Source organism: Labrus bergylta, chromosome 2, assembly GCF_963930695.1.
Source record: "Labrus bergylta chromosome 2, fLabBer1.1, whole genome shotgun sequence".
Lineage (NCBI taxonomy): Eukaryota > Metazoa > Chordata > Actinopteri > Labriformes > Labridae > Labrus > Labrus bergylta.
The window spans coordinates 975,510-1,119,688 of record NC_089196.1 but is presented as its reverse complement, the minus strand read 5'-3'; the positions used below and the strand labels follow the sequence as shown (position 1 = coordinate 1,119,688).

The 144,179-nt window shown below is 40.3% G+C and overlaps 2 protein-coding genes across 2 annotated transcripts; one reads left to right on the top strand and one right to left on the bottom strand.

Moving 5' to 3' along the window:
• Positions 1-28,837: 28,837 nt before the first annotated feature.
• tacr1a (tachykinin receptor 1a) lies at positions 28,838-109,548 on the bottom strand. Its single transcript, XM_020636411.3, has 5 exons — positions 108,818-109,548; positions 76,888-77,082; positions 62,201-62,351; positions 47,573-47,769; positions 28,838-37,693 (listed from the first exon to the last, which is right to left on the bottom strand). The coding sequence occupies exons 1-5, from the start codon at positions 109,216-109,218 to the stop codon at positions 37,357-37,359; spliced, it is 1,281 nt and encodes a 426-aa protein (XP_020492067.1). The 5' UTR covers positions 109,219-109,548; the 3' UTR covers positions 28,838-37,356.
• A 12,775-nt stretch (positions 109,549-122,323) lies between these two features.
• On the top strand, positions 122,324-143,855 carry zgc:110329 (uncharacterized protein LOC550500 homolog). Its single transcript, XM_020636337.3, has 8 exons — positions 122,324-122,640; positions 125,015-125,200; positions 126,028-126,102; positions 126,186-126,281; positions 127,032-127,148; positions 132,516-132,566; positions 139,977-140,093; positions 142,710-143,855. The coding sequence occupies exons 1-8, from the start codon at positions 122,554-122,556 to the stop codon at positions 143,043-143,045; spliced, it is 1,065 nt and encodes a 354-aa protein (XP_020491993.1). The 5' UTR covers positions 122,324-122,553; the 3' UTR covers positions 143,046-143,855.
• Positions 143,856-144,179: the final 324 nt, after the last annotated feature.

The following is a 144,179-nucleotide window of genomic DNA, read 5'->3' as shown; positions in this document are numbered from 1 at the left end:
GAATACGAACAGTAGTGAGGGAACTCTGAGGCTTTATTTGCAGATTGTTGCTTAGTGGGTCTGAGTTTGTGATTGTGAGAGTTTTAGGAAGAGAAAGTAACAGATTCAAAACTAAACAGTCAAATAACCTCATGATGTAATGGTAAAGATGGACCCTTTAAGAAGAAGGCTACATCTGGCTGATGCCTCCCAGTCAGCCCATTTGAAATTCCACTTCTCATTTAGCTTAATGGATGTTTATTTGACAGGAAAAATATGTCTACTTTAATTTCACTGCATGTTTGTAATTATGAATATTAGAGATTGGATCGAGAGAAGCCACACAATGCCTTTTTAGAAACCATTTTAATTATCTGGATTAATTGCTGCTAAACACCTTCTGTCAATGAGCTTTTCTTGACTCCGTACTGAATAGATTTCCTGGCAGAAAAGTCATGATGTGTTTGGATTTGAAGCTGCATGTTTATCTCTCACACCACAGCTGTCTGATCTGTCCAGAGATCGATAATGCAGGGAATGGTTTTTTTGTGTGTTTATTTCTCATTTGTGCAAAATTAACATTGATAATCTGGAGATGACTTCTCGCCCTCCAGGTGTCCAAATCAATGTCATTTTTTTTAGCCATATCAATGAATCCATTAAAGTTCATCTTCAGACTTGTTCTCAGGGTTTGGCTGTTTTGAGCGTTCTCATGAGTCAAACTCTAAACTAATTTTCTGATAAAATTCTGTTTGTGTGCTCAAGCAAATCAGTACTTGATATGTGATAGATAAAATGGTAATATCAGAAAAACAGTCCAAAGGTGTTTCAGGGACTGAAATGATTTAGTCTCAAAAGATGTGGCAAATTTTAGAGCACATTCTTCAGATGTGAAGGGAAAATATCCTGCACATAAAACAGTCATAAACATCTTGGTGAATGGAGGGAGGGACGGCGGCAGGGAGGGATGGATGGGTGGATGGATGGATGGATGGATGGATGGAGGGATGAAGGGAGGGATGGATGGATGGCTCCATGAATGGATGGATGGATGGATGGATGGATGAGTGGATGGATGGATGGGTGGATGGTTGGCTCCATGAATAGATGGGTGGGTGGGTGGTTGGAGGGAGGGAGGGATGTATACTTTAAGTCAAAATCAATACACTAACCATCTTTCTGATCTGAAGTCTATTTAATATTTACATCCTTTAAAGGAGCCCTGTTGACACCTAGCGTCAACAGGGCTCCAGGGTGAGTTACACCCTCACCTCTTATATTTGACTGATTGAATGTTTCCTTTTTACCTGTGTCACTTGAACACTGGATATGTTGGGTCTGAATTTCGTCAGTCGGATAAATACATTGTGCAGTGGTTGGTGCGCGCGCCCCATGTATGGAGGCTGTCATCTCAAGCGGGCGGCCCAGGTTCACATCCCACCTGCGGCTTCTTTCCCGTGTGTCGTTCCCCACTCTCTCTCTCTGATTTCCGACTCTGTCCACTGTCCTGTCTCTCCATTAAAGGCACAAAAAGCCCCAAAAAAATCTTTAAAAAAATAATAATAATACATTTCATCTTTCAATCTACGCCACCGCACAACCCCACAGCTATATGCTATCCTTGAGCCTGACTCTAAGGCCAGTGAGCCTGTAACTTAATGCCTCTCCTTACGTGTTGCATAAACCTGAGTGTGTATCCTGCCTTACCTGAATGTGTGTGCAACTATCCTGTCTGTTTGAGGGGTGTGTGTAGGTGACTCACCCCAAAGATCCTCGTACGTGCCACGACCAGCTCACTCGGACAACTCGATCCACAGAGCCACTTGGGTACGATCTCCTCTGCCAGCCCTCTCTTTCATATCAGTTTAGTTCATGTGCAAAAAGAACCTGTGAAGTGTTGAAACAAAAACAAAGGTTACTTCAGATTCAGTCCCTCAGGTGTCTGCGTCCTCGCGTCTTCCTTGTGGCGTCTCTTCGACTCTAAACCAATTTCCTCCAGCTCCTCCGCAGGTGCTGCTAATGAAGATTACAGAGACAGAGCCACCACACCCCTCTCAGGTGTGTCATCAGTACTGACCCTGCTTCTCCTCCTACCAACCACACCTACCGCTAAAGACACTGAAGTGAATGCTCCTAACGCATTATCATAACAATGATCCTGAGGGAAGAAGGAGAGGGTTTATTAAAGCACAGCACAGTGAAGATGGGGAACAGGGAAGTCATCACTCCCTTGTTTCAATACAAAGACAACTTTGAAGTAACTACGTCTCCATATGCTGTGAATGAGAGATGTGACTGGACGAGTGGTTCATCAGAGTTTATGATAAAGTTTCTATTTATAGTTCAATACTTCTGCTGCTTGTCCCCCTCGCTCGTACAATGTCCTGGTCTCATAAGGAAATAAGACGTCTCAAACTATCAGAAGCTAAATTATGTTCAGTAGTTACAGTTATCTGTTACACATTCAAATCTGAAATAGAAACTTTCTGAACCTTCGACCACTCATAAATGATACATGGAGCGTACATGTAGTGCTTTTAATAACAACATCTCAACATCTCACTCCATGTCACATTTCCTACACACCTTCCATGACAGCAGATGATGCTATGGAAAGGGCCCATCAGTGTTAACTAATCAAATATTCATATGAATTAACACTGCACAGACTCTTTCACAGGAAGCAACTTGGGGATTCAGTGTCTTGCTGAAGGACACGTTGACGTTGGACTGCAGAAGCTGGTAGGCTGTATATTACCAGAAGAGAGGAATAAAGCAGCATGAAATCCAAGCGGCGATATCCGTGTTAATACTGGTCAGAAACACTCCAGGGAAAAACTCCAGGGATGCACCCAACTTTTCAGCTAGAAATGTTATAAATCAACAAAACTGACTGTTGTAAAAATCAGAACAGTCACTTTGTTCTCCGTCCTCAGAGGGGCATATAAAGCTGGAGAATATAGTGACTGATGTAATATTGGGTTTAAAATCTCATCACCTTGGAACTTCAGTGCTACTGGACTCACATGAGAAAATAGGTGTAACACATGGTCTCACTACATCGAATATTGACAGCTGCATCCCTTAACACTGCTGGTTGATCTTTTGAGTGAGAGAAGGGTGAATGATAGCCTTTAATGTCAAGACTTTTGAATCACTCTTTATCTATAAATACTAGTCATCTTTGTGTTTTGTCCAAAGTAACAGACATTTCTGATTAACGTGTTGAGGCGTTGCATAACATCCACCATGAATCAGTCAATCAATCTTTATTTGTATAGCACCAATTCAGAACAAGTATTATCTTGAGATGCTTTACAAAGAGCTTAATGGGATAATATGCAGGAAGGATTTTTCCTTTGTATTCCTTGAGTTCCTGTGGTCCACACTTCCTCTCCACTGAGGTGGAGGTCGGAGCAGGCCATGCATGAATGAGGACGGCGTTGGTTGTGGGGACGACACAGTCCGATGGTGGAGGCTGGGCGTCAGGGACGTCAGGTGGTCGCTGAAGATTGGGGGACCTCCGCTGCCAGGACAAGGCCTCATTGGCTTCTGGCACGAAAGTGGGGTGAGGGGGGGCAGGACATCCTTGCGAACAATCCAGAGGAACCTACGGTATCTGAGAGCTCATGAGCTCCCAGGAAAATATATAAGACATGTTGGATAACTTTTAGATGTATAAAGTTTGGAGATACTGATTGGAGAGTGTTAAAGTGATTTAGTGGTTGCCGAGCAAAATAAAGCACTGCGCTCCACCTCTTTTAAAATTCTATACAAAAAGGCAATGTAGTGCAGTGGTTCCCAAAGTGGGGGTCAGGACACCCTGGGGGGTACCACTCATAAATGATAAATGGAGCATACATATAGTGCTTTTAATAACAAAATCAAAACATCATAATAGTTTATAATTGCATATTATTGTTAAAATACACACAAAAAAGTAGTTTCTTACACTGAATTATAAAAATAGTATGATGGCCTTTGGGCTATTGTGTGGTATTCTAACTCCAGTGTTTTGATAGGCCTAATTGTGTGCATTAAATGTTTTAACCACATCCAGGGACAATGGGGGTCCCTAGTCTATTGCACTGTTATGCTGAGGGTCACGGGCTGAAAAGTTTGGGAACCCCTGATGTAGTGAACCCAGGGCTTTGCAGGTGAAAGGTGACCTTTAATTTGAGCCTGCTGAAAAATAGAAAATGTCCTTACCACAAAAGCATGTTGTCTGTATTCACTCCTAGACATTTGGTTCTTCTGATGGATTTCAGTTTTCTCTTTTTGTGGATGGGTCTCCTCACTGTGAACAGGAGGAGCTGAATTTTGACCTAAAATGCCATCAAAATCTGATTACGTCTCTTTTTAACAGAACCGGAAAGAAACACAGACCCAAAATGCAGACTCACACGAGGCAGAGTTCAGTAAAGGCAATGTTTAATAAACAGTCCATAACGGCAAACAGGAAAGCAATCAGCGGAGCAAACAAATCCAAAATGGACAAAAACAAGAAGGGAGAAGGGCTGGGGGTAGGCAACACAATGAACACACTTCGAACTGGCAACATGAGGGAGGACACAGATACGGTGGCCCTGAAGTGCAAAATACAACAACAAATAAGAAAACACAACAACAAATCACAAAACACAACCACAAATTACAAAACACAACAACAAATCACAAAACACAACCACAAATCACAAAACACAACCACAAATCAAAAAACACAACCACAAATCAAAAAACACAAACGCAAATCAAAAAACACAAACGCAAATCAAAAAACACAACCACAAATCAAAAAACACAACCACAAATCAAAAAACACAAACGCAAATCAAAAAACACAAACGCAAATCAAAAAACACAAAGACAAATCAAAAAACACAACCACAAATCAAAAAACACAAACGCAAATCAAAAAACAACCACAAATAAGAAAACACAACGACAAATAAGAAAACACAACGACAAATCAAAAAACACAATCACGTTAACTTAAACCGGAAAAGGTAGGTACCTGCAGTCGACAAGGATTGTCGCTGATTGGATGAACGCAATGTCCGTCTTTTTAACCGGAAGCAGCATGCTTCCGCGAGTTGATTTCAAAACATGAGCGAAACCGGAGAATCAGACTCTCTTCTCAGAGAATATTTTGATGCAGGCCACACATATGAGGTGATATTGGATATGCTGTCAACCTTTCACAACATTCATTTGAGTATCCGTACGCTAAAGACACGTTTAAAAGAAACAGGTTTGTACAGACGACGGAACTATTCTCCACTAGCCGAGGTGAGACGTGCCATTCAGACTGAGCTGCAGGGGCCAGGGCAACTCTTTGGCTATCGGACTATGTGGCAAGTTCTTCAACAAAAACACAAACTACGTGTGAAACGAGAAGTAGTAATGAGCTTGTTGAAACAACTAAATCCACATGGGATGCCTTTGAGAACACGCCGGAGGTTTACAAGACACACGTATCATTCCATGAGTCCGAACTACAGATGGCATGGAGATGGCTATGACAATCGGAAACCCTTTGGATTGGCCCTCTCAGGACGTATAGATGGCTTTTCAAGAAGAATAATGTGGCTTGTTTGTGGAACTACTAACAACAACCCATCTGTCATCGCGCACAATTATATTAATTATATATTAAAAGTGTTGGTGTGATCCCAATGAGATTCAGAACTGACCTCGGAACAGAACATGGGACAATTGCAGCAATACACTGTGCCCTCCGCCATGCACATATATGGACTACTATGGAGGCTCGTCAAGCCACAGTTACGGCTCATCAACAGGGAATCAGCGTATCGAGTCCTGGTGGTCCTTTTTCAGAAGAGGAAGGTATGTAACGATGTATTGCCTGCTGATAACATTCCTCATCTCAGCTCTCTAGATTATTCAATCAATTAAACATTTCTCCTCGTGTGTAAAAAAAAACAAAACAACTTTACATTTAATGTATTCCTAGGTCTCAGTTTTGGATGGACCTGTTTGGAGACCTAAGAGACTCTGGACACTTCAACGGTTGCCATGAACACCAGTGCATACTGAGATTCTGCTTCAGTAATGTTCTGCAGAAAGACCTGGAAGACCTCTGGAACAAGCACAGGATTCAACCATCCAGACTCGCCTCATGTCCTGGAGGGATTCCAAACGAACTCTATTTGTTGCCTCACAGGTAATCCACATCAACTCAGAGTTAAATGATCATAAACTGAATATTGTATTATAACAAATTGCACTGCACTCGTTATGGTAACTATAATTGGATTATTGTATATTTTTGTAAATTATAGTATTTAATATAATTTATAGGCTAGTTGTCCTGCCTTTGTTTACTTTCACATTTCTGTATCAACAAGCAAACACATCTTATTAACAATGGCCATTTCAAACTACATTTCTAATATCTGGTTAAAAAACCTTTTCATAATTCTATAATTGTCTGAATTTGCAGGTTTGGTTGAAGGGACTGTGGATTTGCTGTTGAAGACAGGGAACTAAATGTGTTTCCGGAGGCCAGGCAAACAATTGATTCATGCAGTGACCCAGACATTCAGGTTTATCTACAACAGGCTGTGGAACAATAAATGGATTATAGCAGCCACAAAATAGCTGGGCTATAGATATGGACTATACTGAAGCCCTTACCACATATTCCATGTTACAGTAAACCTATACCTGAGAAAAAATGTTTCTGCTTTAGCAGGAGATGGCTTTACATTACATACATTACTGATTGGACTGTGAGTGCTTATATTTTGGGAACTACTGAGTCTTAATTGTGAACTGACATATGGCAAGTGGCATAAAGGGTTTTAGTTGTTAATAAAAGGACGATCTACCAAAATTATCAAATGTGGTACTTTCACTTTTCAGGTTTGGTAACTGGAATTCTTGCAAGCACAAAATATTGTAGAACATCTAGTAGACAGTTTCCTTGTATAGTATGCCATGTTAACAGCAGATGCTGTGCATTAATGCTACAGAAGTCACAAGCTAAATAATTCACAACAAATTACACAATTGACATCTGTACACACCAGTATTTTACCCTCATAAAGGTATTTGTTTTATTTATTGAAAACCAACATATGTTGCTGAAAAAAAATGCAGAATACATCATATTTGTTAGTAAATAAAATGTCATAGCATTTTGTTCGAATGAGAGTAAGCCATGAAAACAAAGACACAGCAAATTAAAAAACAAGGAGCTAAAATCAGGACAAGAACCGTGAAGAGTGAACCGTCTCCAAGGTTTGAAAACATCTAAATACATTAACAGATCTGGGGCCCGTTTCTGAATAAAGGTTTTGTGGAAACTCTGAGTCAGTTAACCCTGAAATGAGGGAAACTCTGGGTATTCCCAGAGAGGGGTAACTCCAGCCCATTTCAGAGGGAGAGGTTACTTTACCTCTGAGTCAGTTACTATGGTAACTGAGTCTGTGAACCTAACCTGGTCGGGAGCAGGTTTTCTTCAGTGAACCCAGAGTTTCTCTAGCTCTCCTCCCTCTTTCAGAGTCAGAAACGTCGTTTAATTTCCTCATTCTTTCATTCAGTCCGTATCACGCCGTGTTAGTGAAGATTCACCGTTTGTCTGAATAAAAATCCAGGTTGTTTTAATAGGATATGTTAGGGTGGCAATAGTCTACTACAGCGTATAAAACAAACTATTTTATTGAACATGGCATGTCTTTAAGTCGGTATGAAGGGGCTGCATTACTCCACAGGGAATTAGAGCCTACATTAACGTCGGGAGATGTTAATTTATAAACTAAACAGGATAAAGGTGAGAGGACATTTAGCCTATGTGTGTGAATACAGCTTTATGTTGAGGATAAAGTTAATGCACATTCAAATAAACTCTGAATGAAGTTAACTATAAATCTATATGAGCCTATTATGTCATTATATTTCATTTTGAGCTGTTTAAAAGTCGATTTTCTTCTGCTGGATTGCATCTTAAAATATGCATCGAAAATAAATTTGTGTTTTTTAATTTGTGTTTGTGTTTTTTGATTTGTGTTTGTGTTATTTGATTTGTGTTTGTGTTTTTTGATTTGTTGTTGTGTTTTTTGATTTGTGTTTTTTGATTTGTGTTTGTGTTTTTTGATTTGTTGTTGTGTTTTTTGATTTGTGTTTGTGTTTTTTGATTTGTGTTTATGTTTTTTGATTTGTGTTTTTTGATTTGTGTTTGTGTTTTTTGATTTGTTGTTGTCTTTTTTGATTTTTCGTTGTGTTTTTTGATTTGTCGTTGTGTTTTTTGATTTGTGTTTGTGTTTTTTGATTTGTGTTTGTGTTTTTTGACTTGTGTTTGTGTTTTTTGATTTGTGTTTTTTGATTTGTGTTTGTGTTTTCTTATTTGTGGTTGTGTTTTTTTATTTGTGGTTGTGTTTTATGATTTGTTGTTGTGTTTTCTTATTTGTGGTTGTGTTTGGTAATTTGTGGTTGTGTTTTGTAATTTGTGGTTGTGTTTTCTTATTTGTTGTTGTGTTTTGCACTTCAGGGCCACTGTACACACAGGAGTTACATACACAGACACTCAGGGGATAACGACACAGATGAGCACAATCAGGGTTGGAAAACAGGTGACTTCCACGACTGGAGGACGGGGCAGGAAAAGCTCCTGAAACTTTCTTAAATAATAATGACCATCACACTTTTTTTTTTTTAACTTTTATCAGGGGACCTCTGTGTTGTGTGAAATATGAGAATTTGGCCTGGAGTTTTTACTTTAAATATTCCAGACGAACACACAACCTTTCGCTCTGATTATAAAGTACCAGAGGTCCCAATTCTGATCCCATACAAAGAGGGCTTAGGTCATTAAGTGACGCAGTCCGGATCTGCACCTAGAAGCCATCATATCAAGATCCAGACCCAATATTAATAACCACAGCAGCTTTCCTCATCTTAATTCTAGTAAAGACAAGCTTTACAAGCTTTAACTACAGTGTTTTCAGTGGCTCAGGAAAGTCACAGCCTGCTTATTATACATATGGTCAAAAACATCACAGGGTAAATGTCAAATGGTCTTAAGCTTGTCTAGTTTTCTGTCTACTCAAAGAGTACCGCAGGTCACAACTACACATTCACACACTGATGGTAGAGGCTGCTGTGTAGTGAGACCATCAGAAATAACTAATCCATTCATACGCATTCAGACACCACAGAAGAATCAGTGGGAGCAACTTTTGGTTAAGTGTTGAACCCTCGACCTTCCGGTGGCGAGACAACCGACTCTACCAACTGAGCCACAGCATGTGATTAGCATTGCTTATCACAGACGTCTCCTCTTGCTTCCCCACACTCTCACACTGAGCTGCAGGACTGACTGACAGACAGACATACAAACATCTTTCTCTTGATCCGGATGACTTAAGCGGCAGACAGTGCTTCTAAAGTGTACAGGGAAAGCTAGTCACAACTTGTTAGTTAAACTACTGTGTTAGAATCAACATTAGAAAAAGAAGCCGGCTGTATTTAAGTGACTGTCGGCTCTTTGGCTGAAAGCCAACGCTTGATGGGAGCCCTGCTTTGGGGAAATGTTCACTAATTGGACTTCTTGGAATTTTAATTGAATACCTCTTTTCGACTGCATCCACAAACATCCTCTTTCATGGACTAATGTAGGTTTCTATACTGCATCAACAGGTGGATTACAAACATCCTCTTTCATGGACTAATGTAGGTTTCTATACTGCATCCACAGGTGGATTACAAACATCCTCTTTCATGGGCTAATGTAGGTTTCTATACTGCATCAACAGGTGTATCACAAACATCCTCTGTCATGGACTAATGTATAGGTTTCCATACTGAGATGGAGGTTGGCAAGATAACAATTTGGCAATCATGGAAAATGACAGACGGGCACTTGTGTATGGTTCAAAGCAAGAGTCCAGCTGTGCCGTGCAGTGTTTTACAGCAACACAGCCTTGAGAGAATGTTTACCAGCTCTCATCTAGAGCTTCCAGTACCCTGTTGCTCATGTTTATGAATGCTAAGTATAACCCGGTTGGCTGCCAGGCTAAAGTGAAGGTACATTTACCCACCTGTTGTCGAGTCCCTGCCTGTTGTCTTTGCGATGCTCTGCATGTCAGTGCTTCTGTTTCCAATGTATTTGTTAATAAAAGACAATAACAAACTGGAAAACAAAAATAAAAACATCAGCAAACTCAACAGTCTGTCATGTGGTGGCACCAAGCAGCAAACTCGGGTCTTGACAAATGAAGCCAATGCAGAAGTGTTAAATCCTGCAGTTCGTCGAGTGTCCACTTGAGGCTGGCTGCAGGAACACCAGAAGTCCCATACACACCCATTCAAAAAAAAAACCAACAGATTTATCCATAGTTAGGCGTGTAGCTGACCTGATTGACAGGTGGGTGCGGTGTAACGGTTTGTCAAAGTCAAAGTCAAAGTCAACTTTATTGTCAATTCCAAAATATGCCAGACATACAGTGGAATCGAAATTGCGTTTGTCTCCGTCCCACGGTGCAATACAACCAAAATAAGGTAAAATAAGATAAGGTAAAATAGATAAAATAAAATGAGGTAACGTCCAGTTTCAACGTCCAGTGTTCGTGGGGGCAGAGGGGAGGGAAGGAAGAGAGGGGAGAGAGTTAAGCTTCCTGACAGCTTGGTGGAAGAAGCTGTTTCCCAGTCTGGTGGAGCCGGCACGCAGGCTGCGGTACCGTCTCCCCGATGTCAGGAGGCTTAAAACCCGCCTCAGCTCCAGCTCTCAGCCTGTCGTTAGGTTGACTGAAAGCTAGACTGAGACAGCATTTCCAGCATGAAGACCGCCATCGATGGGACTCCAGCGTCCCCTGCAGGAACAGATGGCTGACATCACTCAGACTTCATCCAGTAATATTTACAGTCTATAGGTAGCATGCACAATAATTTCCTAATGATACAGCCTCCTGCACCAGAGATCCCGTTGGACCCCCTCTTTTAATCAGCCACTGGCCGTGTGTCTATAGAGGCAGTAAGTCCACCTCCCTATAAAGATGCCCAACAGGGAGATGTTCAGTGACAATCTTTTTTCTTTTTATCTGATTATTTGTCAATGAAAAACAAGTTATGTATGTTTTAATTGATGTGAAAAAAACACATTACACTTCATCTAAATGTCATCATGAAACAAGACTTGAAAAGACCAGCTGGCCAACAACATGGTAACACACGCCATCTGTAACAGATGCACTCCAAGAACACTTGAGTCACTCATATGCTACTTGATATTATGAAAGCCCTCTTTACAGCTACTGCTAATTATCTGCTCCAAACAAAACTGCTTTGGTCACTCTGTCAGTTTGGATGCATTTTTAAAAGGGGTCTTTTATTTTTCACATTCTGGTCATAACGTCTGTGCAGCATGTATCACTAAAATCTTTGAAGAGTAGACTGTAAAAACTAAAAGTCAAGATAACATAAAATTCTAAGTTAGTTTTATTTCAAGTCTATGTAAATGTTGTGTTAACTCAATATTATACGTTTATGTCACCTCAACTAATTGAAAGTTTTCCAACTTTGAAAAGTGATTCATATTAATCAATCAATCAATCAATCCATTTTTATTTGTATAGCATCAACTCATAACAAGTGGGGGCGCTGGTGGCGCAGTGGCGCAGTAGTTAGTGTGCGCGCCCCATGTGTGGAGGCTGTCGTCTCAAGTTGGCGGCCCAGGTTCACATCCCACCTGTGGCCTCTTTCCCGCATGTCATTCCCCACTCTCTCTCTCTCTCTCTCTCTCTCTCTCTCTCTCTCCCTGATTTCCAACTCTATCCACTGCCCTATCTCTCCATTAAAGGCACAAAAAGCCCAAAAATAAATCTTAAAAAACTCATAACAAGTGTTATCTGGAGACACTTTACAAAAAGCAGGTAAAAGACCTTACTTATTATGTTACAAAAAGCAGGTAAAAGACCTTACTTATTGTTATGTTACAAAAAGCAGGTAAAAGACCTTACTTATTGCTATATTACAAAGATCCGGCCTATCCATCATGAGCACTTTAGCAAAGCTGCAAAAGTTACAGTGGTAAGAAAAAACTGCCTTATTAAAAGGCAGAAATCTACAGTCGGATCCTCGGCTCATGAAACATTGAGCCGGGAGTCTCACCATTAACTTAAAAATGGCGAGCTCTATTTTCGATTGAGAGGAGTATCTCTCTTACCTCGGTGCAGCAAGGGGGTTTCAGGGATGTGGATGGAGATGTACCTGTGCTGGGCAGTGAGTCTGAACGTGGTCTTTTGTAATCTGGAGAGTGGCTGGATTTCCCGGTTTTCTTGGTGAGTGCCGTGCTCATGATGCCAAGTCTTTTGGAACAGTGGTCGAAAAAGCTGTCAAGGTCGTCAAAACAATTCTCCAGGGGGTCCAGGTCGGTTGAAAATGTATTCAGATTGTAGAAAAAGAAAAAGGATATAGAGTTTGTAGAGAGAATAAAGGGGAAAAAAAGGCTTAAAAGTCAGATCAGAGTTGTTTGTTGTTGTCTAGCAGCTGGACGCCGCCATCATTGATCTCGCCCTGTCTTGTGAGAGTTGCATTCACAGTGGCATTGGATTTCCTCCTCCGAAAATGAACTTAACGGCCTCAACACCCAAATCGCAATGATTGAAGCTATACACCAAGAAGTTCAGTCTCTACGCCAAAGCCTTGAATTCAGCCAGGAACAACTTCTCACAGACTCTGTCAACAACATAACTTTCCACCGCATTCAGCGTCTTGGACCGAAAAACAATAATAAGAGAGACAGACAGCTATGGGTGATCCATAACAAGTCACCTCCAATTATTATTTGGGAGTTGCAAATGCTTGTTATGGATGAAAATAAATTGTGAAAATATGATGGTTCATCAGAGTTTGAGCCATAGAGATTACCTATTGTAAATTAACTATTGTTGATTGATATGTTTATGATAATGAAACATCCTTGAGGGTTTGATCCCCAGCTCCTGCAGCAACATGTCCGCTGTGTCCTTGGGCAAGACACTTAACCCCGAATTGCTCCTTCTGCTTCGTCGGTGGCGTATGAATGCGTATGAACGGGATTAGTTACTTCTGATGGTCTCACTAGCAACCACTGCCATCAGTGTGTGAATGGGTATGAATTGGTAGTTGTGACATGCGTTGTAAGAGCGCTTTGAGTGGTCTTACGGGGTGCTACCATATTTTGTGTCAGTGCTCAGTTCACTCACAGTTCACAACAAATCAAACAAACTTGTGTCATGTTTTTGTTTTCTTATTTTTTGATCATTAATTTCAGACCCAGCACACCCTCTAGAGTGCCCTAGTGTTTCATCATTATCATACATCACACCAACTTGGCTCATCAACCTGATAAGGTACCCTTGAGTTTCCAAGAGCGCGTTCACATAAAAGGGGCGGAGTTAGCGTCATATATTATTATTATTATATTATTATTATTATTATTATAATTATTATTATATTTCCCTGTCGTTAGTTCACCTTAGAACTGATTATAATAACTCCTGTTTTTTCTCTTAACTGGATGTATTGCGCTGACTCTTTCATGTGAGTGTAGCGGTTGTGTACTCTCTCTTGCGTTGTGTGATGAATCAGGCAAACACTTTTACTTTTGGCACCAGCACGCCGTTTAATCTGATGACAACAGAAGCACATGCGGTCTCTCACAGCCACTCTTCTAGTAATAAGCTCCAACATTGCTAAAATATATGAACAAATAATTGAGCAACCTGTTAAGCAAGCTACACCACGGAGATCAGAAGTTACATTTTAGCGAGCAAAACACACAACGTGATGAGCCTAAATGACTCAAAAACATAGTAATATGATCACAGAAAAGTTTTACAATCATTTCGGAGATTCTATCAAACATGTGAAAGAAAAACAAACATATTTTTTCGTATTTTAGCGGAGCTCATTTACACATAAACTTACTCATGTTACACAGAGTCCCAGTGGATACTCATTAGAATTAATTATAAACAGTATTTAAACAATAGAAATAGTCAAATAAAGACATTCTATGCCAAGTGATGGCAAGTGGAATCATTAACTCCGTTACATGAGAATTTATATTTCAGCTGCAGCTCTGACGATAACAAACAGAGCGGCATGGAGACACTAAACATTCATTTGAAAATATAATTAAAAGCCATAAGAAGCTATTCATAATTTAACATCTTAAAAACACAACTCAAAGGCTCCAGTGCTTTTTTTAGTCTCTGTTGAATGATTAAGGTTTAAAATAATCTTTAACTTTACGGACTGTAGCCTAATGTTATTATACAGGACACATGATGGGTCTCTCTCCCTCCTCCCTCCTCTCCATCAGCTCTGGGAGCTCCACGATGAAAAGATCTGATTGGTCAGTGTGCAGGCCCTTTTACAGGTTGATCTCTTATCTCCAACATAACCTGCTGCGGAGCAAGTTAGTTACCGTGGTGATATACCCAGGTAAGAAGTGAACCACCTTTATAGGAATGAAAACCCAGGGTTAACCCTGAAGTTACCTCGTTAAACCCAAACCCTGCTTCGTAGTACAGGCCCCTGGAGGATCAGATCATTCAGCGTGGCATGAAGGACTATTTGCATATGGTAGCTATACTTATGGGTCTGCTGTATGCAATTACATTGACTACCAACAGGAAGTGCAGTATACATTTAAAGTCATACAGAAGAACCTAATGAATATCATGGTGACCACTGCCCCTTCAAGAGTCCATGGACTTCTTCATAAAGCTGTGTAGGCACTACAGTGAGGTCGAGAGTTTTCTGAAAGCTGCCAAGAAATATTTGGACATTGCCTCAGATCTTTTCAGAAATGTTTGTTTTACCACAGTAAGACCACCTCATTAAATGTGATTATTATTCAATTATTATTGATGCTGAGAAAAGTGAGTGACAAATGGTAAACATTTTTTTTGCACATTCTTGGGTGGAAATGTTTTTACTAACAAGACAGCACAGTATTTGAGGTAAAAACATTTGTAAATGTTTAGATGTGCTATTTGATCTGATCTGCTATTAAAGGTTGAAAAACACAAGTTGGTTGGTTTAAGATAAAACGAATAACCTGTAGAGATGATACCTTTTTTAAATTTGTATTTAAAAGGAAGTTGAAAGTGTCCACAAAAGCAAAGAGAATCACTAAAAATGTTTAAACTAAACTGATTTAAGTTGACTAAAATATAAATATATATTCAATTTCAATTGATGAATTCATTTAAGTCAATATTTTAGGTGGATTCAACTTTCTTTTTCTTTTTTTTAATTGAGTTTTTAACTTGAACAGTACAAATCGCTGCATAATATAAAGCCACCCATCCCTACCCAGACACTCTTATCTCCCCGATCCACCACCCAAAACCACCTTTAGTCCCACCCCACCGCAATACACATATACATACATTTATCCACATACAGTTAGTGAACACAAATAATCCAGGCATTTGCAGCTGCTCCTATTAAACCCCATAATCATCAAGAGTGCTATGTGTCATTCCAATTTGTTATCTCAGTAACAGTAATGAAATAGGCTATGAATTGAAACCACATTTTACTGAACTCAGCCTTTTTCCCCCTCATGGTGCATTTAATCTTTTCTAGTTTTAGATTGAACATGACTTCCTTGGTGGATTCAACTTTTGATAAAGTATTTTTAATTTCAAGTCAAAAGAAACTGAAAAACCATTTTGCCTTAACAATTCACAGGAAGTGAATTGTGATCAAAAGTTTTGTTAAGATTTAAGTACAACTGACTTGATATCAAGTTTATTTGACTAGAAATTTGTATTTATTTGGAATAATCACATATTTATCTCAATTTATCTTTTTAAGTTCAGTTAACTTAAAATTTAAAGGCAGCCCGGACACTAATTATTTTAAGTTATAACTAAAAATGTACAGTGTAGATAACTTTGTATCCAGACTGACAGGGTTACAGCTGCTGTGCTTCTCTCCCTGTAGGTATATATATCCCCATGTCATCAGAGGTTTCATTATATCTAAATAAAAAGTATTAGTGATTAATACAGATGTTTTTTTTATGTCTGTTTCATGTTCTTCAGGCAGATAAAGTGTCAGTTATAAAATAACATGCTGTCTGTATCATTAACAATCATTTTCAGTATTTTTCCAAGAACTGCATGGGGGAAAATAAGGGTCCATGCCTCCCTTAAGATTATGCAGAGCTGCAGAGGCCCTAGAGACACAACTGAGCTTATAGCAAAAAGACAAAAACACATGCTGCTCATTTTGACAACGTTACCCCGACAGGTCGTGGAGATTAAGTTTTGTACACATGGGACAAAAAGAAACTTGTTTTAAGATTAATAATTGAAATAAAAGTTGAGAGGGGGAGACAAATCCTCTTATATATAGGTTATTTTCCAACCATTGATGACTTATAGTTGAGTATTGTAGTTGATTGTGTGACAACTGTCAGTGAAAATTGTATTAATCAAATATTCTTTGTCTGCCTAAAGTTTGCTTTAGTAAACTGACAGCATCACACTATCTGACTTGATTCTCCTGACGAGTGGCTGTAATTATTAGAAAAGCTAAAAAAGGGTTATTTTTAACGTTCATATTGATGTGGAAAACTGTTAACGTCCAAACCTCTAGCACGGTACGATGGATCAAGGACAGCGAGAGTGAGAACACACAGTCTCCAGGGCCTGTATTCACAAACATTGTGAGAATCCTCTCAGAGAGCTCCTAACTAAAACAGTGGTTCTCAAACTTTTTAGACTGCGTACCACCTCTGAAAATATTTGGCTCTCCAAGTACCACCATTGTGTTAGATGTTAAAATACACTGTAGGCCTATTTCTACACACATTTTACGCAGGAGGTTATTTAATATTGACTGTTGGCAGCTACACTATAGGACTACTAAGCGATAGCGCTAGAACAGGCACTTAAACTAACACAACTCTGACATTTACCCAAATCAAAAAAACAATAAAAATGACAACTTTATACCAACAACCTGTTTGAGAATATTTAATCTCCAGTGTTTCCCACACAAACACGATACCTGGGCCCAAGTATATTTCCGAACTGTTCTTATTTAATTTTTCATTTATTCCTAAAAATGCTGCGTGCCTGAGAGAGCGAGAGAGAGAGCGCGCGCGAGAGAGTGCAGGCGCGCGCTCCGCAGGCTCTGTGCAACCAGAGCCTCTGTATTATAAGTCTCTGCGTTCAACTCAACAAAACTGCCTTTTTAAAAAAAAATCCCTCTCGACTCCTGAGGAGTATTAACACTAGAACCGCCAAGACCGTGTGACGGACGGTTTGGGTTTTTATAATGCAAATAACTCTTTTTAAATAAAAACTACGAGCCTCTCATCCTATGACTTTTCTTAAATATGTGTCCTGTATGTTTTCTGAAGTCTATGTGTAACTAAAATAAAACACACAAGATTTCTGAGCATTTATACCTCCAACAGCCGCCGCCTTCATATTGACGGCAGTTGAAAATAATACATTTCCCTGGATTATTTTTGCGCTTCGTTTAAATTTTTATTAGTTTTTGTTTCTATTTATAGACTTCATATATATGTGCAGGAATTTAACAAAGAGCGACAGATAGATAGGATATACAAATAGATAGATAGAGACCATAGACAGATAGATACATGATCATTCTTGAGCCGGCAAAGGAACTGACAGAGGAACACCTGTGTGTCAAGGCCAGTCTGACGTCGGTGCCCACTGAGCCACAGCATCCACAAGAGCTGAGAAGGAGGCAGTGTCAGACAAACACGCACTGCAAGAAAAATATGACCATTGTCTCCTGCAAGGGGTGCAGGTGCCTTGTGAGTGGGAAGTGCACTGTAAAGGTTGAACACTTTTGCAGAAGGTTTGTGCCTTACGTGCCGCGGTGCTGTCCAAGGTGCAGATTGTTCATTTGTTTATCTGTTAGTTTGTTCGCCGCTGCATCTGTTATGGATTTCTGCAGTTCTTTTTGTAGGCTATATAGTTTGTCATGCCCATAGATAGCCATGTTTTTGTTGTTGTTGTTGTTGTTGTTGTTTTTGGCGTGCGTGTGTGTGTTGGTCAATGATTTCCTCTATGTTGGGGAAACAAACCCAGTTGCAGAGAGGAGGAGGAGCATCGATGTTTATCTCTTTTTTTGCAGTGTTTTTATTAAAATTCATATCCTAATATATCCAACAATATAATAGACTAAAAGTTATGTCTGTTTCATTTTTGTAGAATGTGTTTTAGCAATGGGAGACATGGAGCAGCAGTAAAAAACGGCGCACTAAAAAAGACGACAGATATTGCAAATTAACAGATTTCTTTGCGTACCACCACAGGAAGCCCGCGTACCACCGGTGGTACCATAGTACCATAGTTTGAGAACCACTGGCTTAAACAATCCTAGTAAGGAGTGATTTAGGAACATTCTCAGAGCAACTCTGAGCTAGGAAGAAACAGAAACTTTTATCTTAGTGAGGAGGTGTGGTCGACCCCGTTGCAAGGTATGACACACTTTTTCACAAGCTGTGATTGGTTAATCAAAAAAAATGGAGAAAAAAAGTAAAACATAGAATCTAGTGTATAATCCTAGTGTAATCTAGGTATCATTGTGTAATTATGCACACTGAAATAAACATCTGTGTGATAAATGGTAAGATGTACTTTAAAAGTATAACGCCTACAAGATGTTTGAAATCAGATGCTCACCTGTGCAGAAGCTTCTTCACATGCTGATCGTTACCTCAGCAGGTAAAGGGTTAATTAGTGATTGGATGCACCTGTGGAGGTAACCACATGAAGACAAACTCAACATGCATGATGGATTTAAACGTCTTGATGAATCATTTTGTCTGTTCAGCCCAACTAAAAAGATTCTTCATGTAGTGTTTGAAGAACATTTCTCCATTTCCTTGAGGAACTCTTCATCCTGTTAAAAGTCCTCCTCACTCCTCCTCACAGCTTGACACCTCAGGAGCTCTCCTAAGGGTTAAGACACTTTTTAAATAACTTTCATCTTTACAAGGATCTAGTCTTAACCTTGAGGGGACATTCTTAGAAAATTTCCTGATTCTAAGAATTTTCTTAGAATTTTGTAACTAGGATTAACTCTTAGTACTTAGGAGGCTTTGTGAATTAACTCATTAACTGCTGTTGAAATTTAGTTTCACTGTGCCCACCTCTGTTGAACAGTAAACGGTAATTTATGAACAGCGACCTCATCACGTTACAGGTCAGGTGAGGCGGGCTATACAGCAGGTGCTTCTGGTTTGATGCTGTCCTTCCAGACCTGACCCAGTTTTGTTTTCTATAAGGTAAAATTATCTCCATTGTGTTTGAGGTGGACAGCTCTTGCTGCCAAGTGGCTGATATCAAACAACATTGTCACTATATGAGCAAATCTGAGAGTCATTTATAACCCTCCAGGCTTGTGTGTGCATGCATGTGTGTTTAAAAGATTGTGAAGTGGCGGTGATGCTCTTGGCCGGTGATTATGTCCTTGATGTGGGAGGCAGCAATGCTGATGACAGTGAAATGATAGTCCTTCAGTTTGTCTCTAGAGGGACGCCTCCCAGCATCCAAGACTGTCCTCAGCTCTCCACCACCTGCCTCAGCCCTCAGAAACATCCACTCCAATCATGAACACACAGGTTTTACCACAGAGTGCAACAAACTTGATCATTGATATAAACACACTCATGGACAGATGACTAAGAGCTGCAAGGCCATTTAAACCTCACAATATCTCAGACAGAAGCTTGTTAATAATCTTACAAATGAGGTTGTAAAGGTGACTCAAAGACAAACAGAGCAGTGAGAAAAAAAGCTGGATCCAGGTTCCCTTAGTCCAGGCTGAACCTCATACACATACATCCGTGCCTATGTCCATTTAGATTATGTCCAAGAGGTAACAAAGGATGTGCAAAGGGGTCATCTCATCATGTCACCTCTCGTCACCTTTTTTGTTTACTTGCATTGGATCCCCATTAGTTGTTACCGTAGTAACAGGTTTTGTTCCTGGGGTCCTCGCAAACACTACAAGACAGACTGGACACACAAAAACAATATCAATCAAATTCACAACATTAGTGCAGAAAAATAAAATGAAACACAATTACAGACAAACCGAGGACTGATACGATTTATAATGTCCCGAACATATAGATGGTTACAGCAGTTTACCTAACAAGGAATTACAACCTTAACTTAAAGGGATAGCCGAAGGCGAAGATTTCTGCCTTTTAATAAGGCAGTTTTTTATTACCACTGTAACTTTTGCTGCTTTGCTAAAGTGCTCATGATGGATAGGCCAGATCTTTGTAACATAGTAATAAGTAAGGTCTTTTACCTGCTTTTTGTAACATAACAATAAGTATGGTCTTTTACTTGCTTTTTGTTACATAACAAAGAGTAAGGTCTTTTTTCCTGCTCTTCTGTAATGTTAACAGACAAAGACTAAGGTATTTTACCTGCTTTTTGTAAACTGTCTCGAGATAACACTTATAATAAGTTGACGCTATACAAATAAAAATTGATTGATTGATTGATACTTCACCCGTTGAAACATGAATCTGTATTGACATTGGGTCATATATGTAGTAGAAATGTGAAATACATTTTGAAATTGGTACCTTCTTGGCTGTGAAAAGGCAGAAAGTTTATTTTTGGCTCATGTTGATGAAAGACACCAAATCCCAGAATGCACAGCAACACAGGTCACTCCCACTAAGGTCCTCGATTTCAGAATCAGAAATACTTTATTAATCCCAGAGGGAAATTCGATTGTTACAGTTTCTCCAAAATATACAGTATAGCAGGAGAAATATAGTAATAAAAACATTTACAGACATATTTACTACAACACATAAGGCCATTTCCTCAACTGATTTAGAGATTTCTTCCAGAATTCATCTTGTAAATTCCTGTCAGAAAACAGATTCTATGTCTGTGTCCATAGACAAACAGTGAGAGCACCGACACTACCAGTATGCCCCAGCTCGAGCCGGCCCCGGCTCCTCGTCCTCACCGCCACAGACAGGCAGGCCTTATGTCTCCGCTGCTGAGCTGGCAGCGGCCGGCGGCAGCCAGCAATATAGCCGCGAGACGGTTGCTGCCGACAGGCCAGTCTTGTGTCTTGTGGCGGCCAGCAACGGCCCAGTGTCGCCGCTATAGTTATATTTTTCCGCCATTATTAGCTTTCTCCATAGAGCCTGTTAGCATAGCTTCCAAGCAATATGGCGGACGTTAAGTTTCGATTCTGGGAGTGAGTTCCCACCCACTGATCTGTGATTGGTCTGTAGCTTCAGTGGTCGAAATATGAGGAACTAGCGTTGTAGTTTCACCCCGCTAACTGCAACAGCTTCCAGTGACGCAATATGACGTTATTTGTGTCACTGGAAGCTCCTTTTCAGACTCAGAAATACAGAACTTTCCCATCTCAGGGGACAATGAGGGCAGGATGCACGACCATTCAAAAATACTACCAGGTTTCTAATGATACAAAGCTTAATGCAAATGGGTGAAGTATCCCTTTAACCAATCCAATCAGTCATTCATATACACAACTCAACTTCAACTTTATTTGTCCCCTAACTGCGGTTGGTTTCACAGCGAGGCATCACAGGACAGAAAAAGACAAAATACATTTAAAAAGCTAACACGGTAAAATATACAAGGCACTAGATGTAGCAGCATTCGATAACGCTGGTGATCCTTGACTGACGGTCTTAGTACGTATTTTCATGAATTCACTCATCTTGATAATTTTGTGGATATATCTTTGAATTGTGTCAGCCATCTTAGGGTAATTCTTCTGTTGGGTCTGTGAAGCTGTAACCTTATATGGTAAAACATCTAAATTGTAGCAGATCTATGTTTGGATAGGAGCCAACCATATGTTGTCAATAACTGTTTGCTAGACAAAGAGTCTACATCTGTTAAAAATCAAAATCAGTGTCATGTCATCTTTATTGCTTTACAGTGATGTACCCAAATGGAAAGGAATTTGTGGGCTGTACCTTCTAGCAGAAAATAAGCAACACTGTAAAGATGTTTCCCTTTGTCACTTTGCCCATGATGGCCACTTGGCCAATGATTGCAAGTGATTGTGAGATCTTGGTCAGCATGGGTCAGCGATGGTCTGCACTTTGTCTGCCATGTGTCTTCTGTTTCTGTGTTGTCTGATCATGGCTGAATAAATCTAAGATGATCCACAGTCTGTTTCACGATTTCATTTTTGTCTATCTACTACAGAAACAAACCCCACCTAACAGACAGTCTTAGCAGCAACCATTAGAATAAACTTGCAGAACAAACTAATCCCTTTTTAAAAAACTGCGTTCATTAATCTCTTTCTAAAAATCATCTTATTAGTGATTTTGGTTATAAATGTAGTGGCAGTTTTATTCCAGTCGCCCCATACATGACCGTTCTCTTTGAAGCATTGGGGTAATGTGAAGCGACCAATTATTAGGCATAATTATATCTCATATTTGTGTATTTAAGATTGGAGTATTAGTATGTTTGGTTTCTAGATGTATTGCTTATTTCGGCACGAGGAGCGAGGAAACATGAGACCAGCCTTCCCAGAAGTCTTTCGGCTGTACGCAATTACGTTGATTTGCGCCGCCCTCACAGCTGGCCAATATAAATACGGGGAATACCTTTGCGACAGCTGATACTTCAAACATGGAGGAACAACACAAAGTGCTTGTTATTTTAATGTCTGTTAATATGCCGAAGCAGGAATGTGGGGAGCCGTCATTACACAGGATTTCATGTGCAAAAATATTGTCTGCCATTCGGGAAAATAGTTGGGAGTTGTAATTAACACCTTAAATAGCCTAGAGCAGTTTTCTGATCCTGAATCTGTTTCTGGTGCAAAACATGATAAAAGCTATGGGAAACTCGGTCAAAACCACCCAACGTCAGTCTGATTGATATAACCTGGAGAAAACAAAAATACGTCTGGAATTTTACCAAAAAAAAACGAATGCTTTTGCAAATGAACACTTATCTCCATGTCAGATTTGCATTAGTTATCAAATCCCTGTTATGTAAACTTCTGCCTATTTAACAGTTTTGAAAATAATAGTCCATCTTCCCATTTCACGGTTCAATTTTGCCATTACATTACCTAATCATTTTCATCTCATTAACTATTGTGCTTGAAATAGAAACCAGATTACAAGCATTCATGTGGCTGCCACTTTAGCTGCTCATTTAAAGGAGCAGGCTGTCACTGATACAAACCAATCATTCATTGATCTGCATGCTCTGTGATGAAATATTGTATAGTGGCCTGTTGGCTGCCCTTTACTGACAGCTCTGTTTAACTTTACAGGGACCGATGATGATATTAGAGCCTTAATTCATTTAAGGACTGAAAACGATCACTGGGAGGAGGCACACAGCCAATAAGGCGGAGGGCGGGTGAGTCCACAATGTTGACCACTTTCGCCATGCTATTCCTCTCACCAGCATCACAGGCGGCCTTCTTCGCCACCAGTTCTTTGCCGTCTGCTTGGTGGGTCAGGGTCTTAAAAAGGTGTGTTTTGAGCTGCGATTAGAAGGTGGGGAGAGAGTTGATGTCACAGATGGTTAGTGGGACGGGGGGCTGCACAGCTAATGGCTCAAGGCCCCGTTAATGAAAGGCGGGCAGGGGGTGTGTTGAGGAGCCTGGAGGAGGCAGAATGGAGGGTCCTGGAGGATGTGAAGGAGATCAGAAAGGTACGGAGGTGCAAGGTTATGGAGAGTCTTGAAAGTGAGAAGGAGGATTTTAACGTCAAGGCGATATTTGACAGAGAACTAGCTGCACCTTATTTCCGCTCAACAATATTTAAACATCTCACTCATTTTAGTGATTTGATAGGCAGAGTTTCTTCGTAATCTCTAATTAAAATGTTTTTCTAAATCAGTCCTCTGGGGTTGTATTATTTTCCTTATGGCTATACTCTGCTCCAACATTAGATCATGAACCTTAATCAACAACAACCACACACGAGTTGAGTTTTAAAATTCAAGGACAAAAAGGGAGGAACACATGGTGTACAGATGGCGCTGCGTGCAGGTTGCAGTTCTTTTCGACGGGTTTCAGATATTTGCTTGCGGAACATGTCTCCACTGGTTTGAAACGTATACTGGAACCAGATGCAGTGCAGGACTCGGCTGACAGCAGGCCTTATTATCGTGACCTTTTATTAAAAGTCATCCCCTGGCTGTGGGTTATCCCTCATAAGGTTTGAGGTTTCATATTTCTGTATTATGTGGCTACCCATTATTCCAGTCCATTACACCTACAATAAAACATCTGTTATTGCTCTATTGAGTGACCGGCTCTCAGAGGAGACATAGACTGTCCCGAGGTGATCTGAACTAGATTCCAGCCGGAGCCAACAGCCGGTTGGTTTGGCAAAAAAAAAAAAAGAAAAAAAGATAACAAAGGAAAGAGCGAGGGGACACAGTGAGCCTGGCTCTTCCCAAAGCATCATCCCTTCTTACACAAGAAACTGAATAAGTCCAGTTGACTCTGGTAATAGAGTTTTATTCCTCACAGGAAATAAATGTAAACAAATGGCTAAAATCTTAATCATAAACTACTCTTAAAATGGTCTGGAAACTCTGACTCTTATTTTTATAGATAAAATGATAGGAGTACGGACTGGTTGGCTTTCCTACAAATACTCAGAGCATACTGGAAATTGTTGAACATTAAGTAATCATTTAAAGAGTGTCATGTCCAGCTCTGTGTCTTAGATTATCTTTTAATTTCTACTTATATTATTTCCTGTTTTGAGTCACTAACCTCTCCTCTCATTTCAGATCCTTCACTTCCTGCCCTCATGTGTTTCCTGCCTGTGTGATTGTCTGCCCCGCCCTGATTGTTCCCAGCTGTGTCTCGTTGTCTTCCCCCTCACCTTAGTATTTAGTCTGTGGCTTCCCTTCATTCTGTTTCAGCTCTTCTTTGAGTTCTGTGTAAAGCGTACCATCCTTTTATTTCTCTCAGATAACTTTTGGAATCGACTTCTCCTGTGTTTTTTGACTTTGACTTTGCCTGTTCCCTATTTTGGATTCTGTCTGCTTGTCGAAAGTAAAGACTGTTGTTTTGCTTGTGAATTCAATTACTTGTGGATTTTTTACAAAGAGGACATATTATCCTCCTTCTCCACCTTTTCAAATAGTCCCCTGTGGTCTAAATGAAACATCTGTACTGTGCTTTGGTCAAAATATAAAACATTTTGGGTCCACCTCAGTATACTGACCATTTCAGTATGGATACTAACTTCCTGGTTTTATGCAGTATGGATCGGATGCGTGCTTACAGGAAATGAATTGTATTTTACCACCCACAATGCTGTGCGAAATTAAATCGTGAATCGTCACTTCACATCCGCCTCCAAATCAAAACAAACGAGCGTGGATTAATTTAATCAATTTTTAATCTAGAGTTAAAGTCCCGTCTGAAATCGCTACTTTTGCTAAACGGAAAATAAAACAAATGTCTGCATTATTATAAAACCTTTCCCCCTCTATTTAAATAATGATTTCACTATTTAAATGCGTCTTTATCGGTTTTCTTTATATTCCGTATCTTACTGTCTTTCATTTGTACTTTTCTTTATGAAGGCTACTGTATGTTATTTAGTTATTTAATCTGTCCTTTACTTGATTTACATTGTGATATTGTTTTGTTTGCCTGACTGTATATGCACACTACTCTTTTTGCATAAAGCTAAACAAAAAAAAACGGTCGAATGCGTCCGGTTCGGGAAATGTAATTGATGTCACTTCCATACTGAATGAATCAGAAGAAGTAGGAACAAATAGCTGCCTACTGTGTGTGCATACTGAATAGTAGGTACTAACAGTATGCAGCACGGATAGTAGGTACTGCCTACTGACAGAATTCAGTATGTACTTGGCAATTCGGATACGGCCATTGTATAATTTCAGAACCCTTGTTTTTCTTTGACAAACAGTAACACACACACACACATACACACACACACAGTGCCTTTCCTTCCCTTCCCTTCTTCTCCTTCATCCTCCTCTCGTCTCTACGTGGTCCATATGGATCGCAGGTCAGGATTCAAAGAGACAGAGTGAGCATTAGAAGTACACTGATGCTTTGGTCTGTCCCTGTGTGAACTTTGTTGAAGCATCTGGAAACACCTGGTATACAAAGAGCACTTTCATCTCCACATCACAACTGTTGTTCTGTTTGGAGTAAAACAACCCGGCACTCCCTTGTAAGTCTAAATATTGTCAGTTTTTCTCCGTATACCAAAATGAAACTATGCGCACAGTTCAGAAAGCTTGAAGTATCAACAACGTCTTCATCTGTCTCCCTCAAAGATCACAGCTCTGCAGATCTCTGAACACAAACTGCATCATTTAGCACACTTTGTTCACTGAGAAACACTGGCCTTCAAAATAAAACACCCTGATTACCTACTAGTCTCACAAGGTCACATTTATAATTCCATCACACGATGAACTGTAAATGTTTCAGGACAAAAACCTTTCACTTCACCTAAACGATAAAAAAGGAAACTTATTTCAACACACTTTGAATATGTAACACAGCCTCATGAAGCCTAAACATACATTGATACTTTTAATGGGTGTGTTCTGAATTTATCATATCATTGTTTATCTGATGCTCTGTAAAGCAAGATAATCAGGCCGACTGATTCCCCTCTTCAGACCAAAGAAATGCCCGATTATGTGATGGTTCTAAAGATGATCTTGGCAGATGTTCCTGTGGTGGGAGGTAAATATTTAACATGTTCAATATTTTGGATCAGAAATCATATTATGTGGGGAGAACACTAGTGTTGTAGTTAAGAGCACATTGACCAGGACCAGAGTGCTCTGAGACAAGACCAAGACATGTAGGGATCGAGACCGAGTCAAGACCAAGACCAGGACAACAATTATCACTGAAAAGTCATCATCTTGTGTGCAGGGGGCATGTCACTCACTTAGACCGGAACACCGGGAAGGTTGTTTCATCTTGAAAGATATTTATGGAGTTTTGACAAAGGCATTCATTCTCTTCAGATTTTGTGTTTAGACCAAGCAGCAACCTGTCTTGAACAATGAAGACAATGTGGAAGTGCAAAATCCTGCAGTTCCTGGAGTGTCCACTAGAGGCTCGCTGCAGAAGCACAGGAAGTCACATACACACCCATTCTAAAAAGCCTGTTTTTACTGCAGAGATTAACATGTTTACAGCCTGGTTCAAAAAACAAATAGGTGTGATTAGCTCATGTCTCGAATGACACACACTGTACAGGGGGTGAATGTTTTGATGACTCATCAGTTTTGATTTGATGAAGGATAAGAGTTATTCACAATAAGGCATGTAGCTGACCTGATTGACAGGTGGGCGCGGTGTAACGGTTTGTCAGGAGGTTTAAAACCCGCCTCAGCTCCAGCTTCTCAGCCTGTCGTTAGGTTGACTGAAAGTTAGACTGAGCCCCAATTCACACATACTCTGTGCGCGCCGCGGTCCGTCAGCGCCACGGTTTTGCTTCGTCGAATGGCTCGCGCCCATTCACACTGGATCCGTTTCTGGGACGTCAGCGCAGCGGAGTGCACCCATGACACATCACAGGAGAACTATAAGATCCCGCGGGAATAAAGAGAAAAACATGCAAACAACATGTTGCTTTGTCTTTCTGAGGATGCATTGTTGTTCATTCGGTGACTGTTTTGACGTAATGTTGATAAAGTGATGAAAAATACGATCGCGAGTCCGTATATTGTGTTTTATTTTGAAATTGACCGGATGCTCTGTGCGTTTCCTTGTCTGACTTCCTGTCCGGGGTGTCATATTCTGTCCAGTTTGTCGTGTGCCTGCAGCGTACTCCGGTGAAAATAGACTCGCTGCGTATTTGAAACAGAGCAGAGTGTAGTGCCGTTGGCGGCTCGCGTCGGAGACGGACCGCAGCGCGTGCTGTGTGAACACAATGATTGACTAGAGTGGAAGCTAAGTACAACGTAGTGCGCGGCACTGACGGACCGCAGCGCGCACGGAGTATGTGTGAATTGGGGGTGAGACAGCATTTCCAGCATGCCATCGATGGGACTCCAGCGCCCCCTGCAGGAACAGATGGGTGACCTCACTCAGGCTTCATCCTTATATATATATATATATGCAGTCTATAATTTAGACTTTTAAGAAGTTCAACCACAAGTTTGTGAAAAGCTGTCATAGATGCACTGCCATGTAGGTAAAGAGCAAAGATTGAAGAGTATAAGTGACTCAACAAGTGAGGGAAAAAAAGGGTAAAAGCTTAAGCTCACTTTCAAGATTCACAAGGTCAAGGACTTATTTTTCCTTTAATGGCATTGAATGGAGAAAGAGAGTGATGAGAAACAAGTTAAACAGCACACGATTCAGATACACATGGCTGAGTAAAAAGAGATGAATTATCTTTATTAGATATGTTACAAATGTACAGTATTCAGTCACATATATCATCAAGCAAGGTTTCATTTACTTTCATATTCCAGCACATTGGACCTAAAAACCACTGACTTTCAGCTCAGAGATTATGTGATAAATACATGTTGGAGGAGCAGTGCTCTATGATGTCCTATACTGCTGAGGAACATGTCCTCAAAAGAGGACATCTATTATTAAGGAGATCTATTATTCTCACTTTCACCTTTAATGATGTCAGTCTAGGACTCCTGTTGGGTAGCGTTGTGAGACGCTCTTTATTGATCTGATCCTGGAATCAGTAAAATCCCTCATCTCAGCCTCTGCCTGAAACACTTTATTTCAGCTACTGTCTCTTTAAGGCCCGCCCCTTCCCACATGCCCACTCTACTCTGTTTGCAATCGTGGGGAAGTTTGAGTAATGATGCGTTCATGTGCTGCTCGGGTGGTCCAAGTTTCCGAGTTAGGAAGTCGTTCTTCTAAATTCAGTGTGTTCAGCGTGTCCTACAACTTTGCTACAGGCTTTGCTTTTATACGTCGGCAGCAGAAACTGACGTCAGGATGTGGATAAAAGTGCCTTCATGGATCTGACACATCGGAAAACCAGTTTCTGATTTAAAATACAAATGTAAACAACAACTTGGAAACTCGGGACAAAATGAGGGTGCCCGACTTGATGTCATAATCGTCATCACATGGGGGGCAACATACATTTTGTTAATGTTTAGATACTTTAATGTACGTATTGCACATAGCTGCACATTTGCTCAAATATAACTCATAACACATTCACACATCTTTTGGAAACATCAAGCCTTTTTTTGTAGTTGCATCATTCTGACTCTCCGAACTGAAACCACATGAACGCACTGAAGTCGCCAACTCAGAAACTGGCTAACTCGGAAACTGGGACCATCCAAAGAGCACACGATTACAGCACAAGTCTCGCCAAGTTCCCGTTACGTCTCATTCAGAGCAGCAGGAAACCACGTCGAGGATTACGCCAAAAACTGTGCATTTTGTGTTTAAAGTTGTTTTGCCGACATTTAGTTTGGACATCCAACATGGTAACGTTATGTTTTTAAAGATGGACCAGCTGAATAGATCTCCTTTTTTTTTTTCAACTTATTTTTTATTTCAATTTTTGGCACAGTACAGAATAAAGAAATTACATTAAAAAAAAAACAACAACACCTACAAAGAAAAAAAAGCAGAAAAACACACATACAAGACACCCTGCCCTAGGTGCCCCCCAGGTGCTCCGTCATACCAGACCGTTTTAATTTAAATCTTAAATACTGTAAAAAAAAATAAAAAAATACAGTCAACAGCACGGTGACCAGGAGGTACATGCCTGTTTTGAGTTTGACGAGGCACTAGTGATACATGAAGAATTCTTTACTGGCACAGAGTCGGCATCTTTCCTCAGAGCTACATCTTCACCAAGGACACACGGCTCTGTGTCATGATACTGTACAGTACATTCATCCTTGGATTAAATAATTTTACAAACACAACACAGATACAGATATTTTCATACCACTATTCAAGGTTGGTTCTTTTTTTTTTCAGCTCACAGTTCAAAAGACACATTTCAAAAGGTACAGCAGATCCACAGAACAGACGGATGGAAAGCTTGCCGTTTGTTTAAGATCAAGAAAACCGAAGACAGAGAGAATAGTCACAAAGCCACACAACACTGATAACACACATCACATCTCTTTACATTGAGAAGATACTGAAGCTCTCGTTCTCCACTGCACTAAAATGAAATATTTGCAGGGTACGTTTGTTTTGACCCGTACAACTAATCACATTTTCTTTGTGTACTGAAGCAGATGATGTCAATTACCACAGACAGCAGATCGCTCAGCGGTATCGATGTGGCAGTCCAATCCTCTCCCTGCTTTGTGATCAGACTGTCAAAGTATTGGATCACACAGGTAGACCCTGAGGATGCTAGAAATGACAAGCAAGTATGACTGCAGGCTACTCTACTTACAAATACACTAGATAGGCCAACAGACTGGTTTCAAAATGACCTGCGAGCACATGTATGAGTGTGTATGACGGTGGTTTCTGCTGGTTGCACTCTACACTTCTCTGCAGTAATTACCATGATTGTAGAGTGAAGGATGGATTGTTGCACAGGAAGAGATGATGCTGATGAGGCTAAACACCCTGCTGTGTAGTCTGCTTAGCGCCTCTCGTCAGCAACAAACTGACATGTTTTGTCTCCATCGCAACAGCTCTCATCAGCGAGTGTGTGTGTGTGTGTGTCTCAGTATAAGTGTGTGTTTGTGTGAGGGGGGTTAGAGAGGTAGAGAGAAAAAATGGTTCTCTGTTGAATGCTCGTTTGAAGGAGCACTCATTGAACAAAGTTGATTATGAATTCATTTAAGTCCCAGCCTCTCGTCCACTGACTGGAGTGGAGAATGGCGAATGGGGGATCATCCTATAGAGAACAAACCATATGACGTATTTTTGTAGGCCAACCAGGAAGTAGCATCTCCATGGGGTCTGTTGAGAATTCTCCTATGGGATTTTTTCATTGGATTTTGGATCATTTCAGAAAATAAGCTCTGTGACAAACACACGTTTCTGAAGCGTAGGCGACAGAAGTAAAAAGCTAATGTTACGCTACAAGCTAACTACACCACGGTCGGATGATTGTGACGTCACTAGCGTTATGTTTCAGACGATCTCTGATAAACTAATCCACATAGCTTTATAAATAGTTTACTAACATAATATTCACCTTAACCTAAAGATTAAACCTACAGGAGACATCTCCGACTAGTGAGAGAGTTCCCGACCTCTGTGTCCAGTGTGATGATGTTTAATGTCCCCGACAACCACTGTAGTCACATTTAGCCACTTGTTAGCAACCGCCTTTTTAAAGACGTGTAAAAACTTCAAAATTCACAAGTGGGGGTATTACCTAACATAGTTTATGTGGTCTAACAAAACACCAACATCTCTTCAGCTTGTGTTAACCACAGACCTAATTTCAGGCATCTAACCACAAACCCATTCAAAATCCCTGTTGACTTTTAGACGTTAGACCCCATGACGCTACAATACTAACTTACTTCCTGGTTTTAGGACTCACTCCTGTGGCGCTCTACAGGTGCTGGGTGTGGGCTACTCTTTGCTTGCTGGTCGTTATTAGTGTAGGACAGGCAAACTAGAATAAATAAAGATTCTATGAGATTGTAGGATAAGCTAGTGAGCTCAGATTTCAACCGTGAAATTTGGTTGAATAAGAGTGACATCATCCCAAGACCGCTTTTTCAACAGGCTAAAATATTGTTAAAACACCAGCATGTCAGAAGTCGTGATGCGCCGGTCTCTAAAGAGCCGGGCCGTATCCGAATTGCCAAGTACCTACTCAATCTTTCAGTAGGCAGTAGGCAGTACCTACTATCCATGCTGTATACTGTTTAGTACCTACTATTCAGTAGGCGCGCACAGTAGGCAGATATATGTGCCTACTTCTTCTGATTCATTCAGTATGGAAGTGACGTCATTTACATTTCCCGAACCGGCCGCATTCACCCATTTTTTTTTCTTTTTTTTGTTTAGCTTTATTCAAGAAGAGTAATGCGCATATACAGTCAGGTAAACAAAACAATATCACAATGTAAATCAATTAAAAGGCAGATTAAATAACTAAATAACATACAGTAGCCTTCATAAAGAAAAGTACAAATGAAAGACAGTAAGATACGGAATATAAAGAAAACCAATAAAGACGCATTTAAATAGTGAAATCATTATTTAAATAGAGGGGGAAAGGTTTTATAATAATGCAGACATTTGTTTTATTTTCTGTTGTTAATTAAAAGTAATGATTTCAGTCGGGACTTTGACTCTAAATAAAAAATTGATTCAATTAATCCACGCTCGTTTGTTTTGATTTGGAGAAGTGACGTTTAATTTCGCACAGCATTGTGGGTGGTAAAATACAATTCATTTCCTGAAAGCACGCATCCGATCCATACTGCATAAAACCCGGAAGTTAGTATCCATACTGAAATGTTCAGTATACTGAGGTGGACCCAAAAAATGCATACTGAATGACCATGAGAGTTCAGTATACTGAAACTCCTACTGAAAAGTACGTACTGCCTACTGAACTGTGGCTATTCGGAAAGGGCCCGGTCTCTTTGTGAACGATGGAGCCATCTTTCTTTCTCTTTTTGTTGGTATTGAAAACATGATCTTTTCTCACACACTGCTTGGCTACAGGCACACATAGTGCTCGCTGGTATAACAATAATGTTTTATATCAATCATGTGGAATAGTGTTTTTCTGGGACTTAATATGGTTTAGCATAATTCAAACGAATAACTCAAGTAAAAATCAATGCACACATATCAATCATTGGTCAAAACTTTGATAAAAGTATCTGATGTAAAACAAATTTAAAAAACCTAAGAGGTTCCAAATGAAGAGCCGTTTGGGAGCTTGTATATAACTTGATTCGAGCCAAATGATCCAGATTGCCAAAGAGAGATGTGATTCTAAAAACCATGGCAGTTATCAACATGACCATATATGGGCCTTGCGGGGAGTATCGAGCTCAACAGTGACCGCCCACTTTTTCGGTGGCTCTGGTTCCGGAAGTAAATTTCCCCGTTCAAATCCTCCCTTGATTTCTCACAAAATCCTAATATCAAGAGATTGGCACCTGTAACCATGACAACCAGCTACCCCAAAACCTGTGACACATGCACGCACACGCACACGCACACACACACACACAGGGCTGGATGCCAAAAAAACGCAGAAAATCGAACCTGTTCCAAAAAAATAATGATGCACAAAAGAGTACAAATATGATTGCCATAACATAAGATCGTATTTCTCTTTTAACGTCAATTTCAGATGAAGACAACGGACTGAGTGGCCTCCACTTTGACTCATGAGTAATGCATGTTGTAACACTTCTGACATGCTGGTGTGGTAGATTTAAAGTGTACATATTACAGAGTGCAGTGTCCTTTAGAGGGTCTGTTGGTCCTCATAAGGATGTATGAGCACTCTGCTGCACTTACTGTGAAAGCTCATTTACATGCAGGAGCACAAACAGACAAGGAGCATTTTCCTTTCCAGCACACTGACTCCAAATCATTGTATCAGGAGAGGAGGCATCGAGGGAGCAGGTCTTGTTTATACAGTAATCAGATAACTATGTTCTAATGACATTAACCATAATGCTCTTGTTCTATCCGGATCACTCTTTAGGGCGGCTACAATGTGATGATCCTGAGAAGGTCTGCTGCCTTTCCCCTGTTACATCAATCCAGGAGATGGTCTTACCAAACATTATTCTTTTAGCTCATTTGCCTAAATAGTTCAGCACACTAATCCAGAACAGTACAAATGTTAGGTTGATTTATCTCATGAGGGCTTTGGGTTGAAACGACCCAGCCATGTAGTCCATGTCCCAAAGTTTCTGCCCATATCCACAAACACAACACTGCGTTTTTAACCAACTCTCTACTGGCAGGTCTTCCTACATACATTATCAAACCCCTGCAGTTGATACAAAATGCAGCAGCACGACTGGTCTTCAACCTTCCAAAAAGAGCACATCACCCCGCTGTTCATCTCCTTACACTGGCTCCCAGTTACTTCTCGTAACAAATTTAAAACTCTGATGCTCGCTTACAAAACAGTGACAAAAACGGCTCCTCCTTACTTTAACTCTCTCGTCCAGGTCTACACTCCCTCCCACCCACTATGCTGTGCCAATGAAAGGCGTCTGATTCAACCTTCAAAACAGGTTCGTAAGTCTCTGACTAGACTCTTCTCCTCTGTCGCCCCCCAGTGGTGGAATGAACTTCCAAACTCCATTGGATCTGCAGAGTCCCTCTGCACCTTTAAGAAAAAGCTAAAGACCCAGCTCTTTCATGAATACCTACTAACTTAACGATTATATATTATTAATGATGGTAATGACGATGGTTTTTGTTTGATAACGACGACTTATAAGATGGTTTCTATACTGATTAGAGCTCTCAAGAACTGCCCTCAATGTTGTGCTTTGCCTCTGGTCACTTCCTGTCAGCACCTGTGTGTCCAATCAGACTCAAAGCTGATCGTTTGCTCTTACTCACATTGTTCCCTTTTTTCTAGATCCTTGCTTGTGTTGTACTTACTCTCTGATGTACGTCGCTTTGGATAAAAGCGTCTGCTAAGTGAATTGTAGAATTGTAGAACCAGCAGGGTTTCAATGAGTCTCCGTTTAAAGGTCGTAAAACTTAATGTTCTTCATGTGTACTTTTAATCTTTATACATTTAAGTAGAAAATGTTTGAAGTTTCCTGCAATAATTCTTTCTAATTGAAGAGAATAAAGGTTGATGGTAAAGCCTGGTTACTTTGAGAGTAATCCCCTCCTTGTGTTTGTGTTTACAGCTGTGGGGGTTTAAGACAGTTAGTTTCCCTGGACTCCAGCAGGGGCAAGCTGCTCTCCTCTCACCCTTTACAGACATCATGTCCTGTGTCCACAGACGGCACTTTTTGCAATGGCAGCGTCCACTACCACAGCTTCAGAGCGCTTCTCACCGGCGACCTCATTGTTGATAGGTTACGAAGGTTAACTTCTGCTTCCCTCGTTCGTGACCGATAGGTTGGTTTAGTAGCTCAAAGTTTTTAATATATTGATTCAAGGAAATATCTCAAAGAAAAGATTAAAGTATGAAAATGAATTCTGTCTTCACATCAGCAGCTCTACACATGAAAAGATGAGACAGATTGATTTATCATCTGTTTGTTGTTGACAAAGCTGATATCAGAAGTCCCGCCCCTTCTTTGTTTTGATTGGCCAGTGGGGGGAGAAGTGACTAGGCGAGGGCCATGTTGTTTCAAAAGTTGAACTGTTTTCAACTGAGAGCGATATAAGCGCAGCGACAAAAAGCATCTGTTTTGCGCTCAGGACGTATAGCGCTGAAAACACTGAACCACATTGGTTTTGTTGAAACACCAGGTGGACAAACGACCTTCTGCTTCTCACCAAGGCGTATTGCCTGTTGGCAGTATAACGCCTATGGAGCCCTTTAAACCTGATATTTACATTCATCTTGAATAACTGAATAACGTTGGATGGCGAACAGCAAATAAAATGTGGAAAGAACTGAAAAAAAAAGGATATAATAAATTATATAATAAATAATATAATCCAATTTTATATTTTCACTGGCAATATAATAGCCAGGTTTGAATGTAAACAAGCCGAATCACAGAAGTCCCACGCTCCAACAACAACAGAGTGCAGGTCGCTGCCAGGTCAACGAGTAGAGTGTTACATAAATATTTCACAGTTTCAAAGTGGTGTTTGGCTTTCAGAAGGCGGAGCAGGTTAAACAGCCAGGCAGCTGTCAGGTTTGATTTTTTAATGTAAAACTAATCAGATCCTTGGATCTAACAATCTGCTGTCAGAGTGCTTAGGTCACATACTGAACCCCCAAAAGTCTGCCCTTACACCATGTCCTAACAGGACAAAATCAGTCTGATTCTATTGTTTCCTATCAGAGTGTCCTAACTGCAGCGCAAAGCAGCCAGACGCAACGCACCGTTATAACCCCAATGCCCTGTTTCTAATTTCCTCTCTGTCGCTAGGGAACGAGGAAGGAGGGTGCTCTGCAAGGCTCTGACACACACTTTTTTCACTCAACAGAGCTTGGTAAGCTCATCTTACAAAGTTGGGATAATGGTGCATTGATAATATGCACATCCATGATTGAAATGTTTGTGTCAACACCGGAAAATAAATGTTTTCTCTGGCTCACCGCGAGCCGTTTACCGATGACCCTCAGTTGAGATTTGAGTCAGCTGCTCGTTAATACAAAGCACCACACATCCGTTTGTCCACCTTCAGTACAAAAAGCACTAGATGTTATTCTTTTGGCAAGAGTGGATATACAGAGCATTGAATTCAATATTTAACGCATGCAGTGTGGACAGCGAGCGTGACATATAACGCTGGCGTGCTGTTAGGACACGGTGTTAGGCGATGCCCAGGTGTTTACGAGAACATGACATCCAGCAAGTGGTCGGGTCAGCAGATAGCACAGCAGCCTCTAGCATCATTCAATGACTCTTTGAGTAAATAGGTAAAACTGTCATGTGGTGTTCAGTTCAGTTGACTGATAGTAAGACTGAGAAGTAGCTTAATAAGTTTACGTTGCATTTGACACAGAATATGGATTATAATCAGTTTTCACTCAAGGTCTGCCGTTGCCTCTTAATTTTATTGAGAAAATTATTAAACGGTAAATACCATCTCCATGATTTTCAGACACGTTTTACCTGAAACAAAGTTATGATAATCTCTGTTTTCAAATGTCTAATCCTCTACCTACCTCCCCCTCTCAGGTTTTTTCTTCTAGACTATTTCAGAACCTGAGGCCAGGCTTTCTTTGTTTCCAAAGAATATTCTTGTTGAAACAAGGAGCTGCTGTATTCGCAGCACACTGGTCTAATGTCATCTCTCAACTCTAAAATTAACTGTGTGAGCTACACAGTTTGTGTGAATGAAGACGTGTGAGCCCGGAGTCTGCGCTGAGAGGAGACTGGTGTGACAAGCAGAGCTGTGAAGACTGGAGGTTCATGCGTCTGCTTCAGCCGAGCCTTTAAACTGGAATACACTGATGTTTGCACTGTGGGTTTTCTATTGCACAGAGAATACCTGTCTTAATGACGACCATCACCTTTGAGTTGCTTGAATAACGCAGGTAAAGTTCCCTAGGAGGTCGTGGTGAAGACAACATCCACTTCTCACATGTAAATGACCCAACATTACATACCAGTACACTCAGTGAAAATGTATTCATGAAAAGCTGACACTCATAAAGTCACACTTTTCTTCTGCAGCAACACATGCCGGCAGAAGATAAACACTCTCTCCCCGCTCTCCAATCGAAGAGCAGCCTGTGCCCATAGTCTATTCCTGCAAGTTGTTGCTGGAATAGAAACTGGACGTCTCTGAGAGGGTTTTGGAGACGCTCCTGGATGATGACCCGTTTGAAGTGAGATCCAGAGAGGAGCTATGTGGTCTGGTCCTGACTGCAGCACCTGGACCTCCCATCACCTTGACCTTTGGCGGCTCCATATCCTCTCCAACCTGGAGAACTGTAGACACAGTCGTCTCCATCCGACTGGCCTTGTAAACACTCGTCTGGGTCTGAAGGTAGCGGGTAGATTTGAGTTCCAGACCTTCATAAGAGCCTTGAGGCACACAGGGGCAGCAGTGGAAAGCTTGTTTAAAACCAGCACGGAACCTGTAAGAAACAAAACGGAATAATCTTTGTGAGTAGGGATGAGACGGAATCCTAATATAAATTCAGAAAGGCACCGATAATGAGATGGACACAGATATTTTTCAAATCCAAATATGCTCGTTATTATCCAGAATGTAAAAAAACAAATAAAGTTTTATGTTCTGCAGCATGCCCCTCCTGAGTCCCTGCAGCTCCAGTCCTCTTCCTCTGCCCCTCCCTGCTGGTAGAGGCTGCTGAGTAAAGAGTCCATTAACTCATCACTTCATACACATTCACACACTGATGGTAGAGGCTGCTGTGTAAAGACTCCATCAGTATTAACTTATCCATTCATACACATTCACACACTGATGGTAGAGGCTGCTGTGTAAAGACTCCATCAGTATTATCTCATCCATTCATACACATTCACTCACTGATGGTAGAGGCTGCTGTGTAAAGAGTCCATCAGTATTAACTCATCCAGTCATACACATTCACTCACTGATGGTGGAGGCTGCTGTGTAAAGAGTCCATCAGTATTAACTCATCCAGTCATACACATTCACACACTGATGGTAGAGGCTGCTGTGTAAAGAGTCCATCAGTATTAACTCGTCTATTCATACACATTCACACACTGATGGTAGAGGCTGCTGAGTAAAGAGTCCATCACTATCAACTCTTCGATTCATACACAGTCACACACTGATGGTAGAGGCTGCTGTGTAAAGAGTCCATCAGTATTAACTCATCCATTCATACACATTTAGACGCCGCCACCGGAGCAGCAGAATCTAATTGGGGTTAATTGTCTTGTGGCTGCAGGAGCTGGGGATCATACAGGTGGATTATAACAAAGCTATCATCTATCATCTATAACATTTCCCCCTGCATGAAAGAGAAACCATTTAGAGACAGGCTACTTCTGTGTGTGAACGAGAGACGCTTTAAATCCTTTCTTCCTGCTGCAGTCTGACTCTGACTGCTCCTATTGGAACAGGAAAACACACACAACTGCATTATAAAAATACTCAATCACTTGTGTGCAATTACAGAGAAACTTCCAATATGCAATTCCCTGCACAACTATTTTGTACATTGAATGCACAATATTTTCTTTTCAGTGAGCCTGTCTGCAGCAGTCGCTGTACGGTGTGTGCTTTTCTTTTTTATCGTCCTTGCTGATGTAAACACTGAACATTTCAATATTATTAAAGAAAAAAAAATTGTCTTATCTTGAGATGAGACAAATCAAAAGAGAGAACACTATATACAAGTAACTCGTTGTTTTTTGTGTCGTTTACTGAATAACACATTAAACAGTCTTCTCTATTCTACTGTTTAAGATACCAAAAATAATCTCAAATGATCCAAAGACGTGGAAAGAAGAAGAGAAGAGGTGTTATACTTTAGGATCGTGTTGATGAGATCAAGGCTGAAGGGGCTGACAACCTCACACACACACACACACACACACACACACACACACACACACACACACACACACACACACACATAAACAAGGGAGCAGGAAGGAAGTGAAGACGGAAGAAAAAGATCAATGTCAACTGAGAGCACGAGCGAGATGAAGAGAGATGGATGGAAATGGAAAGGAAGGGACGGGACGGCATCTGCCACAAATTTGAATTTAGATTGGCAAAGCTGGTAGAGACAAAAGCCCCTCAATATTCTGTATAGAGAGAACTCTAAACCTTATCTCTATGCACTCTTATTCACACATTTGACCTTTATTAGGACTAAACGAACGAAAGGAAGGAAATGAGCAGTGAGGGGCAAGTTACTGGAAATTAGTAACTAGTTAGTTACTCGTTTCTATTATCAAAATTTAACTGAGTTACTGCATTATAAAATGGTAAATGAACTTGAGCTTGTATATTAACTTGCCAAATACCTTATTTGGCTGTTTCTATTGACTCTTGTTTTGAGCTTCTGATACCACGGGTGCTGACAATCAGTGGCCTAATTGGCAGCTCCTGTGAGCATGGGCCCGGTTTCAGTAGTCAGTTGGTGTCTGCACCAAGCATGCCACATTCCACTGATCTGGATAGGGCCAATGCCATAGGGCTACTTCATGCTGGTGTTCCGCACAGCCAAGTTGCAGCATTATTTGGAGTAAGCCCTAGTACCATCTCCAAACTGAAGGCCAAGTTCCATATAACGGGGGATGGCAGAGACAGAAGACGACACCCCAAGAAGACTGTTTCCTAACCCTGTCAGCACTTAGGAACCGTAGGCATTCTACAGATTTGCTCTCTACCCAGACAATCCAGAACAGACTGCACGCAGCCTATGTCCGGTCTCATAGGGCTGCCAGGAGCCCTGCCATGACTGCCCTTCACCATCAGGCCCGTTTGTTCTGGTGTCTGCAACACGTGCACTGGAACCCGAACATGTGGAGGAATGTTATGTTCAGCGATGAGTCCAGATTCTGCCTACAGCAGTTGGATCATAGGGTCAAAGTGTGGAGAAAGACGCGGAGAACGCTATGCTGATTCCTGCAGCGATAGGGTAACAGCTTTTGGTGGAGGCAGTGTGATGGTGTAGGGCGGCATCTCCCCACTGGAAAAACAAGGCTTGTCATCATTGGAGGCAATCTCAATGAAGACAGATATCGAGATAAGATTCTGCAACCAGTGACAATCCCCCATCTCCACAGTCTGGGACCGAACTCTATCCTCCAAGATGAAAACGCCCACCAGTTTATGAGAGACCACCTCCAGAATTTGGGAGTGGAGAGGATGGAATGGCCTGCCTGCAGTCCTGACCTCAACCACATTCAACACTTGTGGGATCAGCTTGGGCGTGCTGCTCATGCCAGAGTGACCAACAAAACCACACTAGCTGACTTGGTTGAACAGAGTAAGATACAGATAATGATGCCTCTTCACATCCCTAGAGCCTGCTGTCTTCTCTGAAGGGGAAAAAACAACCCTGACTCCTATGCACTGGCCACAATGAATAAATAAATCAACATTTGACAAGACTGCTGATGGTTAGTGTCAGTTTACAGCTGAGGTGACACCTAGCAGATAGCGAGCAGCTTCCATCTGTCACTCAAAATGGCCAAGCCTTTAATGATTCATGAATTTTTGGATCACTGTAACATCTGTACCCCAGCCACTGATGGTATAAAAGCAGATTCCTCCACCCCTTGCTTTCCCGGGAAGTTGTGCGTCTGGATCCGTTCATAAGAGTTGGAATCCTGCCGGCTGAAGCGCAGAGTCCGGTATCAGTCCACATCGCACCGTCTCCATGAATACAAAACACAGGATGTAGAAAAGACTCTGTTTCTTACCATCAGTAGCTGGAGTTAGTCCAGTTTGTTTGACAGTGACACGTTGGAGAGAAATATGCCCGTTAGAGCGGTGTGTAGTCCGCGCTATCAGAGACGCACATGCGCTCTGGCCCGTTACCCTCTCGTCTGTCGTCAGAGCGCTAACAAAGGTGAGCGCACCTTTGACCAGAATGTCCAATAATGTCCACGGAGCCCATCAGGCAAGTGAGGAATAAATCTGGTGGAGTTGTAGACCTTATATTCATCAGCTTTTCTCTGGTGAAAGAGCTCCGTGTATAATGACAGAAGGCGTCATCTTAGTGTAGAATGTAAGCCTTTACATCATTTGAACCCCATCTTGCTGTTTGAAGAGATAAATAAACTCCAAGGACCCAAGCTACTCTAACCAGGCTGTTTAATTCTGCTGAGGGTTAGTATGCATGTCTATAACTTTGACTGTATTTTTCTGATCTTCATTCAGTATAAAGTTTGTCTAATAGTAACTTCTCAATAATTCCATCCTTTATTTAGCACATTGTATTTTTAGTTTTAGTTTTAGTTTTTTATTTTATTATTGTGTCATACATACATCCTTATGCCCAGCCCGCATGGGCTTACATGACACCATAAATTAAAAACGTTCCCGGATCAGAGTGCACTAGGTAAGCTATATTCATTGTTAAGAAACAAAAAGAGAAAGCAAAAACAAGTAAAACTAATTCAACAGAATATCCTGTCTTCTTTTCCAAGCTTTTGAAACAAAATTAGCAAGCCATTAAACAGCCATTCTAGTTTCTGCATGTCTGTCCGCCCCAATATTTCAGATTTTACTTCATGAAACAATAATTCTCTTAAATCATTATATTTTGTATAATGCAAAAGAAAATGGGACTCCGTTTCAACTTCATTCAACTCACATATCTCACAAAGTCTGTTATATTTTTGTTGATCTTTGTTTATCAGTTAGAGTTATCTATGATCAGATGGACTGATTGGGTTGTTGTCTCTGACATACTCCATCTGTTGTTTGTTTGTAAATGTTGCATGGTCTGGATCTTCTGTGGAAATGAATTGTCCTATGGGATGAACAAATTTTTCTAAGTCTAAGTCTATATATTCTGTCATGATTTATTTAAAAAAAAAAAAAAACATCAGTGTACAATAAATAATGAGTCCAAATCATTTTCTTTGGGTACAGTCCCAGAAAATGATGATTTAACCTAAAAATGTTGTATTGTCTCAGACTTAAAAAAAAATTGTGAATAATGTTAGGCTACATGTGGTGTAGTGGTTAGCATTCTCCCCTCACGGCGAGGAGGTTCCTGGTTTGAATCTCCGTCTGACAGGAGTCTCTCTGTGAGGAGGTTCCTGGTTTGAATCTCCGTCTGACAGGAGCCTCTCTGTGTGGAGTCTGCATGTTCTCCCCGTGCATGTGTGGGTTCTCTCTGGGTACTCCGGCTTCCGTCTGACAGGAGCATCTCTGTGAGGAGGTTCCTGGTTTGAATCCCAGACCTTCAGGAGTCTCTCTGTGAGGAGGTTCCTGGTTTGAATCCCCGTCTGACAGGAGTCTCTCTGTGAGGAGGTTCCTGGTTTAAATCCCAGTCCTTCAGGAGTCTCTCTGTGAGGACTTGTTTAAATCAGTGTAGTGATGAAAGATACAACAGAACACTCAAAGTGATTGGTCTTTTTCGATTCTCAGATTTTTTTGAAATTTGGGAATTTGTCAAATGGACTGACGTCATTCACTTGTATAAAGTCCAGCCATATGTTTGTCTCTCAACATGTGTCCTGTTTGGCTTGCGCTTTAACTGTTTTTAGTTGATGCTTTATTTATGGATCAAATGTGTTTGATGCTCTCATTGAATTTACTTGTTTCTGGTGCCATTTTTTACTCCAAACTGGTTTGAATCCCCGTCTGACAGGAGTCTCTCTGTGAGGAGGTTCCTGGTTTGAATCCCAGTCCTTCAGGAGTCTCTCTGTGAGGAGGTTCCTGGTTTGAATCCCCATCTGACAGGAGTCTCTCTGTGTGGAGTTTGCATGTTCTCCTCGTTCATGTGTGGGTTCTCTCCGGGTACTCCAGCTTCCTCCCATAGTCCAAAGTCTCTATATATCAGCCCTGTGATTGGCTGGAGACCAGTCCAGGGTGTAACCCCGTGTTGGGCCACGCAGGCTTAGGACAGTCAAACAATGGACTTGGGCCTGCACCTCTGTGAGAAGCCTCATTTGAGTGATTCACTGAGATCACAAAGAGGCCTAAAAGGACTCTTTATCCCAGAATCCCCTGCAGTACTTCACACCTACGTGTGACGTAAAGGGGGGACCGGAACCTGAGGGAGACCCCGCAGGAAGTCGGCCAGATGACAAAACTGTGAGACTTCCATTGCTCTCTCTCTTTCCACGCGCTGACTTCAAGTGTTCGGAGACACAAGCTCACCTCCTGTTTCCTGCAACAATCTTCCTTTGGTTTAAGTTTTGGCACACAGGTAATCTGCGGCCGGCAGTGTTCTGAATTCCGAGCTCAGATTGTCCAGTGAACGCATCTCAGTTTCTCGGAGAGCATCAGACTATAACAGATTATCAGAAAGATATCGTCTGGACTCGTTTTTCCTTCACCAATCGTGGGCAAAGCGATTCACAAGTGAGGCTTAATTAGCTTTAGAGAGTGTTTTTAACAATTGTTTGATTGACGCAGGAACTGTAATTTTTATCTTTGTTGGACCGCCGCGTCCTGAGTTTTACCTATTTAAAACTCTTGTTGTTCCCGTTTCGGACCGCTGCGTCCTATATGTGTTTATCGTAACAGCGTTATAACCGGGTATTACTCTTCTGATCAGAAAGGCCAGTGTAAACCATATTAACTTGAATTCAGCCACTGGTTTCTTTCTGTGAATGAAGGGAACTACTCCGAGTTGTGCCGCGGGATTCAGACTCTTCAGGCACGCATTTCTCTCCTCCTCTGCTCTCCTCTACTCTCTTCTTTTATCCTCTTTTCTCCCCCTTTTACTAACAGACACACACACATATTCCCGTGTAGACGTACATCTGGAGACTAACTCCACCACCGCGCCATTACGCACATACACACACACAGAGATCTATACACTCGCGGCCATCCAGACGTCTCAGAGACACAGATCGTGTAGGGCCGAACTCGGTCTCTTTTAGACATTAAGGCCACATTAGGTCTTTGTTAGGTGTGCGCCATCGTAAGGGCGACCACGTGGGACGAAGCAATCTTCCCCCCTTCTCTCTCTCTTTCATCCAAAGACACAGACACACACGCACGCACCCAGGTCTTTGATAGGTGTGCGCCATCGTGAGCGACCACGTGGGTACGAAGCCATCTCCCCCCTCTCTTCCCCCCCCTCTCTCTCTCAACACACACACACACACACACACACAAACATTCTGTTATAATTTAAGAGCAGTTGTTTGTGATTACTGGTTGTATTTGCATTGTGATATAAGCTGGGTGTGAAGGCTTTGTGTACGGATTTCGCGCCTTCAATTTATTAAATATAGTTATTAATTATTAATAATATTAGTAATTAAATAACTAATTTGAGACTGATTTGAGTGATATTTTGGTTATATTTCCCTGAGTACAGGGTGGTGCCCCAAAACGAGATTAAACATAGTTTAATGATATTTTATTTATATTATTAATAATTATATATAATTATTAAAGAATATAACCAAAGTTGACTTGATACAACCCCAACACCCGCCTCTCGCCCAATACCAGCTCTGACAGGCTCCAGCCCCCCATGACCCTGAACGGGAAAAGCGCTATAAATAGTGGATGGATGTTGTTGTTTTTTAAATGCTTTGCAAACTAAAGTGGCTCAGGTATCATTTAAATGTTATTAAATACAAAAATATTAAGGAGTCAGCCAGTATTCAAACTTCAAATGAACATTGCCACCTTTATTTCACACAATCATATCTTTGTTTCTTAACTATGAATCCAAACTGTTTGTTACAAGGCAACAGTGGGTCAGTGGTCTGTCTCCACAAGTTGCTCCTGCTGCTTGGTTGGCGTTGTGTGAATGTGTATGAATTGATGAGTTAATACTGATGGACTCTTTATTCAGCAGCCTCTACCATCAGTGTGTGAATGGGTATGAATGGATGAGTTAATACTGATGGACTCTTTACTCAGCGGCCTCTACCATCAGTGTGTGAATGTGTATGAATGGATGAGTTAATACTGATGGTCTCTTTACTCAGCGGCCTCTACCATCAGTGTGTGAATGTGTATGAATGGATGAGTTAATACTGATGGTCTCTTTACTGAGCAGCCTCTACCATCAGTGTGTGAATGGGTATGAATGGATGAGTTAATACTGATGGACTCTTTACTCAGCAGCCCCTACCATCAGTGTGTGAATGTGTATGAATGGATGAGTTAATACTGATGGACTCTTTAAACTGCAGCCTCTACTATCAGTGTGTGAATGTTTGTTATGGAGCATATCCTCTCCAATGCATAAATGTAGATTTTTGATGGTTGATGTTCTAGGCCGAGAGGAAGATGCACATTCCTCTCGCTCAGGAGTCGATGTTTGAGTGGAAATATGTAAATGGTTTATTTCACTAAAAGTACTTAAAATGATAAAATGGTTTTTCCCCTATTTAAAGTTAAAGACAACTGAGTGTTTATGTTATATATTTATTTGATATGTTTGAACTTAAGAAGGGAAGTTTAATGCTTTTTCCTTTGTTTAATCATGTTGTTTGAGTCTCATTAACTCCAGGGGAGGTGAGATTAATTACACCTGGAGTCAATCTGGCACTGATTGAAGCTCCTTGCTGATTGGCCCTAGAACACAGATAACCTGGTATTTAAAGTCTGTGAGAACAGCAGACCGGTTGGTGTTTTTTTTTTTTAAAGGCTATGAGGAGAGCCAGTTTTTCAGTTTAAGTACATTTTATTTTTGTGTACGGATTTCGCGCCTTCAATTTATTAAATATAGTTATTAATTATTAATAATATTAGTAATTAAATAACTAATTTGAGACTGATTTGAGTGATATTTTGGTTATATTTCCCTGAGTACAGGGTGGTGCCCCAAAACGAGATTAAACATAGTTTAATGATATTTTATTTATATTATTAATAATTATATATAATTATTAAAGAATATAACCAAAGTTGACTTGATACAACCCCAACACCCGCCTCTCGCCCAATACCAGCTCTGACAGGCTCCAGCCCCCCATGACCCTGAACGGGAAAAGCGCTATAAATAGTGGATGGATGTTGTTGTTTTTTAAATGCTTTGCAAACTAAAGTGGCTCAGGTATCATTTAAATGTTATTAAATACAAAAATATTAAGGAGTCAGCCAGTATTCAAACTTCAAATGAACATTGCCACCTTTATTTCACACAATCATATCTTTGTTTCTTAACTATGAATCCAAACTGTTTGTTACAAGGCAACAGTGGGTCAGTGGTCTGTCTCCACAAGTTGCTCCTGCTGCTTGGTTGGCGTTGTGTGAATGTGTATGAATTGATGAGTTAATACTGATGGACTCTTTATTCAGCAGCCTCTACCATCAGTGTGTGAATGGGTATGAATGGATGAGTTAATACTGATGGACTCTTTACTCAGCGGCCTCTACCATCAGTGTGTGAATGTGTATGAATGGATGAGTTAATACTGATGGTCTCTTTACTCAGCGGCCTCTACCATCAGTGTGTGAATGTGTATGAATGGATGAGTTAATACTGATGGTCTCTTTACTGAGCAGCCTCTACCATCAGTGTGTGAATGGGTATGAATGGATGAGTTAATACTGATGGACTCTTTACTCAGCAGCCCCTACCATCAGTGTGTGAATGTGTATGAATGGATGAGTTAATACTGATGGACTCTTTAAACTGCAGCCTCTACTATCAGTGTGTGAATGTTTGTTATGGAGCATATCCTCTCCAATGCATAAATGTAGATTTTTGATGGTTGATGTTCTAGGCCGAGAGGAAGATGCACATTCCTCTCGCTCAGGAGTCGATGTTTGAGTGGAAATATGTAAATGGTTTATTTCACTAAAAGTACTTAAAATGATAAAATGGTTTTTCCCCTATTTAAAGTTAAAGACAACTGAGTGTTTATGTTATATATTTATTTGATATGTTTGAACTTAAGAAGGGAAGTTTAATACTTTTTCCTTTGTTTAATCATGTTGTTTGAGTCTCATTAACTCCAGGGGAGGTGAGATTAATTACACCTGGAGTCAATCTGGCACTGATTGAAGCTCCTTGCTGATTGGCCCTAGAACACAGATAACCTGGTATTTAAAGTCTGTGAGAACAGCAGACCGGTTGGTGTTTTTTTTTTTTAAAGGCTATGAGGAGAGCCAGTTTTTCAGTTTAAGTACATTTTATTTTTAATGGACAAATCTGCAATCTGCTTGTCAAGTTTTTTCCACTCACACTGCCTGCCATCCAGAAGTACAATAATGTGTAGGTGTGACCTGAGGTGTAAAAGCGTTTTGTGTAGTCAGAGGACCAGAAAAGAACGATACAAGCTCGAGTCCATTTACCATTTACTGTATGAGCAGCGTCACACCAAACACAAGAAAAAGGAATCTTTCCTACCTGTCGTTGAGGCAGCAGTATATGATTGGGTTGTACATGGTGGAGCTCATGGCAAGCCACATGATGGCCAGGTAAACCTGCTGGATGAATCTTTCTTCAAACATGTCAGGAAAGAACTGGTGCAGCAGGAAGTAGACGTGGAAGGGTAGCCAGCAGATTGCAAAAGTGCAAACAACCACAATCATCATTTTCACCACCTGTAGTAAAAAGACAGAATCTTTGTGTTGTCATTATAAAACCCCTGTAGTTTGATTTTCACTTTGTTTTTATTAGACAGGATTACTGAAGCTGGAGGGGGCTGTGAGGTGCACCTGTCAGATGAGGGGGGGGGGTCTCCTGAAGTGAGACATGATGTGAAAAGAATGACGCAGAAGTGGCGGATGTGTCCATTATACAACACTATAATGAGAATATCTGTCTTTATATAAATGCTACGTGTAGTTCAACCGAATCACAAGGGAAGAACATACTGGAGAACGACGTTAGCCGTCATCACTATAGCATCAGACATGGATCATATTTTATATGATTTATTTTAGAGATTTAGACTTCTCCTCATACTCCCTACTGTATCTCTGTCCTTACTCTTTCACTGAGGACAAGTTAAGAAAATAATCAAAGTCAAAAATCTCCAGGTATTTGTAATAGTTTGAAAAGGAAAGGAGCCCGGTGACAAGAGATTTGGTCTAACCTAATAAAACTAACTAGGGAGTGCTTGGCTTGATAAAGTGAACTTCCCTTTAGTGAGTAGAAAGCGAATAATTGAAGCCATCTTCCTATCTGTTCTGGACTAGGGGGATGTCATTTATAGACATGCTTCTGCCTCCACCCTAAAATCATTAGACACAGTTTATCACTCCGCCCTCAGATTTATCACTGGTGACAAATATTCCATTCATCATTGCATCCTGTACGATAAAGTTGGTTGGGCTTCACTAACAGTTAGACGTGAAAGGCATTGGCTGCTATTCATTTATAAATCACTTGCGGGTAATCTACCAGCATACATCACTTCTTTATTAATCTGGGCTGATAATCAGTATCAGACTCGATCAATTGACTGGCTAATGTTAATGGTCCCACAAGTAAAAACGAACGTTGGGAAAACATCCTTCACCTACTGTGCTGCACACACCTGGAACACAATACAAAACACATTGAAACGCAATACAATGGTTACCAGGGGTCAATTTAAAAACCTGATCATAATTCACTGTACTCATGAGTGTAAATGTTATTAACTGTGGTTGCCTGCTTACTGCTTATTCTTCTGGTCTTATAATCTATGTATTTTGTCTTCGTTGTTTTTTTGTTTTTTTTTGTCTCTTATTTGTTTTAATTCGTTTTTATTTGTTGGTACTCTCGACGTCATTCTAAATGAGGGCTTGCCCTCAGTGATTTCGTGAGAATAAATAAAGGTAAAATGAAAGTTTAATTAATAAAGCGATACTTCCTGGTTGGGGCTGTGCTTGACAAAGGTCCAGTTGTAAAAATTAGACACATTCTGTCTCAAAAATGCTCAACATCTAGGCCAGACTTTTCTTTAAATGCCAGGTTGGAACAAGTCTTCAAAGACTATCTCTAGAAAAATGGAGGATATTTATCTTTCTCGTTAGTTTAACTGCATTGGCTCCCAGTAAAATGTAGTAGATAATTTAAAATCTCATGATGACAGATCCTTTCATGGTCAGAACCATTATTTACACATAAATACACAAATAATCCTAGAAAGGAATTAATTTAGGGCTCTTTTTAAACGTAAAAATATAAAGTGTATAGGCTGCCATAACAGGTGGAGTGGTGAGTGTCATAAAATCAGTAGAGGGGGAGCTTCCGGTGGCTGCCAAGAAGTGATGCACGCTTAGTCCGAGCTCCGTGTCAAAAGTCCAAAAATTGATTAAAACATCCAGTAATCCAGAGACTTTTATAATTCATGTTATTTGTAGATGTATCCGCGACATGTCGGGCACAAAAACGACGAGAAATAAAGCGTCTCAGGATACACCTGCGCCGAAAAAGAAAGAGCCTCAGGACGCACAGCCTGACAAGCCATCTAATGCTACCATCTTGTTAGCTTTACAAGAGCAAGAAGATCGGTTGATCAAAAAACTTAAGCTGGCAGTGAGAAAGGCAGTGGAGGATATGCTCTCAGGTGAAAATGAAACTCTCAAGTCAATGATTGAAAGCACGATCACTGCCGTTGCCAAACTTGGTGAGGATATCACTCAACAAGCTGAACTTGGTAGGAAGCTACAAGGGAGGGTGGATGCTAGTACGGCTAATATGAGAGCGGTCAAACACGATGTCGGTGGCCCTCAGAAAGACGTGCTAAAACTTCACCAGAAAATAGCCGAGATGGAAGACAGATCACGGAGATGCAACATCCGACTCGTGGGCTTAGTGGAGTCAGCAGAAGGTGAAAACGCTATTCAGTTTCTGCAGGATAAATTACCCGAATGGATCCCCTCTCTTGTAGGAGAAAAGATTAAGATTCAGCAGGCCCATCGCATATATACTGCCCAGGATAAGTCCAACCGTCCCCGGACGCTCATATTTCAACTCCTCCGGTATCAGGACAGGGAGAAAATCCTCAACGGAGTCAGGGCTCTTCCATCAGCGCCGACACACCAGGCGTCATATGAAGGTCGGACCTCAACGTCGAGGCTAATGTTTTTCCCGGACTACAGCACAGAGACAGCCCAGAAGAGAAGAGCCTTTGATGCGGTGAGGAAACAGATCGCCAACAGAGGATTACGCCAGTTTCTGAGATATCCGGCAACCCTGAAGGTTAAGCATAATGGGACGCTGCACTTCTTCGATAGTGTAGCAGATGCTGAGAAGTTTATGTCTGCACTTGCTCGATCTTCACGCTCAACACCCAGACCCAGCGCTCCAAACACCCCACCACGCTCGGCATCCTTCGATGGAGAAACCATGACGCTCTAAGAAAATTTGGATGCAGTTGAAGGGTTATCAGGCTGACGGTACTTTATATAATTATAATGGTGACGATAAGTTCTTTCTTTTCCCTCTCTTAATTCTAATATTGGCGCATAAATGCACAATTTTATATGATGAATAGAACATCTTCTCTAAGTTAGGGACATTATAATTATTGACCCAGCTCAATAGTCGTTGATTTAGTTTCATCCCACAACTCCTATTTCACGGCTTTAAAATTCTCTGATACCTCCTAACGGGGTCGGGCTTGGAACGTGTGTCGTTTTTTGGGAGTCACAGGTAGCCGGAAGAAATTTTATTTTATTGTTCAGTTTTTTTTTCTCTCCTCCAACCAAAGAGAAATTCTTTTATCTCTTGCGGATGGAACATTTTGTTCAAGAATTAATGTGTTCTTCGCCAATGCCTTGCTACTTAGATGAAGTTTGTTACATTATGTTTACGTTTTTTATTTTATATGTGCAGTATTGCTCTAAGTGTAGATCTACATTACATATCCTATTGATGCTACAATCGTGCAAACCTGGTTATAAGTAATCCTTTTAATGTAATGTCATGGAATGTCCGTGGCCTTAACTCGCCTGTCAAACGCACAAAGTGTTTAGAATTTCTCAAACGGAAAAAAGTTTCAATTGGTCTCATTCAGGAAACTCATCTTAAAGCGGATGACATTCATAGATTTTAAAATAGATTCTATAGATGTGTTGCTCACTCTTCGGCTGCAAATAGGTCTAAAGGGGTCGCTATAATATTTGACAGGAAATTATCTGTGAATATTGAACTGGTAAAGACAATGAGGGGAGACTAGCTTATGCTTGTATGACGATAAACAACATGAAAATCTGTCTTGCATCAATATATGCTCCAAACCTTACCGATCCAGATTTCTTCGATACTGTCTCCGATACTCTATTAGACATGTCAGACTACCATGTTATTGATGGGAATGATTTTAATCAGGTATGTGACATACATTTAGATAAATCAATGAGTACACGCTCAGCGCAGGAATCATCCTGTGAGATTAATAACTTTACTTCTGACCTGAACATTATTGACCCTTGGCGGCTACGTAATCCGACAACTACAAATTATACTTTCTTTTCTGCTAGACATAAGTCGTATTCTCGAATTGACTATATATTTGTCTCCCCCTACCTAAACCGTTGTGTTACATCTACAGATATTCTTCCAATAATAATATCAGATCATGCCCCAATGATGTATAGCTTTTATATTGGGCAGAGTGCCTCTAGACACTCCAATAGATGGCGCTTTAACACAACATTACTCCAAAACACTGACTTTCTGAAAAAAATTAAGAAACAACCTCAAAGTATTTTTTGAAATTAATTCAGAGACTGCAACTTCGCCACAAATACTTGCGGGAAACAACTAAATGCTTTTTGAGAGGAGAATCTCCTTCATTTGGCTCTCATTTGATAAATCAAGGAAACGCAGAATCACACAACTAGAGGGTGACATACATATGTTAGAAACTAGACAGAAACATCAGCTTTTCACAATCAACTCTTTCTACGCTGAAATTTGAACTAAATAATTTGCTTAAAGCAAAAGTTGAATTTATAATTCATCGTACTAGAGTTACATACTACAGTCAGAGTGAAAGTGCAAGCAGACTTCTAGCTGCCAGATTAAAACAAAATGAATCATTTTCATCACTGCTATTCAAACTTTATCAGGATCTATTACCTTTGATCCAGATGAAATAAATTAAACGTTTAGATCATTTTATTCAGATCTGTATAAGGGTGAATCTACTCCAGATTTGACTGACCTTAAATCATATTTGTTAAAACTTAATTTACCGAAGTTAACTACTGAGGAGGCTGACTCCCTCGATTCACAACTCACCTTCTCAGAGCTCAAAGAGGCCATAAAATCAATGCAGAAAGGAAAATCGCCAGGCTTCTTCTAAAACTGTGGGATATTATTGGACCACTCATCCTAGATTCTTTAAATTATGCCCTTGATATTGGATTTTTTCATCGCGACCAAAATACATCTCTTATTTCAATGTTACTTAAAAAAGGAAAATCCTTTAAAATGTGGCAGTTATAGACCGATATCATTGATCACAACAGAATTAAAGCTCTTTGCTAAAGTTTTAGTAGGAAGACTGGAGCCATATGTAGGCAAACTAATTAATTACGACCAAACAGGATTTCTAAAAAGAAGACTTGCATCAAACAACATCAGACGGCTTCTTCACATTATTCATGTATCAGAATCAAATGAGGAACCTGCTGCGGTTTTTAGCTTAGATGCGCAAAAAGCCTTTGATAGGGTGGGTTGGGATTATCTATGGGCGGTTCTTGAGGAGTTTGGATTCTGTAGAAAATGTATATGTATGATAAAAACGCTTTATACCAATCCTTATGCAGTCGTTCAAACAGATAACATCCTGTCTACACCATTTCCCTTACGGCGCGGTACCCGTCAAGGTTGCCCTTTTTGCGTTATCACTGGAACCGTTGGCTCAGGAAATTAGACTGAATAACGAGATATCACCTATCGGTATAAAAGATACAAAACACAAGATCTCCCTATATGCAGATGACGTATTATTGTTCTTCACTAATATTTCCAACTCATTATCTCGTATATTAGAAGTCTTCAGCAAGTTCAGTCAATTTTCTGGTTATAAAATTAACTGGGATAAATCTTTACTCAGTCCTCTAAATGTTTCAGCAAAGCAGCTCTCCTTACCAGCTATTCCACATATACAGTGGCATGACTCTAGCTTTATATACTTGGGTATATAATTCTCAGACATATCACATGCAAATTAGGATATACTTCAAGCTGAAATTTTGTCTGATATCCAAAGGTGATCTAGTTTGAAAATGACATTGCAAGGTAGAATCTCAATTGTGAAAATGAATATTCTTGGCCGACTGAACTTTCTATTTTCCATGATCCCTTTACCTCCACCACCTAAATACTTCGATGATTTACAAGCAATGATCTCTAAATTCATCTGGGATAGCAAAAGACCTTGCATTAGGTTGAAAACACTTCAACGTTCAAAAACCACTGGAGGTCTTGCGCTTCCCGATTTTAAACTTTATTTCTGGTCCTTTCAGATTAAATCATTAAAAACATGATGTAATGAGGAAGCCACTACATCTTGGCGTCAAATAGAACAGGCACTAGTCAAACCCACGTAGAATTACAGATTTTATGTTTTGTGGGATGAAACCTAGAACAGCAGGTAGAGTGTTTGGACCAATTATAGAGACCTCACTGCAAATCTGGTCAGATGTTCAGAAATATATGGATTGTGATATTAAGTTATGTGACTGCTCTCCAATATGGTACAATTACAATCTACTTACAGAACTCTGGCTCATTCTACAATAAAAGCTGGGCTGCTGGTGGAGTCCATAGACTCAAAGATCTGTACAGCAGAGATGGCCTGCTTTCATTTCAACAGCTTAAGGACCGATATTCCCTCCCTGGGTTTTCTTGGTTTTTGTATTTACAATTGAGATCAGCAATTCATGCCCATGGAGTTCCATGGGATTTGCCTTTATCCTCTCATCCACTGGATACTTGGATTAACCCCCAGAAAAAGACTACGGGACTAGTGTCTACCATATATTTAACGATTTAATCTCCAAAAGTGCCAAAACTCTGGGGGTGACCACATCCTGGAACCGGGACCTTGAAGGACAGAACCTTGTACTACACTGGGACATTATTTGGACCAATATATTTATTTCATCAAAAAATCCAGCACATCAACTCATTCACTTAAAATTTGTACATAAATATTATGCAGCACCATACAGGCGCTTCAAAATGAAGCTTATAGACCATCTAAACTGCACTCAATGTAATCTTGACGTTGTTGGTACATACCTCCGTGTTTTCTGGGAATGTCCTTCAGTTTCCACCCTTTGGTCTAAGGTGACTAAATGTATTGAAAATATCCTGAAATTCCCAGTGCCCAAACAGCCCTCCCTACTGTTATTTAATGATGACTTTGCTCTCAGGGATAACACCAGACTGGCCTTTAGGAAGATTATCTTTGCAAGCTCAACTGCGGCAAAGAAGACGATAATACATTCCTGGTTCTCTGTTGAATCTCCATCGATAAAGGAATGGTTTAACTATTTTAGAGACATCTCTCTTATTGAAAGATCATTAGCTGTAATTCATAAGGCACAGGCATCCACTTTACAGGCTTGGGATGTCCTTATTTTAACTCTTTCAGATCCACTTTTTCTTGAACAAATATAACCGGTATTATAAATAAAACGTAAACTTACTCTTTTTTTGAAATTGTTTGGTTGAATTATTATTATTATTATTTTTTAATCTGTTTATTTGTTTTAGTTTTATTTATTGTACTGTGTCTGTAGGTTTTATTTTGTGTCTATATGTGTGTATGGGTATATTTATATATGTGGGTGTGTGTACATGCATATCATAATTTCATTCAGTAATTTTGTCTTTGTTTTAAATTTTATGTATATTTTTCCTCATCAAGGCAACGGCGATCTGTAAATAGTTTGTATGTTTGATGATGCTGTCTTTGGTTTCTGTCATTGAAGCTCATGTGTATAAGCATCTTGTGTAACATTTCAATAAAAAGTTGATCACAAAAAATAAAAAATCAGTAGAGGCAGGTACTGATGTCAGGAGAATCACCCCAGAGATCACGTGTGTTAACCGTCACTGGCTCAAAAGGGAAATCTCTGCACGTGTCTCCATTCAGGCAGGTAACACCTTCTATGAAGTCTGTCTCTATAATGCATCATAACACATTATGAACATACTTATATTACACCTGTAGTACTGTATAATCATCGTTATGATCTATAATGTTTTATAACAGTAATAATAACTCACTATGGTTCAAATAATTAATTATAAATGTACTTATGTGTTGTTGTGTACATATAGTTATAAGCATTAATAAATATTCAGCCCCCTGTGGCGTTGCCTCACGTCGCCTCACGTCGCGTCCAAAAAGTTGCACTTGAACACACCGCAAAGACTACAGCTGACGGACAATCACTACGTACGTTCTGTTCATGAGAGTAAATAACTCTCCATGCCAGCTGGGGGCGGTAGTCAGTTATGATACGAGAAGACCATTTTCACACCGCTGTCGCTCACCACTCGTATTACAGGTAGTCTACTAATGGAGAGTAATGTCTGATAAAAAGTTGAAAATGGCGCTGGCGTTGTCAGCCCTTGGTCTTTTAGTGGAAAAAGAAGTGAAGAGGCGGAAGCGACAAATAATGAGAAACCGCACTAATGGGTGAAAGCATGGATACTACAGCGACATGCTCAAGGGGCTTTCCTGAACCTGAGAGGAGAGCTGAAGAGAAATGAAACCTCCCAACAGCCAATCAGAGAGATCTTTCTCACAGACGCTTATTCAACACGTCGAATCGGCCGAAAAAAGGCAAACGGGGGGTGATGGAGCCGCCCGCAAAATCTAGGGCAACGCTCACTGATGGTCCAACCAGGACCAACGATCTCCTTGGTGTGATAAGGTCGGGTGTCATAACAATTTATTTGTTGTTCACTGGCTGTGTTAGTAAAGATCAGAGTGTCTTTAAATCTCATCCTTCTATAACACAGTACAAACACTATTATAATAATAATAATAATAATGTGATTATAAGTCACTGTAAGTGGTCATTAGATGCTTTAAGTAAAGTTATGAAATCTCTGTGCTATAATAAGATGTAATTCATTACAAGCTGGTTAGAAGTCCCCATCAGTCATCATTGTTTCTTTAAGTAAAGTAAAGCAAAATGTATTAAAACATTCAAAATTCTGAAGATCAGAATTCATAAACAATACTCGACTTAACTTAGAGACAATTTTTTTTGTAAACATTAAATATAAAAAAATTGAGAGGTAAAACAACAGACTCTTTAAAAAGAGATAATAACAGTTAGTGATAAAACTAAATACAGAAACCCAGACGGACCTCTGATGGATGAAATCAATCCTACAGTACAAAATAACTTTCAACCCAGGAGTGGAAAACAACGCTGTGGGGCAATGAGGGTTAGGGCTCGTCTCAACTTTTAAACATGGAACTTATTTAACAACAGGCTGAAAAGTGTTTCTTATTGGTCAGATATATCCTGATATATAAATGACACCATTTACAAGACCAAGGATCTCCAGACGTGTTTCCCCCTGAGAGATATTTAGATCAAATGAAAGTGGTTGAGAGCTTCTCAATGTTCATAGCATTAGTGACGTTATTTAACATAGCAGTCACTGTTAAACTCAAAAGCCAAAGGTTACCTTATTGCCATTCATGCAGGAAGCATTGTTTATGATTCCTATGAGATATTCACAGTCATCTCATAAAAAAGTAATTAAACACTTAATTTAAAAGAGGGGGTGATAAAATAACGTCTAAATATTCTTATAATAACATCTTTTGAAGATAGTGATTGGTGTCAAGTGTAAGATGTTCTCTTGTGGGTAATGAGTGGATACAAGTGTACTTAGACTTTATTTAATTTATCTTTCAGAACATAATGGGTATTTATGAGAAAAAGAAACGTTTGCATGATGTGAGCAGAGCTCCTCAGAGGGAGCTGATGTGTGGAGTGGGAGACAGTGAAGTAATCTAAGTGTGAGTGGGTTCTCTGAGGGATTCTGGGTAGATGATCACGTCTGATTTATTAGTTTATCAGTTCAGTTTGAGAAGTTGGCATGCATCCATGATTTAATTTATGTGAGGTAAGTGGTCAGACAATGCCCACATGATGCAGTGATTACATTGGAACAGAAGAGCTGGATGATGTGTAGCAGTGGAGGTGGGTATCATGTTGGCATGTGATGTTACCAAGGGAGCAGCTCGCTCAAGCTCACAGACTCTTCCTTAAGATTTGCAGGAAGCAGGAAGCACCGTTCCAGAGCGTGCACAGTTCATCAGCAGCGTGTGATTGGATTGGATGAGTTAATACTGATGGACTCTTTACTCAGCAGCCTCTACCATCAGTGTGTGAACGTGGAGGTGTGACCTGTTTAAGGTTTAAAACACTTTGAGTAGTCATAAGAAAATAACTGAACAAGCTCAAGTCCATAATCCATCACTCTGTCATATTGGATGAGAGCATGTTCTCCCCCCTCCATTTGCACATCATATGAACATACAGTACCTGTCCCTGTTTGTTGCATTACATTCAATGAGTTTGTCATTTACACAACACAGGAGTGTGAACTTTACATTGAACACTTGGCCTTGTCAGTTATGCAAATAAGCTCCTGGAAGGCAAATACAATTAAAACCCTGTTCCCAGAGACGTATGAATGCTGGGTAAAATGTTCATCAAAACAGGATGATTTGTAAAACTTTGACTCCCCGTATTTAATGCAAAACAGCACAAAGACAACATTTCAAACTGATGAATGTTATTGCTTTTCTAATTATATTGTATTATTTTGGGGAACCAGTTTGATACTACTGATTCAGAATGAGCACTGAAAGACTGTTTAACGGTCAATAGACTTGAGCTTGAATTTTTCATTTCTAGTCTTCTGACTTCTCAAAGCTATTTTTACACCGCAGGTCACACCTACAAATTCACACAGTGATGGTAGAGGCTGCTGAGTAAAGAGTCCATAAGTATTAACTCATCCATTCATACCCATTCATACACATTCACACACTGATGGTAGAGGCTGCTGAGTAAAGAGCCCATCAGTATTAACTCATCCATTCATACACATTCACACACTGATGGTAGAGGCTGCTGAGTAAAGAGTCCATCAGTATTAACTCATCCATTCATACACATTCATACACATTCACACACTGATGGTAGAGGCTGCTGAGTAAAGAGTCCATCAGTATAAACTCATCCATTCATACACATTCACACACTGATGGTAGAAGCTGCTGTGTAAAGAGTCCATCAGAAGTAACTAATCCCATTCATACACATTCATAAGCAGCGGGAGCAACGTGGGGTTAAGTGTCTTGCCCAAGGACACATCAGACATGTGGCTGCAGGAGCTGGGGATCGAACCCTCGACCTTAAGGTTGAGAGACGGCTCAATCTACTACTGACCCACAGCCGCCCCTATAACTGATTGATGATCAGTGCTTCAAAACAAGTAGCATCACACAACTGTTACTGTATATTGTTTAATGTGAAATGGAAAATAAGTAATCGATGTGATGTGTAGCAGACAATAAAGACAGCAGAAAAACAAAGACAGGGTTCAGGTCTATTAAGAAGAAGAATAGTGTAGTCACAGACAACAAGAAGGCGGTACTGCAGACTGTCAGAGGGCGTTCAAGGGGAGAACTTTTGCCTACCATACGGCGACATGTTACAACGGGCACGAGCACTGTGTCAGATGAATGGCGAGCATATGGCAGCGCTCTCACGCAGGAAGGCTATGTCCACTGCACAGTGTGTCACTGAAGGAACTTTGTGGATTCAGAGCCCACTGTCAACATGCAGAGCGGGCATGGCAGAGCTTCAGAGCTGATGTCTGGCGCCACAGAGGGAATCATACAACAAAGCTGTTTAAAGAAGAGAACGAGTGTTTGAATGGGAGTGCTGGTTAGGGAGGAACCACAGATTCATGACATAAGTACAACGTACATGAATGTCATTAACCCTCGACTCTCTCATGTATCAGTTGAGGGTTTCCAATCTTTTCAGTGTCTTTCCTTGTTCAAATGTCTACATTAAAGTATCTGCTGCACTTTGATTCTGCATGTACAGTGTGTCCCTGCCTCTGGTTAAGTCACAGCTGATCCCTATGTAAAAATCTAATCAATAAACTTGTAACTTTCCTCTATCACTTCTCACAGAGAGTTGATCCTAATTTTCAGGCTCTGTGCTTTCAGTGTGGAATGTTTTTGTGGCTCTAATGGGGTTTTCACACTTACAGAAATCTCCTGAAAAACTCCATGCTGAGCTGTATGTGTGAACACAATCACCAAATTATTCTCTTTGACTTCAGCCGGAGTTTCTCCTCCATTCTCCTCGTATTAATTCTGCAGAAAGTCAGAGTGAGCTAATGTGAGAACGCAGCAGGATATAATCAGGAGAATTCACCTGGAGCCAGTGGGAGGGGGTGGTGACCTTTATTCACGTGATCACTGCACGACCATAGACTGTCTGCGCGCCACCTCTATTATCTCTGTGCTCTAATAAACCTGCTGCTGCATGTTTCCTGTTCTCCAGTATGTTCTTCTCCACTCTTTAGTTCACATTGAGATTCTCTTCAACTACATGTAGCACTGATACAAAGACACATATTCATTATAGAGTCATATAGAGGACTCTGATGCTTTGTCCACCACTTCCACGTCTTCTTTTCAACATGTCTTACCTAAGGAGACCCCCCCCCCCCCCTCCTGTCTGACAGGGATAGTTTCCCTCTTTGAGGAGCATATGTGAACAACCAGATCAGGAGGATTTCAGGAGCAGTTCTTCTGAAATTATCTAGATATTTTCAGGAGTGCAGATGTGAGAACAGCTTTAAAGCTTTTACGTCATGTGGGATGGACTGTAAACATTTTAGACAATAGACATAATCTCAGTGTGTTAGATGAAGACAGGTCGATGTTCCACTCCCAAAAGAGCTACACGTTACTCACATATTAAAGTAGGACTGAAGTCTGCAGCCTGTTGGAATCAATGTTCTCTGTCCCTGTTCTTTCAGTTCTTTGTTTTACAGTGAGATAGTTAACACTCCATTAACTGAGTAAGTTAAAGCTTTACCTTCCTGAACTGAGATGGGGGAGAAGCCGTCAACTTTTGTTAAGACTAAATGTTTGAATAAATTGTTCTTGCATTGTTTTAATCGTATTCTGTTTCATATTACTTAAACAATGATGACCGATAGTGACTTCTAACCAGCTTGTAATGGATTACAGCTGCTTACAATCCAGGGATTTCATAATTTTACCGAAAGGAAAAGATGTGTGACATGTTTCACATAAATAAATCATAAATCCAGTCTATCCTGTGTAAATGTGTCTCTGAGTCATGACTGTCTACAACGAGTGAGAAGCTCGAGTCCCGCTGGCTGTGTTGTTGTCAGTGCCGTGTTTACATGGACGTGACGGCCGGCTCCTCCCCTTGTGTATAAAAGCTGTTTTAGTCAAGAACTAGAGAGAAGAAGAAGAACATACTCACTGATTATTTGGATGTTAGTAAGAGTTTTTAGATCAAGCTCATTCTGTGTCAGTTTACATACAATGTGAAGCTACGAGCTAACTAAAGCGCGCTAACATTAGCATGCTAACACAACAATGCAGGACACAGGTGATTACAGCTCAAGAAAAGGACAATTTTGTCCGCTGCTTGTGCATGACTCCTCCGTGCAAACACGAGTGTAGAGGGGTTGGAGGTGTGTCTCTGGAGGAGAGCGGAGGCTTCAGTATGGAGGAGGCGTGGCTAAACAGAAGTTTGTTTTGGTTTCATGCTGGAGCTCAAGAGCGACATCTACTGGATCAAAAAGTCACACATTTTTCCTTTAAAGCAGCTTATAAGCACTTTCTGTGATTTATAATCAGATTATTACACAGTAGTGTTTATAGTGTGTTAAAGAAGGATTATATAGTATTATTACACTCTGATCTTTACTAACACAGCAAGTGGCCAACAAATAAGATGTTATGACACCCGACCTTATCAGTCATAATGAAAAGCCTAATAGTGTGAGATAGTTGTTATTATTATAAAGCATGCTGAATATTTATGAATGGTTAAAACTATATGCACAACACTAGAGCTGGGTATTGTCCACAACCTCACAATTTAATTTGATTTAGATTCTTTGGGTTCTTTCACGATTCGGTATCGATTTCAATATTGAGCAATATGCTTCGTTATGGATTCAATATTACACATACATGAGAGAAGTACCCAGATAACTCGTCACAGTACCTTCTGATATTTGTTAAATGATGATGTGTTTGTATTTGTTTAAAACAAACTGACTCAAGAATGTATTTTATCGTTGCATTATTCTTATAAATAAATAAAATAAAACATTAAAGTACTGTATGATCTAAAGTGCACAATGTGCCTGAACTGAATCCACAGTGCCCCCTAGTGGAGAGGGGTGTCATTACAACAACAAAAAATTCGATCTCAGGATTTCTTTGAATCGATATTGAATTGTTAAAATAATAATTCCAATGCATTGATGAATCTATTTTTCAATTATTTTCAATGATTAGAGAGCGTTTGCAGCAGCAGACAGATGCCAGGAGAAAAGGCGCAGCGCCCAGCTTCTTTTTGTGTGCCGCTGCTCCGAGCGCTTGAGTTGAAAATCTGTCAAACCTTTTAGAAAGGCGCTCTGTTCCAAAAACATCCTACTGATCGTGTCTTGTACCCACATCCTCCTTGCTCCGTGTCTGATCAGGAAATAAACGGTCTTAAAAGTACAAAGTAACGGAGCAGTGTCCGTCATAACGACTGTTGTCATGGAGACAGGACTGACGTGCAGCGCTTTTCTTCTCAGTGTACGAACACTTGAAGTGAGCACTTCAGAGCGCACAGCCAGCGTTTCTCTGCACTGAACAAAACGCTAGGTGGACACGGGGCCTCAGGTTCATGGTGCTGTTGAATCACTGGTATCATTGCAGGAACAGTAAATCTGATGCCACATAAAGTTCAGTAAAGGAGAGTTTACCTTGCGCTTCGCCGTCAGTTGCTCCTTGTAGCGGTCAGAAGAGTCTCCAGGGATCTCACTCGCCCAGAGGGTCAGTCCCACCACCAGGTAAGCACAACCCATCACCAGCAGGGGAAGGAAGTAGAGCAGAATGGCTACACACACGTAGTACCTAAGAAACAAGACAGAATATTCTTTTGAATTAAAATGAAAACAAAGGCTAAAGAGTAGCGACCACCTCAGCCTGTTTAAACTGATTCTCTATTTATTGAGAAAGATAATCTTTTATTTCAAGCGTAACATTTATGAAAAGACCTGATTGAATGAATGGCTTTAGTAGATTTACATGCAGTCACTCAGAAGGACATAAAAAAACTCAGGAGCATCGCCATCGAGGTGTGAATGTTTGGGAGAGGTGAGGTGTGGTGTATGAGCACTTTGAGTGATGGTCAGACTAGAAGAGCTCTTTAGAAGTTAAATCTTTTGACCATATCTGACAACAGGCAATCTGACAAGCTACTGGGGCGGCAGTAGTTCAGTCTGTAGGGACTGGGTTGGGAATTGGAGGGTCGCCGGTTCAAGTCCTGGCACGGACCAAGTCCCGAAATTGGTCTGGTAGCTGGAAGGTCCACTTCCTGAGCACTGCACTTATTATTATTACTACTATCACATAGTGACTGTATTTTATGGCTGCATTTAATCTATGAGCCCTAAAAGATGTGCGGTGCATTCAGGCTCACTGAGTGAGAACCTAAATGAATTAATAACATCTGTGTCTCGACTGCCACGACCAGCCAGTCGTCTTTGAAAGACATTAAGTGGATTTACACGCACATAAAGACTCACACACTCACATATCTGTGTCAGCTATACTCTGGCTGATTACACCATAGCATGTAGAAGAAGCAATGCAGGACTTATCTTCAGCTGATGAGCATGCTAACTTTATCTTCAGCTGATGAGCACGCTAACTTTATCTTCAGCTAATGAGCACGCTACTTTTATCTGAGCATGCTAGCTTTATCCCCAGCTGATGAGCATGCTAACTTTATCTTCAGCTGATGAGCATGCTAACTTTATCTTCAGCTGATGAGCTTGCTAACTTTATCCCCAGCTGATGAGCATGCTAACTTTATCTTCAGCTGATGAGCACGCTAACTTTATCCCCAGCTGATAAGCATGTTAACTTTATCTTCAGCTGATGAGCACGCTAACTTTATCTGAGCATGCTAACTTTATCCCCAGCTGGTGACCATGCTAACTTTATCCCCAGCTGGTGAGCAGGCTAACTTTATCTTCAGCTGGTGAGCACGCTAACTTTATCTGAGCATGCTAACTTTATCCCCAGCTGATGAGCATGCTAACTTTATCTTCAGCTGGTGAGCACGCTAACTTTATCTTCAGCTGGTGAGCACGCTAACTTTATCCTCAGCTGATGAGAACGCTAACTTTATCTTCAACTGATGAGCATGATAACTTTATCTTCAACTGATGAGCATGCTAACTTTATCTTTCTGCTGTGATAGTCTGTGGTAGTCTGGTTTGGGTGTATCCGTGGCCGACCACATGGGGGGGTTGGGGGGTGGGGAAGCTTAGGTAAGGTTAGGTAAAACATTGCATCCTAGAGTTAAGTAATAAGTAACATTTATTTAAACCAAAATGCTCATTAGGACACAAAATGCTCATTAGGACACAAAATGACAGATTTTTACTTTGTGTTGCTTGTATCAAAATGTCATCCCTTAATGAAAAGTCAAGTCAAAAGTCAACGTTGCAGGAAGTCCATTGCATTTAACCATAAGGCCAGCCATATTGGCCAGTGTGCTGCCATGCACAAACGTGAGGACGCCAGAGAAGAAAGACAGTTAGGACATCTGACCCCGATGAATTATTTGATGAGGTGCTTTTCCGCTGCAAAGCTGATCTGAGGAGGTGCCGATCCAACACTATTTAATGACATCTGGGGACCCATTCACCAAGCCTTTCAGGGTCCCAGTCGTCTCTGTGGGAGGGCATGGATGTCTCAGAGCTTTTCACCTGCTCCTCTGTAATGTTTGTAATCTATAAGGGGTGTGACCCAACCAGTCAATCACCAGATGTTTAGTCACTATGAAATACGCGTAGACGATTTTTATGGCTGTCCAAGTATATTTCAGACCTGTTTTTGTTAAATTTTTCATTTATATATAAAATTGCGCGAGAGAGAGAGTGTGGAGAGAGAGATAGAGGGCGGGGAGAGAGTCAGTGCACGAGAGAGAGTGTGAGAGACAGAGAGGAAGAGAGAGAGAGTGCAGGGGAGAGAGATAGAGTGGGGAGAGTGCAGGCGTGTGGGGAACAGAGCCGTGAGGAGCAAAACTCCCGTTTAAAAAAGAATTATCTCTCGACTGCTGCGGAGAAATAAGACACAGCTAAACCAAGAGAGCAGAATCATATCAGCAGAGAGAGAGAGAGAGAGACGCTTCTCATGGCTTCGTTTAATGTTAATAATCAGCTGCTTGCTGCTGATTCTGTGCTGAACTCCTATAAATAACGTTATATGAAGTGGAACTTTTCAAAAGGCGAGGCGTAGTCCTTGTTTTCCTGTCTGTGTAGCATGTGTGGATAAATAGAGCAGATTAAAGATGTGTGTTGCAAAAACTAAATTAATTTAGAGGGGAAAACACAATTCATATTAAAATAAACCCTAAGATAAGAGTAAGAAAAGAAAAAGTGTGTCAGTAAATTTATTGTACTATGTGTTTGTGTGCTGTCGCTGGTAATGGCTACGACTCTCTACCTGGCAACTTCTAAAGAAGATCTTGTACCCCACACATAGTTTAAAGATTATTTCAGTGACAAGGAGCATTTTAAATTTTGTAAAATGATGAAGAATCTTTCCTCCAACTGTTAAAAACTCTTTACTCCAGAGCATTGAGCACAGAGTGAGAACAGGAGTCAGCTGGGTGGACCGCTGAATCAATCACTGTGGTGTGTTTTTAACAGAAGACTGATAAGTAGTTTAGCTTTGGAACTTCAACCTCTGCTCCAATAACTGTCTATTGAATTTAAAGCATTAAAGAAATTATAGAAAATGACAGCGTCAGATGTGGTAATCCGTCACAGACACAGCTTTGGATCTGTTCCTTTTCTGCTCGGTGTGTTCCACTTCATACATTGTTCTCTGTGTGTGTGTGCGTGCGTGCGTGCGTGCGTGCGTGCGTGCGTGCGTGCGTGCGTGCGTGCGTACGTGTGTGTGTGTATCCCTCTGAGCAGTTTAGATTAAGCGTGTATAGCAAGTTTAACTGCTTCAGAGACGGGTGACCCCCCGACTCGAGCACGCAGACGAGCGATCTGTTTTTCTCTCAAAGAATGTCGAGGATGAGTCTAACAGGCTGTTTTTAATTTCCAATTAAAAACAATTATGCTAATCCTTCTGGATACCCAGGAGAGAGGAAGCTTTCATCAGGACAAAATTACCATGCGACTTACGATGTAATGAGGAGCCGTTACTTCTTGTTGATTTATGTTTTCCAAACCCACTCCTTTTAACTTTTTAACTCTTTCCAAAGTTTTTTTGGAGAGAGAACTCATGACAAATAAAAACAAGAAAAAGAAAAAGAAGCACTCCAATGCTGCAGACACAGCCCCCGGCAAACGGCAAATTTGTATTACTAAAATATTCAATTAAAATGTTCCTTTGGATAAATGTGCGTCTGATCCTGGTCTAGGAGAGTCCTGCTTTGTATTTAGTTTTGGAAGAAACTTTAGAATTAGTCAAGCAGTGCAACCTTTTTACCCCGATGCACCATTTCTATTTCCCTTTGTGTCGTGAGGAGGAGGGACGAGGAAGAGGGGGCTCTATAAGTCACTGACACTGCACAGCTTGTTAGCTTGTTTTACAGCGTGGAGACATTTTAATGATCTGTGCAGGAGAGGACAGAAAGGACAGAGGGAACAGATAGGAAAGAGAGGACAGAGAGGACAAAGAGGAAAATAAGGACAGATAGGACAGAGGGGACAGAGAGGACAGATAGGACAGAGGGAACAAAGACGACAGAGGGGACAGAGAGGACAGAGGGAACAAAGAGGACAGGGGAACAAAGAGGACAGAGGGGACAGAGAGGACATATAGGACAGAGAGGACAGATAAGACATATAGGACAGAGGGGACAGAGAGTACAGAAAGGACATATAGGACAGAGGACAAAGAGGACATATAGGACAGAGAGGACAGAGGAAACAGAGAGGGAAGAGGAGAGACAGAGAGGACAGAGGGGACAAAAGGGAAAGAGGAGACAGACAGGACAGAAGGGACAAAGAGGACAGAGGAGACAGAGGTTTTTATATCGGATATGCACCTCGAGGTGAAAAAGTGCATTCATACTGCTAATTTCCTACTGTGGTGTTGAAAGTTGTTGGTGGAGACTCCCTCTGCTGGGATGAACGAGTATTTTAGAGAAGTATAAATAAGTCACACCTGTGTATGTTTGAGTTACCTGCTATATGCTGAAGAAGAGTGTCTGCTCTGAACGTTAAAATACACTTTTGGAATGCTGTCCTTATAGATTTTGTCTTGAGTTAACAATACTATAGCAGCATTTAAAGGGCCGGTAGTATTAAATGCTATAAATGCTAGGGGGGCTGGCCGTCCATAGTGGGGGCCGCTGAGCCAGGATGAAACGTTGAAGATAATAAGAAGAAAGAGAAGGAAAAATATGTTCACTTCATATTATTTTATCAAATGTTATTTCCAGGCCATAATTTAGTAATCTTACATCTCTGATTTAAAAAGGATCTTTTTTCTTACTCCCTGCTTGACCCCGACCCGGCACATCACAGCACCGCTGCTCGTTACCTTCTGGTTGTTGGAGAGGAGCAGGCGGGTCAGAAGTGAGGGACACTGAGCGTTTTATATATGTATTTATATCTCTGTGTACTTAGTTAGATAACAGCCTAGTCGATTACATTTTTTGATTTCCGATCACCTGTTTTAATGAATAGTTTTAAAGTCTCTTTTTGAGAATGTATTTCAAACAGCATGCATGCTGTGCAAGAAGCAAACAAGTTATTGAAGTTTGTTCATACAGAGTCTTGAGAGTTTAGTCGGTGTACTCTCACTTTCAGGAGTTTGCACGACTTCTACTTCATTTGTCCCTGAAGGGTGATTTGTTTTTATTAAAGAAGTCATTAAAAGGACGAGACATGATGTTTTCTTAGTGAAGTGAAACTAAATGATTTTGGCTTTTTAGCTGTTCTCTAAATATTGAAATCATTTTGGTCCAGATGTTGCAATAACATGCACGTTAGTTTTTAGTTACCAATAACAACAACACAGCATCACATCGACGTGCAGAGAGAAAAGAAATGCCCGTCATTATTTCTGCTGTAGTGCAGCTCAGGTGCAATCATTCACAGTAGATTGTTTCTGTTCACACTTATTATAAAATACACATTGTTTCACAATGCTCATCTCCTCTCTACAGAAGCACTTTCAAATATTTAAATCCATCCCCTGCTATCTGGGCCGTCTGTGTCCCAACTGCTCCCTGCACCGGAGAGTTTCTCTGTACATCATTTAATTTATGTTTTATTTATGATATCAATACATCCATTTCTGTTCAGAGGTATTTGTTATTCTTAAATAAATCTGTAAAACATGAAGTTGAATGCCAGTTTTCCTGGAGTGTATGAATATTGGCTTCATTGTAAGGAGCGCCACAGGAGTGTTTTACTGTCCGAGGATCAGCGTGTGCAGAGATGTCATGATTTTGGTCCAGTTTAGTTTTGTATTTTGTGTATTTCAGAGTTTATATTTATTGTTTTAATTTCTCATTCTTCCCCAGTGTTGCTTGTTTTCCTCGTGTGTTAATGTTTCCTAGTTCAGTCTTTAGTTTTTCCTGTGTTATTACGTCATTTCTTATCCTCATGTTCTAGTGTGTATTGTTGATGTTACATTCTTGGGTTCCCTGTGTGTCTTTAGTGTTTCCTGATTTGATGTTGTAGTTTTGAACTCCTGTGTATCAAGTGTTTCTTCCTGCCTCTGTGTTTCCCTCCAGCTTTGATTGCCCTCATTGTCCTCACCTTTTAGTCTCAGTTCCATGTTTTCCACTTTATGACGACCACAGAAAGTGACACTGCATGAGGGTTTCAACAAAATATTCAACAAAAAACCCTTTTTCAAAATATTTATACCTTAACCGATCTGCAGTCCCTTTAAGAAAAAGCTAAAGACCCAGCTCTTTATGAACACCTACCTTAATGATGACGATGTTAATGATCATGGTTTTGATATTATTGATGATGATGATGGTAATGATGATGGTTTTGTTCGATACCGATGTTTTAAATCCAACTTCATTTGTTTAGCTCTTTAAAAACAACCACAGTTGACCAAAGTGATGTACAAAGTAATGTAAATTTAAAAGACATAAAACATGAGTAAAATTAACGGGCACACACAAAAGAAATCAAATAAATAAATTAAGTTGACATCCTACTAGTTGTCAAAGGCCAGGGAAAAGGGTCTTAAGAAGAGATTTAAAAACAGACAGAGAAGAGGCCTGTTTAACGTGCTGAGGCAGATCATTTCATTCCCCTGCGAGCTTCCGCTTGGTTTTAGGAACCCTCAGGAGCAGCTGATCAGCTGACCTGAGAGAGCGGGTGGGCGTATACGGGTGTAGAAGCTCAGAGAGGTTTGGTGGGGTGAGACCATTGAGAGATTTAAAAGCAAATAAAATAATTTCAAACTGGATCCTAAATTGTATAGACAACCAGTGGAGTGAGGTTAAAATGGGGGAAATGTGGTCATATTTATGTGTGCCAGTTAAAAGACTTGCAGCTGCATTCTGTACCATCTGGAGACGGGCGATGGAGGACCCACTAACCCCCACATACAATGCATTGCAGTAATCCAGTGGTAACAAAGGCATGGATTACCGTCTCAAAGTGCTGCTTTGAAAGAAAGGCTGCTTTATTTTGCCAGCTGCCTCAAATGGAAAAATCTCAATTTTACAACAGCCTTATTCTGACTGAAGATCTGAAGATCAGGGTCCACTTTAACCCCTAGGTTTGTGATGGATTGTTTGGTATACTGGGCCAAGGAACCCAGATCTACAGGGGGGCGGGGGGGGACCCCCAAAGACCATCATTTCTGTATTTTTATCATTAAAATTGAAAAAGTTCATACTCAAACAACAGTCGAACAGTGTATTCATTGTTCTTTTTAAGAGGCACATAAATCTGACTGTCGTCTGCATAACAGTGGAATGCAATGCCATGCTTCCTAAGTATTGACCCGAGTGGGAGCAAATAGGGAGAGAAGAGAAGAGGGCCTAGAACTAAGCCCTGTGGGACTCCACATGAAAGAGGAGCAGAGGAGGATAGAGTCACCAAGGATGACACAGAAAGTTCGATCAGCCAAGCACGACCTCAACCAATCCAGTGCTATGCCCACCCAATGCTCCAAATGAGAGATGAAGATATCATGATCCACAGTGTCAAATGCAGCAGTTTAATCTAAAAGAACAAGGACAACACAGTCACCAGAGTCGGTAGCTAAAAATATATTATTAAAAACTCTTATAAGAGCTGATTCGGTGCTGTATAGGGTTTTAAAACCGGATTGGAAAATCTCTAAAATATTATGCTCTTCCAGAAAGGCCATTAATTGAATGTGAACCAACTTTTCCAGGGTTTTTGAAAGAAAAGGCAGTTTGGATATCGGCCTGAAAGAACTGCATGATCCAGACCAGGTTTTTTCATCAGAGGTTGCACTCCTGCATGTTTAAACAGTTTACGATGGTTTCTATACTGGTTAGAGCTCTCAGGAACAGACGTCGATGTTGTGCTTTGCTTATGTTCACTTCCTGTCAGTACCTGTGTGTCCAATCAGACTCAAAGCTGATCGTTTGCTCTTACTGACATTGTTCCCTTTTTTCTAGATCCTTGCTTGTGTTGTACTTACTCTCTGATGTACGTCGCTTTGGATAGCGTCTGCTAAGTGAATTGTAGAATTAACAGAGCAGAGCTGCCCGCCTCCAGATGTCTACCAATCCTTTTTTTAAACCATAAAACAGCGTCAAAAGCACAGAAACAAACTATGAAGAAGAGGAGCAATACATTCTTTCAAATAAGGCAAATCAACAGGACTAGATGAGATTCTGAATGAAATATATTCTAGTGCATATCACACAGGCTGTGTCCAAAACCACATCCTACATACTGCCTACTACAAACTCGAATATATAAATACTGCTTACTGCATACTAACCCGTCCGTTAGCATGCTGCCGTTAGCAACAAACTTCCAGTCCGAGCTTCGTTTGATGAGCTAGCATCAAGCTAGCGCGACAATCGGGGCGAAAATATAATCCAACAACATTATGCAAACGTCCATTACAGATACAGCTACGTGGTCATTTTGATTTTATTTGGCAACATGTCAAATGTATTTCAGCAAAGAACTTTTTGTTTAAGCAGCTAGTTGGCTGGCGAGCTCTGCGATTGGACAGTCTGAGATGCAGTGGTTTTTCAAGCATACACAAAATTGCATACTATGATTTCAGCTCTATATACATACTCAATGTTGGGTATGAATAGTATAAATGTATGAAAGTATGTGATTTTGGACACAGCCACACCTCTCTGGATCTGGGTGACCCAGATCTTGCACTTTTTATTCAAGCCAGACTTCTATATGAGGGGTGACATTTTATCAGAATCAGAATCAGATCGGGGTTTATTGCCAAGTACATTTACACATACAAGGAATTTGACTTGGTGTATTGGTGCTAAACAATTAACAAAGAAATAAAGCAGAACTAGCAACAACTTAAAAAATACAGTATAAGAAGCTATTACAATATATAAAATAGAATTTAAAAATGTAAAATATGAAAATAAAAAAAACACAAAATGTACAAAAGGTGCAATATATCTATTGAAGAGATTTGTTTCCTTTACATAAAATGTATACATAATCATAAATATTCAAACCATCCGTGTTATTTGTGAGTTCTTTGGTGAACAGTGAACTGAAGGAAATAATTTGAGTTCTCTGGATCCAGTGAAGCACGGATCACATTGATACCAGGACTCACTGAGCACTGTGCTTTCCTGCAGCTGAAGTCGGGTTTGAATCCAGCACGCTGAATGCAGCTAGCAGTTCAGACAAAGACGCTACAAGCTGAAGCCAGCTCTTACAAACATCTGAAGGAACCAGATTCAAACAGACAAATCTCACATTGTTTATGCAGATTGCGCCCAACAGATCTGGAAAAAAAGGAAAGACCAACTGTCTGTGACATCAGCAACACATTTTTCATGATTTGGTCTTGCTTGGTTTTGTATTTTCAGAGTTTAGATTTTATTGTTTTATTTGGTCTAATTTTGTTGCTTCTTCCTTTGTGAGTTTCTGTATTTTAATGTTTCCTAGTTTATTCTTTAATGTTTCCTGTTTTTATTTGGTAGTTCTTATCCCTGTGTTTCTTGTCTCACTTCCTCTCTTTGTCTGGTTTCCCTCCATATCGATCACTCTCATTGTCTTCACCTGTGTCTGATTACTCCTGTGTATTTAGTCCCAGGGTTCCTTCCCTCTTGTTGCCAGATGTAAGATAACTATCATATTTGTACCAAAATATTGTACGATCATTATTTGCAGAAAAGGACAAATGTACGATAATTTAACATTGTCACCATGTCTTCTCAACCAAACATTGTTTGTGACTTGAGAGCAACAAATCATCTCAGCATGACTGAGAGAGTCATCCCATCAGCACTATTCAAAGCCTGACTAACACGCCCTCCACTCTGCTGCCAGGCTCTACCTGCCAATCACATCATCACCTTTTGCCCTGCTAACGCCTGGAGCTCATTATTCCAGACAGTCTGCAGAAAAACAAACAACACAAAAACTTAAGATGTTACTAATGCCTTTTTCACACTTGCAGAAATTCACAGTCTGAGTGTCATGTGATCACACAAACAGCTCAATGTTTGGGGGGGGTGACTTTTATTCCCTGTGATCGCTGCACGACTGTCCTCTCTGTCCTCTCTGTCTTATATGTCCTCTCTGTTCCCTCTGTCCTATCTGTCCTCATTTTCCTCTTTGTCCTCTCTGTCCTCTCTTTCCTATCTGTTCCCTCTGTCCTCTCTGTCCTCTCCTGCACAGATCATTAAAATGTCTCCACGCTGTAAAACAAGCTAACAAGCTGTGCAGTGTCAGTGCTCTGTGCTCTAATGAACCTGCTGCTGCATGTTTGTTGTTTTCCAGTATGTTCTTCTCCACTCTTTAGTTCACATTGAGATTCTCTTCAACTACACGTAGCATTGATACAAAGACACATATTCTCATTACAGCATCGAATAGAGGAGTCTGCTGCTTCTGTGTTGTTTTTTAACCTCAGGAGACGTTTTCTTGGAGTTGACGTGACATTAACAACATGTCAAATAATTTAAAGGATTGATTTCAAATAAATACCAAAAACAAATTCAACTTAAATGTGCATAAAAATAAGTCAAATCAAATATCTAAACTTGATAATAAATAAAATTACACAATAAGGACAGAGACTTTAATCAGCGGCCACATCAAATCATTTAATGTAACATATCAATGTGTGCTCACTTTTTATCTTTGTATGAGGTTTAACATATGGAAATAAATGATCTTATATTTGGGAAGAATTTAGAGAATCTCTACCGACTAGAGCACCATCTCAATGTGTAATAAAACAAGTAGGAAGAGAGAGCGTTTACTGTAACGGACTTTATATCCCAGTTTATGTAAAAGGTGTTCATATAGCAGGAGGGGTTTTCTGTGTTGCTGTGTTTATTATGTCGGGCTGCTGTTTGTGTAGATGTACACATGTACTGGGACACAGTGTCATAATTGTTTCCTATTACACCTTTCTCTCCAATTTGCAGCGATGGAGTGGGATTAGACAGGCCATCAGACATGATGTAAAGTATGATGTCAGCAGCGGGAGAAAGACATCTGGGACCTGACTGGGGGTCAGCTGTAATCAGATCTGTCATTTACAGCAGCTCTGCTCGATGACTGCTGCATTCTCACCAAGCTCCTGTGTGTAAATGATTCAAGTCTCATTAAAAAAAGTAATAAGTGCAGCATGGATCCCGTCATGAACAATGTAATTGCCTTTGCACTGTTTGTAACAAACCATATTTCCATGGAGGAATGTGACGGGGGAAACAGTGGGGGAGGCAGCAGCAGGCTGGCAGCTGAGCAGAGAAAAACACAGTAGCTGATGAGCTGAGAGGTAGCTATCAGCAGAGCTGTGATCAGAGCCATGCTGCTATGCCTGAGTGCTGTATATGTGCATTGTGTGGGTGCTTTTTGTGTGAACAATTCTACATGGTTTTATGTCTTAATACATTTGTTGGCCATTTGTGCCCATGGGGTCACATTGCAGCTAATGGGAGAAATGGGAGGTTATGGGGGGGATGCAAAGTGTACAAATCACTTTGAAGCAGGTTATATATTTATGCAGTATTTTTTTAAAGCAGTTTCAGAAGTTTCTCTAGCACAGCAAGGTTTCAGAGCCTGCAAGGAGAAGATAAAGTCCAGCATTTATTCAACAGTAGGGCTCTCTCCTTCACTGTAGATCACGGGGTGAGGAGGGATGAACACGGTGGGCTTCTGCAGCAACGGCAAGCGTTTTAATCTGCACAAACAATATGGGAAGAAAAAAATGTTTAAGGGGATTCTCATTAAAGTGTGGTCATGGGTTGTAATTTAAGGCCCCTGGTTCTATTTAAGTGGCGCAAAGAAAAATGCAACCCAGAGGAAAGGTGAGTAGTCTCTCATTATCCCCCATGGCTGCCTGACTCCGTAACCAGAGTGCCTATACATCAGTCTTTGTGCTTTGATTAATTGTCTTTGGCCCGCTGCGTCAGAGTCATTCAAGACATTTTCTTCTTGTTAAATCTTCATGGCTCTCAATTAATGATGAGGTGTTCATGAGGGCTTGAATCAGCCATAAAGGAATCATTTGAAATGTGTTGAAATGCAGTTCTGCTGGAAGTCACCCCCTAAATAAAAACTTGCCTTCTTTAGTTTTTTCTTCTTTCTTTTTTGCATGTGTGCCTTGTAATGATAGGACAGCTGAAGATTGAAAGAGGATGTAAGTGCATCGACGACTATAAAACTCGTTTATAAGATGCTAAAATGCTAAATGCTAGATTGCTTGCTTTTCTATAGAAAATCTGGAATCAGCATCTTAGGAACACAGGGCCATTTCTCCACACCAGACTGCACATCTAATCTCTTGTGCCTCAATAAACAGGTGGGATTTGGCCTCTGCTCGCAGATGAGAGACGGCTTTGACTCAAGTGGACACTAATAAGTGAGCCAACATGGCTGTGAGAAGCAGAACATGTGGTAATCACTGTGTTGAGTTTTGACCTGCAGAGCAATCATTACTGAAGAACACAACAGACTTTTATTTTAGAAACAAGTTCAGCTTGTCTTTTGAGGCCAAAAGGAGACTTGATGCTGCTACCATCATGTCTGTGCTGGACTATGGCGATGCTGGACATGCATGCATCATTGCAATGCCTACATGCTCCGGATTCTGTCTCATGGGGCACTGAGATTAATCACCAATCTTAAAGCCCTGAAGGTCCTGACACACCAAGGAGATCCTCGGTCCTAGTTGGACACAGCAAAGATACAGCAAAGTTTCAGCCTCAACATGACATATGGCACAGGATGTCACACCTGTATATTTCCAAGCAGGGACAACAGTCAGGACATGGTGGAATCAAGATGTCTGATGACCTCATATACTCTTAAAATGTCCATTAATACCATTTCTGTTGCAAAGTCTTTCAAGCTGTATTCCTGACACTAGTTCATTAACCCATCTAGAAAAACAGGGGGCGCTAGTGGCTTTCCATTCATTTAGAATTATTCTCTTTGCCACTAACATACCCAACATGAGAGTCTTCTGCACAGTATCTGGGAGTTTAAGAGAGGCTTCAGAGCAGCCAAACAAGGCGATCAATGCATCAGGTGCAACGTTCAAATTCTACATTTTACAGTACCAGTCAAAGAGGGACAGTCTTTGGACATGACCACAATGCATGCCCTAACGTATCCTTTCCTATATTGCATCTGTCACAAGTTTCAGAAACATCAGCATACATTTGGTTCATCTTTTCTTTGGAATAGTGTAATCTATGTTTAACTTTGAACTGAATCAGTTTCAGCCTGGTGTTGATTGAACCTTGGTGGATCCTCCTCCCTCCACACCGCCTGAGACAGCTCTAAGACAAGATCCGCCTCCCAGCCAGTTTTGATGTGATCAAATGATACAGGATTCATATTGGAGAACATAAGACACATTTTGAGATGAGATGTTTACCTTTGGGCTGTTTGCGTCATTAATAGGTTACATAAAATGCGTGTTCACTAGGGAAACTTTCAAAATGTTTTAAATTATTCTTAACATAATTTCTGACTTGTAAATAAAGACAGAAATAGGGTTGCGGAAGGGAGTACATTTCTTTCAGTTCTCTAAAAGATGCACAATTATTATTTATATACAGATCTGCAATTGTCCTTTATCTTACCAGTGAGTAAATGCTTGATCAGATTTGGATGGAAAAAAATTATGATTAAAGCAAGTAGGACAGTTAAAGAAAATTCAGGTGCTTGAATCAACTTTTTCATTTGTTTTAGTATTTTGATTGAATTATGCAGGACACAGTTGTCTTCCACCTGTTTTAATGGATAATCTTTTGTGGGAAACAGGAAGCTGAAATATAACTGTTTCTCACTGCCTGAGACTCCATTTGCATCCACTTGGGTATAGGCCTATTTTGAACCACACTCGTTTGGGGGAACTGGTCTTGCCAATATATTAAGGCTCTAGCATTAGCTGGACAGTAATAATGTTGGAATATCGAGAGAAAACCAAGTGAAACTTTTTGACCAAGACAAACGACGACGCCACAGGAGGCCTTCGTCACCGCACTGTTGCTGTTTGTGCTGCTGTGATAAAAACGTCTTGTAAATTATAATCGGATACATTAGCTCGTCTGTAAACATATTCTCTTTCTCAGGTCGGTTTCACCTGGTCGTTTTGACTACAGTCAACTGAGAGTTTGTTTTCATCAGGGTGGGGGAGTATCAGAGAGAATCACTCCCATGATTCGCTGCCAGCCTCGACGTCTTCTTTTGTTATTGATTTGATTGAGAGCCCCCTGGTGGTGGATTTTACAAACTGTACGTTTAAATAAAATGAAAAATAAAAAACCGACATGTCATCATGTGGAACAGTCTACTGGGATGCAACATCTTTTCTTCTTTGATATCAAAAACATGTTCAAAACCTCAAATTAAAACATTTCTGTTCAAACTAACATTTTAAAAAGCTTGCAATGTTTTTTTTTAATTCCCTAAATCTGCTTTTTAAACCCCAGAATCATATTTTCTCGTTCATTGATGAAAATGTAATCTTGCATTAAGGCTTCAATCAAATCTCATTTCTTTTCTTCAGCTCCTCTCGATTGGTTTGTGAAAGAACACACATTGCCTATGATGTGCCTTCAGTTCATACACTACAAAGCAGAAGACACTTCCGTGCGTCTTTGCAGCTCTCTCTTATTTACACTGAACACATGCAGCTTCCTCGTACATTTACCGTCAATTCAAATGTAATTAACATTGCTTGTTGACTATTTAAGCGGAGGCTCATCAGAGAAACTCACATCTTTTTAAAGTCGCAGCCAGTGAATTCAGGCCAGTCGATGTAGCACACCACGCGGTCGGGGAGCTGGTGTGTGGTGGAGTAGTAGTACTGAGGGAAGGCCAGGAGCAAGGCAAGCACCCAGATGACACCCACCACCACCTTGGTCTCTGTGGACGACATGCGCTGCTGAAGAGGGTGGATGATGGCCATGTACCTGTGAGGGTAAAGGAGAGAGGAGACGAGGTGATAAGCATTGACTCCAGACAGTAAAGACATCTATGAGTTCCTAACGCATCAACATCTTTATCAATCAATCAATCACATTTATTTATAAAGCACATTTAAAAACAGCTGACCAAAATGTTGTACATGAAACAAGAGAGCAATACAGAATAAAAAGCAAAACAAAAACAACAAGGCAAAACTCACACATTAATGTTTGCCTACAAACAGAATACTAACAATATAATTAGACAATAATATTATAAGACATTTGATAGAAGTACGTTGGAAAGAAGTACAAGCAACCTAACTAGGACTCAAAAGCCAACGTGTAAAAGTGTGTTTTGAGGCGGGACTTAAAAGATTCCACAGAGGGGGCAGACCTGACTGAGGGAGGAAGGCTTTTCCACAAGCAAGGGGCCTTGGCCGCGAAAGGCTTGGTCACCTCGAAGTTTATAGCGAGCGTGAGGTACAGCTAGGAGGCCCAAGTACAATTCATCATGTTCTTATTGAGTTGGATGAGATTGATAAAAAATGTTTAGCTTGCTCATTCATCATGTAAATAAAGAGGGCCAGGATTTATCTGTGGACGGCTGTGACTCAGTGGTGGACTCGTTTCTCAACCGGAAGGTCAGGGGTTTGATCCTCATAGATACAGTTGGTATTGCGTCATAGTTGGAGGAAACTAATCCTTTCTCCCAGCCACCAATAATTCAAACACACTGATTTTAAACTTTGATGCTAGCGCTCACAAGCTGTCATATATTGATTTATTACTGTAAATTGACAAAGAATGGTATATTAATGAACTGAACAGAATAGGGTGGAATTGTTGTCCAATACATTTTAAAAGACCGGACGAATGATCCAACTAAACGGCCCAAAATTCCCAGATATCTTTATTACCTGGTTGAATAATATAATATCAGTATCCAGGTACCAGACAACCATTAACACTGAATACAATAGCATGTTTAGTTAATTCCATACAACTGCTTATTACTACTATTATTGAATTGTATATTGTTAACTTTAAGAATAAGGGTTAGGGTTAGTGTGTGAATGTATATGAATGGATGAGTTAATATTGATGGTCTCTTTACTCAGCAGCCTCTACCATCAGTGTGTAAATGTGTATGAATGGATGAGTTAATACTGATGGTCTCTTTACTCAGCAGCCTCTACCATCAGTGTGTGAATGTGTATGAATGGATGAGTTAATACTGATGGACTTTATACTCAGCAGCCTCTACCATCAGTGTGTGAATGTGTATGAATGGATGAGTTAATACTGATGGACTCTTTACTCAGCAGCCTCTACCATCAGTGTGTGAACGTGTATGAATGGATGAGTTAATACTGATGGACTCTTTACTCAGCAGCCTCTACCATCAGTGTGTGAATGTGTATGAATGGATGAGTTAATACTGATGGACTTTATACTCAGCAGCCTCTACCATCAGTGTGTGAATGTGTATGAATGGATGAGTTAATACTGATGGACTCTTTACTCAGCAGCCTCTACCATCAGTGTGTGAACGTGTATGAATGGATGAGTTAATACTGATGGACTCTTTACACAGCAGCCTCTACCATCAGTGTGTGAACGTGTATGACTGGATGGGTTAATACTGATGGACTCTTTACTCAGCAGCCTCTACCATCAGTGTGTGAACGTATATGACTGGATGAGTTAATACTGATGGTCTCTTTTACTCAGCAGCCTCTACCATCAGCATGTAAATGTGTAATCTGCAGTTGTTTGCTGGTAATCGTAGTTTCCTGACTTGCTACAGTAGATGATTTTAACTGCACAAGGATGATATAAAATAACCTTATCTAGAAAAGTGACTCAAATTTCTTACAGTAATTATGTGTGTAGAAAAAAGTTGCAGCCCAATCTCATTTATCTCATAACAAATGAAGCTCATTAAAGTTCAAGCAGGAAGTCTGTTTCTCATTCATCACTCCGTCTGTCTCTTTGTCTTCATCATCTATCTACGATAGCAGCTCATGAGTATTTCCTCTTCTCAGTATTAAACCAATCACATTCTGCTGAGACCACCAGCAGACAGAGGTCTTGCTGCTGTCAAACTTTCCTCCACCCCAGTCCCCTTTGATACGCTCATTAGTGTGGGGGTTGAGTTCTTTTGATGTCCACCCTGTCATCAAGTCCTTCCCCCTCCTTCACCACCACCACCACCACAGACTCCATCAGGGGGTCTCACATCCTGCTCTCAGCCTTTCTACGCTTTTTGATGACAAGAAGACGTCATAATGGGGTCTTAATGCAAAGAAACATTTTAATTCTTTAAAGCTTTCATAATAAAGGTTCTTCTAACTAAAGTCACGAGATTTGTACATAAGTTTGTTTTGTTCATCTGCAGGCAAACGAAGATAAAGAGTTGTTGATAGAAAAAAAACATTTTCAATTATAACTAAAAGTGAATTAAACCATAGTGTTGAAAGTGTGTGAACATTGACTCATGAACTCATGAGAGTCATGAACTGATAATAGATATTCTGAAGTGAGAATCCTGCTGAGTATTATCAATGAATCAATGGTGTGACTCATGGGGGTTGTAGAAGTGAGTATAATTTATGGAGACTGGAATATAATTGGGTAATAAAATTAATTTTCTGAATGAAAGTGAGTTTGATCGGGACAGGATGATTAAAGTGATCTCTCCAGAGAGGTCATTTTTACATCTACCTCCAGCAAGTATGTTGTATTTAATCTTTTTATATTCAAGACTAGTAATGCTGAGTTAATATGCTGGTTGTATATATTCTCATTCTTAGTTTTGATATTTTTAGTGCTTATTTACTTTGTATTTAATATTATATTGTGTTTATTTGCTAATATTGTGTGTTTGTATAACCTGCTGCTGTAACGCCACAATTTCCCAGTTTTGGATAAATAAATTAATTCTATTCTATTCTATTCTTTTCTATCAATGACTAGAACTTACATTGATCACAATTTAAACTGAACCTAGAGAGAAATTCTGTTTATTTGATGGATAGCCTCTTGAGATGAACCATCTCGTTTTCGAGGGGGTCCAACCTGACAGAACATGTTTAAGACACATTTCAACATCTGTCGAAATATTATTCTCATCATGTCAGGAGAAAACATTGATACTTCTGCTGACTTATTTTCAATCCTCTGCAGAGATTTTTGATTCTAGTTGACATTTTACTTTTTATACTTTACATTTAAATCCTTAAATTCTTGATTTTATTTTCCTATCATGAGTTCAAATTCCGTATTTATTCAGTCAGTTGATGATTTAAAGCAGAATTGATTTGCACAAAAACACAAACACATTTTCATTTCGGTATCTGATGTATTTAAAACCCTGAACACACATATGATGCCTGACGGCAGTCTGGACCATTTAACTGTATTCTGCACATTTTATATCCAGTCCAGTGAAAATGATAGATCACTGCCTCTGCAGTGGCTTGGCTTCAAACAGGACTAGAAGCCATGAGGTTTCCTGATGTCACAATCAAACACACACCTGCAGACAGCCCTCGACCTACTCAGCAGCCCAGATCCTCATCTCGCCTGCTGGTATAGAAGCAGTCCCATTTAGTGCTTTCTGAAAAAACTGTACAGCAACCAGAAGACGCTGGATTAAAGACAGGTGTTTCAAAAAATAAAGACAAAAATCCAGGTTAAATCAAAACTAATTAGAGATATGAAATGTAAATTAAACCTCAGCCAAATAGCTGCTGCGCTAACTACAATTAAACTAGATTTACAGGTAACTAGAAAACTCCTAAATAACTTTAAGGAAAGGATGTGCGACATGTTCCACATAAATAAATCATAAATCAAGTCTATCCTGTGTAAATGTGTCTCTGAGTCATGACTGTCTACAATGAGTGAGAAGCTCGAGTGCCGCTAGCTGTGTTGTTGTCAGAGCCGTGTTTACATGGACGGGACGGCCGGCTCCTCCCCTTGTGTATAAAAGCTGTTTTAGTCAAGAACTAGAGAGAAGAAGAAGAACATACTCACTGATTATTTGGATGTTAGTAAGAGTTTTTATATCACGCTCGTTCTGTGTTTTAACCTTGCACACGTGTTGTCGTGACATTCTTACCAATACTGGTGATCATAAATAAATGGAAAAGAAAAGGAATAACACAAAGTGATGAGGGGCTCTAACAGAGAGAATCCATCTGGACTGAAATCTGGAGGGCATTAATTTAAGCCCAGCACAAAACTAAAGATTTACGAAATCTGAAACGTGAAAATGTGCGAGCCCACACAACAACAAATCGTGACAGATTCAACTCTTCAGTTCTCATCGTGTGTGGAGAGCAACGAGATGACTGACTCTGCACGCCACACGCTAACAGATTCATCCAAATACAACCAGAGTCTCCACTCACAGAACGTGTAATCCCACGTTGTCAAACACATGAGCATGCTAAATGTAGCTACCTGCTACATCTGTCTGACTCTTTTCCTTGACAGTTGGATTGTGGAATGTTTTACAGGACACGTCTTATAAAGCCTGCTGTAGCTCCTGGTTTATTCACTAAAACAGTCTCTGCAGTCCCACACCCTAAGTCACTTTAAGAGAGGGATTTCAATTGAATGGATTAGTCTTTGGAGAGCTCTGCGAGCGCCCCTGTGTCTTCCTCCCTTTAGATTCCTATCCCTAAAAGCACACTTACATCTCCTGTTTGTGCAAAAAATCTAATTTCTCTCAATAGGATGCAGCCAGCACTTGATTGCATGGGTAACATTCAACTCCAATTACCCACCAAGAAGACCTTATCTTCCATGGCAATGCAACAGTTCGATATAAACACCATGAGCCTGCTACACTGTGTTCCTGAAATGAGGTTAGTGATAAAGAAGGTAGCAGCTAAAGTGACAGATGAAGTGCCTGCCGACAAGCCTGCCACTGATTTATTTGTTCTCTCTTTTCTCTAAATTGCATTTGACTGTGGCTGTGATAATGTGATCATGAATTTGTTTCCTCGGGTTTACCAGCCATAAAGAGTTAAAGGTTACTCATTCCGTCTATAGAGGAGAGTTGATAGATCGTGTTGGATCGTCGTAAGTGTGTTGGAAGTAATTTCCTAATTCATAGGATAGTCACTGATGTTGCAGTTATTGTCCACATGCATGCACAGCTTAGCTCATCAGTAACCATCAGACACTACCTATAAAGTGCAAAATCAATATCCACCTCGTCCTTGACCGTGTGCGTGTGTGTGTGTGTGTGTGTGTGTATTTTTGTAGTAGTTAAATCGTGGTTGTTTTTGTTGTTATTTAGTAGTAGTATTTTACTAATAATAGTATCATTGATGGCGCATTGGTTAGTGCATGCGCCCCATGTATGGAGCCTGTAGTCCTCCAAGCGGGCGGCCCAGGTTCAAATCCGACCTGTGGCTCCTTTCCTGCATGTCGTTACCCACTCTCTCTCTCCCTGATTTCCAACTCTATCCACTGTCCTATCTCTCCATTAAAGGCACAAAAAGCTCAAAAATAAATCTTTAGAAAAAAATAAAATGGTAACATTGACTTTCCAGTTGGCTTCAGGTCAAAGGTCACCCTTGCACTCCCAAATGTATTTTGTCATGCCTTTTGCAGATTCATAATGTTAAAAAAAGTCTGCTGTGATCTGAAACTACTTTCTGTTCTTTTCACTCATGACCAGTTTTTTTCCCAAATACTTTTTATCACAGAGAGAATGAATGCCAGGTAAATCATTGCAGGGTTGTGTGTGTGTGTGCGCACGCTGTACGCACGCACATCTGATCATTTCACAAAAGTCCAAAAGTACTACACACAGCCCAGCCTGACTTACAGACACGTTACGGTCTCTAAATGTACTATGGGAGGTAGAGCCTTCAGTTATCAGGCCTGCTCATGGTACCTACGGTCTCTAAATGTACTATGGGAGGTAGAGCCTTCAGTCACCAGGCCTGCTCGTGGTACCTACAGTCTCTAAATGTACTATGGGAGGTAGAGCCTTCAGTTATCAGGCTCCTCTCCTCTGGAATCATCTTCCAGGAGGCAGATACACACTCTGTACTTTTAAGAATAGACTTCAAACTTTCCTTTATGATAAATCTTGTAGTTAGGGCTGGTATGGACCAGCACCTAGTTATGCTGCTATAGGCTTTGACTACCGGGGGAACTGGCACCTTGAGCTCTTATCCCTCTCTCTCTCTCTCTCTCTCTCTCTCTCTCATCATATTACTGCATGTATCTATCTGTTAATCTCAGTTACCAACCACATCTTTTCCTGGTAGCTCTTGAGCTCTCTTAGACTCTTCTGGATCATTGGTAGACACCCTGCCTGAACAACCAATCCCCCCGCCCCCTCCCCACTGTTCCCTATTCCTCTTCCTGCATCTTATCCCATCTCCCCCATCCCATTTTCAAACCCGGCGCAGTTTCGGTAGCTGGCTGTTTCATTATGAGACTGGATTTGCTCAAGATTTCTGAATATTAAAAGGAAGTTTTTCCTTGCCACTGTAATTTTTGTTGCTTTGCTAAAGTGAAGTAAAGTAATATAGCATTAAGAAAGGTCTTTTTACCTGCTCTTTTGTAATATTAAAAAACAAAGGTCTTTTACCTGCTTTTGTGTCTCGAGATGTTAAGATGTTGTAACATAATAGACAGCGTGTGTGTGCAGTGTGGGAAACGTATGCACAGGACGCAGCAGCAGGTAATCTGGGAAAACCAAACGACCTTCTATATGTTGTTTTTATCTTCTGTGGTTAACAGAAACAGGATGGATATCAGAAAGTGGTTTGTAAGAAAAAAGAAAATACAGACCCAAGCCAAGGAGGCCAGTAGCTCCTGCAGCAGCAACATAAATATCTCAGAGGCCAAGCAACATCAGACCAAGCTAAATGAGAGCAAGCTAGCCCCGAATCAGAATGGGTCCACAGCCGCCTCCCGCTCAGCCTCAGAATGCCACTGCACCTGACCATCTTGGTACAGAGGAGCCAGCCCAGGTCCACCTGCAGTCCTACCCTGTTTGGATAATTCATGGTCAAAAATGGTTGTGAGGCTGGAATATTCAGTAGTTGCTGATGCTGCCTCTTGCTTTCCACGTCAGAAGTTTAGTTTTGGGTGCAGTAGTACTAATGCTGCCGACAAAGCCTTCACACATACTGGCTTCTCCAATTGAAAATATGCAATGGATAGCACCAAAGGTTTTGCCAGACATGCATCCAGCAAGGAACATTTGAAATGCAATGCTCCGTGGCTGGAATATATTAAGTTGTGCTGCAGGATCTGAGGTCTCCACACTTGTTATTGAAGGGCAACTGGCAAGGAATGACTTATATTTAATTGCGATCATGGTTATCATTAAGTTCCTTGTGTCACACCAGCTACTGCTCAGGGGGACGGTGGATGCTTTGGAATCGAGAGAAGACGGGGTAGGTGGACTGTTTTTGTCTATGATGAAGTACACACTGAGAAAAGAACAAGCCTTAGCAAAGGTATTTAGCACTATCCTGAAAAATGCCACATATACATCACACAGATTCGAGTGCGAGTGTGACGTCAAAAAAAAAGAGGAAGCGTGCAGCAAATACTTCAGAAGAATGTTGAATGAGAAGTCCTGTGTGTGCATTGCTTTAACCACCATGAAACAGTTATTCATGCCATGTCATCAGAGAATACACTGCAAGCCTTTTCTGATGTATGTGACATGCTTCACTGGTTTCTGAAAAAGCCAACTGTGGCCGCAGTGTACACAGGACAGCGACTGAAAGGGTTATTGGACCAGAGGTGGTCAGGTCAACTCGGTACTGTATCAGTCATCGTTAATAGTTACGATGCTGCGGTCCAGTTCCTCACGGAGATGACAGCAGTGGCCTTCACACAGAACTGAGCGCTGAGGCAGCAGGGCTCCAAAAAGCACTGCAGGAGTCCACCTTCAGATTTACTGCAGTTATGGTCCACAAAGTCCTCACCCCTTCTTCACCCTCCTATGAAAGTGTTGGTGGACTAACGAACAGAACTCTACACTGCAGTTAAAGTTGAGAAAGGTGTGTTGGATTGCGTGGAGAGGCTCAGAAGTGACTCCAGGCCATTGGGGCACGGTGTGCCACTGATGGCCCACCTGACGCATCTGAATCAGCAGCTAAGAGAGTAAGTCCCTACAAACCTAAAACAGTAGGTGGTGGACAGTACTGTAGGCCAGCAGCAGGACATCGGAGTCTAGACCGAGTGCCAACGGCTCTTTTTCAGCACCCTGGACAGTGTCATTGGGGAGATGAACAGGAGGTTTAGTGAATGGAAGGGCCGGCTGGTCGAGGCTCTCAGACAGTCCTCACTTTTTGGATGAAAGGTGAAGCCACTGCTTGAGTGGAATCTGTGTTTGCTGTATCTTGCAATTTTTTACAGACTTGAAATGCTCGCTCTACTGGGGACCTCTGCTGACCTCCTGCAGCACTCACCTGCTATGTCAACTGTGCTTACTGCACTGAAACATGGAATGACTTTTGGGGTATCCTCTGCGAGTTAGCGTGCTGCACCCGAGAAGAATCCAGCTGCCGTTTGAAGCGGATCTTATGAAGCAGCAGACACCGACAGACTGATTGACAAACATGAACTCACCACTCAGATCGGTTTCTTAGCGTACATGCTTTTAATTGTTGTGAATAAAACTTTGGGCCCTAATTCAAACCCCCCAACATTGTATCATTTGTGACGACCCTTCCACACCAATAGGTATTCCTGTGCTGGTTGTTTGTTTTCTGTTACAGCCCGGCTCTTAGGATGCAACAAAAATAGGAGTGGAAGACGAGTTATACCAAAATAACACATTCACACATTCGACAGACGGAAGTGAAACTAAAGGGAACCGACTGTGAAGAGGGAGAGAGAGAAGCCGCTGCAAACTCCAGATGTGCCTGTCGCTGCTGATTCTGACACGTTCAAATATTATTTAGCGATCTGCTTGTTGGCGCTTTGGTTATTAAATGCATTCAGTTTTGAAACACTGGCCTCATCATTTATTTGTTAAGCCTTTTTGGGGCTTCATGAAAATAAAAAGGCCCCCTCAAGTCATTTCATCCTGGCTCCAGGCCTGAGGACAGCTAACATTAACCAACATCACTCATATTTTAAATTATTTAATACGTTTTTAGAGATTAAGAGTTCTCCTCATACACCCGACTGTAGTGTTGTAGTACTTGGAAATTGGCCTTGGTCTCAAGACCGGTCTCGAGACCACTTTTTGAAGGTCCCCTACATGATGATTTTTCAGTGATATTTAGGGTCTTGGTCTTGTCTTGCTCTCGCCCTGCCTTAGTCTTGGTCTTGCCTAGCCTTGATCCCTAAAAGTCTACCCTACTGCATCCTTATTCCTACACTGAGGACAAGTCTCGCCGCAGACTTGTGGCCATTTTAACAGAAGAAACAAACATCATATCAATAAAACATCCACCAGTCCGTCAAGCAGGACCAGCACAAAGCAGGACCAGCTTTCAAACCCTTTCTTGAGCTCAGGCTGTTATTTCAGTGACAGGAGGTGACAAGTGTTGACCTGAGTGTTTTTTTATTTATTCAGAGGTGACATGGTTCAAAGGCAGCGTTTCAAAACGATCTAAATGTTAAATTGACTCTGACAGATGTGGATAGTAATAGCTGTAACATTGCTTTCTTATCACAAAATGTAATGAGATCCTTCATGTAAAACAACCACACATCACAGACACTTCAGATCAATCTAATGACATTCAACAAAGATTTGAAGAAAATCGCTCCAAAGACTACGTCCAAATGATTGTAGACTCGTCAAACATGTGACTGGATGAATTGACAAGGGAAGTACAGGACTTAAAGACCAGCCTTCAGTTTACACAGAATGAGGTGGATGGGCTAAAACTATCAGAAGCCCAAACATCTGAACATGTTAAACATGTTAAGGCTGACCTTACTTAGTGAAGTAGTCTTGCAGTGGCAAGACTCTAGTAGCAATATATCTGCCAAAATTGATTATACTGAGAATTACTCGAGATGAAACAACATCATCATAGATGGCATTGATGAATCTTTAGGTGTATTCATGAATTATCTTTTGTCACATCTGTCTCTCTCTTGGGCGGTTTGATTTTCTTTAGTTCTACGAAAAAACACCATCGCACATTTAATATGCGGAACATGAAACACAGACGGACCCAGAGAAGAATGTCACAGGACAGAAAATGTTTCGTTTAAGTTCCCTCAGGGGACAAATGATAGATATGAGGAAAAAGAAGCGGAAATTGGAAAAAGGAGTTGAAAGAGGCGAGGAGAAGGACTGGTTGGTATGCTGTACAGAAAGTCTTCTTTCTGGTTTGGACCAGGTTTCACTGGCCTGCATCAGCCTCAACCAATCACTCATTGTTACCCCCCCTCCCCCCACTTCATTCTAACGTGTCCATCAGTACAAACTAATCCCATCTGAACACATTCACTTCAGCCAAACACTGTTTGTGCGCGTTCACTGAACTGTCTCCATGTTCAATCTTAACTCGTGGACTATACGACACCATGAATGCTGATTCGGCTTCTCAGGGCATGCACGTTCTTCAAACTGCTTCAGTTTGGCTTCTCTTGTCTGTACTCATTAGTTTCTCTGATGTCTTAGTCTGAACAGACAGTGATATATAAGTCATTGATAGCTGCTAGGAGTTCCTCTATTGATGTTCATTGACTGGAGGAAGGGCCTTCGTTATAAAGATATAAATCTCTGTTTTCTCAACAGAATCAATACAACATTAAATAGTTAGATTTCACTTTTTCCAAAGAACTCTCCATAACCCTAAGCTCTCTATTGGTTTTGCTTTTGACAATATTAAATATATTTACATTTGTTAAAAATCAACCAGAGAAATTCAGTTAAATATACTGCAAATGACACATGTTCACGTAGTGACAACGGGTGATCAGGGGAAAACGGGGCATAGCTCCACCTGTTGGCACCAGAAAGAACGCTGCAGACGAATACGATACACTTTATTGTCCCCTCAGGGACATTTGTCTTGGACTCACAGTTCTGCCAAATATTCAGCTGTTTCCACTCGAATCAATAAATACAGCAATAGAAAAACACATCCACATGTAAACAGAAAGACACATACCGATGCAAGACAACTTATATCCCACAAGATCTACAAAAACACAGCATGAGAGAAGAGAATATAAAAACATATAGGAACACCATATAGCCTCACAAACAAAGATTATTTAGAATTAGTTATCATCAACTGTTGCGTATGATGATCCCTCATGATTTATTAGCTGTGATAAGCATTCTGCTCTCTTCTTTTTACTCAAAAGAAACTTCTAAAGTTTTACTTTGCATGCTCAGAGTGTTACTGTATTTAATGTAAATCACCCAAAAAAAAAAGATGATAAGATGGGACTCACAGTGCCATAGCTCCAGTAAAACATTATGCATTCTTTCAGAGATGTTTGGCTGTTGGTCTGTGACTATTAGCAACATCGTCAATAAGCAGGGAGGCTATGTAACGGTAGCTGACTTGTGAAAATGAATGAAGAGGATATCTTACTCAACCACAGGTTTGAAACCCTGAATTTACAGGAAGTTGGTGTTGAAGCGCCCGCCAACAGGAGGATACTGTCATCACTCAATCTGTTGGTAAAACAAACCACGTAAAGAGTGGCTAACGGTTAGCATTGAGAAGAAGGCACCCTTCTGTTTTCCATGTCTACATGTATTTGGTGAAGATGGTACCTGGTTCGAGGACGGGTTTTTGAAACATCTCTCTGAGAGGATTGCAAAACAAAAGATCAGCGTGAGTCGTCTTGACACGCTGTGAAACTGGGCTAAAGGTCGCTGCACATGTTGAAGCGCTCACAGGCGCTCAGCAATGTAACAGCATAACGTATCCTTCAAGTCATCGACAAGCTCGCCTATAGAAAAGACCGCCGTGTCACTTTTCTCTTCAAGTGAGCCCTCAGCTTTAGTGATAAAAACATGTTTAAGCAACCTGTGTTGTAGAGCTGTGATGTAGTGACTGATATAGACTGTGATATGTCAGTGTTGTTGTTGTTGTTAGCTAACACCAGACGATAACAACACTAGGTGAGAGTTTCATGACAACACCTCCACAGAGAGAACCTACATACCATCGGCGTGATTGATTTAATGACACAAAAAGATGACAAAGCTGCTAATGAACTCAACAGTTACAGCTTAGACATCCCTGTTGATGCACGTAGCAGCCATATTGGATCTGAACTCGGGCTACTGAAGATTCTCAGAGTTTCCAAGTGAGAATTCTGACTTCAGGGGGCGTTCCTGATGACATATCAGACCGGCAACTCTGAATTTCTGACTTCCGAGATCAACTGGAACGCAGCATTACACCACATGTCACACCTACACATTCACACACTGAAGGCAGTGGTTGCTATGTAGTGACCATTAGAAGTAACTAATTCATTAATACACATGCATACACCGCCAGCAGAGAAATTCAGGCTTGAATGTCCAAGAACACATCAGACATGTAGCTGCAGGAGCTGGGGATCGAATCACTGACCTTCCTGTTGAGAGACGACCGACTCTACCACTGAGCTACAGCTACATACTGAATCTTTCAGTATGCAGTAGGTAGTATGCAGTACATACTATCCGTGCTGTATACTGTTACTACCTACTATTCAGTATGCACACACAGTAGGCAGATATTTGTCCCTACTTCATCTGATTCATTCAGTATGGAAGTAACGTCATTTACGTTTCCCGAACCGGCCGCATCCACCCGTTTTTTGTTTTGTTTTTTTGTTTAGCTTTATTCAAGAAGAGTAACGCGCATATACAGTCAGGTAAACAAACAACAATATCACAATGTCAATCAAGTAAAAGGCAGATTAAATAAGTAAATAACGTACAGTAGGCTACATAAAGGAAAGTCAGTAGGATACAGAATATAAAATAAACTAATAAAGACGCATTTAAATAGTGAAATCATTATTTAAATAGAGGGGGAAAGGTTTTATAATAATGCAGATATTTGTTATATTGTCTATTGTTAATTTAAAGTAGTGATTTCAGTCGGGACTTTAACTCTAGATTAAAAATTGATTAAATTAATCCACGCTCGTTTGTTTTGATTTGGAGGCAGACGTGACGTGACAATTTACGTTTAATTTCGCACTGCATTGTGGGTGGTAAAACACAATTCATTTCCTGAAAGCACGCATTCCGATCCATACTGCATAAAACCCGGAAGTTAGTATGCATACTGAAATGTTCAGTATACTGCGCGGACCCAAAAAATGCATACTGAATGACCACGAAAGTTCAGTATACTGAAACTCCATACTGAATAGTACGTACTGCATACTGAACTGTGACAATTCGGAAAGGGCCCAGCTGATCGAGAGCGGTGTGTTTATCAGGGATTTGTTTGTTCAGGTTTCCCCGCTATCTGTTCCCTCAACGCGGATCACCGTATCCAGTGTTCCGCCATTTATACCGAACGAGCTCCGTCGGTTTGGAAAGTTTGCCAATGGATTTAAATCAGTTAGTTTAGGATGTAAAGATCCTAAACTCAAGCATGTACAGTCTCTGAGGAGACAAGTGTTTATGTTTTTAGATTCATCCTCACAGACTCTGGAGGTCTCCTTAAGAGTGAAACACAGTGATGGCTCATACATGGTGTACGCCAGCTCAGGTCAGAGGAAATGTTTTGATTGTGGAGACCGCGGCGGGGTCCGCGGCTGACGCTGCGTCTGCGGCTGATGCTGTACCCGTGGCTGACGTGCCCGGCGCTGCATTTATAGAGGTAGATAGTGCTCCTCCTGTTATTGTTGTTTCTTGTAATGTGGAGTGAGTCAGTGTAGATACAGACCCAGAGACAGACACACAGGCTGAGCCTGAGAAGCAGCAGGGCTCTGTAGCAGCAGTAAATCTTAGTAGCTCTCAGTCTGCAGCTGTTAAAAGAAAAGCGCAGACAGGTATGAATGATGAGGAAGAAGCTTCCTCTAGTGTAACAGGTAAGAGTCAATGTAATGAAGGTAATGTGAGCAGCCAGGCCTCCTGTGAGGGCGAGGACATGGAGGAGGATTACGAATCAGATAATGTCTCTATTGGTGAAGCCTCCAACCCAAGCGCTGCTCTTTATTCTCTGAATGAAATAAATCAGTTCATGGACTCAGCATTCAATAAAAAGTCTGTAAAAGTGAGGGATTACTTCAGTGACACAGAGAAGTTCATCACATCTGTCAGCACTCTGAAAAAACAGGTGGGTTTTGACCTTTTGTATGAAAAGAAACGGTTTTGTGTCAAAAAACACCTGACTGCATTGAGAAAGAGCAGCAGTAAAATTATTAAGAAATCTAAAAAGTAAAATGATCATGTATCACAGGGTGTCTCTCTTTACACTGTCCTTTGTCTGTTCTTTGTTGTGTGTTTCTCTTCTCGGCACTCCACATGCAGAGCCTTAAGATAGGGTCCTTAAACATTAACAGTGGGTGGGACAGACAGAACAGAGCTCTTATATCTGAGGTCTGTTGTCAGAAGATGCTGGATGTGTTGTTTCTTCAGGAAACACACTCTGGTCCGTCTGATGACACAGACTGGGCTTTATGGTGGGAGGGCTCGTATCACCTGAGTTATGGTACAAACCTCAGTGCAGGTGTAGCTGTACTCTTTAAAGTCTCTGTTAATGTTAATGTGTTGTCCTGTAGGGAGGTGGTGCAGGTGTAGCTGTACTCTAGCTGTACTATTTAAAGCCTCTGTGGATGTTAATGTGTTGTCCTGTAGGTGGTGCAGGTGTAGCATTGCTCTTTAAAGCTTAAAGGAGTCCTGTAGGGAGGTGGTGCAGGTGTAGCTGTGCTCTTTAAAGCCTCAGCTAATGTTAATGTGTTGTCCTGTAGGTGGTGCAGGTGTAGCTGTGCTCTTTAAAGCCTCTGTTAATGTTAATGTGTTGTCCTGTAGGTGGTGCAGGTGTAGCTGTGCTCTTTAAAGCCTCTGTTAATGTTAATGTGTTGTCCTGTAGGTGGTGCAGGTGTAGCTGTACTCTTAAAAGCCTCTGTTAATATTAATGTGTTGTCCTGTAGGGAGGTGGTGCAGGTGTAGCTGTGCTCTTTAAAGCCTCTGTTAATGTTAATGTGTTGTCCTGTAGGGAGGTGGTGCAGGTGTAGCTGTGCTCTTTAAAGCCTCTGTTAATGTTAATGTGTTGTCCTGTAGGGAGGTGGTGCAGGTGTAGCTGTGCTCTTTAAAGCCTCTGTTAATGTTAATGTGTTGTCCTGTAGGTGGTGCAGGTGTAGCTGCACTCAAAGAAATGAACTAGGGCATGTGTTTGATTAGCAAACTAGGAATTTGTTTACATAAAATGAATTAATCGTGTTTCGCTTAAGTGATTAATTCTTGTTCATAAAACGTGATTTAAATGAAATTCAGATCAATTATAAACACACATTAATCCCATGAGATGTGGGTTCATCAAAACAACTACTGTTGTACTGTGTCAGCTACTGCGCATGCTCAAAGCACATGCTGCGGCTGAATGTTTGACTTCCTACTTACATGTAAGTAATTCATATGTATATAAACATAAATGTTTTAATTTAACCTGGCGAGTGATAAATTATAGTTGTGAGACATTTCTCTGTTGAAAAGTTTATAATTTGTGTCAATGGTTTCTCAGTTGGCTCTAGGTAGCTCAACTCCGCCATGCTAGGTTTCTATCATTTACACCCCGAGTAGCTACAGTGGTTCTCATTATTGTTTTTTGTGTACTTCATGTGCCATTCAAATGGCGATAGATTAACATACAACGAAGTTTGTAAGTAGTTCTGCAATTAGAGGGACACGATGTGCGTGGAGAGGGGAGTGGGGGTTCCAGCATGTAGCCGTAGCCCTAGCCACTGTACTATCCACAGTGCCAGCACGTAGCCGTAGCCACAGCCACATCCACCACAGTCAAATGTGTTTCATGTGGGCATTGTTGTTTTAATGTCAGAGGAAGCACAAACTTTAGCGCAAGGCTTCAGCTTAAATCAACGGACTCGCTTTTGTTTTCAGCCGGGGCTTCATGGGTGACTGTCGACTCCCGCGCTTCTCTAGCTGCGTGTATTTCAGTTAAGCGGGCTAAATATGTTAACTGAAATAAGTTAAGATGGAGGACAGCGGGTCTGTCGCAGCAGTTGTGTTAAGGTAACACCAAGAAGCAAGTTGAATTAATTAGATAGCTCTGTCTGTAACCTAACAACATTAGAACATGTCGAGTATGCTCGTTTCCTTGTATTTTCACTGGTCAGTCGTGCCATTCTTAAAATGATTCACTATCTGTATTTAGGTTAATATAATATTGCATTTTTGTTTTATTAAATATATGCTCCTCTACATTAAGTTAAACAGTCTGTGTGTCTACCTACAAATACTGAAATGTTTATTCACAACATATGCCTAAATATTGCTTGAGTTTTTAACATTTTATAACTGTTTCTCTTTTATTAACCAGAAATACATCAGAAATTCAGCTGTCCCCATGCCTTGAGATGTTTATGTACCTCATGCAGTACATGGTAAGTTAATATTTTTATCATATAGATTATCCAGTGCCAAATGTGCGTTGTGCACACATCTAAAATTGAGGATTAGTGATTTAGCTTAAATGTAGTGTTAAATTATTTTTGCAAACTGAATTTGCTTTAATTCCTGCTGTACGAGATCTGATAAGTACTGTTCATATTTTGTATGAAGCTTCCTTTTTTGCAGATTTCCTCCAGTTTTCTGTTTTCAACGTTTGATACTGCATTGTTAATACAAACTCATCATCATCTCCTGCATCAATATTAAAGCATTAATATTAAAATTCCTTTGGCATTTCAATGGACAGAACCCCTACAGTACTCTTAATGTACAGGCACACGAAAAATTCTCTAGCTTGGAAGATTCATTTAAGTCAAGTGCAGAGCTAAAGTTGGCTATTTTAGTTGGGGGGGGGGGCTTACGGCTGTTTGGCCGGCAGCCGCCGCCACTTACTGTGTGGCGTCTGTGGCAGGCACAGACAGACCATAGACTAGACAGGGATAGACACGAACTGCTGCGGTTTTTCCGCGGCATGAAAATGGAACTCCGCACGCCGGAAAATTCGCACCGCACCTGGTGTGTAAGGTTGACTTGCGGAAAAAATCACACACGGATTTTCCGCATTTCCACACCGCATATCGCATTGCACTCGGTGTGAATGGGCCTTAAGCTAGTAAAATACAATACTTTTACAAGTATTGAGGGTTTTTGTTTACACATTTTGAAGCACGCAAAGTATTGACAATTATCCTTTAAGATATTGAGATAATTTTCTTTTGTCAATATTGCCCACCCCTAAAATGTACATAAATTATCATTTGCTAATCTTTTTTTTTTTCTTCTTCTCTTCTTTCTTTCTTTCAGTGACGTGTATGTGGCAGTGCAAACATTGTGTGGCAAGAGAGAGTAGTAGGTACAAATTACTTAAACATTATAAACTACATCATCATTATGGGAGAAGCCAACATTATCAATGTATATATGTAAATTGTCCTTGCACATTCAGGACGTGGACTGGACTTCACACCCATGTCTATAAAGCTCATTCCTCTCAACCTACACAGACTGCTTTAAATTCAGTAACATTTAAATGCGAGGTATGTGGATGTAGTGACCTCTCTACTGAGAGAGATTTTTTTATTCATATTGGGACACATCTGCACAGTTGTGAGACAGTTGGTTGTGTATTTCTTGGATGCTCTTTCCAGACAAATATTTACAGTACATTTTACACACACAAAAAGAGAAAGCATCATCCACACACATTAAAAGATTTTAAAACCAGTGTAGTTAAGTTTGTAAACCCTGTCCAAGGATCGGATGCCCCTGATGCTGTTGTAGCTGGCTGTTCTGATGTGTCATTTGATGAGGTTGAGGCTGAGACAGTGACAGAAAACGATAGTGGAGCTGTTGAAAATCTACCAGAAGTAATTGAGCGGAAAATAGCAACAATATTGTTAAAATTAGAACATATATTTCACATTCCAGCAAAAGGATTAGATGAGTTGTTGGAGGAGTTTCATTTTTTAAGTTCAGCTAGTGTACCTGTCACAAAGCGTACAATTATAGAAATTTTCAAAAGCCATAACCTCAATATTGGTCAGGCAGTTGTCGAAGAACTTGCCAATTCTGTGTCTCTCTCTAACCCTGTCACTAAAAGTTTTGAAAAGTGTGGACCTCTTGCCACATCCTATAAAAGAAAACAATATTACAAGCTAAATTTTAGAGTTGTAGAGGCTGTTGAGTATATTTTATCTGTCGAACAAAGGAGGTCATTTCAATATGTCCCATTATTACAGTTATTTCAGGAAGTACTGAGTCACAATAAATGACTGGATAAAGTGATTGATGAACACATAGCTCAAAAAAATAAAGAAGCTTTGCATTGTGATCAGAGAGTTTACAGGTCTTTTCGAGATGGTGAAAATTATAAAACAAATAGCTTTCTAGCGGTTGATAAGTTGAGAATTTCCATAAAACTTTATATCGACGAGTTTGAGGTTTGTAATCCTCTTGGGACCTTGCGCAAAAAGTACAAACTCTGTGGGGTATATTGGGTCTTGGACAATTTACTGCCTGGCTCTCATTCTGCTCTCTTGTAGCCGTTATCAGCAGTCACGTTTACAACTCTCTTCCTGCAGAACTCAGGACTGTGGATTAACATTACTTTTACCAAGGAACAAAGGAACTGATCAATGATTTAAGTCTCCCTCTCAGACAGGATGTTATGAACTTTTACAACACCTGGAATAAACAATCGAGCGGAAAGAGAACACTCTGCTATCTACGAATTGACCCCAAAGACATGAACTGTGACCGAAACCAGTCTCTGCAAAGTCGTAAAATTGACCATCTGTTGAAGGACTGCTGAAGAACTGAATTAAACCACAGTGTTAAATTCTGCATCAAATGAACATTTTTGTCTTTCTTCATCTAGATATTTGTAATTGTCACATTGAATGTATTATAATCATCTTTTTAAACTTAAAATCTGATCTTCAGAATAGGAATAAGAGTTATATTATGTTTATGTTTAATTTGACGTGGAGCGCTATTGCCATCTAGTGTTAGAATATCCATGAATACGTAACCTTCATAATTATACATTTAGACGTGTTATAAAGCATACTCTTCGATATTAGCTATAGAAGGTGTTATTTAAAGACACCAATTTCTTTTTCTACTTTATTAATATGTCTTATTAAGAATGCTGACTGTATAACATGTTTTTGTTCACCTACAGGCTGGGATTGACTGAGGATGTTCCCAGATGGTGTGAATTTTATCTCAACATGAATCTGATAGAAATGTTTGTCTAAATATATAACGTGAACCTACATCAAAGTGGATCTGATAGAAATAATATCAAAAGACTCTTTAATAGTTTTCCTGTTGGATCCTCTTGGAGCTTCTGAGACGACGGCTGAACCGACGTACAATCTCCATCCCAGCTGCATACTCCGACCAAGGTGTCAAGGCATCTAATCTGGCCCGTGGACCTCTCTCTCTGGGCCTAAAAAGAACCGCTTGCCAGAGACTGAAACACATTGAACATTGAACATTGAACATTGAACACATCTCACAGTAAGACTGCTGGTGGCAAATGGGTGTTGGAAGATTAAGTCTTGAGTCGTGTCTATTCAGAGCCCTCCTTTAAATCCAAATAGAATCCCAAAATTCCTTTATCAACTTTTTCTTTTTGACCATTTTCTGATTAAGTCATTCAAACAATACCGCGTCTTATCTCATTACTAAATATATAATGTCACCATACATTATAATTACATTATCCTGATCATAATAATCATATTCTTTATCTGTTTCATCTATACATTATTGTTTACCCCTTTTTATATTAAATTTTACACATAAAATTCAGGACTTTGTCTGTGTGTTTTCTTGTTTAACATTTCCAGAACTTACTTCTTTCAAGATATGAAACTGACTGATTAATTAATTAACTTATACCATTAAAGTTATTTTCTTCCTTTAACAGGAAGTGGTGCCCCTTCTTAAATCCAAGGTTAAATAAAGATATAACATCTTAATAATTTAATTATTAAATTTAACTCTCATCAATTTATTTAGCTGTTCTTTGTAAAAGTGACGATTTAAGGAAATTTGGTTTCGAAGAAGTGTTGGATCCACTTTTGAAAGATCTTGTAATTTTGGAGGAACATGGTGTGTTCATCAGTCAGTTCAATGAGTGTATCAAAGGCACTGTGAGTTGCGTAATAGCTGATAACCTGGGAGCCCATGGCCTGGCTGGTTTTGTAGAAAGTTTTTCTGGTGAATACATCTGTAGATTCTGTACAGCTAAGAAAACAGAAATTCAGTCGTTAACAGCTAATCGCTTTGAGCGTAGAACACAGGAACTTCATGATACACATTTGCAGTGTGCACTGGAAAAAGCAAGTGCATGCTATGGTGTTAAACGTGAATGTTTGTTCAGTAAGAATCTCTCCCATTTTCATGTTACTGCAGGCTACCCTCCAGACCTTGCCCATGATCTTTTTGAGGTCATAATACCTGTAGAGCTAGCTCATTGTTTTAAAAAGTATTTCAGGTTAGAAAAACTTAACAGTTTGATCCGAACATTTGAGTATAAATGGGCAGATAAAACAAATCGGCCTTGTGTAATACCACAGACTTTCTCAGTAAAAAAGAGCATTGGTGGAAACGCAATTGGGCTCTGCTTCGACTGTTGCCTCTGATCATTGGTCCACTTGTTCCAGAGGATGAACCTACATGGCATGTTGTTTTGGATCTCAAGGACATAGTGGAACTTGTTGTAGCCCCTGTCCACTCTGAAGAGTCAATATCTTTCCTCGAGTGTAAAATTGATGAACATCGGCAGAGATACCAAGAGCTTTTTCCCAACAACAGGCTTCTCCCTAAACATCATTTTTTGGAGCACTATGCTGTTCTGATTCGCCTTTTTGGCCATCTTGTCCATACATGGACGATGAGATTTGAGGCGAAACATAGTGTCTTCAAACAGATTGCTCGCCATACAAACTGTTTCAAAAACATACCACTCACACTCGCAAGAAAACATCAGCTTGTGATTGCCTCTGATTTGCACTCTCTTGACCATAGGACACCTTTGGCAGTAATAAGTGTCTTATCAGTACCAGTAGATGTTTTGCAAAGTGACATTGCAGCTGCTATTAGGCAAAGATTACCAAATGAGACTGATGTCAACATTACCAACTGTGTTTCATACAATGGAATGAATTACAACAAAGGAATGATTCTTGTCCATGGGCAATTATTTGGTCTGCCTGAGTTAGCTGAAATTCTGCAGATTTGTATTTTGCAAGGCAAGATACATTTTATTGTGAAAAGTTATCCAGTTGGTGTAGAGAGCACTTTAGAGCTTTTGAACTGGACACGTCACGTGAGAGAGGTGGCTTGATGACTACCCGTTAGCTACCTATTCAGTGGGATGCCTGCATCTGGTTTATCTGAAGACACACACTAACTTGCACAGAAAATAAGAGTAAGTATTTACCCCCACAATCAACCTAATCATGTAACCATCACGCAAGGACCTGTGCATTATACCTGTCAAATAAATAAACATCACAAGGCACCGTTTGTCATAAAAGTGCCTCTTCTTTATTGGGATATATTCAACCTGATTGTTTGTGTGTGTGTGTGTGTGTGTGTGTGTGTGTGTGTGTGTGTGTGTGTGTGTGTGTGTGTGTGTGTGTGTGTGTGTGTGTGTTCAGGTCTCCACAATGACCCAGCCTATGAGACTGAGGGTCATCCTGGGTGACGATGATGCCAGAAAGCTAATCCTGCCGGCAGGTAGACCAGGCTCCATGGAGGAATTGTACCAGACTATAAAGATGAGTTTTGGATTAGAGCAAGATTTCCATCTTCAATATCAAGATGCTGATTTTGGAAATGAGTTCATAAATCTGTCAGAGATCTCTGACATTGATGACAAAGCGACTTTAAAGGTGGTCTATGTTGTGGCAGTCTACTTGCAAAATTCTACAGAAGATGACTCGATGCTTCAACCTCTACCAGTCCAAAACCTTACTGATTCCTCATCAGTCTCCTCGGTTGACACAGATAATACAGAGTCTGCTTCATCATCGGGGTCATCGCCATCTGCACGGCTGATCAGTTGGCCAAGTGTTTTCACAGTGCCTCCCTTCAACTATGAGTCTGAACTGCAACTTGAAACGGCCAATGCTGAATGCAGTACGAATGGAACTTATTTGAGCCCGCCACCAAAGCTGAAATCTCACATTCTGGAATGACTGTCTGAAGAAATTCTTAAATTCAAAGCCTATCCAACTGACAATGATCTTACTGACATTGCAGAAGCACTTGTGAAAAAGCATCCTTGTCTGAGGGAGCAAGGATCCTTCAATGGCTGTTATGGGTGGAAGATTAGCCTCAAATACAAAATGGCCAACTTCCGGTCCAAACTGAGGGGCCTGGGCTGTCCTGAGGTGACGATAAATTCACTAAAGAACAAGAACCAAGACAAGCGTTTGGCAGCACTGAATGTGAAAAAGCCCAGGAGGGCAGAAGTTAATTACTGTCCTCAGCATCCAAAAGGAGAAACCGCTGAGAGTCTGGAGAAGGAAAGAAACGCACTGCTTTCAAAAAATAAGAAGAACAACAACGACCATATGGTGACATTGACAATGGAGAAGACTTTCTCATACAGGAGGCAAGAAATCCTTACAGGAGAGCCTTTGGTTGCAGACTTCAAGAGTAGATGGCCAGCTCTGTTCAATGCGAAAGAGGTGCGTGTCCTATGTGTGCTCAGGTTTAATTATTACCAGTTATTTTTCTCTCTACTGATAATGATTAAACAACTAATTGTTCATTGCTCATTCTTCTTGGCTTATGATGTTCTTACAGGGTTAGTGACATTTGCTTTATTGTTTTCCAGATCGATAAGGAGTTCCATCGCATATCAACTGTACCTCTACTTTCTACATTCTTTGCTGCTCTCAACCAGTTCTCTCCGCGCCTGATGGAGATATTTTCGTGCAAAGGTGGAGCACCTGGAAGAAGAATGAGACACATCATGGTGGATATTTCCAAGGTTTGTATTAAAGAGTTGATTTCTGCTTATACAATGTTTTTACATAAAGAAATAACGGATGCCCTCACATTCCTGTTAGCAAAAGACGTGCCCTATCAACACCATTAGTAACGGTTTAATTTTTTATTTTGACATTTATTTTATTCTTTTTTTTAAATATATTTTTCACTTATTTGCAGTTTTCTTGTTCTTCAGTTCAATTAGGCCTATATTTAAAGTTCAAATGAATTTTGTTAAAAAAAAACACCTGTGTTCAAAGTTAAATAAATGCATGATGTTCTCAAATGCATGATGTTCTCAAACAATCATGATTTGAATCATGATTTGTGCCAAAATCAAGCAGCCCTAATACACTGTCAGCTGTATCTGCAAGACTGGTGTCTGACTTTTGATTTTAGCGCCTATAAATGATGCCAACACACTGTATTTTTCAATGTGTAAAGTTTGTATTGTAATTTTTATAGTGCTTTTTTCAATGTTTCCTGTTGTACCAGAAGTTAGTAAAGACACAAAGAATATCATAAGTAAATTGACCACAACGAAAGGAAGCTACAGAGACGTAACATGAGAGGAAAGGAATGATTGGGAGAGTGATGAAAAGCTTAAAAATTTACATTTGTACAGTTACCTTTTCAAACTGCTGCCAACAATAAATAATATTGTCTAAACAAGTTCCTTTTTTCCCTCAGGACGACACAATTCATACAAGACGTGCATGTGTCCTCAAGTCCTTGTGCATCTACTTGAACGAAGACCCAGAGAAACTTGTTAAGGATTATATGGCGAGTTACGTACACAATGTTTGACAAAGTAGCTGTAAAACAGTTGGAAAAAGCAAATCTTTACTTGCTTGGTATGATAAATTCACAGTAGAAATTAATGGTGAAACGTACGTATTAAAGCTCCAGTGTGTAAAAGGAATTGCCGTTTTTCCAGAACACACTCTGAATATAATATTCATAAGTATTTTTTTATTGGTATAATCTCTTGAAAATAAGTTATTTCTTTAATGGCCTTAGAATGAGCATTTTATATCTACACAGGAGCGAGAAGCGCCGCCATGTTTCTGCAGTAGCACAGAAGGGACAAAGTTAACGGCCTTACAGGGTGTTTTTATATATAGTGGGTGTTCTTGGGAAATGCACCTGTTAGAATAAGCTGTAGCTATTGTAAATTCTCCCTAAAGGGCAAAATACATGTTATAACACACTGCATTTTTTAGGCCTAATACAAATTCTGCCTATTATTTTATCTAATTATGAAATTTCTTTGAGTTTGAAAACTAGAGACCTCAAATTTAGTGTTCTCAGTTTTAAACAACCATGACAATATTTATCATCATCTATTTTGTGCAGAGCTGAGTTGAATTCATAAATTCAAGCAAACATAAAACAAAATGTATTTATCATATCCCACAGAACACAGACAGCGAGGTCTGCGCTTCCATGGACCAGACTGTGTTGGGAGTGTATGTCATACAGAAGGAGGGTGCGGAGCCTGGAGATGACCCAGAGGACATCGGTATCCTGATTGAAGGTGTGAAGATCCTCAATGAGTTGGGCAACATTGGGATTGCCTGTGCTTTGTTATTTGGACTAATATACTGTCTGAACCTGAGCTACCCACCAGACCTCAAATGCACTTTTGAAGTGATGCAGAAGATTCTTCTGAATCTGGATGGGAAGAGGTTGTCGTCCAAGGCACAATTTCTAAAAAATAAGCTCATGGAGTAAATTTGCTCTAAGTAGACGACAACAATGCAGATTTTTTTTTTTTTTTTTTTTTTTTTTTTTGCTTTAGTTTAAAATTGGAATTCATGAAAATGTTCAGAAGGACTTGCATTTAGTATGCTCAACAGACAGAGCCCAAGAATGTTGTCTCAGGTTGAAATGTGTTTGTAAGCAGTCTAGTGTAGCTGTTTGTTCCTGGTTACTTTCTGCAGTAAGACAGTAAGAACTGGAAATGACAGTCATGCACTTACTGAAATATTTTATAATGCTGTTTAGTAGTGTTAAATGTTTTGATGAGAAAATGTTTTAGATGCATTTGGGGGAAAAATGTATATTAAACTTTAACCTTACATGAGGATACCCCACCAAGTTAAAATGTTTTAACATGTCTAAGGTATTTCTGCTTATGTGAAGAAAGCTATATACTTTTGGGGCTCCAGAAGAAGCTGTATGTTATATGCTAAAAATGTTATTCAGTAGCAAATTGCTACAATTGCATTGTGGGTAATGCAGGTAAAAGGTTTATTAACGCCAAATGTTAAATAAAATGTCAAATGAATTTGAATGTTGTCATTTTTATGCACATTTGGTCATATACAATACACTCTTGTCCTAGGAATGAACGCAATACTAATTAAACCAGCAAGGTTGACATTAGTTCATTCAATAACACTGACATTAGTATAACTGACAAACCCAGTATGTATTGATAAAACAAGGTTGAATTTTTTTCGACTTAGGTGTTTGACCAATGTAGAATACATTCAATTTGATTTAACCAAAATAACTAAGAACAACCATTTAAATTCAACAAGATGCAAATTAGTTGTGTGCAAATATTAATATGATGTTCAACCCACACATGTATATTGTGTTCAAATAACATGATAAAGTTTGGCTCACTTAACATGATTTGTTTAGATGGAATATAGGTGGCATGATAAAATCATGTTAATCCAATGAATTATTATTTTGAGTGTGTACTCTTTAAAGCCTCTGTTAATGTTAATGTGTTGTCCTGTAGGGAGGTGGTGCAGGTGTAGCTGTGCTCTTTAAAGTCTCTGCCTCAGCTAATGTTAATGTGTTGTCCTGTAGGTGGTGCAGGTGTAGCTGTGCTCTTTAAAGTCTCTGCCTCAGCTAATGTTAATGTGTTGTCCTGTAGGTGGAGCAGGTGGAGCTGTACTCTTTAAAGCCTCTGTTAATGTAAATGTGTTGTCCTGTAGGTGGTGCAGGTGTAGCTGTGCTCTTTAAAGCCTCTGTTAATGTAAATGTGTTGTCCTGTAGGTGGTGCAGGTATAGCTGTGCTCTTTAAAGCCTCTGTTAATGTTAATGTGTTGTCCTGTAGGTGGTGCAGGTGTAGCTGTGCTCTTTAAAGCCTCTGTTAATGTTAATGTGTTGTCCTGTAGGGAGGTGGTGCAGGTGTAGCTGTGCTCTTTAAAGCCTCTGTTAATGTAAATGTGTTGTCCTGTAGGGAGGTGGTGCAGGTATAGCTGTGCTCTTTAAAGCCTCTGTTAATGTTAATGTGTTGTCCTGTAGGTGGTGCAGGTGTAGCTGTGCTCTTTAAAGCCTCTGTTAATGTTAATGTGTTGTCCTGTAGGGAGGTGGTGCAGGTGTAGCTGTGCTCTTTAAAGCCTCTGTTAATGTTAATGTGTTGTCCTGTAGGGAGGTGGTGCAGGTGTAACTGTGCTCTTTAAAGCCTCTGCTAATGTTAATGTGTTGTCCTGTAGGGAGGTGGTGCAGGTGTAGCTGTGCTCTTTAAAGCCTCTGCTAATGTTAATGTGTTGTCCTGTAGGGAGGTGGTGCAGGTGTAGCCTAAAGGAGTCCTGTAGGGAGGTGGTGCAGGGCAGGTTGCTGCTCGTCCGGGCTCAGATAGATGGCTCTGTGCTCTGCTTTGTTAATGTTTATGCTCCTGATGTTGGAGCAGAGAGGGTCGCCTTTTACACCCTGCTCAAAAGTGAGCTGATGGCCTACCATCAGGACCAGATTATCATCGGGGGGGGATTTTAACTGCACGTTAGACTTCACTGTAGATAGGATAGGAGAGGAACCTCACTCACAGTCATCCCGCTCACTCAGCTCTGTCATCTCTCACTTCAATCTGTTAGACACATTCAGGGTCAAACATTCACAGACCAGACAGTACACATGGATCAGGGTCATTAACAACACAGTACATGCAGCCAGATTGGACCAGTTCTACATCTCCAAAACCCTCAGCCCCAAACTGGTTCACTGCACCATCACTCCTGTCGGTTTCTCAGACCACCATTTGGTTAGCATCCAGCTAATCATGTCACCAGGTGAAAGGGTTAAATCCTGCATTTTAACAACAAACTGATACAGGACAGCTTCTTTTGCCAGAGCTTTGGGACATTCTGTAAACAATGGCAGAACAAAAAAGCTGACTTTGGTTCCCTGAAACTGTGATGGGAGGTCGGTTAGGCCCAGATCAGAGTGTTCTGCCAGCAGTACTCTTCTCACTCTACTGCCCGTTTAAAAGCTGCTGTGAAAGACCTGAGGAAAACATTAAAGACATTGAGGAGGGGTTACATTGGAGTTCTGATCCCTCTAATGGTCCTAGGCTCCAGGAGAGGAAGATGGAGCTGAGCACCTTCCTGCAGGAGAGGGTGAAGGGAGCCTTGGTCAGGTCGTTTTGTTTTGTGCACTAAAGGCTTTTGGTTTTGGTGATGGGTTTATGTCTTGGCTTGGTTTGTTGTATCAGGGTGCACAGTGTTTGGTGAAGATGGGGGCAGGGCTGAGCCGGCCAGTCCCTGTACAGCGGGGCATCGGACAGGGCTGTCCCATCTCCGGCCAGCTGTATAGCTTGGCTATTGAGCCCTTGCTGTACAGGTTGAGGGGCCGACTCAGCGGGTTCTCTTTGCCCAGGTCCTGTGTCATTGAGCGTCCCCCTACCGTCTCTCCTTATGCAGATGATGTTAATGGTTTTGTCTCCAGCCAGGGGGATGTACGATGTCTGCGGGACACCCTGTCCCTTTTCGAGAAGGCAACATCTGCACAGGTGAACGAGAGAGCGAGAGCGAGAGCGAGGCTCTGTTTCTTGGACAGTGGAGGGACCAGGCAGTGCCCAGTCTGCCTGGTGGACTTGAGTGGGGGAGGGAGGGGTTGAAAGTGTTGGGGGTTTGTTTGGGCACTGAGGGCTTTCAGAAAAAGAACTGGGAGGGAGTAATGGAGAAAGTGTGCATTAGGTTGTCTAAGTGGAAACATCTGCTACCCCAGTTGTCATATAGGGGAAGGGTTCTGGTTGCTAATAACTTGGTCGCCTCGACTCTCTGGCACAGGCTCACTGCGCTGACTCCACCAAAGGGTCTGATAGAAGACATCCAGAGGACCATCCTGGACTTCTTCTGGTCTGGTTGTCACTGGATCAGGGCAGCAACCCTCTACATGCCGTTGGTTGAAAGTGGCCAGGGACTCATTGACATTTGGTCTCGAATTGCCTCTTTTAGACAGCACAAAGACTGCTTTACGACTGTGGTCCCAGCTGGATGGACACGGCTCGCCTGCTGCTTCAGAAAGCTGGAAGCTGGGGGTATGATTGACAGCTCTTTCTGCTGAGGTCTGAGGAGATGGACTTAGTGGACTGACCTCTTTCTACAGCTCCGTACTGCAGGCCTGGAGGACCTTATATTACAGATGTCTCGGGTCACAGTTGAGACTCCAGGCATGTGGCAGTTTGAGGAGCCGCTGTTCTTTAATCCCTCACACCCTGCAGTCTGCCAGTTTGAGAGTCAGTCTGCACCAAACAGGGGCATCTGATGGGGCTGATGTCTTTACCTGTGGCCACTTCTAGACAGAGGAACCAACATCATGTCAGTCAGACTGGTCCACAGAGTCCTGGAGGAGGTCTGTGCTGCATTGTCACACCGGCAGAGGACTTTTGTTAGGAGCCAGACTCTGTGTGAGCAGTGGGCTGAGGGGGAGAGTACAGCTTCCCCTCTTTGTCTGTCTCCCCTGCTGTTGGGGACTGGCAGGAGGGGGGAGGTCAGCTGCTGTCCCTCACAGCCATTCACCTGGAGAACTTTCAGGAGGTGGAGAAAAAGACCATATAGCAGGTGTGTGTGAAGGTCCTGAACGTCCGGTCTCTATCGGGAGTCAGGGAGTCGAGGTGGACTGAGTTATTTGGCCCAGAGGCTTCCCCGAAAGGCTGCTGGCGGTCCCTGTACAAGCTGCCCGTTGAAAAACGGACAGCTGACCTACAGTGGAGGGTGGTACATGGAGCTATAGCTACATACAGATACAAAGCGCACATTGATCCTCGGGTGGGAGAGCAGTGTGGGTTTTGTCCTGAGCCTGAAACCCTCACACATTTATTTGTTGAGTGTTCACATCTCGCTCCTTACTTTGAGATGTTAAAAAAATGGTTCCAGGCTCTTGGGGAGGTCTTTTGTTTTGTTTGTTTTTGGCCCAAAATACTCGGCCAAGAAAAAGGCCATCCACACACTGATAGATTTTCTGTCTGGCTCTGCTAATTTAGCAATCTGGCTGAGCAGGAGGAACCAGGCAAACGACTCTGGGTGTGTGGATCCGTTAATGGTTCTGAAGGGACTTGTGAAGGCCCGATAGAGGGTGGAGTTTGCATATTATAATATGATGGACGATTTGCAGACCTTCATTCATGTGTGGGCTGTAGGGGGTGCTCTGTGCTATGTGGGGGAGGGGGACATCTTGTGGTACATTTCTGATTTTTGCTGTTTGTTTGTTTGGTTGCTGTTGGTAAAAAGAAAATCTGACTTCTCTTTGAGAAGTAAATATAGGTTTTTTAAAAATCAGATATCTGTCTCTCTCCCTCTCTTTCTTTCTCTCTCTCTCTCTCTGTAGGCTATATGTGAAATATGTGACATGCCACTCTGCATAATGTGTGTATGTTTGTGGAGCCATGTAAAAAAACACATCAATAGCGGGAGTTCTGTTGTTTTTCTGGTATGTAGCATATCACTGCCTCACCATTTTTCACTTATACAAACGCTGCTGTGTACACGTGAGTGCAAAAACTGTTAGTGTCATGATTTATATTCTCTTGTTTTAGTTCTCATTCTCCCCTGGTGTTCCTGGTTTCTCTTGTGTGTTTCTTGATCTTAATGTTTTAGTCTTTAGAGTTGTTCTTGTGTTTCTTGGTAACAGTGTGTATTATTACATTCTTGAGTTCTCTGTGTCTTCAGCGTTTCAGTATTTATTTCATAGTTCTTGTCCTCAGTGTTTCTTAATACCTGCCTCTGTGTTTCCCTCCAGTCCTGATCACCCTGATTGTGTTCACCTGTGTCGTTAGTCTCACCTGTGTCTGATTACCTCTGTGCGTGTTTTTTCTGGATTAATGGATTCATTTAATCAATTTTCAATCTAGAGTTAAAGTCCCGACTGAAATCACTACTGTTAATTAACAACAGAAAACAACAAATGTCTGCATTATTATAAAAACCTTTCTCCTTCTATTTAAATAATGATTTCACTATTTAAATGTGTCTTTATTGGTTTATTTTACTTTACTGTATATTACTGTCTTTCATTTGATCTTTCCTTTATGTACTGTATGTTATTTTATGTTTTACTTGATTTACATTGTGATATTGTTTTTTTTTTTTTTTTACCTGACTGTATATATGCATCACTCTTGAATAAAGCTAAACAAAAAAAACACGGGTGAATGCGGCCGGTTCGGGAAACGTATATGACGTCACTTCCATACTGACTGAATCAGGAGAAGTAGGAACAAATATCGGCCTACTGAACAGTAGATACTAAATGTGTTCCTTCCCTCTTGTGTCCTGTGTATTTCCTCCTTGTTTCCCCTTTTGGATATTTTATTTAGTATGTTTTTTTTTTGCCTTTCACCTTGCTTTTGGTAAATAAATCTTTGTGTTAGTTCTGCACCTCCTCTTTGTTTTCCCTCAAACCCTGACAGTTAGACCGCTTCAGATCATAAGGTATCACATGGAGTAAAGACACCCCCTTCCTGTTTTCATACAGTATATTGGTTAAGCTCCAGTCGTTCTCATTCATCCTTTTTGCACATTCACTCACATTTCAGCTGTCATTCTCGAGCTGTTTTTGAGTAATCAGCTGTCTCATCTAACCTTTGGCATGGCGTTCCTCCCTCATAATCAGCCTATCATCTTTCTGCTCCTCTTTTAAATATGACTCTTTCTCTGCCTTTAGTTCCTTCATGCTGATAAAGGAACCCCTTCCCCACCACCCGCCAGTCTTCACAGAATCATCATCCATCAAATCTTCAACAATCAGCTTTTTCATTTCTTAATTGACTTGTCTCTCCTGATTGAAATAAATAACAGAACTCACACATATTTATGCTCCATGATTACAAGTCATGACTAAGTGTATAATGAAAGTTCTTATCTTTCTGGCACACGACTTAATCCAGATGTGTGTGACTTTTTGGTTGAAACATTGTGTTGTGGATGTCAGACTAAATGATTAAATGTTGAACTCTATATCATTAGAGCAAAAATAAGTTTTTAAAAAAGGAAACTAAACAAAGCAAAATGCTGAAACGCATCTTTTTTAAATTTAGAAACACAGCCTGTGTCTCATGAAAGGTTACAACAAAGATCCTCTCAGGAGGTTTTTATTCTAAAGGTTTGGCTTTAGGATCTCCTGGATGTGATCTCAGTATTATCTGTTAACTGATCACTTCGCTTTTCATTTTCCACCACACTAAAACATTTAATAAAACAATGACTTTGTTAGGATTTCAGAAAACTGGATCAAATGAATGTTCAATTCAATCGTGGATTAATATAAGTGATAAAAAGTGTTTCTTTAGATTCATCTTTTTTTAATAAATGAAGAATATAAGAGGTGTTGTCAGCTCTTCTACACACAGGGAGATGGCGTGCTTACCTGTCCAGGGCGATGGCAGTCATAGAGTAGATGCTGGCAAAGACTGCCGCGATGGGAAAGAAATTGTGGAAGCGGCAGTAGACCAGTCCGAAGTACCACTCGTTGTGCACGGCGTAGGTGAAGTTGATCACCGTGTTGAAGGCGGACATGGAGGCTTCGGCGAACGCCAGGTTCAGCAGGAAATAGTTGGTCACAGTCCTCATGCGTTTATGCGCCATGATAATCCAAATCACTATGATGTTACCCACCACGGACACGATCACTATGCAACTGTACGCGATTGCCCAAATAGCGATCCTCCAGACCGGCTGCACGAACTGGTTCCGGTGCTCGGTCCCGTTTGTGCCGTTGGAGTCGGTGGTCAAACGTGGTATGTCGGTGGTGTTGAATAAAGGATCCATCCTGCTGTCACAGTCCAGATGTCACACCACTGGATAGAAGCTAAAACCAACTCATTACGCTTCAGAGTAAAAAGCTCGCGGTGCCACATGCAAGGAGGACAATCCAAAGAGAACTAATTCTCCACTGCGCGCTCAGCTCGGTGCACAGTCTTGGAAATGTGAAATTCTGGCATTCGGTATTTGTATTAATATTCAGTAAACAAGCTCTCGCCACTGAGTGAAAACGGAAACTTTACGCTCGGTATCAGAACAAGTGTGTGATATTCTCTTCCAAGTCCTCGGCTCCCTGCTCTCTCTCTCTTTCTCTCTCTCTCTCTCTCTCTGGCTCCGTGTGCGCCTCCTGCCAATCTGCTCAAACTGAGCGGCTGCGCACCAACTTCTGGAACGTGCCGCCGCGCGCGCACTCGCCCAAAACACCAATTGGTCTCTGTGGTTATGATTATGAATGAGCTCAGGTAAGTCATCCATCCCCATTCAACTCAGAGAAGAACACGCGCCCATCTTATAATAATGAGAAGGAAAAAAAAACTCATTCGGTTTGTGCAGTAAAAGCAACTTTGATATCATGACGTCATTCATCTTGAATAACTAAATTAGATCTCCGATTGGACGGATGATGACGTGTTACTCTGTTGGATGACACGTTGTTTGAATACACCTGGCTCCACTCTCTGTCCTCTCAAATGGACTCTGCTCAGGACTGCATTCAGAGATCAGAGATCCACTGCAGTACGGGAACCTGTCTCTGGGGGCTTTGTTACACATTTACACTTTAAATCTGTATCCTAATAACAGCAATCTCCTGTTACTTTAATAATTACATGATGATGCCTTTATGTTGGGGGGGGGATTGGATCAGATTTTTACTGTAAATTGTGAAACGTGTGATAGCAGGAAACAGATGAAGCCTTCTCAGTGTCTCAACAACAGGATCATTGTATATTGTTCGGAAGAGGTCAGAATGCTCCAGCAACACTTGTAGTAAGAAGATCAACTTTATTAACAATTTAGACCGACGCGTTTTGGCTCGTGGCGTTCATCAGGATCATCCTGGCGAGCCGAAACGCGTCGGTCTAAATTGTTAATAAAGTTGATCTTCTTACTACAAATGTTGCTGGAGCACTTTGACCCCTTCTATGCCTTTCACTCTTCATGCACCTTGTCAGTTGGTGAAGTTTGTGCCAGAAAATCCTCTTTTTCTCTGGTTATATTGTTCAGTCAGGTGTTTTACCCTTTGAAGAAGTCTCTCGTCTGTCCAGCACCCCTTCCCCCTCTCCCTCCTGGCTCAAAGGTTCATGTCTGTATTGGCAGCACATTCAGGATGATGGAGCACATCAACCTCCAGGCCATTAAACTTCTGATTACAGTGACAGACTGGAGAGGTCAGTTTGATCTTTAATACGTCACTGTTCAGTGTCATCACTTTTTTTGGTTGATATATTTGATTAAACCCACTAAATGAACTTAAAGTCATGCTGGTGTCCTATCTCTAAAGATGATCTGTCAGCTGTGCTCCAGACATCTTTAACTACCAGAGGATGACCTTCCTTTGTTTTTTCCTCATCACATTACTTTTCTCTGACAGATTATTAAAGTATCGACAGTCAGCTCTCAACATGTATAAAGGCTTCAATCTGGTGCTGATAGACCTGTTTCACTTCTTAATGTGACTTTCCTTTTGGCTCCAGTTTCACTCTTGATGTTTCTGTTTTTAATCAAGATGTCTCAGCAACTTTACTATGAATTTTCAATAAACTTAAAAGTTTCCTAATTCATGTCTCAGTAGGAGCTTTAAACATGTTAGATCAATTTTAGCACCAATTCATCTAATTTGGATTTTAACTTTGTGACGTTTCTATCATCATGCTGACATTATTTAGATTGTGGTTCACATTTCAAATTAAGATTGTAAACTTTAAACTCTGAAATACTTCTGTGTGTTCGCTGTTTTTTAACGAGCACGCTGCGAAGGTAGCATGAACGGGGGGGGGGGGGCATTTTTTTCATGATAGGGCACATTTGAGCGGTTTTCATATACTTAACGTTTTGAATCTGTATCTAGCTGAATAGCGGATTTAAATATTCTCTTCTATCACTATATTACTTATAGGCCTCTAACCTCATTGGGAGGCACTAAAGTAACATTAACTTTTGGTTAATGATGTTATGTTGACTGAAAAGCATTATAAGCACTATAAGCTGACAGATATGACCACAGAACCGGTAACTTGCAGTAAGACATTTTTATCACAGGTTTTCTGAAAATGACAGTTGAAATATGAAAACAGGGTGCTAAGTGTGTTTTAATTTCCAACTTGAACTTAATGAAAATGCTTGGCTCAAAATTCTTGTTTCATTATTTTGACCATATTTTAACAGAGGGAATTTTGTATATACATTTGTATAACACCATACATTAAAAGTTACAAAAGTCTCTTTTCTCTGTGTTTTAAAAAAATGAAATCCTGTTTAGATAAGGTTGTGAATGAATTTTATAGTTAATGAAATTGTAATGGATCAAAGTTACACAAGTAATTCTGCAATGCTTAATTCATTAGTTGTCAGCTATTTAATTAATGTCACATTTTTCTTTAGCTTTGGGTCAATTCATAATGCTTTGTTTAACATTAAAATCTTGAAATAGTTCATTTTTCTCTTTGTAATATGTAACAGTAACTTGATTTATTCTCTTTTTCCTTCCTATACAGACTCAATATGTCTGCCAGACTTCGTGTCATACTGAAAGGAGACATTCACAAACTTTCTTTGCCATCTGGAATCCCCCAAAGTGTGGACGAATTAAAGACTATTGTTCAAGAGACATTTGATATTGAGCAAGACTTAAGTTTGCAGTTCCAGGACCAAGATTTTGATGGACAGTTTTTCACTCTCCTTCAAACTAACAAAATAAAGGACAAAGACACCATCAAAGTGGTTCTTGTGGAACCAGAGATCATCTTAACCATTGAGGATTCTCGGAATGTCAAATGAGTCCAAGATAGCTTTGGTAGCAGTTGTGCTGATTCATCAGAGGATGCAGGTTCTTGTTCTGCCGCATTCAGTGACACCATTATTCTGCGTTCTCCAGGAAGCGCCTCTTCCCTTCATTCTGAGTCTTGGCCTGCTCAGTTTGAGGTACCTACCTTCTCCCTTGAAACTGAGCTTATTTTACAAGCTGCCAATGAAGCTCACAAGAAGGATGGAACCCTTCTCAACAATCCTGCTGTAAAATCCAACATTCTGGACAAACTTGCGGAGACCATCTTTGCCTACACCGCCTATCCTTCTCAGGCACAAAGGGAGCAGGTTGCAGAGGCCTTGGTTATGAAGCACCCATGTTTGAGAGACCCAGTGTCCTTCAATGGCTTATATAGTTGGCACAACAGCTTGAAATACAAACTTGGGAATTACAGAGCGAAGGTGAAACACCTTGGACTACCAGAGCTATATGTAAACTGTCTGAAGAGAAAATCAGCTGCAGATAAAACTCCAGCAAAAAACTTAAAGAAGGCTTAGAAATCTGAGGTAAACTACCTCCCACCTCATCCTCAAGGTGACACTGATGCGACCCTTGAAAAAGGGAGAGTGGAGCTTTTCTATGAGCACAAGAGAGACAACAACACGTTAATCAGTGAGAAGATGGCAAAAACATTCTCACTACGTCGAAATGATGTTATCCTCAATAAACCACCAGTGATTGACATCAAAGCTAGATGGCCTGCCCTCTTTGAGCCTTCCCAAGTATGTATATTTTTATATTGTCTTGAATGTTTTCAAATGAAGGGTCTAAAGGATTTTGAAATTATCTTTTTTTTTCAGTTTTGACTTAATTAATTTCTCAGTTTGACAGAATCCCTTGTATTGCCTTCACTGTTGTTTTAGGGTTCATTTAACACCTGTCTTCCTTCCCTGTTTTTCTGGAATTCTTTCTGTGTTTAGTGATGTTTTTTTCCCTCTCTGTCTTGGTCTCTCTTAGATTGAGGAGGAATTTCGGAGGATCACACTGAAGCCATTGCAGTCCACATTCCTGGGGAAGTTGGATCAGTTCTCACCTAAACTGTTGAGCCTGTATAGGAGGAAGGGAGGAGCTGTGGGGAAGAAACTTGATGCGACCCTTGACATGTTAGATGAGGTATGTACTTATATCTATTTACAAATGAGTTTATGTTGTAGCTATATGATTTCTGTGCATAACATTCTTTCATATCTAATTTGTTGTAGGACAACAGCATTGAGTCCCAAAGAGAAGCTGTAATCAGAGGCCTTATTCTCTATCTTGGAGAAAAGATGGAGGATTTAATCAAGGACTACCAGGTAAATAAGACATACCTCTGCTATTACTCTGATTTGAAGCCCTGCCTATTTGAGACAAAATATTTAATTCTAGGATAGCTAAAGGTAGAAGTAATTGTATGCCTTCAGGTTCTAAACTACTGGTAAGTATTTTAACTTATGAAAATAAATACATAAACAGTACAAAACAATAGGGTCTTTTTAGTAAGCCTTGTCTCTTTTATTTTGAAATTCCTATTAATTTAAATGTTCATAAGAGAAAATAGTTCACACATCCTTACCAAGCCATGAGTCTCCATTGGAGATATGCCAATGTTCTGTGGCTAGCACAGAAAAAAACAACTAAACACATAGACATTTACTGTAGGTGAAGGGATTGTTTGATTTTTTTGTGTTTTGTTTTTAGCCAATACATTGACAATAGTTACCTGCTTTCTCCTGGCCGATAAGAGACTTAATGATGAATAATTCTGTGCATCCCTCTTATTGATAAAGATGTAGGTTTGATTCTCTTTTTTTTTTTAGAATTTCATTGTTATTTTGCACTTTAAATGGCTCTGGTTAACCTAAGCAAATTAACTTGTCACTCATTTTTTTTGAGACCCTGCTTTTGTTTTAGGTTCTAAGTGTATTTAAGAAATCTGACTCTTCGGGAGTGAATTAACAGTAATTTGTTAGGAAAGAAATCGTGTTAATTTTGTTCCATAATGCTTCTTTAGAGGAAAAACTGCTTAAAATGTACTCTTGGCTATCTCATGTCTTGAAGATTTTTTGAACTAATAGTTACATTAATAAATGTTAAATTGAAGGTGCTTGCTCACAGTTGTGTTTAAGCCAGATTTGTGTCATGATATTATTTTGAAGGTATTTTTTTGCCGAATTGGATTTATGATCTTCAAACTTTCATGAAATAGTCAGTTTGTTTTTCATTGCTATTTGTTTCTCAATGTAGACAAAAAAGGAACTTTACATTTTCTAAAAATGTCTAATCTCAGCGCTTTTATTTAACTTGTATTTTGTATTATAGCTTGAGCTAGCTATTTGATTCATGGAACTCACGTTGAGGCTAGAAGGCAGAACTGAACACATGAATCAAGATTTCTTTACTGTGTTGCCTGTTTCAGTTGAAAAATGTTTTCAGAAGATTTAAATGTTTTGTTCTGCTTTGATTGGAGGAAGTTTGGGAACAAGCAGCCATCTTTTTATAAGTGCTGCTCCGATTGGCTGTAGAATATGTGTCCCTAGTCTGATAGGACAAAATCCTGATGGCTTGGAGGCCTTTCCTTTTTTTTCTATTGGTAAATACAGACTAATACATCTTTGTCAGTTGGTCTGGTGGTGCCAGGGTAAATGAATAACATTTTTGTTTTCTTGTGTGCTGTTCAGATGTGCACCATGTTCTTTGTATATTCAGAAATAAAGCAAGACGTGGCACAATAAAAAGTGATAATATCTGACATGAGAAATGTTTTTTTTCCTGATTGCTGCACTATCCACAACCTAGGAAACACCAGGGTTATGGCTTATTAAGTTTTACTGTCATTATCAGGCATGCAATTCAGATATATTATAAGGAATACTTTCTTAATAGAAAATGCAACTTTAAAAATAAAACTATCACTTCATGTGAGTAATAAGGAAAATAGTTGATACAATGGCTATTTGTGCTCAATCTCTGTTATAATTTGAATAAATTTTACTTACAGAATTAATTTTAAATATCTAAAAAAGTATATTAATACAAAAAATAGTCATGCTTGATGTACATGATATAGTTAAGTTGATTTTACTTAAAAATGCCATTAAATAAATGAAGAAATTAAGTAATTTATACAAAGACTAGTTTTGTTTGATCTACATAATAAAATCAAGTTGGTTATACTTAAAAATTTCATTTACTACATTGAAAAAATTTAGTAGTTTATACAAAGTTTAGTTTTGCTTAAAACTATTCTATTAGAATATTTTTATCAGTGTGTGTTTAGGGGGCATGTCACTCACTTAGACCATAACACAGGGACGGTTGCAGCTGTAACCGGGGGATAAAAATCAAACTTTAAAAGAACTGAAGTTACTTTTAGAAAGAGACCGGTCTTGATTCAAAATCCAAAGTCCGCCCGGTCTGAGACCGAGACAAGACTGAGTAACAATGCTTTCGATTCTGAGATGAGGTCTCGAGCCCGGTCTTGATTTGGAGTACCACAACACTGCTTTAATCTTTCACCACTCCCGATGATATAATCCAGCCTAATCAGCATGTGCCAGAGTGTTTTTATAAAGTGTTAAACTACTTTTCCATTTAGTCTTGAAGATATTTAAATCAGTGTGTTATTCTCCACCTGTGGAGTCAAACTCAAGAACTGTGTTTGGACCTAAATGCAGCACGTGGAAACAGAAACTATTGGTGATAACTGTTCTTTTCAAAATGAGGAGATACTGAGGCAATGAACAGGCAAGTAATAGGCTGACAGCTGGACCAGAACCAGGTAAGCACTCAGAGGTACTAAATCCAATTTGGAGCAGGCAGGTGATAAATTGGGCCACAGGGACTTGGGGAGCCAGCATGTAAATGTCCACATGATGCACACGTTGAGAGTCTTTCAGCCACAGGGACTCACAGGTAGAGGCAGAGCACATTTCCTATCCTCCATTTCCTTATTTCTACATCAGCCCAGGTTTTTCAACCTGGAAACACTGTGGAAAGAAAGGTTTCCCTTTTGTCCTTTCATAAGCTCATCTCCAGGAGAATCAAGACTCCACATTGATGATATGTTAAAAATCCTATAGGAGCTGGTCCGAGCCTGAGGCAGTCCTAACTAAAATATTTATCAAAAATGAAAGTTTCAGTTCTGGTCTTAAAGGTGGAGAGAGTGCCTGACTCCCAGACTCTGACTTAAATTATAACATGAGGTTCTTAGATAACACTTCATTGATCCCCAGAGGGGAAAAACTCGACTTCCCACGCTCCAAATGTAACCGGTGGATTTCTGTGTTGTGTTTTGTGGTCAAATGATGCTGTGACACCGGGATTTTTACTCGTCTCTTTTTAATTCTGGCAAAAAGGGAAACACAGACAAAACTTTGTTTCAATTTCCTAGTCCGCTCAAGATCCTACACAGATAAAATAAAAGTACGTAAGGTATGTTAGCTCAATGCGCGTGCACGTAAACTAGCTTAAATTGCTGTGCACGGCAAGCTAGGCTCCATGGAAAATAAAATAACAATAGATTTAGGACATTCCAATCAAATCAATATACCAACAGCTAACAAAAGACTATTAAACATTCTGAAGAACATAAATATACACACAATAATACAATAATTAAAGGATGGAAGGGAATAAAAACTTAGGAAAACAATGGACACCTGCCTCTCCCACAGTGAAGTGTACAAAATTGCAGAGGCATTAAAGGCAGCAAAACAAATATGTAATAATAACCAAAGAAGACGAAAACAAAGGAAGAAGGGGCTGTGGACTACAAAATAAGACATAACAGACAATTGCCAGGTATTTTTTGTGTAATTATCAAAACAAACAGTGAAATATGCACTAACATATTTGACCCTGTTACATAAAGACTTTAGGTTATATGAAAAAACACAGTTAAAGTAAAACACTTCCATCATTGGCAACATTTTCTGTACTCAATGTGCACCTTTATTGTGTTGTGTTGGTAAATAATACCAGAAAAGTTGTGTGTGAAATGAAAGCTTGAGGTTCTTTGTGCCCTCCACCATTATTGTTGTCTTGAAGCACTTGGCTTTAATAAGAGCTGTTGAGCACCCCCAGCCACAGTGGGAGATGTCCACAGGCCTATTGACTACACAATCAAACGGGCAGCTATGGGCTGCTTTTCTTAGCCTGAGACGCCATTATATGGAAATCTCTGGGGTCCTGCTGTCAGAAGCCAATATTAATCAACAGGAAAAGGTTTAAGGAGCTGTGTAGCTAATAGAAGAATACAGAGGTCATCCTTGTAGAATTAGGGTAATGGGTAGAGGCTTTGCTGGCTGCTTATAATACTAAACATTAACTCTGCCAGGAATCCCAATGACTTCAAAGAGAAACTCATAAAGCAAAGTGTTGAGAGAGCTACTGTATACAACTGCTATAAATCACGGGGAGGATCCTGTGAGACCACAGAGCACGAGTCAGCGATAGAGGCTCTACTGTATACTGTGTTTACATCTTATTAATAAGAAGAAGAGGAAGAGGAATGTTATTTGATTTCTTTTCACTTGTAAACAGACCATGTACAATATTAAACATAAATGTTGCCATTGATGCATTTTACCAGAGTTAGCTTAGAGCTAGTTTATATCTGCAGTCCCTCGGCAGAAGAAGAAGATTGAAACAAATGATGACGTAAATGCTGGAACAAGGTTTGTTTTATACCATTTCATTATTCAGTACTACCTGCCATGTTGTATGTAAACTATTTTAATATATGTGGACGTACTGTAGTTTCTTTCCGCTCTTGTTAAACTGCAGTCACTGACTTGTAATCTGATGTCATCTCAGGTTGGTAAAAGTCTGTCTCATGAGGCCTGATGTCATGACGAAAAGGCAACACCAAGTGGTGGCACAATCTAAAGCGCTTTTACACAAGTTAAAGGAAGAATGTGTGACTTTTTGATCCAGTAGATTTCGCCCTTGAGCAGCAACATGAAACCAAAACAAACTTCTGTTTGGCCACGCCTCCTCCATACTGAAGCCTCCGCTCTCCTGCAGAGACACACCTCCAACACCTCTACACTCGCATTTGCATGAAGGAGTTATGAATTAGTACGCACCATAATTAAACACCATTAAGCGCAAGCGGCCGACAAAATTGTCCCTTTCTCGAGCTGCAATCACCTGTGTCCTGCATTGTTGTGTTAGCATGCTAAGGTTAGCGCTGTTTAGTTAGCTCGTAGCTTCACATTGCATGTAAACTGACACAGAATGAGCGTGATCTAAAATCTCTTACTTACATCCAAATAATCAGTGAGTATGTTTTTCTTCTTCTCTCTAGTCCTTGACTAAAACAGCTTTTATACACAAGGGGAGGAGCCGGCCGTCCCGTCCATGTAAACACGGCTCTGACAACAACACAGCCAGTGGGACTCGAGCTTCTCCCTCCTTGTAGACAGTCATGACTCAGAGACACATTTACACAGGATAGACTGGATTTATGATTTATTTATGTGTAACAAGTTGCACATTCTTCCTTTAAATATCCAAGTCAACATGATGTTATGGTAATAAAGTAATTAATTATATATCATGTAAAATAAACGATATTGTCTGATCACAGTTTTAAATGCATCATTGGCAGCTTATTAGTGAAGAATATTATCACCATGCTTATATTAAACCAGACGTTAGTTCATATGATTGATGGCTCTAAATGTGTCTTCTTGTGGTTTGGAGTGAGGGGAGACCAGCAGAGAGGAAGGCCTGGATCCAGATGACTTAACACAAGAAATGAGCAAGCTCCCTGAAGTAAACCACCAAGTCCATGAAAACTGTTTTCCAGTCTGGTCACTTATCCTAAATGGCATTTTGACTTCCAAATTTCTGACCTTTTGATATATTGGCTCTCAGTGACGTGCCATCAGATGACTCTCTCTGAGATTACTCTGATGAGCTTTTGCAACCTTAATGATCCCTAGGATGCTCACATGGGTGAAGGACTGAGTTCACCCTTAAGAGATCAATGAATATGCCAATTAGCTGGAGAAGCCATAAGATGAGTTTTGGTACTGTGGATCATACGGAGGAGTTATATGAAAATGTATGACATTTCTATTTATTCATGGAGGAATGCATGGACTTGAAATCCTAAAAGCCCATATGAGGGGATTTTTTTCAGGTTCCAGGTCAGAGGTCAGGGTCTGCAATATGCGAGTTGACAAATTGAAGTGAAATGTCATTCTCAAGGAGACAGGATGAGTAAGGGTGTTCGACCAGAACAGATAATGTCTGTTGAAGGACTCCAGGTATTGATTAAATGTAACCTCAAAGACACATGTGAAACACAACTAGCTCATGCTTCTCTCTGCAACACAAATAACAAACAAGTGTACGCAGAATGTGTAGTTGAAGTTACACGTCAAATGGAGGTAAAAAGAGGGGGGGCGCCAGCCGTTGGGGAGGCGGGCCGTCCCCTAATATAATGGTAGGGGAAACATTGCACATGTTTTAGTCAATTCTCCAGGAGTCAAATCTAGTCCTGCTCCAAATCATACCGTGACCTTCTCTGACCCTTTGGCCCATGGTGCATTCAGGCAAAAAACAACTAACAAACACTCTTTGGGGACTAGTAAAAACAATTAGAACAGAAATCTAACTGGGAATCCAAGAATCTCCAAAATATACTTAATAAAAAGTAGTAATACCTAACTCACATATAGGTGCAGGGGACCACAGGTAGAGTATGTAGAATTGTATGACAATGTTTACATTCAAATATCTAAATTAATAAAAAATTGACTAAACCTATGTTATATATAAATTTTATTTATTTTTTGTTGAGTACCTACATTACCTCAAATATTTCCAACAGTTATCAAAGTCAGACAAATCTTTCATTTTAGAGTTGTAGCGGAACACGTCTTGTCGCAGCATGACAGACACAAAATGTTTATCGTTGCTGTGGAAACACCGAATGTTATGTCAAAGGCCGCTGCACAGCGTGAGCGTGAGCTGCTGCTGAAAGCTGCCATTCTGTTTCTGTTTGTGCTGCTGTGATAAAAACATCATGTAAATTATACTCGGATACATCAGCTCGTCTGTAAATATATTCTCTTCCTCAGGTGGGTTTCACCTGGTCGTCATGACTACAGTCAACACTGAGGTCATTTTCATGGGGGAAGGGGGGGTAGCATAGAGAATCACTCCCATGATTCCCCGCCAGCCTCGAGGTCATCTTTTGTTATTGTTTTGATTGAGAGCCCCCTGGTGGTGGAATGTTCATACTGTGCGTTTAATGTTTTGATATTGAAGTTGGATCTTCGTCCAGTGAACTTTTTTTTTTAAAAGGGACCCCCACCCTTATCCATAGACCTGCCCATCACTAGGCTGGCAAGCTGTTTAAAGGCACGTGTGGTGAGTTAACACATAGCCAGCTTTGCAACTAAACCTATTTGTTAATGCATCAATGATGTCATAAGCATGCCAAATATATCCAACAAGTGAAGCAGGGGGGATAAGCTGTAAACTGGATATATTAGTAATGCTCCTTTAAGCTCTCATGTTGAACAGTGCTATTTGAAAGCATACTTTTTTTAATGACTTCATGACTTCTAGACTTCATCTTCATTACTATTTTTTATGCAGTGCATTGACACAAAGAGAAAAGCAATGCAACGAGAATTACATTTCTTTCAACTAGCCTCACTGGCTTTTCATTTTCTTCTTATATTTCTGTAACCTAGCCTCCTGTTGCTACTTTGACCTATAGAATCTTAAGAGGGTTCAGAGACAGTGAGTCGGTATAAATATTTGGGTACCATCGTTTATGAAAAACTGACCTTCAATGCGAACACTGACGCCATCTGCAAAAAGGCCAATCAGAGACTGTTCTTCTTGAGAAAGCTGAGGCGTTTTAATGTCGACAAATCCCTTCTAGAAATATTTTATTCATCTTTTATTGAGTCCATTTTAACTTTTGTGATGATCTGTTTGGTAACCTCAGCATCGTTAACAAAAACAGGCGGGGAAATATAGTTAAAAGTAAAATAAAAAGAGCCGTTCAGAAGTCAAAGGTCATCCTGGAAGACCCTCACCATCCTCTGCATGCAGAGTTTAGACTTCTGCCTACAGGGAGATGGTTCAAATCAAACAGATATCTGACGTTGTTTGACCCATCAACAGTTGGGTTTTTAAATAAGCAGTTTGTTTTTTCCCCCCAAAATAAGGATGCCAGAGACTGGGGACCCCCAGAGGCGCTGCTTGTCAACAGGCAAGGCAGGCCCCAGACCATTATGGGGTCCCTGAGGGCTCACAAACCTAAACCAAAGCAGCGGCCTAAAATGTTCAAATTTTGCAATTACAGTCGGAAACCTCCCTCAGGGCCCCCCATCTGACAACACTCTCTCTTGTTGCCCTGCTAAGTATCGAAGCATTGTTGCGATGAAAACCAAAGTTTGTTAAAGAAAGTAAACGAAGATAAGTGAAGAGGAATGATCCGTCGATGGGAGAAGAAAAAGAAACAGGAAATAATTGGAGGAGTAATTGTCGACTGGCAGACATGATGGTGATGAACACTTGTTGAAGGGTCCCCCAATTAATTTTCGCCTGGGGTCCCGACAGGCTCTAGAATTTCAACTGGGGACCCCCACTGTCGCTGGAGGTGGTTAAGACACATGATGTAGCGCACAGCCACCAATCGGCCTATCCAAACACTGCACTCAAATGAACAACACAAAAGAAAAGAACAGACTAAAATCCATAAAATATACATACAAAAACATGTCTGTTGGCGTTCCTAGACCCAGTATAAGAGTTAGTTGGTTTCATTATGCTTTGATTGTTATTTTTTCTTTTTTCTTTTTAAGCTTTTTTTATCTATTTGATGTAAAGCACTTTGGTCAACTCTGTTGTATTTAAATGTGCTCTATAAATAAAGTTGGATTGGGTTGGATTTGTATATTTAAATTGGTAAATAATTTAAGGGGTTTTTATCTTTAAGGATTTTATACATTAATAAACAACATTTAAAATGTGAACATTAACAACTGTTTCTCAAGACAAATGAAAACATCACAAATGAGCTGTAGCAAACTCATGTGAATAATCACTGAGTGTGTGTGCGCTGCCCCTTTAAGGATGAAGTCAAAACAAAGCGTGGACCCGCCGGCCGCACGGAAGTGGTTTTGTGTCGGTGGTTACCCACAACTGTCAGAAATGAGGGCTGCTATACATACAAAATTCAGCTAGCTCTGTTGAAAGTGTTTTTATTTTATTTATTATTTATTCACAGTGTGTGATTGTTTGTCTGTTTGTATTGTTTATCATATATATCGGCTGAAGCACAGCTAGCCTGTTATCTAGCAGCCATGCCGCCCTACTCTGAACTGAGGAAAACCAACCACTTCTACTACTTCATCAAATTTACCTTAAATATCTATTCAATGCTCTTCTCGGTAAGTTCTAGTAGATCTTTGGACATCTGCATTGTGTGCGTCTTAGTCAGTTCATTTGAGCTACAACATTGTCTGCTAATAGTAGTGGATGCTAACCAACCGATAGCGTCAGTTACCGGACTCGGTTGGAAATAAGTGCGTTTAAATGTACCAGCTTCTACTGACATATACACACGTTTAAGAAATGATTTAGAGGCGTATTGTGAAACTATATGATCTATTGTTGTATTCGGCTTGAACTTCAAACTACCAAGGCGACTCCCTTTTTATTTTTTATTTTATTTTATAGAGGTTTGCGTCTATAAGGCGAACCTCCATCTGAATAGGTTTACAATGTGAGGGTGAGTATATTTGATGTTTATTTAAATGAATATCCGTGTTTGAGGTAGAACGCTTTTCATATTTACCATAAGACTTAAATGCTGTGGAAATATTTAAAGAAAACATGATTTGGCCGTTGGGTAATTGTTGGTCAGCATACAATTTAGATTTCTGTTAAATTATCTTATTTTCTGATACGATTTGGTGTCTGAATACAAGCTAGCTGGTGAACGGTTAGCGTATGAAGGATGCTTCCACTGCAGACACCGTCCAGCCTCTTTCATTTTAAACTACTGTTTATGTAATTACTGTTATCAATCTAATTATATGATGTATAAGATTTAGGTGTTTTTCTTTTCGACACATCGAGCAGCACCTGCTCACAAACAGCACGGTGCTGCAGGGCGTTGGATCCACTTAAAGGGGCCATAGTGAGTGTGGGTACATTGTTACGCCGACAGAAAATGGGAGCATTAGAGAGCAGCTCATGTTAGTCATTGAACCTGTTCAGGTTTATGATGTGATCAAAATGAATCCTGGCATTTGAATATTTAAATAAATAGGTGTACTGCTGATGCCCAGGAATCAGAAATTGAAGTCTCTAAATCGTAGCAGGTCAGGTGTCTTGTTCAGAGAAACATAATATTACACCATACTCTGTTTTAAATAGGTTTCTGGTAGGGATGCAACGACTCACTCGGTTCACGATACGATTCTCTCACGATTTATTTCACAAAATCAGACAAATGATGACTGAAAAAGATTCCTTTAGGGGCTTCTAACCCGCTTGGCCTTTTAATGTTTGTTTCCTCTCAACAAGGGGATGTGATTGGAGCTTCTCGTTGTGGTGTCCATTAAAAGCTGCATCATGTTGGTTAAGTTATTTGTGTAGTTCTCTGTCTTCTTGTCGTATTTACACACAGTTTTTGCCTCGTCTGTTATCTTCTCACCTCATTCATTTTATTTCTTGGGGAAGCCAAAATGCTTCTTCACCTCTGATTTAAAAGACGATGCTGCGTCCTAATTTCTAAATCTTGCTCTGCAGCTGCTGACGCTCACCATATTATTAAGATTCATTTTTCAGAGTAGTTTCTGGTATGTTAATAGTGTTAAGGCAAAGTCACTCATAATCTCAGTGAATTAACTGCTGACCTTTTCTCAAAAAGTTTAAATTTTTATAATTTTTTAATAAACAAGAGAGGCCGTTTGAATTACCAAGGAGACGCTCTGTATTAGTGTTGTCAGTTTCACACATTAAGAAAATAATCTCTTCACCATGACTCATTGATTATCTGCTTATGGGCTGAACTTAGATTTTGCTTTGGTTTGATACAATCTTAAATAACTATTTAGATCTAATTAAAGCTTTATTTTCCAATATAATCTTAAATGAGTAGGTAGGTATGAATGGTATGAGCTCAGTGGTAGAGCCGTCGTCTCTCAACTGGAGGGTCGGGGGGTGCAGACGGAGCACTGAGGGAAAGCTACTTTCAAAATCAGGCTAGTTTTCAAAAATGACCAACCCTGCCTTTAAACTAGCCCTGAACACATGTAGCATCTGGATTCTGTTTTTCAATGGGCCCAGTATATAAATGAAACCATGTAGAAATCATTATTAAAGGTTCAGTATCTAGGACACTTTAACATTATTAAAATACTCGTACGGACAGTTAATAAAGGCACCTCGGATGTGTCTTCCACACAGTTCACACTAAAACACTTCATGATGTGTGGCATCAGGGTTAAGGAGAGATGTGAAAGACGAGCAGCTTACCTTTTCCTTTATTACATTTGAAGATATTAAAGGCTACACTGTTCAGGCCCTTTGAACTATGAAAGGTGACACACCATTACAGTTTCACTTATTGATTAAAAGTTTGAATTTGAGAAAAGGTGACGAGAGCTACTGAAACTAAATGTGCATCGCATTGAGAATGAGATGAAATCAGTCAAAGTTAAGATGTGAATGTTCCCCCAGTGATGCGAGTCTATTGTATTGATTGACACACGGTTTAAACAGTAAACCCTGTGTACCCCTCCTCTTATCTTTCAGCTGATGGGACTCTGTGTACTGTGTGTTGGGGTGTACGCTGAGGTGGAGAGGCAGAAGAATCGAACCCTTGAGGGCCTCTTTCTGGCTCCTGCTGTGGTGCTCATTCTGCTGGGCCTGGTGATGTTTACAGTGTCGTTGGTGGGGATGGTTGGATCTCTGCGGGACAACAAGACCCTGCTGCACATGGTAGGGCTGATAGAGGAGGGCTTGAACCCTCTCACAGGTCAAATCAGTTATGAATACAAGCTGGTAACAGGAGGGAATAATATACCTGAAAGGGTAGCTCTCCAGATGTAGAGGTCAAAGATGTATTTAACTGAATGAAAGTCCAATACAAGACTTAACCCTCAGGCATCAGTTCAATTTACTACCCTCTTAAGTCATTAAGTCTGAAACTGTGCAATCTGTCTGCAAACTGGTCAATACAACGTGCAATATCTGTTTAACACCATCTTTTCATTCATAATGTAAATATTGCTTTATCGTGTATATATCCTATTATTGTAGCCCTACTTGGTACTTATTGCTTATTTTATTGTCTCTATTCTATTTTATTTCCTACTGCTGTATTGTGTGAAGAGCAATGGTAACACCGAATTTCCCCCTGGGATTAATAAAGTATTTCTGATTCTGATTCTGATTCTGAAGGACAAAAATGTCCACTTCTAAAATAAAAACTGCTATACAAATAGTACAGATTGATATTTCAGACCTGCTCAAAACATTCAATCATTTTGAGGATATTTTCATAAAAAAAAGGGTTACAACACCCGGAGATAAAAACAAGACAACATCAAGAAATGTTGATTTAACACTAAAATGACAAGTGTAGTACAAAATCTTTAACAAAACAAAGACGGCTTAATTTGAAGGATCATCTTAAATCATTTATTAATATTAATACTTTATCTGAAGCAGTTCAATTGCTCTGAGTTGATCTTTTTGTTAGTTAATGTCTGTAGTGATGTTTGGGGTAAAGGTAAATAATGGTGTTATTTGTCCCCTCTCTGTAGTTCCTCTGTGTTCTCTGTGTCCTGCTGCTCCTCCAGGCCATCGCCCTCACCACAGCTCTCATCTTTGAAAAGAAGGTAAAGCTGCTCACACGTTGAAACATCCTGTATAAAGCCTGTACTTCATCTTATCACCAGCTGTCTCTCTCTTCTCTTTTTAGACGTCTGCCTTGTTTCAGAGCAGCATAAAAGAAGGAATCAAACACTACTACGACGACCTGGACTTTAAGAACATCCTGGACTACGTGCAACAAAAGGTAGTGTGATGTATTCTCTTCCATGGACCAATAGGAAGAGGGGACAACTTTTTATTTTTACACATGTAGGGTCTTATCTTACACCCTGTACTAGTGTTGTAGTCATTACCACACTAACCGAGACCAGCACACAGCAGCACAGACCCGAGACCAGCACAGACCCCAACATGTTTTATTTCCAGACATAGTCTAGACCCACTGAAAACTGCTTTGCGACCTACTTTTGGGTCGTCAGCCACCAGTTGAGAACCACTGCTTTTAGACAATATGCTTTGAAACTCTTCAGCACAAAACCATGTTAATATTTATTTGTCTCTACATCCTTCAAGTTTGACATACTGTTCTGTCACCTTTATCAAAAGAGAGTCCTGCTTCCTGCCTCGTCTCTGTTCTTTAATTACTTACTTTTTACCACTAAAGTTGAAACGTCTTAATGATGTAGTTAGTTTAGTTCTTGGTCCGTCAGGCCGCTGACGTCAGGCTATCACAGAGGTATTTCTCTGAAGTGTACATTAAAATAACAACCTCTATTGATCATGATCATCACCTGTTCTCTGCGTCAACTGAACTTAGCTGCAGAATTTGGAGGAAGGAAACAGAAAGATAATGAGTTTGCTGAAGGGGGGGGGGGCAACTTTGGCTGGACCAGGAGGTGAACAGCAATGTGGACATAAAAAAACACTTAGTGAGCTGTTCTGATTTGGCTGGCTCATCATGGTCTCGTCACTGCAGTGTGTCTTTGTGTTTCAGTTTTCATGTTGTGGAGGAGACGAGTACAAGGACTGGGAGGTCAATCAGTATCATTTCTGCAATGGTACCGGTCCACTAGCCTGCGGGGTACCGTACACCTGTTGTGTTCGCCGTAAGGTGAGTTCTGGCAGTACACATTAAACTATTTCAGTTCACAGGGTTCACATATCTGTCCTAACAGGAAACAACACGGAGAGAAGGGACTACTGTTAGGTTGTGGAGCACCCCATGTCTCACTGTTCACTGAAAAAAAGTCAGAGATGGATAGAAATGTCTGCACTAAGCTGTCCTACTTGGTTTCAAAGCAGCATTTGACTTTATTGATCACAAATGATTTATAAACTAGAAAGTTATGGCTTATCTCTATAGGTGCATCTCTTGAATGGAGAGCTATTTAACTAACAGAAAACAAAAAGTTCAGAAGGTAAGGTGAGAAGTGCCACAAGGAAGCTGTCTCGGGTCATTGCCATTTTCACAAATGACTTTGACTTTGGGTCAACATCTGGATGTACGGTGATGATTGAACTATATGTATGTCAGTATTCACAGCCAATGAGTTAAACACAGTTTTAAATTCAGAGTTGTGATCAGTGGTTGAGTGGATGAGGAAAAGTAAATTGGTCCTGATGTCTCAAAGACAAATGGTATTATATTTGGGTCAAATCACGCCCTGAGCAGACAACTGAATTTAAATATATTTGTATAAATAATTTGTCTATTGACCAAGAGCAAGAGGCTAAACTACGGAGAATGATCTTGGATAGAAACTATCATGGACTAAACTTATAAATAAGGTCATAGCTAAGATGGGTAATGGTATTTCTGTTGTTAAAGGCTTTATATGCGATTTTTCACACTTCAATGTAATATAAATCAAGTATATCCTCTGAAAATAACTCTGTGAGTCATGACTGTCTACAATGGGTGTAACACCCGAGTCCCACTGTCTGTGATGTTTTCAGAGTTTTTTTTTCTGTTGGCCGGCTCCTCCCCTCGTGTATAAAAGTTGTTTAATTGAGGGACTAGAGAAAAGAAGAATAACATACTGTACTCACTGCTTAACTGTGTTTCTAGATCACGCTCATTTCAGGTAAATTTACATGCAGTGTGAAGATACAAGCATAATAAAGATCACTAGCATTAGCATGCTAACCCACAATGCACCGCAAGTTGTTTTGGTTTCATGCTGGTGCTCAAGGGCGACATCTGCTGGATCAAAAAATCACATATAAAGCCTTTAAAAGATGGGCACAATTTTTAACCCATATCTCAACTGAACAGGTAATTCAGGATTTAATGTTGTCTGTAGTATTGCCCAGCAGTATGGTGTAGATCAGTGGTTCCCAAAGTGGGGGTCGCGAGATGCCTTCCAAAAAGACTTAAAATGCATATATATATATATATTTTTTTAAAGATTTATTTTGGGCTTTTTGTGCCTTTAATGCAGAGGGAGGACAGTGGATAGAGTCGGAAACCAGGGAGAGAGAGCGGGGAATGACATGCGGAAAGGGGCCACGGGTGGACGCGAACCCGGGCCTACCGCTTGAGACGAGAGTCTCAATACATGGGATGCGTGCCCTAACCATTGCGCCACCAGCGCGCCCCTTAAAATGCATATTTTATCCATTGTTGTGAAGTTGTTCTACTAAAGATGAAACCATAGTCCTTAAGTTAAAATGTAAGTTTGCACATGACTGCAATGTCGGTATCTGTTGCTTTTTGTAAATGCACTGAAATGTTCTAATTTTTTGAAGGCTGCTGTGTTCTCTTGTTTTGTTCTAACTAGTGCTGGGTGATATATCGTGAAGCTCGATTCGATCGATATTTAATTAATGCTTGATATGGAAAAGGGAACATCGATTTTATTTTTTAAACTACTTCAAAGTTTTCTCGCGATATTTCGTTGCTCCGCGAGATTTCCGCGGCAGCGCTTGTTGCTCGGAGACGAAAGGACGGAGGAGACTCCACTCCTGCCACTGAGTAGCCTAGCTCTTATAAGTGACTAACACGGAGGAGAAAGATGCGAGCGAGGCCAAATTACTCCAAAAAAGGGCACATAACGCAGGGCTTGACATTATAACTGGCCCGGATGAATGATTGACAGAGTCCAGCTGATCGCACGTTCAGCTGGCGACTTCACTGCTGTCCCTCCCGCGAGCGCGCTCGCTACACTCGAGTTGTTCACTCGCACACAGATTTTAGTATAACGGATTTAAAACCATCATATCCCAACAAAAGCCGAGCCAAAATCAGCATTCAAAGAATAGAAATCACCGGAAGAGTCGAGAGTGACGGCATGACAAAAACAGAACGGAAAAAGGTTTGAGCCACAGTGACAGACAGCTGGAGGAGCTGGAACACGTTACAGTTAAAGACTAGATCCTGGTAAAGATAAAAGTTATTCACAAAACATCTTAGCCCTTAAGAGAGCTCCTCAAGTTCGAAAGAACTCCTAAAGATCTAAGGATGAAGAGTTTCTCACAGAGAAGAAAGAAGGAGAGAAAGGTGATCATAACAATTCCAGTCCATTGACTTTTGCATCAGAATGGTTCAAGAGTAAATTGGTGACTGTTATTTTTCAAATCAAAAGTAATGTTCCTGGGCCGGCGGTTACAAAGGTCGGGCCAGTGATATATTTTTTTTATACAGTGGAGTTTCAGTTTTATAGGCTACATTTATAAACTTTAATACGATAAATATCGAGTCATATCGAATATCGACATTAGGCAAAAAAATATTGTGATATCAAATTTAGGCCATATCGCCCAGCACTAGTTCTAATGCCAGTGTTTGGAGAAGCCTATGAGTGCGTGCGGCTGTGCTCAACGTTAAAGGCTGTACTGTAATCACTTTCAGGGACAGTGGGGGTCCCCGGTCTCTGGCAGCGTTGTTTTGAGGGTAACAGGCGTATAAGTCTGGTAACCCCCGGTCTAGATAATGGACTAGATAAAGAAATGACAAACGGTACAAAACAGAGCAGCTCCTTTGTGATTACAGAACGAATGTTGTTGCTGTGCATCATCGTCTGCCTTTGTTGTTTGTTAAGAACAAATCATTTATTCACTTCTCGTATTTATCAGAAATATCTCAGTTACAAAGACTCTATTTTATATAAGAATGTATCTCCAAGTTCAGGTAGACATGACCGCTCTACCACACGCTATGGGAAGAAAGTTTACATGACATACAGTCTGTTACCGAGCCATGCATGAATGGGATTCCCTTTTTAGACGTATCGCGCAAGAAAATAGTACAATGAGATTTAACATGTTATTGAAACAGCTTCTGTTGATAATTGAATAAATGTAGAAACTAGCTGGCTAAGTTTGGTATCAGATATTCAGGCTAATATTGTTGCTGTTGCCATGCCAATGTTTCCCGCCCCTCGACCCTGTATGCGAACGCTGTATATGTTTGGCTAGCAGGCTAGCTTGTTAGTTAGCTAACAGTAGATGTACTAACCAGCTTTTCATGCTGCAGTGAATGTAGTTTATATTTTCAACAATACAAACTACAAGATAGTTCAACACGTGCATTAACAATAAACACGATAACAACGACTAAAGTTAGTTTTCAGAAGAAACAATCTCATTCGCAATGTATCATGAGATGGGTAGTTACCGTAAAATCTGGTGTATAAGACGCACTTTTAATACCTATTTTTTCGTCTTAAAAGTTGGCTGCGTGTTATACACTGGTGCGACCAATATACCAGTACAAAATACTGAAACATGCGCCTTCATTGCAGCGGGCAGCAGCCCCTAACTGCAACCTGACGTGATTAAAACACATCCCCATTCATTGTGTATTGAATGCTGGTTGCACGCTGTGCTGGGAAAGACGGCGACACAGACCAGTCTGGCTGTGCGACTTTTTTCACATCTTTTCTCCCTCACGAGGTCATAATCATGCATTTACAGAAAACAGTGGTATATTGTTCCGTAAATAAATCTTGTGGAGTTCTTTTTTGATTGAAAGACTCCTATATTAAAGTTAAAGAGTGACCAGCGGAGTCGGGCAGCGCGACTCGCAAGCTAGGAGTCTGTGCCTCACAACTTTCCCTGCAGGCTGAGAGCTCAACTACCGTACTGTAGCTAGTAGGAGCGCAAACTCCCGAAAGAGAAAACAGAACTAAAAGAATGACACAGCTGTACAGAAACTGCATGTTGTAGACATCACTGAACACAATATAAATTGTCTCGCAGGAAAACCGTTCAAACTTTTTTCAAAAGAGACCTTCAAAACAGGGTGCGTCTTATATACCGGTGCGACTTATATTCCGGATTTTACAGTACTTGACTCCGGACGAAAATGATGTACACAGTCTTGTACCTTTTGCCTTTTTGTCTGTTTTTTTTAACGCTGTTTTGGAGCCAAATTAAATGTTTTAAAGTCACGAGTATTAGGGTAGCTGGTTGTCATGGTTACAGGTTTTCAATCTATTGATATAAGGATTTTGTGAAATGTCCATGGATGATTTGAATGGAGAAATTTGTCAGGAATCAGAGCCAATGAAAAAGTGGGCGCTCATTGTTGAGCTCTATTGATATCATCAATATATACGGGATGTGTGTATATTGTGTTTTGATATACATAACAGCAGAACATGGTTATAGTGATGATTATGAGATCCATATGTATAGAGGAAGAACATGGCTGTGCATATGTTTACTTGTAAGTGGATGTATATGAATGTACTGTATGTATATAGGCTGTGAAGTGTGTGTGAGAAACAATGAAATTTCCAAACTGAAAAATCCCAAGAAGCCACGAGATATCAATAGAGAGCATGAGGAAAACTAACATCTGACACTTACATACACATATTACAATGAACTGACACAGAAGGGAAGAAACACAGAGACTAAATAGACACAGGTGAGACTAATAACACAGGTGAAGACAATGAGGGTAATCACACTGGAGGGATACACACAGAGGCAGGAATACAATACAAGAAACACTGGAGACTAGAACTACAAAATAAAACAGGAAACACTAAAGACTAAACTATGAAACATTAAGACAAAAACACACAAGGGAAACAAGCAACACTAGGATGGACAGGAGAAATTAAAACATGGAAAACTAAATGAGACCAAATCATGACAGTGTGTGTGTGTCTGTTTCTGTCTTGTCCTGTTTTTCCTGTTTATGATTGATAAGTGTTATGCTGTGTTGTAATGGTTCCATTGTCACTATGTGGGGCGGCTGAGGCTCAGTTGGTAGAGTCAGTTGTCTCGCAATCTGAAGGTCGGGGGTTTGATCCCCAGCTCCTGAAGCTACATGTCCGATGTGTCCTTGGAACAGACACTATTAACCATTTATGTAAAGTCTGCTGTGAGGAAGAATATCTGTCACAATGCTGCCGCTCATGGGGGATATTAATAAACAAATTAAACTGTATTTCTCCCTCCTGTTGTCTCATTTCATCTTTACTCAGTGAAACTTGTTTCTGACTCTGTCCCTCTTCTCATTCCACAGGTGGGAGAGGTCATCAACACTCTGTGCGGTTACAATACTCTGAGTCAGCAGGTAAGACAACTTACTTTAAACTGTGTCACTATGTTTGTTTGCTCTCTGAACACATCATGGGTGCTTCTAAGATGGCAGCCATTTTCAGACTACCTGTTCAAGGTACCATTACAGGCGTCCTCCTCTCGGGTTCAAAGAGGGGGTTAAGGTCTTCACTGTATGATAAACATTTCCCCTCTACACCTCTGAGTCATCTATGCTCTGAGACTCCAGATAAGATAAAGGAGACGATCACGACCCTCATTGTTAATTCTTGATGATAGCATGAAGTATAATTGGAGGGCTCAGTATAAAGAGTTAGATTGATGTGTGACAAACACATTTATTAAGAACGCTCAGAAGACAGTTCTCCTGGGGCACTGGTGGCCCAGTGGTTAGTGCACGGTCCCCATGTATAGAGGCTTTGGTCCCCCAAGCGAGCAGCTCAGGTTCAAATCCAGCCTGTGGCACCTTTCCCGCATGTCATTCCCCACTCTCTCTCTCTCTCTCTCTCTCTCTCTCTCTCTCTGATTTCTGACTCTATCCACTGTCCTGTCTCTCCAATAAACACACAAAAAGAGTGTGTATCATAATAAAATGTATTTGAACATTTGTAGACTCATTTTCGACCCCTGTTGATGATAACTATTTAAACATTTCTTGCTTATGACCACCTCGAGCATTTGCATTAGGCTCTGTTCCTACAAGGTGCTGGTTTGTGTGGAGTCTTTGGACCGGGTGCATGACCATGACCATGAACATGACCATGCTCTGAAATCAAGCTGTGAATGGTTTAAAAAGAGAGCCTTGGAGTTCTATAAGGCTCTGTTATATACAGAATGTGTTTTTAATCAAAGCCCGAGTGTTAAGGTCAGAACCTTATATCAAGTTTTCTATTGACTGAAGGCAAGGCAAGTTTATTTATGTCGCACATTTCAACAACAAGGCAATTCAAAGTGCTTCACACAAGACATCAAAAGCATCATAACAGAGGAAAGAAAAGAAACATTAAAATAGAACAATTAAAAATCACTGAAATTATTCAATCTGAACATATGTTCAAATAAAAATAATTCTTTTTTATTTTTATTTTTATTTATTTTTTATTAGGTGCAATAAAGTGACAAACTGGTGATATACAAATGAGCCAAAAAAACAAAAAACAGACAAGGTCAGGACAACGGCTCCAAAATACAGTAAAATAAGACAAATAAAGACAGCAAAATAAGACATCAATAGACACACAAAAAACTACAAAATTATATGAAATACCTAAGAAAGGATACAAAAAGTGAAAGAAGCAATAGAGAGAGAGAGAGATAAGGGGAGGGAGAGAAGGTGCTTAGTAAGGGGGACTTGAGAGGTGGAAGAGAGTTGAAGAGTTGAGCAGTGGTATGTGTTGAATATGTTGATGTTAAACAATGTTGTGGTGTGAGAGGTGAGAGTTTGAGTAATGATTATGTTTTAGCGGAAGTTGACTGCAGCCGGGGTTTTGAGGTTGGTTTGAGAAAAAATAAAAGTGTATGAAAATGCAGTCACTTATAAATTGTGTTTGTGTGTGTGTGTGTGTGTGTGTGTGTTTGTTTGTGTGTGTGTTGGGTGTGATTGGTGCACAGGAAGAAAGAGTTGATGGGTGGGATGTTGTGGGGGTAGTTATGAGTTGAGGTTATTGATTATTGGGTTCCAGACAGATTCAAATTCGGCAGTTTGATTTCTGAGTGAGGCAGTTAGTTTTTCCATTGATATATATTCGTTGAGTAAGTTTTTCCAATGTGCAATGTTGATTTTTTTTCTCGACTTCCAGTTCATGAGGACAGTTTTCTTAGCGATGGTTAAGGCTATGAGGAGTATTTTGCTGGATGTGATATTTAAGTTCATGGTAGATATGTCTCCTAGTAGGCAGAGTGTGGGTGAACATGGGATGTGGCAGCTCAAGAGTACAGAAAGGTGGTCAGTGATGTCATGCCAGAATTTTTTTATTGGTGGTACAGTCCAATGTGGCATGCAGGTATCCGTCTGTGGCGTTTTGTGAGCAGTGTGAGCATAATTTTGAATAAGTAAAGCCCATTTTAGACATACTCTCACCCGTGTAGTGAACTCTGTGAATAATCTTGTATTGTATGACTTGTAGGTTTCTATTGTTTGATATGGAGAATATGTTTCTGCAGATTTGGGTCCAGAAGTCGGCACTGGGGGCTATCTGGAGGTCAGTTTCCCATTTTGTGAAGGGTATGGATACTGTTTGGTCAGATTTCAGGATTATTTTGTAGATTTTAGATAATATTTTTTTCCTTGTTTTGATATTGATTATGTCTGTGGTTAGTGGTGGAAGTTCAAAGTTGGATGTGATAATATTGATTTTGCTTTTTATAGAGGAATGAATTTGATGATATTCTAAAAAGTGCTGTTCCCCAATGCCGAACTTCTGAATCAAATGAGGAAATGAGGCAAGAGTGTTGTTATGAAAAATGTGCTCGAGGTGTGTGATGCCTTTAGTGATCCATGCTGAGAGGTGGAGTGGTTTCTTGTTTATTGTAAAGTCCGGGTTGTTCCAGATGGGAGTTTGTTTGGTGTAAGAAATAGTGGTATTAGTTATTTGGTGAAATTTCCACCAGGCTGTCAGAGTTGTTGCTATGGTAGGGATTTTAAAACAGGGGTTTGATAGAGGGGCTAATGAAAGGAAGGTCTGAGATGTTGATTTCTTTGCATAATGTTTGTTCAATGTCTTTCCAGGAGTTGTCAGATTCAATGGGATTGGTCCATTTGTGAATGTATTGTAGTTGTTGGGTAATGAAGTAGTGGAGAAAGTTAGGTGCTTGTAGACCTCCTTGGGGTTTGGGTTTTTGTAGTGTTTCTAATTTAATTCTGGCTGTTTTGTTTTTCCAATAAAATATTGTAGTGATGGAGTCAAGGGATTTGAACCAGGATTGTGGGGGTTTTATTGGGATCATAGAGAAGAGGTAGTTAATTTTGGGTAATATGGTCATTTTTATTGTAGCAATTCTACCTATGAGTGATAATGGTAGGGTCATCCAGCGGTGGAGTTCATCATTTATTGTTTTGAGAAGGGGGTTGAAGTTGAGACTAATTAACTCTGACAGCCTGGGGGAAATATTAATTCTTAAATAAGTGATGTTAGAAGTGCGCAGGGAGTTTGGTGATGTTTTCGCTGCCACATCCCAACTATTTGGACTGAGAGGGAGAATAGTTGATTTGGACCAGTTTATAGTGTAGTCTGAGATTTTTGAGAAAGTGTTTATGAGATTAATGGTTTCAGGTACGGATGATGATGATTTTTGTAGATAAAGGAGAATGTCGTCTGCATAAAGGCTGATTTTATGATGCATATTTTGTGTTTTGATTCCGGTGATGCTTTGTTTTTGGCGGATGGCTGCAGCAAGTGGTTCAATAAAAATAGCGAATAGTGAAGGAGAGAGTGGGCATCCTTGTCTCGTGCCCCTGTGTAAAGTGAAACGGTGTGAAGTGATTCCATTGGTTGTGATTGTGGCCATAGGTGTTGTGTAAAGAACCCTCACCCAGTGAATAAAATAATCTCCAAAACCACATTTTTTAAGTGCAGCAAATAAAAATTCCCAATTGACTTTATCAAATGCTTTTTCAGCGTCCAAAGAGAGTATGACTTTTGGTGTGTTTGTGAGGGGGGTATATTGGATTAGATTGAAGAGTCTGCGTAGATTACTGGATAAGTGTCTTCCTTTAATAAAGCCAGTTTGGTCTGGGTGGATGATGGATGGAATTACTGTTTCTATACGTGATGCTAGTGCCTTACTAATAATTTTTGTGTCTGTGTTGATGAGGGATAGGGGACGGTAGTTTGATGGGGAGGTAGGGTCTTTATCGGGTTTGAGTAGGAGGCATCTTAAAGCAGTGTTCATGTTTGTGGGAAGTTTAGATGTTTGTTTGATTTCTGCTGTTAATCTGTTGAAAATGGGTGCTAGAATATTCCAGAAGTGTTTATAAAACTCAGCAGGGAAGCCGTCAGGACCTGGAGCTTTATTGTTTGGCATGAGTTTTAATGCATTATGGAATTCTGTTGTTGTGAATGGTTTATCAAGAGTAACTGCTTGGTCTTCGTCTTCGTCTAAATGTGGTAAATCAATATTTCTTAGAAAAGTGTCAATGTCCTCTGGAGTTGGCTGGTGTGTTGATGAGTATAATTGTGTGTAGAATTCTAGGAATGTTTTATTTATTTCTTCTGGTGTGTATACAGTCTTCCCTGCTGAGTTTGTGAGTGAAGTGATTGTTGATTTTTCTACATTTCGTTTAATTTGGTTTGCCAGGTATTTACCGGATTTATTGTTATGTTCAAAGTGTTCATGTCTGAGTCTGTGTATGAGGAATGCAGTTTTACTGTTAATGTAGTCATTTAGTTTTAATCTATATTTCTTTAAATCATTTTCAGTTTCTGATGTGGGGTTGTTTATGTTCTCTAATTCTTTAATTTTTTCCTCTAATAATTTTTCCTCCTCACTGTCTTCCTTTTTCTTGTATGTGGAGTATGAAATGATTTTTCCTCTTAACACTGCTTTGCCTGTTTCCCAGAGAAGTGATGGTGCTGTTTTGGGTGAATCGTTTATTTCAAGAAAGGATGCCCACTCTCTTTTGATGTGGCTGTCAAAGTTTGGGTCATTGAGTAGTGATAGGTTAAAGCGCCATCTGCTGGGTGGTTTGTGAGCGTGGGTAGTATTCAAGGTGAGGGAGACAGGAGCATGATCACTGATGGTAATGGAGTGTATTTGTGTGTCAGATATTTTGGAAATAATTGAGTTGCTAGAAATGAAGAAGTCAATGCGAGAGTAGGAGTGGTGAACCGGAGAATAGAATGTACATTTTTTGGTGTTTGGGTGTTGTAGTCGCCAACCATCGCCAAGACCAAAGTCACTCATGAACTGTTTTATTGTTTCTGTGGATTGGGAATTACGTGTATTGTTTGAGTTGTTAGATCTATCAAGTGATGGGTTTAAGACTGTATTGAAGTCTCCTCCAATAATTACCGGGGAGTCAGACATATTGTAGAGAGAGCTAAGAAATGTGTTAAAAAAAGAAGGATCAATATTATTTGGACCATAGACAGATGCAATAGTGATGGGGGTGTTATTTATGGAGATGTTTATGATGATAAATCTTCCTTCAGGATCTGTTACTGTGCTGTTATGGATATGGAAATGAGATTTTCTTGTGTATTAATATGGCTACTCCTCTCTGTCTGGAGTTAAAATGGGCAGAGAATACTTTATTGAACTGTGGTGTTATTAATTTATGATGATCAGATTCAGATGTGTGTATTTCCTGTAAGAAGCATATGTCTGGTTGTAATTTATTTATGTGGTTAAATACTTTAAGTCTTTTTGCCTGTGCACCAATTCCACGAACGTTCCAAGTAAGAAATTTAAGTGAACTCATTGTGATAGAATGCGGGTGCCTATGATTATGTTTGTGTGTGAGTGTGTTGTGTGTGTTTTATTTGAGACTTGTGTGTAAGTGTGTGTATGTGTGTTAGTATTCCTCTCAGTGATCTGAAGATGTAAGGGGTTAATGTTGTTTGGAGTAAGGGTTTGGGGAATAGAGAGGGAAAGAAGGAGAAAGAACACAGCGTGTAGACAGAAAACAAACAAGCAAGATGTTAAAAACATTAAACACATAAATTCAAAGAAACTACAAAACCAAAGAGCAAAAGTGCGGTACATGGTGAAATTAAGGTGCATATTTTCAATTCAAGTCAGCGTCATTGTGGTGAAAGGGAGCGGGTACGGCGAGTGGAGTGATATTCAAAATAACCAGGGGTTGTTGTTATGTCACGGTACAGTTGTCCATTAATGTAAAGTTTGTCGACTGAGAGTATTGCTTTTTTTCCTTCCTGTATGTTCTTTTTGCGGATGGGGAGTAGTGTTTTGCGCCTGTCCATTATTTCTCGGGGGAATTGATCGTTGATGCCAAAGTCCGTGCCTTTAAGATTTCGGCCATGTCATTGTACCTGTTGTTTTTGTTGGTAGTGCTCGAATTTGGCAATTATGGGTCGCGGGCGTTTGTTTGCGGGGTTCTTGGGTCCAATGCGGTGTGTACGGTGAAATGTGAAGAATGTCCTTCGCAGTGTCCGGGGGTATTTTCAGATGGGTGGTCATGAAATCCTGTATTAACTGTTCAGGGTTGTCATTGTGTTGTTCAGGTATACCGGAGAAGACTAGATTGTCTCTCATGCTGAGATGGATCTCTCAATCTCTCATGGATTGAAGGTCGAGGATTGATTCTTTCATTTGTTTATTTTCTTTGGTGACTGATTCCAGCTGTGTTGTGAGTGAGGTGACAGAGTGTTGGAGGGATTTGTTATCTTTGGTGAGTGTGGTGAGTTGCGCCTGTGTGAGTTCGAGGCTGTCGCGGATGTGTTGGAATTCTTTGTGCAGAACTTCAACAAGAGCGATTCTTGCGTCAAGACCAGACAGACTGTTGTTGATTGACATTAGGATCTCACTGACCTCAATGCAGCAGTGTTTTTCGGGAGAGTTGAGAAAAGAGTCGGACTGGCGGCTTCGTTTTTTGTCGGATTCGGTGGGATTGTTGTTGTCCATTTTGGGAATTTTATCGGTGTCGTTCATGCAGAGTCGGGTGTACTCCTCTAGATCCTCCAGGTCGTTCAATGGTGTAAATCTGGGTTTGGGGTGCAGAAAAAAGTAGTTTTGAACCAGAAGAGTGGTAAGAGCTGTGTTTTGGATCTAGCAGTGGGCTGCCATCTTGAGTCTCGCACCGGTTGTCAGATCTCGCGATCACAGATGCATCCTCCCAAATAAAAATAATTCAAATGAAATTAATTTAAATTAAAAAATAAAAGTAAAGAAATAAAAAGTAAAATAATAATAATAATTTATAACATACGTTATTATAAATTAATAACAGTGCAGAGTAAAAGTTTAAAATTGTATTAAAGCTGTTTAATGAAAGGCAGCTGTAAACAGGTGTGTCTTCAACCTGGATTTAAAAGATCTACTGAAGACATCAGCAGGAGTTTAAACCAGAACTTCCACCAGATACGTGTGCATTGAGGGTCCGCTCCGGTCCGTTACGTCCGTCAGCGCCCACCGGCTGCGTCCTCCATGACCAGCACGGAGAGCTCAGCCGTCAGCTGGAGTGACGAGACAAAGAAATTCCTGCTGTAATTTAAAGATTCAATCCCGAGATAATACGATGTGTGTGGTATAAACCATTTAAAACACATAAACAAACACACATGGTCATTGTTGTGAACTGTCAAAACAGAGGCTTTTATTCTGAAATTCATGCGGCGTGCTCGTTCACTTTTTCCTTCCTCAAGGTTTTAGTTAAGAATAGAAGAAGAGTCTGTGAGATTCATGTTTGTGGTTTTAGATAAACACTTAGCTCATATTCATGTGTTTTGTTCTCTCGTCTGTGTGTCAGCGTGAAACTCTGCACGAGCTGATCCATGTGCGAGGCTGCATCCACGCCGTCAACCTCTGGATGAGCGACAACATCGGGATAACGGTCGCTCTGTGCTGCGCCATCGGGCTGCCTCAGGTAACTCAGAGCTCATAGTATCTGCTCACTGTAACTTAGCTGTTCAAACTACAAATCACTCTCTGTGAAAGATTCCAATAGCTCAATAGCTTACATTTTAAACCCTCGCCTCCCAAAACACAAACTAATAAATCAGATAGTTCACGTTCTGTTTCAGATTCTTAACACTGTTAGCCAAAAGTGAAAGTGATGTTGGGGCGCAACTGGCGCAGTGGTTGATGCGCAGTGGTTGATGTATGACAGCCTCCATGTATGAAAATCCCACCTGTGGCTCCTTTCCCGCATGTCATTCCCCACTCTCTCTCTCCCTGATTTCTGACTCTATCCACTGTCCTATCTCTCCATTAAAGGCACAAAAAGCCCAAAAATAAATCTTGAAAAAAAAAAAAAAAGGGATGTAAAAGAAGCCATTTTCAGATTATTTCAGGTCGACTGAAATCGTTCAGAGCTTCATGAAGTTTTCTCCAATCGTATGAACCAATATTATCAAACAGCAGAGGTGTCTTACAGTGGTACAAAAGTTTCCTACAAGAGTTTGAGCGCTGAATATGAAGGATGTAAATTCATTCACACTGCTCAAAGTGTTTCCAGTTTGTCTCGACATTGAAAAGGCTTTCAGAATCAGAATCAGAATCTGGGTTTATTGTCAAGTACATTTACACATACAAGGAATTTCACTTGGTGTTTTGGTGCTAAACAATTAACAAGGAAATAAAGCAGAACTAGCAACAACTTAAATAATACAGTATAAGAAGATATTACAATATATAAAATAGAATTTAAAAATGTAAGATATAAAAAACACAAAATGTACAAAAGGTGCAATGTAGGAGCTTTGCAATGGACTATGAGAAAAAAACAATGTCAGTGAGAATGATGGAGCTACTATCAGAATGTAAACCTCAGAAATCAGACATTTATCTCTGGGAAGCTTTGAGTTGTATTTATTAAGAGTCTTCGGTTCAGTTTGTATGAAACTGATCAAAACACTTCTAACCTACACAGACGTTTACGCTTTACTTTTTGTCATGACTGATCACAAGCTTTTGTGCCATCACTGTTGAAATGTTTATTTTTCTAGCTATAACAAAGCAAACTGAACAGCTTTGACAATTCTTCTTTGAATTTACATTATGATGACATTATTATCATTATTATCATTTTGAGATAATAACTGCTACATTGAGAAAAGGCAGGTCAGGGTTTTCAATAAACAACATCATTTTGCATTACAGCCCTTGTCAGAATTGTCATTTTCAATATCACTTAAATTCCCTCACATATATTTATGTAATCATGTTGGGACTGTCACACAAGAATTAAGTGGGTGCCATCACTATTGAATTATTTATGAAGCTCTAACAGTAACGAGCACAATGATTGTCTTTGGGAAACACAGGACCATTTAAATCCTGATCTGACAGATAACATGACAGTCTGTCATTTAGGACATTTTAAAATGATTTGTCCAGTGTGGATACAGAACAACAAAGCAGAGCAGAGATGTTTTGATGTGGTAGGTCTCATGAGGACCACTGAGATCATTTTGGTTGTGTGTAGGGTTCCACCATCCCCAAGCAATCAAAACGTGCTCCGCATAGACAATCCAAGAATGGTTTCCCTCCCAGAGACACTTTAATATGTTGCTTAAATTTGAAACATTCTTCACAATGGTTAGACCTCCTTACACAACAGATATCACTGGAACAACAATCAGCCACACTCAAAAACCAACTCACAGAATTCAACAAAATATACTCCACAATTCTCACCACCATTTTGATGCCAGTGAGTTGATGCCACAGCAGAACCAGGCAGGTAAACGAGGAGGAGAGAGGAAATCAGCACAACAATTTAACTATAATTTACAAACAGTCTGTATTTGGCAATCATCATGTTAGCACCCATACAAAGTGAAAAACAAAAACAAACAAATAACACCAAAAATGCTCACCATGTGTACAACCTATCCCACCAGTTTTATTTTACATAATTGTGTTACTATACTGTCCCCATGTTTTTCTTTGTCCTGTTTGCTCTTTCAATCAATCAATCAATCAATAAATTGTTATTTGTATAGCATCAACTCATAACAAGTGTTATCTCGAGACACTTTGCAAAAAGCAGGTAAAATACCTTAACTTTACCTTATCTTTCACTTATTTTGTCCCTCTTTCTAATTCATTCATTTTATTTACTGTTTGTTTGTTTTTGTCTAAATCTGCTTGCAAAACTGTATCGTACCACAGTTCCCCTCTTGTTTGTATCTCTTGTTTATTGCGTGAGTGTGTGTGCACGTTTTGGTGAATAAAAGTAAAAAATAAAAATAAAATCTTAATTTTCTCTTTAGCACCCAGAACTGAAACGGGAAAGTACTGCAGTTAGAGCAATGTGACAATTACACTGATGATTAACTGAATGTTCCAGTTTGCAGGGAGAGCGTGCTCTTATTTTGAAAGGATGACTTGATTTAGTGTCTTGTTTAGTTGCAGTAGTAGTGGTGTTTGTAGAGCTGTTAAACAGAATGTAGCTTTGAGGTGATGTTTGCTGTGTGTATAGTAGAACTCTTCCCAGTGTTGGTGCAGATGTTTGACCATGTCTTATGTCTGCCCACAGCTGCTGGGAATCATCCTGAGCTGCGTCTTCTGGAATCTTCTGGTGGACATGAGCGAGTCGGCCGACATGGTGGACTTCAAGCTCAAGAAACTGGAGGTGAACTACAGTGAGCTGGACCTGGCTGGGGCCGGCTGGTGCATGTGTCTGCCAAGGGATGGCGGCTACTTGCCAGTCCCCGCCGCCGAGCCGGACCTCGACCCCATTGACATTCACCTACAGAAGCTGAAAAAGCAGCCGACTCGCACGCACGCTCAGCTCCGGGAAATGCAGCAGTCGCGCTCAGCCACCGGGCTGGACGAGGTAGATGTGGGACGCAAACTGAAAAGGGAACACTAAGCGGTCTTTTGGCCCGTTCTTGCCTTTGGGTTTTTGCCTTTTTTTCATCGTAATGAAGCTTTGAGTTGTGGTGCATTATATTATGGTTGCACATGTAAGTAATTGGAACAAAAGACATCCGGTCTACTGAGGAATTCAGAGTTATTTGGCACTTGGGGCCAGATGTGCAACATGTGTAACACTGGGCTTTCTAAAAAGAATCGTGTCTTGTTTGTGATGGTGGATATTCTACGATTAATGGCATTAAATCACATTTTATTTATTTATTGTTTAGCCTATGAAATTTAGAAGTCTCATGTGCTAAAGCTTACCTCAGGCTGTTTTGAAAACAGCCCAGTAGTCCGAGCACAGTACTGTGTGGTGTATAAAGTAATGGTAGCTTGATGACGTTTAAAGTGTCTGAGAAATAGGATTAGCCGAGTTTGTCTTGAGTGTAGCATCTGTGTCAGATGTGTACAGTTTGTGCTTTTTTTTTTTTTTTTTTTTACTGATTTGATTTTGTGCAACCGGTGTACATTGTAAGACTGATAGTTGTTGATAACAAGGGATGCATGTTTTGTACCTCGTATGAAGAAAACAAAAAAATACTCAGATGTACATGTTGGGCTTCATTCTGTTCCATTTTTAAACTCAACTTTTTATTCCATCTTTTAATGTAACCAGTAAAAGGATCATCCAAACCCAGTGGGAATCTTCTCTACAATGTTTCTTTTTTAAATATCAAAGTTATGCACTGTTTCGAGCTTCCCCCAGTTGCTGCCTTGTATCAGCACGACTTCCCTTGTCAATAAAGCCGACTTGTGTACTGGTTTTTGTGCTTCTGTTTTACATGTTCATATAATGAGAGCCTTCATCTGTTGCTGTGTGTCGGTCTCTCAAATGTCCTTATGTTGATGTTTCTAGCTAGCTTTTCTTTGAAATGTACTGTTCAACTGCTCTTACTCAGAAATTGTCACTGCTTGTACCCTTAAACTGCTTCCTAGCTTCTGCTTCCCTTCCTGCACATTTCTGCACATCACAGTATAAAAGTGGGATTATTCCAGAAATGTATTTGGAACAACAAATTCCCATACCCCTCAAAAAACACACTCCACAAGTGAAATGCTTACAGCAGTAACTTCCCTTGTTCATGTT

Bases quoted from the DNA above. Each gene is read 5' to 3' on its own strand.
- tacr1a (XM_020636411.3), bottom strand. From the start codon at position 109,218: ATGGATCCTTTATTCAACACCACCGACATACCACGTTTGACCACCGAC. The intron at 62,352-76,887 runs GTGAGTTTCTCT...CTTGTTTCTTAG, and splicing joins GGCTGCGACTTTAAAAAGAT to GTACTACGTGTGTGTAGCCA. The intron at 37,694-47,572 runs GTAGGAAAGATT...TGTTTCTTACAG, and splicing joins TACTGCTGCCTCAACGACAG to GTTCCGTGCTGGTTTTAAAC.
- zgc:110329 (XM_020636337.3), top strand. From the start codon at position 122,554: ATGCCGCCCTACTCTGAACTGAGGAAAACCAACCACTTCTACTACTTC. The intron at 122,641-125,014 runs GTAAGTTCTAGT...CTTATCTTTCAG, and splicing joins TCTATTCAATGCTCTTCTCG to CTGATGGGACTCTGTGTACT. The intron at 140,094-142,709 runs GTAACTCAGAGC...GTCTGCCCACAG, and splicing joins GCGCCATCGGGCTGCCTCAG to CTGCTGGGAATCATCCTGAG.